The sequence below is a fragment of the Lepisosteus oculatus genome, chromosome 2, assembly GCF_040954835.1.
Source record: "Lepisosteus oculatus isolate fLepOcu1 chromosome 2, fLepOcu1.hap2, whole genome shotgun sequence".
Classification (NCBI taxonomy): Eukaryota; Metazoa; Chordata; class Actinopteri; order Semionotiformes; family Lepisosteidae; genus Lepisosteus; species Lepisosteus oculatus.
In genome coordinates, this window is record NC_090697.1 from 22,851,417 (window position 1) to 22,995,595 (window position 144,179).

The window sequence follows — 144,179 nt, forward strand, 5'->3', positions numbered from 1 at the left end:
CATAACCGAGCCACTGCTGGAGCTACAGTAGCTCTTGCTGTTGAATGAGCAGGCTTTAGGAAGCACTGCACAATGGTGGAGGTGGAGGGAAGTCCCCATTTCCTGTAAAGCTCTTTGAGTGGAGTGTCCAGAAAAGCGCTATATAAGTGTAAGCAATAATTATAATTATTAATATTACCATTAGTAGTGCCTATGGCTCAACACAACAGAAGCCCATGTCCTCTATTTCCCATCTAAATACCAATGATGCATGAAGAGATCTGTACTGTAGATCACACTCAACAACATTACTCTTTCCTTCACCAGCATTCCAATCTCCTTCTACTTACAAACAGTATCTGTAGATGGGAAGATATCTGAGTTGATCTGCTTTGAACACCTTGTTGACATATGGCTGAGGTGCAAATTTCACAGCCCTCCTCACTAACACGGCAACATGCCACTGCAGAGTACTGGGTGACCATATGTGACAGGTGTGCCCATACTAGCAAGGTGGATGTAAAACTCAACTCAAGCCCTCTAAGAATCAACTTAAGCTGCCTGAAACCACAATCCAACTGCAGGAGTCAATGTCCCAGTATGTTTATGGAAGGTGGGAGGAATTAAGAGCACCCACCAAAAATCCCCATGAAAACAGGGAAACCATGAAAACTCCATTCCGAATTTTCCCTAGTCTGGAATCAAATGCAGGTGCAAAGGGTACAGTTTAAAAATAGTATAAACCACCAAACCACCCACAGGGAAGACTGTTTTTTAAAGCATACATTCACGCACAGATACAAAAAAGGAACATCTTGTAGGCAGGAGAGAAACCATTATTCGCACCATGGATTACAGCGAGAGTTTGTGCAAAATGTGACAAGAAAGCAGCCCTTCCTGCTCGCTAGTCGCTGTAAGCAACTGAGAAACATGGTCACCTAGCAATTTTAATTAATGTGAGTTTATTTTAGTTGGTTGGCAGGTTGCTCTTTTTTTGCGAGCATCTGAAAAATGCCACCTTCTGTGTGTGTCGGTTTCATGAAAATATTTACTATTAATATAGTAGCAAAATTTGCTTGGTCTAAAGCATGTTTACAATGTAATATTGCTTCTTTCACGTTATCAGAGGATTTGTTTCCTTATTCTGAGTCACAGACATTGTGCACACATGCATGAAAACTTTGTCTCTTGGGTCTCCTGTTGTGATCCCAGGAGGCCGTTGTGTCGGCAGAATCTCATTCTAACTTGGCTCTTAACAACCATCAGCTCATTAGTGGCTTAATTGGACAGCTTCACAGGTGCTTTGAGGATGCTTAGAAAACCTGCAGACAGACTGCCACCTCAGGACCAAGATTTGACAGCCCTGCTTAAGAAGGTATGAGTTTTTTTTCCATGATGGTTTTAATCATACTTACAAAGACTTAATGAATTGTATAATCAAGGCGAGCAATTATGACTTCGATGAATGTAAAATAACTTTCTGTCTGATGTAGATAAAGTGCTTAATTATTCTTACAGAACTTAATTCATTTTATGGTTAATCTATCTTTTATTTCTTAGGAACCAATGAATGAATTAATGAGAAATGTTAGAAATTAATGATAACATGGCATTTTGTTGAGATATAAATTATTTCCCTTCTGCTTAATTAAGACCCTTGCTCCTTTTCTTTTGAGCCAATCAAAAACCAACAGAGCAGGCACTTGCAGAAATGTATAAAAAACAGAAACTCTGGAGTGTCAGTCATCTTGACTACTGAGGATCGTCTCTAATAGCCTTAGCAGTGCATTATGTCAAATTCCTCATGCTTCGGTAAACTGAGGTGTTTATCTTTTATCCCAACCCCCCAGTATTTCTGACCAATCACAAGCATACATGGCTGAATTCAGCTTATACTGTACTTGTCTCATGACTGGAAGACCCCAGAAAAACTGACAGGCACCCTAAAAGTTAATCTCCCCTGAATACAGCTGCTGTGATGCATCATCTGACATTTTCAGACCAGTAAAATCTAATATGAAATTCAACTGATATTTTGTGGAAATGTAATGCTGTTCCACAACGATTAAATTAAATGCTCAAAATATGGATTTGCATGTAACCGTTTCTTAAATCCCACACAGAAATATTTTTCTAAAGCTGTTCTATTTTTGACCACAGGAGCTGAAAACAATTTATATGGTATAAAAATAAAAAGAAATTAATAAAAAGGCAGAAATTTGATACAGATGTTTTTCTTCGAAAACATCAATTATATTTCTGTTGCCAGGGATCATTTTACTGTGTCATGTACTGAACTGATAGCTTAATTCGTTTTCCATTAAGAATCTTGTAGGGAAGGGTTTCTTAATACGCATTCAATCTAACATATTAAAGTATATTGAAAAAAGAAAAATGCTATTAATCTTTTAAATGTATATATTTTCCTGTATTTAACCACTGATTTATTTTTCAAATCATATCGCTGGTGGAAGTAATTGAACACTTGTGTAAAACTGAAAGCACTGCTCCCCATACTTTTGTTGATAATTAAATCTGCTCAGCAATAATCTTTATTCTGAATTGCAGGGGCTTATATTGTTTAACTGGAGATATGTCATGTCAGAGAAGAAAGACATTTCTTACCCTTGTATTTATTGTGAATTCTTTGAGTACTCTGCTCCAGGCTAATGTATCATAATTTAAATGAAAGGCATAATAAAGATTAAAACTTTAAATTTAAAATGATTCAAATGTTTGTTCTTCTTATCCTGTTTTGAAACTGTATTAAACTTTTGGCTACTGTGCAAAGAACAGGTGTTTACAAGATTTTCATTGTTATTTTAACATTTTAATTGTTTCCATTTCTGGCCTTTAAATGATTCTTAATTAAATTAAAAGACAGTAGAAGCAGAAGTAGTAGCTACTCAGTCCATACAATCCATGAAATCTTCTCTCTCTTTGCACATACATTAGCACTTCAGGCTCTTTTGTGTTGAACCTACAAAGAATATTCTTTAAAGAAGCCAGGGTATAAACTTCAGCAACACACCTTAAAGTGTTGGGTAACTTATTAACCCACCATCCATAGTGCAAAAAATGCCTCCTGTTCTCGGCCCCTAGATTCAATAACTGTACTGCCAGACCTTCTGGTTTCTCAAAATGCCTGTGAGTGACACTCTAACAGAACTAGTCACTCATGGAAACAGCTGTGGATCGCTTACCGTAGAGAGATATTATCTCAAATGGCTTGTCCTTGTGTCATTTTCACTGTTACCTCTCATTCACTTATACAAGTTTTGTTCGCACAAATTCCATCAAATCTTACTGGTCACTGAAAGGTAGGCTTGTAGGCACATGTTCTTCAATTATTTTGCATAAATACACATTTACTGTATAACAATATGATAAGTTAGTCTTGTAGGTAATCTAGACAATCTGCACATGCTGTAGACTACACTAATTAGATGTGGCATGTAAGGCGACCCATCAACAACTACTAAAACAAAAATAAAACCATCTGCTACTGTCATTGCAGTGTACTACTACAGTACTTACTACCAAGGTGCAAGTAATTTAGAGGTTAGCATCTGAGTTCATTTGGATTGAAAATTAACGGACTTTGTGCCTGATTATTGGAAAAAAATCCCCATTACGATTGCATTAGATTTTCTCAAAATAATTATAAAATATTATTTTTAAATGATATAATATAATAGAATTATACATAAATTCAATTTTTCAGGGGAAATATATTTTTCTTGTGATTAGTTTGATGTGTATCTCCTACTGCTTTCACCAGCATGCAGAATTTGTGTGTTCATCTCTTAAAGAGTTCCCTGGGGGAGGGTGCCCCTTCATCGCTATAGGGGTTGAGAGGTGTGTTCTCACAGTCATTTCTTTCCATTTCCACTTCTGCATACAGATATCCTCTAGTTTAATTCTAATAACCATTCCCGTAGCCTTAGACAAAGAAGTCTCTTACTATGTCTATGATGGGTTAAGTTTTGTTTTCACCTTTTTGTGAATTTCTTTCCTTCCTTTGTAAGCAGCCTGGTGAAATATTAATTTAATTTCCATTTTCCTTTCATCATCTAGGAGTTTATCATTATTACCCAAACACATTTCACTTCATCCTTTAATGTTCCCTTGCTGTTGTAATACTGGAAAATATTTTAGCCCCCACTGCAATATTCCTCTCAATCTATCTCTAAGCCATGCTATTATCCTTTTTTTTTACCTGTGCTTCTGATTCATTTTGTTTCTTTAACTGGACCCTGCATTTTTTGATAATTTCACACAGAGCTTTTTGGTTATTTATTAAACCATTTGGGCCACTGCTTTCCAGCCTTTGATTTACTTAGCCTTGGGATAAGTCTGTTCTGTTATTAAAGCTGAACCTTTTCAAACTGTTGCCATCCATTCTCTTCCGATTCAACATCGCTCCGGTCCCTTTCTACGTCTCTTTAAAGCGGAGTGAAAGCACAGCCACACAAAACCCTGTTAATGGTAGGACACTGCCTACTGCGTGGCGTGGGCCTGCAAGAGTTCAGTTATGCTGCTTCTCAACTCAAAATTTGCAGACTGATTTCATAGGCTTTTGATGCTGTATTCCGGCTCTGTGAGCATCATACATAGTGGGAGTGGATTAGTTAAGCAGCAATCGTTTTATGAATCCCTTGCTGAGTATTTGATTTCTAGCTGTTCGTTTCCTGACCTCTCAGAACCGGCAGAGTGCACCTGTGGTAACCTAATGCGGACTCAGCAGCCTCCAGCAGCATCAATCAAAGGGATTCTAGGGGGTCTGGGATGGGGAGCTTTGTATGAGGGGAATAGGAACTGATAGGCAATTTCAATGCATAGAGCTACTTAGAATGACCTGTGAGGAAAGTGCAAGATGGCAAGATGTGTCTCAGAGCAGGGCTTAAAAAACCTCTGAAATTAGATCACTGAAGACAGTCTGACATTTAAGGGGTTGTGGCTGAAGTAGAGAAGCAGCATAACTGGATTTGACAGCGGTGGATACGTTATGGAGATAGCTGTGTCTATCACTGCAAAGCAATCACGAAAACATAATTAGAATACGGACAATAATTTGTTTTTAACTGAGTAGCAATTAATGAAAAGCAAAGTCTTTCTTTCTTGCCTGGCCATGTTCTGTTATTGTTATGATTACAATTGTCTCCCAGCAGATACACAGTCATATGTCAGAAAGAGTGCGAAAGAGACAAAACTTAAATATCTAAAAATATACGTAGAATTTAAGGTGAACAATTTTAGAATTAAAATCATTACTGATCATTACATAGTACATACATATTACTATCCACTGAAAGAATGAAGGAGTGAGATCCAGACAGATAGCCTAAGAGGGACAGCTTTAGTAGGAGTTCAGGTAAACAAGAAAAATTGTACCTATTTTTTAGTATTATGTAGCCATTGTATTGTGGTTTTGTAAAATAGTACTTGTTCTAATTGAAGCTTGCTTGGGGATTGAAAGTTAATTAAACTGCCTCTACAATACCTTCAGTAAATACATCTAAAGGGTTTCCATAGTCCTGTGTTTGACAGTTATCTTTCCATTATGAAACAAAAAAGACATATTGTTAAATTATAAATTAATTTTAAATAATTTTTAAATCCAATTTTTCCACTTTCACTTGTAATTTAAATATATCTTATTTCCAGCTTCTTTCATTCCTTTGTGTTGCTTATTAGATTTTTTCAATTAGAACTTAATGAAAAATCATCTTCTCTTAATGTATCATCAGTTTATAGTCGGTTTCCTCACAGATTAACAGTATCCTTATCACTGTCTGAAACATGAGCATCTCTGGTGCCTGGATTCAGCCATCACAGAGACACTTGCTTGAACCTGAAAGATAAAACGTCTACAGCAGAATAGCACAGTCTCAAATAATAGCTCTTCTGAGACCAACTGAAATCAACAAGCACTTAGTCTGACAAAATAATGTCTGCTTATAGTTGCTGTGCAGCAATATATCAGCTGCTGAAAATAATACATTCTAGAAGGTAAATCTTGTAGGGAAATTTCAATACCACCTAAATATTAAAGTAGCAGCGATTCTGATAAATAAAATAAAAATAGAATTGAGACTTATTTGTGTTATAAACCCACAAAATTTGGAATCACCAATTGTGTGTTGTTTACTTCTCGGCTTGCAGCTACCCGTCAACTGTACACAGAGGAAAATGAGGAAGTGCTGGCAGACTCCCCCAACTCACCTACCTTTGAGCCACTGGTCATATAACCTGTCGCTGGCAAAACAATCCTGTACTGGAGGTTCAGCACTGGTTGAGGTGCATCCTTCAGCAACACCACCGCAAACCTACAGGTTTACAGTTGGCTACACCGTGTATGAGAGATCCTAAGGCAACTAACCCCACCCCAGCCTCTGCTGAAATATGCCAACAACAGTACATTATGCTTTAGAAATGTATTTTCATCCATTTGTTTTCTAAACGGTTTATCCAATATAGGGTCACAGAGCTGATCCTGGCACAAATTGAGTAACAAGGATACATCCTCGACAGGATGCCAGTCCATTGGAGGGCACACACAGAAATAAACACGCATATACTCAGAACAGGGACAATTTCTTTCAGCAGCCAATTAACCTAACGGTATTTCTTAGGACTCAGGGAGGGAATACTGTAGGAATTCCCAGAGAAAACACACATTCTACTCAGTTATCTGATTGGTGAAGAAAGATTTTGGGTAACACATATTTTCATGAAGGAAAACAGACTTACCTAGGGCATGGGTTGTATTTGCACAGATGTAACAGCCTTTATGACTGGGGAGGATTTGTCAATAAGGAGAAAGATCAAAATTGTGACATTCAGATCAGCCTTTGCATCCTCCACTTTAAAGCTCTTGTCACCAAAACAATTGCACCAGAGCTAGTACCTGTATTTGAACGAGATGTTAAAATCACAAATCAGATAAAGTCACAGCATTGAAAATGCATTTGTTCCAAATGATCATTGCAGGGGAAGATTCTCTTCCATTTTCATGAGCTCCAGAAAGAACTGACCACATTTTCAATAATGCATAAACTGCACAGCATTAAGATCTGATCATTAATGGTGTGCCAAGCTTGCATAGCTTGCAGATCTTTTCAGCCTCCTTATGAGCAAAACAGTAAATTGCCAGGGAAGAACAAGACAATTCTAACTTCAAGATTTCATGTCCAAATTGGGTCTTTGCCAAGAGACAATGGCAGAGGGCTCATTTGAGATGTTTCCAAATTTTAGCCTCATATCAAAAAGTGGAATACTACTTACCCACTGCTGTGGAAGGTGGAAGACTAAAGAAAGTAATGGAAGGCTAAAACTACTTGATCAACGTAGTTCACTTTCTTTTGATTCATCACAAAAGTCGACATTAAAATACATTTTTTTACCTCACCACACCTGATGTGTGGTGAGTGTTCTGGCACACTATGGATGCCGTTGCATCATCCAGGTGGGGCTGCACATTGGTGGTGGAGGGGAGTCCCCATTACCTGTAAAGCGCTTTGAGTGGAATGTCCAGAAAAGTGCTAAATAAGTGTAAGCAAATATTATTATTATTATTATTATTATTATTATTATTAAAAAGAGCCAGATGCACAGTTACGGATGAATCACTTCATGAAGCAGACCTTTTGGTGAGGTGTCTTTGGGCATGTTTTGGCTGAGCTCAATTCAGTACTTGATTAGCTGTTGATCCCTGACCAGTCTTTTGCTGTAATCTTGCCATTTCTGAAAACACCTCTGCGAGCTGACATTTTCAACACTGGTAAATGTAAAAAACAACAGGAGGGAGTGCTAGTCAGTAAAGTGGAATTTAAAGGTGGTCCTCTCCTCAATTCCTCCCTGGACCAAAGATTTCTGTTCACAACAGGATACCCAGGATTCCCAATTTTCTGTTGAGTTGCTATTTACTCTGCATTCTGTTTTGCTCTGATCCATTGAATTTCAGTGATGTACAGGTTCATTTAGTAGAAAAGGCTGAGTTTTCTAGGTTTGGCAACTGTGTCTGTGCTTGCTGCTGAAGGCTATGTTTTCTGTGGTGCATTTGAAACATTAATGGATTTGATACCAGTTGAACTTATTGTATGCCCTATATAATCTCTAGTAAGACCAAAACCATGGGAAGTGTGATGTTTAAAGGGGGGCTGCAATCCCCATTTCTTAGACCAGTTGTTCAATCTTGGTAACAAAATAAGTTCATTGACAGTATAGAAACATTTACATTTACAAGGTGATGTAACGTGGCACTTTCTGCTCACTAGTCACAGTAATGGCTAATAATAATTCCTTACACTTATATATTTCTGGATACTCCACTGAATGAGCTTTACACTCTATAATGGAGACTGCCCTCCACCACCAATGTGTAGCCCCCACCTGGATGATGCGAAGACAGCCAAAGTGCGCCAGCATGCTCATCACACACCAGCTATCAGTTGGGAGGAGATCAGAGTGATGAAGCCAGTTGAGAGATGGGGGTTATTATGAGTGCATGACTGGTTAAAGCCAAGAAGGAAATTTGGCCAGGACACTAGGGTAAAACCCCTACACTTTTGAGATACACCCTGGAATTTTTAATGACCACAGAGAGTCATAACCTTGATTTTGTCTCATTCAAAGGATAGCAACTTTTTGGGTATAGTGATGGGTACAGTGTTCCCATCACTATACTTGGGCATTAGGACCCACACAGACAACTGGGTGAGAACCCCCTACTGGCCCCACTAACACCACTTTCATCAGCAACCTTAGCTTTCCCAGGAGGTCTCCCATCCAGGTACTGGCCAGGCTCACACCTGTTGAGCTTCAGTGGGTTGTCATATAGCAGGGTGACATGGCTGCTAGATGACCAATGTAAAGTGATGTATGAACAAATTAAGTACAGATTGTGTAGAAGACATTTCACTGTAGAAAGTTTCTGAAGTGATCTGCATGCAGAGTTAACAAGTAGTATTTGTCGGCAAAACCAAGTCAAGAGCAATATTATAGTGGATTATATTGTTTTCACAAGCCTGCTTGTTTACAATGTAATAGGACCGCTTTGCCTCACCGGAAGTTTTGTTGCCTTGTTCTGAATTGAAAATGTAGTGTATTTTGAGATGTAAATTGGAGGTTTTATTTTTACAAAGTTTAATTTTATTGTGGTTTAAAATGCACTCAATGTACTTTCTACACCCAAAATATTAAAATAGCACTGCAGTTCCCCTTTAAAAGCAATCCATTCAGTTGAGAAAAGAGGAAGAGTAATTCAAGTGTCTCATCGATGTGTGCCATATTACTGAAAAGGCTGAGAACTACTGTCTGCATTACCAAGAAGGATGACGTTACTTACATGCTCTGTGCCACAAAGCCCTGTGACAGTATGCGGTGTGTTACAAACCAAAAAGGACAGGGTGAGTCCTCAGACTACAAGAAAACCCAGCATGGAAGTTCTTTTATTTTTTCTATTCATAGAAAAAAAGGAAAAAAATAGAGAGAAACCCAAACTCTTCAATGTGGTTCATTCAGCTTTTCTTGTACTTTCCTTTGTCTTTCTTGCTGGCGGTCACTCTGCGCAGCCATCAGCAAATATTCTGTTTTTTAAAGCTGGTTTCTGTGGCTAGTCTCGCTCACAGAGCCTTGGTGCACAGCTCCACTCCAGGCTCTTCCACTGCCCCACAACTACTGAACAAGACCTCCAGTTTATAGAGTTTATAGAGAGCCACAGCTGCTGTCTATCATAGTATTAATGAATAGCAGCTGTGGTCTCTCAGACAAACATTTAACTGAGGTCCTGTCACGTAGTGGCTGTAGGTTTCACATTTGAAAAAATGATAACAATTACTTAGTGTGTTTGTGCATTTTGACACATTTTTGAAGGATGGCAAGTAAGTGTGCTGTTCTAACATTTGGTTTATGTCGATTTGAAAGACAGTCAGAGGGACTGTTATCTGAGGAAGGACTATAGGAGTGCTAAGGCAGTGCCAGTGTTGAATCACAGCACAGAATACAAGAGAAGTGGCAGACAGACATCAGGTATGTATAAAAAATGATTTACAAACACCTCTGTACATCCGCGTTTCATAATTATGAATTTGCAACCCAATTTGTGTATAAATGACCAAAAGACAGTCGAATATACAATGTTTCAATTAAAATATCAGAATAATTCTGTATAAATCTGAACCTGTGTCGAAACAATATAGAAAATAAAAAAAAACATGCAGCTGGCTCAGACATTGTTTACAAATTACACAAAGAAACAAGCTTACCTCAATGTTGTTTTAACAGGGATAGTGCAATTGTTCTGCAGAAACAGTTTCAACTTAACATATCCTAGTATCTCCATGATATGCGCATTTTATATTAACTTGGACAGAGGCAGTACAATCATCTGCCTTTGTAGAATCTGTAGGCACAAGCCACTCTTCAAGGCCAAGAGCAAAGAGTGAACCAGGAACTCATTGGATCAGCACAGTACTGTACGGCCTGTATTGATGCTAGCAGACATCACAAAAATACCAGATTCATGAATCAGAGGTTTGAAAATCTAACAGGTGGTTTTAAATGAAAAGAAGAATAAAGGGTCATATTTCATTCTCAGATAATAAATAGTCTGTTCATATTTTATTTATATTCTGGTGTGTGGAATTATAACAAATACTGTACAATAGAAAAGCAGGAGGAAAGATAGATCCTAATCTCACACACTTCTGCTCGTTTGTGTATAGAAATGTTGCACCCTGGACTTCCTGTAGCACGTCTCTCTTGAACGGTGCAGATCACGATTCGTGTAAGATGTGATTCACACTCAGTGCTGCCGAGTCCTGACCTTCATCACTTTCTTCCAGGTCCAGGGTCACTCTGTGAGACCATGCACCTTTGTGAGACTGAATTATGCTGTGTAGTCAGTTTCTAAGATGAATAGTATTCATTTGAAAATGGTATTTTTGTAAAAACGAAGTCTATTTTTTCAGAGATACACATAACATCAAACTGTGAACATGAAGAGAAACCTCACTATAAACCTCATTATAATATCGTTTACACAGCAACAAATTCACAGGGTTATTGTCATGAATTCTCACAATGAAATCGTGTTAGTTATAGGTGCACTGATGTGTTTTAGAACAAGCATGACAGAGGGGCACTCGTATGTTGAATAACATTTGCCATCAACAGGTTTTAACCTAATTTTTATTTACTAATACACAGTGCAAAACGTAATCAAATTTCTGAAATAAGGCTCTTCTATTTTCCCCATAAGTACTTTCCCCTCTCCCTGACACCTCCAAAAACATTTCCACTAATATGTCTCACTCAAAAACCTTGAATAAAACAAACTAAATCAACAAGCAGACAATGCTGGTTAATTTAATTAATAACAACAGGGGTCTACCATGACAGTCACAAACTAGAAGCATGTGAGACCTATGTGGGAAGCAATTCAAGCTGTGCTGTACATCTGTGATGCAAGCTTTGCACTAGGTTGTTGTCTTGCGAAATTCTGTCCTATTCCTCTTGAACAGGAGAGCAAATGCATGTTCGCTGGTCTCTGAGCCAAAGATATCAAAAGTCATTCTGATTCATTCAACATGTGTTCAAGAGGGTGGTGAATAGGGCATTCTCATCTGGCAAGAAAGGCACCATTACGTGAGCAGTACGAGGATGTGTGTTGTCCTGCTGTAAATGCTGTCACATCAGAATGAAACACAGGAAGGGAAACAAGTTAGGCATACACATAATACAGTGATAAGATCACTTTATTAGCCATATACAATTTCTTGCATTAGGAATTTGTCTTTTCGCATACCCCAACTTGGTCTCCATGAGACAGGTAGAGAAGCTTGGGGTCAGAGCGCAGGGTCAGCCATTGTACAGCGTCCCTGGAGGAGTTGGGGTTAAGGACCTTGCTCATGGGCCCAATGGAGTAGGATTCCTCTGCGAACCACAGGACTTGAACCAGCAACCTTCCAGCCACAGGCGCCGATCCTTAGCCACAGAGCCACCGCTCCGCCTGCTGATGTGCAGTCATGTTGTCATCAATCACTGCAGGCAAGCTCTGTAGTGAATACACACTCCTGTCCAGACACATTTGCACATCCCCATTGATTAGCCTGTTGTACACAAGAATGAGCATATTGTTAATCTATTAGAGTGGTCTACACAAAACATTCACCGCTAAGAGGACTTGACTCCACCCAGGTGACAAACTTCTGTCTAAAACATTATGATATCAAAAATGCAATTTTCTGTTGATGAGTGGGATTTTGACAAGGCTTGACATTTAACCGGTTAAATCACTTCATCACCTGTGCCCAATCAATTCTGTCACTAATAAGCTGTGTATGCACCAGTAAAGTCTTGAATGATCTATTAATCAAAATAAAGTCAAAAACATTTAATCTCCACCCAAAATGTTTTTTTTTCTTAAATCAAAAAAGGAATAAAATATAAAGTGATATTATTATTTTGATGCTTATTTTAACGTTCATGTTTCCACCTTTCTTGGGGATGACAAAAAGACATTGCATGTTCATGTTATGTTATTCTTCTCTGCTAAACAAAATAATAAAAAAGGCGTGTTTTCAAAATACAGAAAAGGCATACAAGGCCTACAAATTCCTAAGGCTTCCAATGTCCCAGCAATCTTTATTTCTAATTCAGGTTCTTACAGTTGGAATCTTCATACAACGTAGATGAGAAAAACTACTGGATCTGAAATGAACACTAAATATAACATTATAGATCTCACATTTTATAGAAAAAATATATTGTGTGAATCTCAGCTCCTCATATTCCTAGCCACCCCCGCCTCCAAAAACATATGACAAATTGCCATAACTGAAGACTCTGCAAATTACTCAACTCTTGCCTTAGTTGATATATGTGGTAAATATATTTATTGATTGAATCCTGTATTTGCTGCTCCAGTCACAAACATTTACATCCAATTGTTCAGGCTCAGGCTCTTGCACTTCTTCGTATACGATCTTGATCAGCAGAAGGCTGTGAAGACTATAATGATTCCCAGAAATTCATAGTGCAAGGCCTTATCTGCATACAAATATCAAGGTCAAGTCATTCTGAGACCTACAGCTTTCATTTCCATCTCTCTTGCATGCTTCCAGGAAGCACTGTGAATGGCAAACAATAATGAGGAGTGGTTTCTGTTACCTTGATGAATTGACTGAAGCTTGAACGTCATCCAAAGATTTCTAATCTTTCTTCTTATGAACTTTAAAAGGAGAGTGCATACAATTCCATTTTTTGTTATTTTGTGACTGACACAGATATTGTTTCTCCCCCTGTGCTGATATGCACCAGAGAGATTAGATAGAGGATTGTCCTCTGACACTTCAGCACATTTAATCTGCTCAGGTGTGTGACTCACTCTACAAATTCTATTTGTGCCTCAAATTTGACAAAATCCAATTTCCTATTAAGCTAGCAGACCATCTATCCAGCACACTGATTGTTATCTGCTGTAAAAATTTGGAAGCAGAGTTCATACATTCTCTTACTCTCTAAGGTTTTATACATTTCCATCTTGAATTATTGTAAAAATGATCCCTTTAGAACAGTAAATATAGCTCTACAAAAATGCCATCTAATAAACAAAATACTCTAAATCACACAAAGAGATCTTAATAGAACATATTGCTGAATTCACTCTACCTGGTTGTCAAAATTCTACCAGTACAGTGATGTACTGTAAGAACGGTCATTTAGACAAAAGTATTTGTTGTATTCCCACACCTCTGGTGTGGTTAATCTCCAGTCCAATTAGCCTAGGGTGTCCATATTTTCTTAAGGACATCATTAAAGTGGAAGAACAGGTCTAAATCTAGAACATGAAGGGTATGTTTTTCTGTCCTCATTCTCATTTGTTTAGGAGTATTGAGGTGTGCGCCTTGGAAGGCAGTTCTACCACAGAGAAAAGTGCTGCATGTGGAAGTTAGCTTTCCTAACCATGAGGCAGGAGACAGAGCTGTCATAGAAGATGCATTATCCTGCTGTACATCATCTAGCTCCTCGGCATCTAGAGTGCCCTGCATGAATATTGGTAGCACATTCATAAAATGAAGGCATACAGTAAACCCACACTTGCCTGAGGTAAAATGTTGGCAGGCAAGTTATGAAGACAATGTGACATAATCAAGGCTGTTCCAGGGCACATTTTACACCTTCTGAGTGAGCAGCTACAATGCCATTAAACCTTAGGATTGTGTATAGACTCATGTTAGCTCTCCTGTTGCTCAAATTAAAGTACAGGAAGGTGATCATCATGTTGTGTGTGTTTTTCTTTTCATTTTCTCTAAAGAAACAGTACAATTTAGTGAAGTTGTACCTCTAAATACAAAATGAATCATTAGTCTAAACAGACCTTGCTCTTCTGGCTACTAATGTATCCCAATCATTTTCTCAAGAGGACACTAGATGGCATTGTAGAATGTCAAAGGTCTATAATTCCCCTTTAGTAATCCCATCAATGTACATTAACAACGGAAGAATTTCTGAGATACTCCTATGGGAAATGTTCTGTGTCGACAGCAGGACTACTCCATTAGCCATTTCTGCTTATGTTATTACTAGGAGTGACTGTTTCTTAAGGGAGCACAACAGATCGTTAAAACATACTGGCAACATAAATTACAAAGTTCAACTGCATTAGTGAATATGAAAAAAAGCTGCATTAATACATCATAAAACGACCATGTATTTATGAATACAGCATAAAACCAAGTCAAAAGTGCATCTTGAAATAATATTCTTCGTCATTTCTGTTAACCTGCTAAGGATAAAGGTTAGTTTCCAACCATATCTTTTGACACGCTCCACATAGGAGCTCAAAGGCTCATCAGATACATTTGAAACACACAGCTGCTCTTTATTTGGTTTTTGATGATAACCCTTGGAATCTAATTCATTAGAAGTTTATTTGACTACACCACCTCTTACAATGAATTTTTTTCATGTTTTTACAGTGTGATAAGGTTGGAAGTTTCCATGATCTTTTTGCTTATCAACTTAATGTTTTTTTTACAGAATATTTACATGGAAATCGCAACATTCATGAAAAAAAGAAAAAAGAATATTGCAACTTGCACTGTAAGGGGTCTGGAGTCAAGTTAAAGAAAAAAATAGTATAGCATAGTTTATAAAGGTAAAACACTGAAATGGGTGAATGGATCACTACAGTGGCTATCAAAAATATTCACCTGCTTGGACCTTTTCAGATTTTATTGTGTTACAATATGCAATCATAATGCATTTAATCGGGATATTTTTTTGCCATTGATTGACACAAAACACTCTATAATGTAAAAGAGAAAACAAAATTCTACAGAAACTCCTACATTAATTAAAAATGTAAAACATAAAATACCTAGTGAAGTAGGTAGTTGCGTCATCATGCGTAGGCTGTAAAGGAACAAGTAAAGGTTTATTCCATGCTGAAAAGAGAAGAAAAGAAACACAACTCTTCACCCGAAGAAGGCTCCACAGCCAAAAAGTTGTTTATTTTCTTCTCTTTTCAGCGTGAAATAAACCTTTACTTGATCCTTTACATAAAATAACTAGTTGCATAAGTCTTTACTCCCCTTGCTATAAGCTAAACAGGGTCTAGTGCAGGCAGTTGTTGCTAGAAGTCACATAATTATTCAACTGGAGTCCACCTTTGTGCAGTTAAGATGTTTTATATGAGTTTAGGTCAAATACACCTACTGTACCTCTGTGTGTTGGTAAGTACAGCTCCGAATAAAACTACATCATGAAGTCAAAGGAACATCAAAGAACATCAAGGAAGGGGTTATTGAAAAGCATCAGTCAGAGGAAGGGTACATGAAAATTTCCAAGGCAATGATTATCTTCCAAAGCACAGTAAAGTCCATTATAAAGAAATGGAAAAATGTGGCACCACTGTAAATCTGTGCTGAACAGGGTGTCCTCAAAAACTGGGTATCCAGGCGGGATGAGCCCACCAAGAGCCTGTGACAACTTACAGTCTTCCACTGCTGAGATGAGAGAAACTGTATTATCTGAGGTGTTTTAAATACCTAAACACTAAATGTCACACACAAAGGAAGTGAAATTTTCTGTTAATAAGCCTTCAATTTACTAATTGTAGCTGAAAGGATATGGTTCATATTAATATTACATTTTTTACTGACAATGGTTTCACAAGTTATGGAGTTAATTGAAGTTGACTGTAAATCCCATTAAGATAACTGCTTAATTGATTAAAGACTGCATTAATGCTCTGTAAGACTAGTGAACTGCAGAGCCATTATGGAAGAGGAAGTGCTCCAGTTATTGTCCATGTTAAGGGATTCCTCATTTTTTCTATCATTTATCATTGCTTATTCAAGAGCAAGGCATTATTTCTAAATAAAAATAAGATTGTGTCTCTTCTGATAATACAAAGAAATGGAGGCCTTCTTTTTAACCTACTCGTTTCATTAACCAGAGTAATTGCATCAAGAAATGAAAGGCTTGGTCCCTCTTTTATTTCGTCTAGACTGGTAATGCATGTTCAGGAATGTGAAAATTAAAATCTGTGGATGTCAGGATCTATTGGTTTTGCTTTGCTTTGAACATACTATTTTTACCTATATGTAGTGTCCACAGTGTGTTTTTTTAATGTTTACCAACTTGCAGTAATTCAAAAACCAAATCAAACAGTAGCTGCCTTTACATGATCTAAGCTTATTTCAAATGCAAAATGTGTTTCATGCATATTCTTATGGGACTAAATCCTTAGTATCCTTTACTTCCTATCCTAATGCAAAGCCATTAAAATAAAACCATTGCTTACTCAAATGGGTTCAGTGGGGTTCAAACTATGTATTCCAGGCGCCCCCCGAGTTAGCAAACTTCGGATATCAAATTTTGAGTTGCCATGAAAATGCTTCTAGGTCATTAAGAAATGCAAAGAAAAGGAATAACACTTCAGAGAATAGAAGTGTACAGTATGTATATATTTTTGATGATAAAAGCTATATATTGGCAATTAAAAAAAGGCATTTTGGGATAGAATGTTTCCCCTATTTATAAACTAAGTAGGAGTCCTACGTTCAAGATATTCATTATTACACATGTGTGCTTAATTCCTGATAAGAAGCAACAAGGATTTAAATACCTTTGAATATAAGACTGTAAGACTTTACGGCATCCATGATTCACGTTTTATTTGTCGACAGTATATAAATTGTACAGATTGATGTATTGATAGCAGAAACACAGTCAATTCTGAATGGTTTAACACAGCCTTTACCAAAAATGCTCTGGTAAGCCACCTCCACAAAGTAAACCAGCTTGCACAAAGCCACAGCTGCTGCAGCTCCACATTTCAGGATGTAATATGTTCAATGGAAGGACCCCTTCGGTTTTAGAACAAGGCATCAGATGCAGCAATAAGGAATTTCGGGAGGATATTCAGTGTTTGCAGCACAAAGAACTGAACACTAAATGGAAAAGTGGTACGGATTTACATTTTGAAAATCCAGTTTGAAGTCTTCCCCTGATGCCTAGCAAGCTGTATAACTAAAACAACTAACTGGCGTCCCTGATACAGAAATATCCCCAAACCAAGACACACCTTATCCTTCCTGCAGTGGCCGTTCTTTCTTCAGCCCCTGGGACTTCACAAGAGACAGATTCAAGATGATCGTGCTTTTGATTTCCATTAGAAGACTCAGATCCGCGTGCTGTTCCTTGCAGATAAGATGGGCAATCAGCCCAAAAGCCGGGATACACGAATGGTGCTGAACAGCAGCTGGAGCATGTGCAAGCTTTTTCCAAAGGCTTTCCCATTAAGGCGTTTGCATTAGGAATATCTGTAATTCAGCGAGGCTGGACAGGAAAGTAGAGAGACTGTCCTGACAAGAAATGGGTAGACTTTATTTTAATTACAATTCTTGGCAGTAAATGGATGAAAATAATATCAAGTAACACTGGAATGCACAAGGATTATTAGAAACATATAAGCACTAAAATGTAAGCCCCCGTAAAAGGATATGACAAGTTCTGTCGATCGTCCAGTAATTACTTGCACTCTGCTTAACTTAAAAGGTCTCATCTGACTAACAGCTTATACAAGAAACCAGAATGGTCCTAGATCAATAAAAATTATAATGACAATAATAATAAAAATGGATTTAATTTTCAAATTTCCTTTCATCATGATTTACATTCAATACTTAAAATGAGTAAAAAAGACATACAGAAAGCTATCACTGGCAGCCATGCATATTTGCTAGTGATTAAACATCACAAAAGGAATATAAATTATCAAACTGCACTTGGTATTAGTTGTGAAAATGGAATACACATTTTGTCAACTGACTCTTTTACAAGAACAACTGCATTCAATACGAATGGTGACCATAGCTATTAAGTTTACTTCACTACATATGCACAGAAATGATGACATTTACATTAAGGAGTGCAACAGCAAGCAGGTCCACTGCAGAAAGTAACATCAAACCAACTCAATTCATCTGAAACGTCTACTACATTCAGCTGTGATTCAACAAGTCCTGAAATCCTGTTCTGTGATCATCTTTTGTTTTGTTAAAGAGCAACTGGCAATGGACTAAGCAAAGCTGCAAATACATCAGCTCACGTTAGCCATGTATATGAGATGTAAGCCATTAGTAACTGAATGTAAAAAAAAACAGTCAAGGTCGAAGTGTACATGGAACAATGTCAATATACGTGCAAATTTAATTTAAAAAAGTATTCTTAAAATTCTTGCGGAAATCAAGCAGCATGCTGCCTCCAAAACAAACATGATAAAATCAAAACAAAAACAGCAGAACCTGGAGATGGGAAATGGTCCACCAATGACCTAGGAATGATCAAAAAGGCATCCGTTTGCGAGCAAAGCTTCAACGACAAGCCGGAGGTTCATTCGAGAAGTTCTGGGTGATGCTGAAGCTGTCCATTCAGAATTGACTTGCACTGCTGGGGTCACACTGTAACAACCGCACAATAGAGGGGTCACTCTTGGCTCCTTTAATAAACTCCTCAAGCGAAAGTTTACCTGCAACAGAGAAGCAACAACGAACATTTTCACTTTCACTTCAATTTAGCCACTATTGTTTCAGAATTGTTTATAAATGTTTAGCAATACCATAAGGACTCAGGTTCATTGCAGGCACAACTTTTTGAACACTGTTAAAAGCCAGAATACATCCAGATGAGCCTGAACACATTTACATTTTAAGATGCTTAAAGTACCATCTGGAGAGAGGCTAATCTGCATATTTATAAATATTTCACAATTATCCTTTACAATGCAAAACAGTGCCCAAACAAAAAGTATGCAAACAAATGAAGGAATCAAAATGTCAGAAAAGATATTGATTTGATGTGTTTGGTGACCTTTCATAATCAATTCTGTATTTGCATTAACCACTTCAAAAAGTTTTCTAAGTTAATGTTGCATTAAGCTAAACTGATGGCTTCCAATTCACCACACTAAGGTTAATCATTACTTCACCCTTTTATGCACTTGATAAATTACACACTGCATTCTGAAAGCTCTCCTTTTGTGAACAATATCTGGTTTCACTGCCTTCTGATTAACGGCCAGAGTGGAATAAAAGGCATTTGGACACAGAAGTTGGGAAGAGCTGATTGCCAAGAGGAGCTCAGAGGCTTTCGCGTCTGGACAGCCTCTGTGATAATCCTGCTGTGCATTCCTGGACAACAAGATACTATTTCACATCTTAACAGCACACCTCTTAAAGATGGAAAAGGAAAGGAAGTAGCCTTTTTACTTCCTGAAGAAAAGCTGAATATGAGATATATATGAGATAGATTAAATTATGAATTCAAAGATGGTGTCTATCTAACAATTGCAGAAGATAATTGTTTTGGTTCATATTTTGGGCTATTTGCTTAATGAAAACTAAATGTAGATGTCAAATGAAAAAAAAAATATGATAATGAGAATTTAGTTTATAAAACAATTAAACAATTATTTCTTTTTGGTTTCCTAATCACAACAAAATAGTTTATATAACAGATATATTAACTGTCATTGACGGACCGGGTCAAAATCATTATTATCAACATTTTTAATTCTATAATCCATATTTTCTTAACTAAGAGGTTAATTGTTCATTACGATCTAAATGGGTTTCCTTTCTTTAAGGTACACAAGAAGATCATGGTCATTAATTATTTTCCCATAAACCTTTGCAAGAGGCTTAGCCTCATTAAAGCAAAAAAAAATTAAAAGCTGAATACTGTTACCCTCACTGTAAACATCAACTTGAAGCAGGCTTTCACGTCATGAAAATCAAATATATAAATAAGATGTCAGTTTAATGGCTGAGGCTAATACATTTAAAGGAAATTAATTTATGAAAGAATCTAATTTGTGGTGCCCTTTGGTCGGTATAGTCAGGTGGAGGGATTTACTTACCATCGTTGTTTGTATCCATTTGTCGGAATATCTTGTCTGTGCGCTTTTCTGGGGTAGATTCATCTTCAGGCATCTTCATTACCGATGACACCATCTTGTAAATGGCCTAGAAGAGGAAAAAGAGAAGTGCCTTCCATTACAAACACAAAAGATAGAGACAAACAAAGAAAAACATTTATTTTACCAAAAGCTGTATGGCAGGGATATCAAAGATGAGAAAACATATAGAAAGGGTTGGAGTCAGATTTAGACCATAAAACCACAAACAGGAAGTTTTATTCAGGGACAGGTTGTTTAATGTGGCATTAAGGAGAGACTACATACCGGTTGCTATGAAAACAATACTAGTGTTTTCAGGTGATGCCCAAAATAAACCTCAATGAGAAAATTGTCTCTTTTAGAACAAGTAGAAATGTTCTTTAAAGGCAAAGTAATTTGAAGGAAGTGATGGAGGAATTATTAACAAATAATAATAAATATAATTCAGGAAATGCTTAAATAATCATTAAATTCTGAAATGTATTACTACTGTTAACTAAACAATTCACAATCCTGCCAAGCATTTGCAAAATGTAAGTGTCACTGTGCTGTTTGTCTCACAACACTTCCATCCTATTGGAAAAAAAATAAAATAAAGTAACATTTGTCTTATACCCTACAACCTGCACACAACCAAGTCTCCAGTTAACATGTGCAGAGTGGCACCAAGCAGCAATCAGATCAACAGAAACACAATACCATCTTCATGTCAAAGCTGCTCAATTTAATAAAGCAGGGGTGGGGGGGTGTTACAACCAACATTATTACTAATGTTGTTTTCAAGACAACACCCTCCAGTAAACGAAACACGTGCATTTGTACAAATTCTCATCTGTAAAGTAATTTCAGACCTATGCACCATTCTAATTTTACAGTTCAGTAGAATAGTGACTCTGACACCCGTAGATACTTAATAGGGCTTTGGGTTTGTGAAAACATGACGCCAGCTAGTGAGGTCTTCATTCTGTAAGCAGCAGACAATCCCTCTGCATCCCTGGCCAGTCTGAGACTGCTGACGTGGATCTCACTCGGCCTTTGGCTCTCAATGTGTGGGAGATGCTGCAGACCCAGGGCCCCGTGGTATCTCCCGAGAGTCGTGGGGAGGAATTTATGCTCACAAATAACAGAACAGTCAAGAACAGGAAGAGGCCCTTGGAGAGGATGACGGCTCCTTTGTGTCCTATAGGACAGCCGATTCCAACACAAGACCCAGCTGGTGTAGGACGATTAAGGACGGGCCATGATACAAGTGTTGCAGGTATGAACAAGACATACCTTCCAGTGCCCACTCCACTTTATTTCACTAAGCTTCTGGTCATGCACTTGAATTTGGCCTGGATAAAACAGACTTTAGAAATATTCCAGTCTTGTCTAATTAATCTTATCTCTGCTGTTTAGCATTTTAAAGACCCCAGTCCAGTTTCCACTTAGCAGTCAGCTACAGGGGACTTGTTGTTCTGTTTTTTAAAGTTCACCATAAACCATGGTCAGGAGCCCCAGAGTTGCTTTCCTCTGGATCTTCATTCTGATGGCAGCCACTAAACAGAGTACTCTGGATCCGAGAAGTGAATACAGTTCATAAACTACCACTGATGTATGAAACACATCACTGACTGTCTGATCTCAAATCAATTATCATGGTTTCTCTGTATTAGGAAAATATCTACAAGAGCAACCTTTTGTACCTGAAAGTTTGTTGAAGTGAAATGAACCTTTGTTCACTTGCAATAAAAAATGAATTGTGACAATGAAAAAAAAAGGCCTTCAATAAATTAGAATGACAGAAAATTTTGATGTAAAAAGAGGGGAATGAAAAAAACGCCATTAAGCTGTCTCAGGCCTTAGTTCTGATTGACAGAAACCAGAGCTATTTCTGATTATGGCGTTAATTAAAACACACTACAAACAGTCTTTATTAAATATGTATAAATACGGCTCACAATAGTTTATTGTTCTGCTGCTTAGTCTCTCAACCTAAACCCCAGAAACATTTTTATTCCTGTAACATGGAATATAAAGACGGCTAGGAACTGATAGTTATAGTTTGACACAGTAAAATGTCACGTTCAAAAATTGTCACTGAACATCTGTGCTATAAACATCTGTGAAGTAATTAAAAGGCAAATGCCATTTTTGACTCTAGTGTGTGACTTTAATATAACCAAGCTACTGCTTCTGACAATTAAAAAAGGGTTTAATTAATTGGGGACCTCTCTTAATTTCCCTTTACAGTAACATCTGATAAGGGGTTCTGGGGTTTACATCTTCAGTTACATATGGCAATTAAGAACTAGGAAGACTTTCTTCAAAATGACTAGCTTAAGCCTTAGATTGTCTCTTTGAAACTGTAGTGAACATTTCTAAGACTAAGGTAACTTCCTTACATTTACTGTTTACAACATCAACATCTAACAAGGACTGCTTTATTTTACTACACTGTCTATTACAATTCAACTTGAAACGAATGCAATTTTAAAAGATCTGACACAATGTTTGTAGAAAAGGTATAAAGAGCCACAGAACCCAAATATGTTTGTGCATTCACACACAGCCACGGATATTATCTATTTAAAAACAGAAGTAGACCTGCACTAAGCAGCTATTTTAAACAGTATATGGTTAGAAATAAGTCTATATAGTGAGGTTCTAATTGCATTTGTTTTATTGGTTTCAATATGAATGTTTGAGATTTTAACTCCTATTAGTATAGAAATGTGTAAAATAAACCTTCTAAAGACAGTTATTCATTTAAGAAATTTAGTTTCATTGACAAACTCTGTAAATGTTTTTTTTCTGCAATGTATTAAACCAAAATTTTGAATGGCTGATAATCATATTACATCATTTTGATACCTTAAATATTATCTCAGCACTAATATTGCATGTTTTGCCTAAGGCTTAAAAAAACAGACAGATCTTGGCTTTAAAAGTGCTAGAAGACCACTTGCAAATTATCTCTTAAATTAAATTATTTTTGGTTACATAACATGAGTCTATAATTCTGTGTATACCATAAAATAGAGATCTATACTGCTTACTTGACAATTGCGAATATTGTTACCTTTTTCTCACCAGAACAAACTTCTTTTAACTTTTAAAATGGCAAATCTTCTACTATGCTTAATCATTTGGTACTGAGCGGAGCACATGTTTTTCCTAGTGTGATTATATTTAAAACATGTTCAATGTTCACACTGTGCACTGCAGATTACATTATTAAAATTTTACTTTCACCTCCACATACAACCTTAAGATCATCCTCCCTCCATTAAGTATAATATGAACAATTTAATCAGCTTTCTGTAATAATACCTATAAGTGGCATAAAAGTAATAAGGATTTATAATTTTAGATATACTTAACCAAAAAAATGGATCTGCATGCTTTCAAAAATTGTAATGGGGTCATCCACGAATGTAGAAAAGGAATGTGGAGGACAGGGAAAAACTGCTAATCCTACTGAGTGTGGACAGAGGTGGTAGTATTATATTAGAGAACTGAATAAAATCTAATAACTGTGATTTATAACTCTATGGGTGCTGTCAAGAACAGTAATTATATATTTTGAAAATGGGAAAAGGCATTACACCAAGTAAAAAGGCTGATTTAAGCAAACATATCTGATGCTCAACTGCACAGATTCAAGGTTTGAAATTCAGCTTGATTTAGGGGTAGATTAAATCAAAGCTTCAATCGTGCTACATATCACAACTTTGTTTGTTCCTGCTTCCCAGAAGCATGTACGCAATGAAAAGCTGCTATCAATTATGGGAATGAGAACTGGCAATTGGCAGGTAAATTCATGACTTAATCATGGACCTTCACCTGTCTCTACACAAAATGGACAAGGACTTGATTTTCACATGTGAGGTGGACAATCTCTATCAATTGAATGTCTACACTTTTAACTATTTATCCTAACATTCTTGTTGCTTTTCATTGCTTCCCAATGCTGTGTAGGAGATGAAAATGGTGTGTTAACAATCACCAAAGTCATTTTTATAGCTTCCTCAAGCTCAGCGTTTCCAATTTTACATTTATGCTTTATCTTTTGCAATATTCTTACATACTTACATACAACGAGTTTGCTAACTACACCACAATGTAGATTAGTGATGTACAGTAAATTAGGAAGAGCTGTGGTCCTTGCACAGATCCAGTCTTTGTTCCACTACTTACATCACCACACTCAGAGCATTCACCATCTCCTGTATTGTTTTCTACTCATTGGCCAGTTCCTAATCTAAATACATGTATCTCCTTGAATGTCTACCACCTGTAATAAGTACTTTATCAAAATCTAAATATAGCAGATTTTACTTTCCGTTTGCATTCATTACTGTGGTTGCTAGTTCAGAGGAACTCTAACACCTCTACTAAAGCCATGTTGACTATCCACCAATTACGATAATTACATGGCAAAGTTTTGTCACCCTTTAAGTGGTTGGATATTTTCAATTTTCCAGTCAATAGGTTTTACCCCCTTGCAAATGACTGTTAAAAGCGTTTTGCTAACAACCAATGAATACCATCTCATTTTAAATATAATTGGTAGAATTTAGAGACCCGGGAGGTTTATCTTAAGTGTTTCTAGTACCTATAACATTATGCTAATACCATTTAATTTAGAACTTTCTTTTTCCACAGTAAGAGGCATAATGATGATTTCTTCCTTTGTGAACATCTGAAATATTCATTTAAGAAATCAGCCTTCCTTTCTAAAAGTTTCCCTATTTTATGTCCAAGACTCTTCATTTAATCTTTTACTGCTCTTTTGCTCTTTCAGTACTGAGAAAAAAATCTTAATATTTTAGCCTTCATTGCAAAATTCTTTTCTCACTCTCTCAGGCTAATATCTTTTTTTAATATCAGTTTCTTATCTGTTTGCAATTCATTCTACTCCTTTCCTTTAATTAGATTCTGTCCTTTCTAAATAACTTCAGAAAGTTATTTTTTCTGTATGCTTTTCTTTAATGATTAAACCATTTCAGGTACTACTTTCAGGCCTTTGATAATTTGAACTCAAACTTTGGGTGTTGGACACAAGAGCAAAAGATGGGACACAAGCTGTCTGGATAACTGTGCCATCTTAGATGTTTTGAGAAGATGCTTTTAAAGGTGTTACGTAAAATAAAATGTATTATTACTAAACAATAGCAAAAATATTTCTAATTTAGAATTTCCTCTATTTGTGGAAATAAAACAGAACTAAACATCTAAACATGATTGTGAGTATGGATAAATCATTCAGATTGTTTTAATCACACTCATATAGATATATGCTAATGAGTGCTTGTTCATCTTTAGGAAATATTTGGTATATTTTAAAAGAGTGAAACATTACCTGTTCAGGGGATGCAAAGACTTTCAAAAAGTCAAATGGAGATTTATGCATTTTTACTCCCCAATATTATTTTGACCATATTGAGAAAGCTTCGTCTTTGACGCCTAACTCTCTTGGCTTTCTTCTGATAATCTGAAGTCACCTGAAGAAGAACTTTCACAGAAAAAAGAAAACGCAAAGAGGTTTGACTTGCCTGCACTATCTCGAGCATTTCCGCCCGGCTGATGTACCCATTGCCATCCAGGTCGTACATGCTGAATGCCCACTTCAGCTTCTGTTCCAGTTTGCCCCGCGACGTGACGCTGAGTGCGATAATGAACTCCCGGAAGTCTATAGTCCCATCCCCGTTCGTGTCAAACGTGCGGAATACGTGCTCAGCGAACTTGGAGGCGTCTCCGTAAGGAAAGAAGTTTGCGTAGATTTTCTTGAACTCGTCGACAGTTAGGTGTCCAGTAGGGCAGTCTTTGAGGAAGCCTTTGTACCACTCCTGCAGCTCGTGGTCTGTGAATTCGGTGTTCTCTCTCAGATCGTTCAGCACCTCTGGACGCAGTTTGCTGTTCTGCTTCCCCATCCTTGGACACGTCGTCTAGTCCTTCAAACGAGAAGAAAAAAAATTCCATCAATAAGATAGATTGGATCAGTCTGGGCCAAAACAGAAAGGAGAAAGAGTTGTTTTGTTTCAACTCAGATCTTTTCACAAAGCTTTCATAGAACATTAATTCACTGCCTATCAAAAAGTTTTGTCAATAGTTTAATCAAAAGCAAATGAATTAAAAAACCTAAGAAATACTGTATTATTTAAGTAGGCCAGGATGTGATTATTGCATCTATACTCTTATATTAATGTAAATTATTTTCCTTTTCTGCACATTTATAGACCCGGTGCTACTTTGCTCACTTCCTTGGGTGTCTGGAGCACAGGACTCAGGGAGTCAGCGCCCATCAGCAGGGAGAGAAAATTCATTCTGGTAAGTTACCTTTCATAAGGTAATTTTTTCATCTCATCTGAGTCACATAGAATTTTTTAGTATGAGCATTTGAAGTGAATGAGCGAAAAAAACAACAATTTAAACATCAGGATATTCCACGACTCATTAAAAGGCATGAAATTAAACAGCTCAGAACTAGAAAAGCAAGAGCGTGGCGTGAGTCACCTCTTCCTTAGCTGTATACAGGGCTCCAACTGCCACTTAATTGCTTGTGGATGAAAAACATCTGGATTAAAAAAAAATATATATATACTACTGCAAAGCATGATCTTTAAAGGTTACACCACTCTTAAAATTAATTTATGCTCCAAGGCTACAGTAACACAGCAGAGTACATACAAATAATTCAGCTTCAGAACAACCGAACTCTTGATCACAGATTCTGAGGTATGTAAGAGGCAACTGTCAGCAGTCACGAAAACAGGCAAGCAAATAAAATCCGCACATATGGAAAACCCACCTTCAATTGCAAGGAAACAAAAAGGAGACATGAAAATTAAATGACAAAGGGTGGGTAGGAGGGGAAAACATTCCTTTCCTTGATCACTGCCTTTTCTGCTTCAAAGTATAGGGTGAAAGTGTATTAGTAATAAAATCTGCACCTCTCGTGACTGCTATACTGAAGTACAAGCACAATGTGCTGATCTAATGAATGCCATTAAATGTTTTAAACACAGATATCCAAACACAAATGCTGAAGAAAAATGTTCTCAGTATGAAATGTAACATGCTCTCAAGGTGAAAGCTTGGCTTGCAGGAAAGAAGAAAACTACTGGCTCAAGTGTTTTCTCAATGGATTGTTGAGCTGTAAGATGGCACTCAGTCAGCATAAAAGGTGTTCCTGTGTTAAATGAACTTCCTCCGCATGCCATCATACTTCCACCATATTTCTAGTATTGGACAATGCAACAGTCCACATAACTCCCACCCTGACTGACAACTCCACAAGCATCATTCTTCCATCAGGTCTGCCAGGGGAACTGCAACACTATTTTTACATTGCATTTACACCGATGAGTGCATTTCAAACCACAGTAAAAGTACAAAGTCCATGGTAACCTCCAATTTACACAACAACATAGACACAATTTCCAGGCATGTGCAGCGCCATATTGCCATCATTGTCCACAACGAACGAGACAACAAATCTTGCTCTGATGTGAAGCAGCCCTATTACTGTACATTGTAAACAACTTGTGAATACATCTCTTTTAATCCAGCAGAAATATTGCTCTTAGTCATAAAACCATATTTAATTAATATCTTAACTTAGGTCTTCAACATAACTATGATAAAAACGATCACTTAAATCACGAGGATAGATAGATATACTGTAAAGCACTGATATCACCCTTTTTGCATTCTCGTTTAGTTGTTTGCTTTTTATGAGCAAGAATGGTAGAAATGCATATGGTTTGAGCACAAGTTTTTGTATTTCTGTTGCAATAAAGCACATGCTTTAGACTAATTTTGCCACTTGATTGATTTATATATAATGTTATGAAACTGGCACATACAAGGCAACGTTTTATAGATACCTTATCTAGACTGCCAATTTTAATTTTAATGAGTGTGAACTGAATTCAACATTCTGGACTTTGAAACAAATTACCGACAAATGCTACTGGTTAACTCACATGTAGATCACATGGGAACATTTCTGCTTTGAAATGTCTCCTGCACAACCTGTACTTATTCGAGCTGGACCTTGTCAAGAAACTTGTCGATGGGACCAGCATCAGTGCCCATATTACCCAACTCTTGGCTAGTTGAATATCCCTTGGAAAAGGAAACAGCTTGACTTACTACTGATCCAATCCTGTTTTGTGTGCGATCACTATGTTCTGTACAGCCAAATGCTTAACAGCTCAACAGTGAGGCATTGTTTAAAATATGTACATGAGTTGAGAAAACCAGAAAAGAATCAACATTGATTGGAGACCGGGTTTCCCCTTTTTGCTAGAAAAGTTGCTAGACCCTAGTGAGGAGGAAGGACTGCTTTACGTTACAATTTGCGTGAGACCAGCAGTTTGCCACAACATGGGACCATACAATACTTTCACAAAGCTGTCAATGAATTTTCTAATTGAGGTATCATACCTGGACTGGGAACCTGGGACTGCAGTTTCCCTTGAAGGGGTATTAAAATACCCCACTTCTCTCTGTCAGCATTTTTAATTGTTATCTGGCATTTTCATGCAATCCCAATGGGATTCTGGCAGGTGGATCGTCTTCATGCAGACAGCAGTCCACAGTTATTCTGCTGATGTGCATGTTATTACTCTGGACTTTCTCATAGAGAAGTCACTGCAGCTTTGATCCATTATGGAGATGGATCAAACATATGTAATGGTCAGGGCTTGCTAGGAACATGACCCGTTCCTCACAGAGTCAGGTTTTCTGCACTGCACTGATTGTTGATCTCATTCTCCATATCCATTCAGACACAGACCACTAACTAGCTGCAGTTAAGCCAGCAACAACCAGGCATCCTCATTATATAAGACGTTCATGTCTTTCACTGCTCTTGCTTTAATTAAAATAATGTGTTTGCTCCTTTTTGGCAATGTTAACTCAATTAAAAGACTGAACACTGAGCACCTGTCAGTTTCATGAAATCATATGACTTGATCAGCATTTTGTTATCCCAGGGAAGAGTACTGCTCAAACAATCAACAAACCTATTTCAAATGTAAATAACAGTATGTGCATCCCCAGTGAGCTGTTGGTACAGAACAGACTGTTGCATTTTCATTATGCATCAGGACATCTCTTTTTAAATATTCCATACATCACTTATTTTTTGTGGTTTAACATTGTGTTCTTAGTTTTTTATACAAAAATGTAATTTACTAATAATGTAATGATCTACAAAAGAAAGTTTTGTCATCCATTAACCCAGGGATTTTCAATCTTCTCTCTGTGGGGGACCCCTTTTCAAAATATCCCTTTTTGTAAGAATCCCCAGTTTAAAGGGCAATCTGCCATCTGTTACTGTGTCAAATGTTGTAAATTATCACAAAATCTAAAAGGAGCAGAACTGCTTGTCAACTGCAGATTGTTTCACGGTGTTGATTATAGATGCTGCTCGAGTTGAGACTCCCTTCCCCTTTGTCTCCAAGCACTATCAGGGGTCCCCTAGATGAATACCGAGAGGTAACCTCTAATTCAGCTCCACCCAAATCAATCAAGAAGCAGAAGGCATTTTAGCCACGCCCATCCAAAAAAACATTTTAGCCAGCTCCTATTCAGATTTCCACAATGATTGACACGATATCTGAAGCTTCCTTTCTGTAATCAGGCAGCCAGGCTTTTGGGGCGACGCAGCCTATTCTCTCTAAGCTGCACAAGTTGAAAAATACCCTTTTTTCTATACATTATGAAGAGTGAATTCAAAAGCACATTCATTTCCCAAATGTAATAATCAATCATTGTAATACTGATCATGCTTCTAGTATTTTAATAATGTCTATATTATAATGGCAACAGATCAAAACTGTCTTTCTGACAAACTGCTCATGCTGTTCCATCACCAGCTACCTTGTGCAATACCATTACCATGCAACGTTAAATAAAGCATTTTTTGCTTGAAATTCTGTACACTGAAGACTGGCACTGTGACAAAGTGCAATGCATTTTTCTCTTTCCAGTCAACTCAAAGAGCGAGTGACCCATCACTCCATGTTTAAAAAACAATTTATTCCTTTTGAGGTTGTAGCATACCAGAGCCTGTTCTAAAGCGCAAAAAATGGTAAAATTATGCAGTACTATAAAACATAACTAAAGACATCAGCTACACTACCAGGGAAGTCATTTGTGGACCACCTATTACGCAATTCATCACAGAAACTACTGCCGAAGCTTGTACTTTCATGCATCCCAGCCCTGACAATGAGACAGGAAGATCTCACAGCATCTTTCCATTAACATATACAAAAACAATTTTCATAAGCTCTTGGCTTGTTATAACCCCATTGGCCAATGTATGATTTATTAAGCTAGGAGGCACAAATTACAGCTCCTGCGGCTGGCGTTCCATTCTCATTTTAAACTTTTAAATGAGCTGTTTCAGTCGAACAAAGACCTCTGTGACTTTCCTCAATTACCATTTTGACTTTTTTTTATACATCAATTGACTGTCGATGTCTCACTTAATACCAGCCTTGTTCATTGGAATTTTTAGCTCAAGACTGCTCATTACAAAGTGTTTGCTTACAGACTCATTAGCATGTAAAACAGAGATATTTCCAGCCATATTACATGTATATACCTATACCCCTAATCAGGGTTCTAAGAGCTGTAATTAACTACGGAGTAAACAGCATCGCGCCAGTTAAAAATAAAAATATTGAACTGCTGACAGTAAAATTGCAAGAGCTACATTTGGCGCGGTTCATAAAACTTCCTTTGTGTGCTTTGTTAACAGTGGAAACCTTTCCTTCCTGTTTTAATTGAATGAAGAGTGTTTTCTATTATTCATTGGCTTCACAAGCATATAATTATTCATATGAGTCACCACTGCCTTTTTCTGCATAAAATTATCATCAGCCCATTTCCATTTCTTGCCAAATCCAAGCAAACCAATTTACGGAAATTGCTCATCTAAATCTTATTATGTTTCAAATGAAATGGGGATTCTATCTGCCTCAGTCATAACATTGCTATAGGGGTGAGATACTGTGTGTCTGAACACAGTTTGCTACATGGTATGATTTTGTAACCCTCTGAAATGCACTTATTAGCCTAGAACAACGTACATTTGTATTGCTGGAAAGCAATATTTAGTATAGATGAACCTGCAATTTATAATAAACTTACATTGAAGTGAAACCAGAAAAGCCAATATAATGTAAAAATTAGTTAATTTAGTAGGTCAAAATGCCCTACTGACAACTGTTTTGATCTTCTTCAGTGTCTTTCATGTTTTTTTATTATGATGAGTGATTTTATCTGATTCTTCTAAGGTGTCCTAAACGCACTTGACTTATACCAGTAAAAAATATAATATATTTTGTGAGGTTTGATTTAGTAGCACTATGTGAGCATGTGAAAAAATAATAACAGTAATAACAACGCTATCTGGCAAAAATATATAATGAACCACATATTAAGAACTTACTGAGGTGTAGGAAGAACTTACACCTTTAAAGAAAGTTCACCCATGTAGTACATCATGATGCAAAAAAAATTCAGGATAAGAAGTGGCGACACTTATTAAAATCAGATGGAGGCAGAGCTAGCTGAAAAAATATTTTCCATAATATTACAAGGCAGTAGAAACAGATGTGAGGATGAATCAGGGAATAGTCCAGATTAATGGAAAGACTGAGTTTCCTACCTAACAGGAAAAAGTGGATGACATAGAGTAGCATAACTGATCTAAACATTTGTATTAGCATATTAAGGAATGGAAAAACATTAGGAAGATTCCAGTAAGTGCTTTTCAGTTACTCTGATACAGATGCCAGTTAATGCGTTAGGTGACCACAAGTTTCTCCCTTTCCCTGGCTGAGTGACAGGCTCTCTCATTAAGAATAGTGCTTTAGCCTACTGACTTCTCTTGGAGAGAAATGGCTAAAAGATTCTGCTGGTGAGCTATCGAAGGAAGACTTTTCCCTGCCTCGGCCTTCAGTGGAGCCAAGCCTTAGGCCTTGATGACTCACTCCATCCCCAGACATGGACTTTATCAGTGCCCACTGAACGCACTGCTCTGGTGATATCCAAGCTAATTGAACCAGTGGCTCCAAGAGATATTCTCAAATAACAATGTCCACTGTTGAAACTGTGATCCTTCCTATCTGAGGTGGGTACTGTGTTCCCATAGGCTCAGGATTACTTCAGCCGTGCTTTTGCTGCATGAAAGTAGAGTGGCATTCATCTTGAGGAGTAATTAAAACAATGGAGAAAAGCAACATGTTGCCCACATTTTACACAGAATACTGCAAGCATTCGTATATATGTACAGTAAACGAGTGTCTTTAATTAATCTTAGTCAAGGAAAAACAGCTGAGATCTAACTTCTAATCTCAAACATAATTTTCATCTGACTGAACAGTTTCTTCTTGCAGGGAAATAGCTGAGATCTTTAATTATGCAAAAAACAAATGCCATGAAATGTGATTATTTCTGGTTTATTTATAACAATGCCTACAGGATTTGTAAAAGGAAATTTAAACACTTGTACGCACAGACAAACTGCAGTTTTTGTGATATATTAAGATGCCAATGACATGACCAAGATCAAACTATTTTGCACTGCAAGCCCAACTCTGCCATAGCAACACCTATAAACAGTTTATAAACAGAGGGTTCTAAAGAATTGTGTAATCTGAAATTCTTAAATGATGTCAAATTATTATTTTATGTCCTGAAATATGATTATCCGGAACTCTTTGTTGGTGATGTTTTTGTTGTTTTGTTGTGCTGGACTCTGGACTCTGCTTTCCTCTGAGGGATAATAAAGCTTCAGTTGAATGTACTGTTTTTTAATACTCTTCACTGCCTTAATGCTTAATACTTCCTCTGTTCCTCAGTTCTGTAAACAATATATTTTTACTAACATGTTAAAGCAAAAATAACATTTCTCAGGCCATCAAAAAATTAAATTTTCTTTGTTATAATATCAGAGCCTTTGAAGAGAGCAAACTCATTCTTATCTATGTTATGGTATTGGCAAATTGATTCTCATGTTTTATTCAAATTTAAGAAGGTACTAATATTTGACTAGTGAACAATACTTATAGTTCTGCATTTAAAAAGCACAACAATTAATTTAAGAATCAAGGACTGATTAATGCAGACAACATTCATTTTCAGTAAAAAGGTAAAGCGAGTAAAACTATTTTTGCAAGTACATTTGTAATAAAACTTTAAATTCTGTATTCATCATAATTTAAGAGTCCTGCATTTTTCAGTGCTTGCTAGTATCTTGAGTTTCAAAAGAACAGTCAACTCGCAATCGAGGCTGGGGTTAGGGAATTTGAGTAGCACGTACTGTAAAGCCAAATTCACATAGTCACATTTTACCCTATAATCAATATAAAAAACCCTACTACCCTCTTACAGTAATACAAAATATTAAATATAAGTATAAAACCAGTAAAAGTTAATAAGAGCCTTTTATCTGTTCACTATCCAGCCCTTGTAAGAGTACTTGACAAATTAATCAGAGAATGAAGCATCTTTTCAATATTTTTTATTTTCGGGAGCAGACCACGTAAAGCTGCGACCGCTTAAACTGAGAGCACATAAATTCCGAGTGTACTGTATTATTTGATTCTGATAAACACTGTTTGATAAACAGAAAAAAAAACATAGTGTATGATAAATCAAATTTGCAGAACTGGTAAGAGTTTTCATTCAGTACAGTATAAAAAAGGTAACTGAAATGTACTTTTAACAAAACGGGAAAAAGACAAAGACCGTATTGTAATTTTTGAATGTGCGGTAAAATGAGCAAAATTGCTGAACTCAGATATAAAAAATACTGTATATTTGCAGATCTAAGTTAAAGTGTGAGTCAACAAGCTTATCGTATCATATGCAGACGTCTATTTTTTTTTGTTCTTTTCTTTATAACCTTTTGAAAAAACAAGCTTGCATTACAAAGGTGAGGATGCAGTAATTTTAATCTCACAAAAAAAGGTTCAGAGATTGCCATCTGATGTCCGAAATTGTTCTGGAGTCTAATGTAACGATCTGGTTTATGTAAAGCTATCATCTTAAAGGTGGACAGCTTTAGAAAAATCATATACCACTCTACTTTTTTTTGTCACATTTAAAATGGAGATTTCTTTAGTTAGAAAACAGGAGGACAGAAACTGGTTATGCAAAACGAAGGCATCTCTAAATTTACAAGTCTCCCAAGGCACTCCCCAAAGAGGCAGATATGAAGTCAAGAAAAGAGATAGATACATGCACATACAGTACATGTAACTGGTGCATCTAATCTGAAGTTGGAAACACAAAATTACTTGTAACTCTAAACACATTACACATACATACACATGGGTCATGCTAAAATAATTCCTAGAAAGCATTTATTTAGCTTAAAGTTAAATGAGAGGCAATCTATACTATGTGAAATTACTTGTAATTTTTCACTTGCATGAAGAGGGTAAGATAAGGCTTTACATATAACTATGTCCTATACATGTCCAGCTAACATAATTGTAAAAAGTCTTCATTACAGATCAAATTTCAGATTTAATTTACTTTTTGCTTTTGTACTCGGTGTTTGTCCTTCATTTACTGATACATTTCTTTAAAGTATTTTTGTGAACAAAAAAAGTGCTGAAAAAAAAAAGCTCAATGGATTTGTTTTCAAGTTTATTAATTTTGAAGTACTTGCTCAACAATGAAACCAGTCAAAGAAAAGCCTGTCAGTACAGTAAAAAAAACATACTCCCTTATCCAAAAAATAAAAAAATGAATTTATATCCAATTCTCCCCTCCAGAGAGGAGTCCTGCGACTTTGTCAATATTCTTTTTCCTCTACAAAATTCAAGATGGAATGCTGCAGGCTGTGTTAGTACTGTACCGTACCTCCACTTAGCCACTCCATGGCAACATAAATAACGGCCCCCACCTTCAAGCAACACAAATACCATACTGCATTATTAGGGACAATCTAAATTATGATCAAATTTAATGAAATGCCAGTTTAAAGACTTCAGTGGATGTATTTTGTTAAAGTGTCAGATATTGGTAAGCGACAGAGTTAGATGTTCAGTTTAAACTCCTAAGTCTGTTTAAAATCCATCAATACAGAACTATATCTACAGATAGCACCAAATCTCTCCAAAAATGAAATGCCTAGAAAGGGCAGGGCTGGAGAGAAAAAGACAAAAGACATAAAGAGAAAAGGAAGTAATAAAGATTCGTGGTTAGTCAGAAATGAGTAAGGGGATGCACTCGACTAACCTTTTTTTTTCAGTCAGACAGATCTCTTATTTTATCAACTAGGCTTAAGAGACTCACATACTGTAGCAAGACAAGATATTGACTGTCAGACTCCCCATGGAACAGTTATATTACAAAACCCCTTCTCCCATCTTCCAAAAGACATGTTGGCTACGTTAAATGGCATTACCAAATTGTCCCTGTCTGCACATGTGCCTGTACTCTGCATTTGGACTGTTGTCCTGTTCAAGGTGTAGTCCTGCTTTGTGCCTTGTGCTTCTGGGATAGGTGTTGTGCTTGCTCCTGATTCATGAGGGAGCAGGTTTCTGTTTAGCTATTTTATTATTATAATTCTGGAGTTCAAGGATAGGCCATCCTGGTGTTGTGTAAACAGAATAAAAACAGTGGGGCAATCTAGAGGCCAGCATGCCTTTGAGAGGTGAGAGGAAACCAGAGCACCAGAAAATTACCCCAGGAACAGGAAGTGAACTCTGCTTAGAAAACACTCCAGTGCAGAATCAAACCTGTCCTGTCCTGTACGTACTGTACCAGTATAGCAAGAATCTTTGTGAACATAACAAATCTACAGTGGTTTGGTCTCTCTTCTGGATTTTGAAGGGCATATACTGTAAATACTTCCACAGGCAGCCTGTGTCAGTCCAACATAACCAATAAATAATATTTGTGATTTTTCCTCTTATCTATTTTGATTTACAGCCGTCTTCAATTGTTACTGCAGACAGAGGAGCTCCAAAACAGGCGTCTTGAGACAGCACTAAATAACATGTTATAGATGTTCTTTTGATTCACTAACAGCAAACCCCCATCAAGAACACCTCAGCTACCTCTGTCTCTCTCTGACAAGGAAAAAAAAGCAGTTTGTCAAGCAACTGAACTTTATTACCATCTCAAAAAAGAAGAGGAGCTTCTTAGTCTTCGTTTCCAAACAATAAAAATAAATTGTTTTATTTACTTCTACAGTTCGAAAGAATATTTAAAATGTTACTATTAAAGCAATGTGTTAATAGCTGACTAAATATTAACACATTTGGATCGTTATGAAAAGCAAATATAGGAAGCTGTTGTCAGCTTAGAAAATTACCAGCTACAAAACCTAGGACCTGTGATTCCTGTTATAATTCTCTGTGATCTCAGCTATCAACAACTGAAAGGCTGTTAAAAAACAACATAAATGCTTAAATGCAAATTTGCTCTAATTTCGGTACCTTGCATTGTGTGTAATTTGTACTCTTAAATTTGTGGTATACTATTCTAGTATATTAGTTTTTGTGCAAAGCATTTTTCCAGTTTTATAAACACACTTCGGATAAAACAACAGCTTTATACTGTACTTAAAAATGAACAATGAATGTGTTACCATACCATTTTGACAGGAATACAAAATGAATCTTAAAGAATTGATTAACCGTGGTTCAAATAAAGAAAGACAAAGTACTTTAAAAAAACCTGTACATAAAAAAACATTTATCACTGTACAGTTTTCATCCTTTATTTAGCTATGTAATCAGTTTTCAGGGGATCGTAGAGAGCAAAATGTATTTTGTTAGATCTTCATTGCCTGCAAATTAAATATAGAAGCCTTTATTTCAGAGTGTGTGATAAGTGCAGAAGCTTAACAAAAATATCTGAACTGACCAACAGATAGTGCCCCTATTATACAGATCCCATTTTATTTACACTAATGTCAGTGTATACAGTATACCACTGATACTGCCTTTTGCTCTACACCTCTGACACAGAATGTGGAATCATCCTGGTGGGAGTGAATGTAATTTGGCTCTGCTGCTTTCTGTTTGTCACAGGAAGGAAGGGATGTGAGCGAGGGACTAGACTGGATGAGCCCACAGCTCTCCTTCTCTGTGGGTATTGATTTTGTAGAAGCAGAACCAAGGCGTAAATGACAAGGCGTTTCAGAAGGAAGCTTGTTCGGCAGACCATAACTCAAAGTTCAGCCTTTTCATTTGTTCCTTAATATTTTTAGCATCAGTCAACCAGCACATTTAGTGGAGGACGGCTAAGTTCTCAAACAGAGTGGGCTCACTCTTTGACAGCAGTTTCACATTAAGGTTGTAAAGAAGCTTGAAAGGAGGCTGTCATGTTTAAAAAAAGAGAGAGAGATAGGTGAAATGGGATTCGGTCTGGTTTTTGAAACACCCACAACGCCAAAAAGGAAGGCAGAGGAAATTGCAAATGTAGTGCTTAGAAACCTTCAAAACAAGATTATTTTGGTTTCATCAGACCCTATCACAGAAATATTTTCTTTGTTTCAAATGTAGAAACTTGTCTTTGGCACCAGAAGACAGAAAAAGACTAGGAAACCTGTGTGATTCCTGCTTCAAAGCACAGCATGTTAATGCAGACATCATGGTGCATAGATTCTGGATGCCTTGATCAAATAATCTTTTTAATAACTACTAATAATATTGCATTTATGCATCACGTTATGTAAAAAGAATCTCAAAAGCACTGACTTAAAGGGGACCCACTCCATCCACCACAGAAGGACAGTGCATTCCTGAAAGACACTCGACAGCCATCCTTTGCCTGACGAACAACAAATTCAGTTGAATTATGAAGGAACTTCATAATAAACACAGACATCAAACTGGGGTTAGCTCTATTCTTATGGAAAGTCCCATCAAATCTTAAATGACCAAGTACTGTAGTCAGGACCACAGTTTAACATCTCAACTACAGAGCAATGCCTCTCATAGACAAGTCACCACACAAAGGCAGTGTGTTCATGGAAAATCCTTCCAAGAGAGAAAAGCGCCAACTACTGGTCAACTACTGTACTTGCAGCAGCCGCCTGGTTTTTCTTTGGGATTCAGTCTCAGGACTGACTAGGCCTTGCTTAACTTGCTTAACAGTGGTAAGTCCTGTAAACTACTGGGAAGTTTTAGGAAGCTTAACAAGTGCACAATTCTTTGAACATGACAAAATGAACAATAATTCAACACAGCCTTTGTGTGAAAAAGGTAATGATGTTCTACAGAAGACACAAGTCTATTTTTAAAATGGAAAGGGATGCCTGTGTTTATTTTGTGGAATAATTTCTCCCAATGAGTCAGAACGACAATGTACATAATTAAAGAGAAAGTAAACGCACTTCATCTGGCAGTAACCTGGACATGTACCATCTGCCCATTGCTTCTCTCACAACCTAAATAAAAGATTCAAAGAAGTACTGAACAGGGTACCTTGGACCTCAAGAGGATTTGTAGTTCAATATTTTATTAAACTCAGATTCTTGCAGAGAACCCGTGTCTCCAGTGGTACCATCCTTAAACATGCTTCCTCAGAGTCATCATCGTCACTCTGTAGAGTTCCAATAACAGACAGACTAATTAGCTTGTTGTGTGATATTTGGAATCGACAGGTTACACCAAAACTCTTTCACAATTGCATCACTAAGGGGTATGTACAAATATCCAACCCATTTTTACTTTTCAGAATGTCTGAGCATTTGTTTTTCACTTTGAAGTTGTGTATTACAATGTGTAAATAAAGGTAAAATACATTTTGATTTAATGAGTCTTGATTTCAAGCTGTTAGGCCACAATAAGTGTTACCTTGGAAAGCAGACATTCTATAGGGACCATATAAGCAGATCTAACAAAGCTTAAGAGTAGTGAAAAGTGAATATGTAGACCTACAGTATGGTTTTTAATACAATAGCACAGGGTCTCCAACCCTGCTCCTGCAGAGCGCCAGTCCAGCAGGTTTCATAGATGTGATGGATGAAGTCCCCTATCATCTCCAAAGTCCTTTTTATACTGTTTTGGACGAAAAGTGCTCTCTAAATGCTTGCAAGATTTCATCACAACATCCTTTCCATAAAGAAAAATATTGTGCAAACTAAAAGAGCAGCCAGGCTCCATTTTGAGACTTTTACGTTTTTACAACAAAGAAACAGGAGCAGTTAGCACAGCCAACGCACAGAACAAAGAATGCAAAGAGCCTAGCAGTAGGGATGAATAATAGAGATGACTGAGCTGGAGTTCACCACAGTTGCACCAGCCTGCTTTATGGCTCATCAGCATCACAACAGACACAATTTTCCAACAGCGTGCTGCCAACAGGAGACCTGCCAAGAACCTTATTTGTGCATAAAAAGCAACCTCAGCTTTTATTTAGCCACAAAGAAAAGACAAGATTCACTGAAAGAAAAGTGTAGGATTTGGATATTCAGCAAAACACATTAAGCAGTTTATTTTACTTTCTTCTTTTTAAAGAATGGGAACGTGCAGAAAAGAACTGCTGCACTATGTGTAATGTAATTGCTGGTTCGATTATATGCAGGCCACAATTTAATTCGGGGATATTACAATTCTGTGCTTTTAGCTGTAGTTCAAATTCCCTTCATTAATTTAATCCCTAAGGTAGGGTGGAGGGTTGGCAAAAAAAAGCTATGTTTCAATTTTGATTTTAGTTTTTCAGTTGTTTTACTGTGACACCAGCCTCATTTTTTGGTACCAGTGTGCTAACTTCAGAGAAGCAATATACAGTATGTCCATGTTACATGACCATGTTAGATGCCAATCCCTACTTTTCTAGACCACAACCCTTAACTAAAATGTCTTACTGCATTAGTAGCTGCACTTTCTTTCAGCCATTTAAAAACATCAAAGGAGAAAGACATGACACAACCTGAAGGGACAGCACTTTTTAGATTACTGACTTGTTGTTGGGCAGTGTTCAGGCACTTCAGCCCTTGTTTGTTTGATTCTCTTTAAAGTCTACTTCTCTGACCTTCTCTAGTGTGACATTTAATCCTCCTGTTCACTCGTGGTTTCTGCTTATCTTGTAGAAATGTGAAAACTGAAGCACTCACACATTGTTTTCCCAAGCGTTTCAGCATGGGACTTCAGAACTCCAGAGGTCCCCACTGGTGCAGTTCCTGCCAAACAGGCTAATTTTAGAGTGTGCTTATCAGTGCGCAGGCTCTCTCTAAGCGCCCTTGTGTTTAACCTTCTGTGGGAAGAATTAAACCTACATAATCTGTACCTTGGTATGAACATGTGGTCCTGCTATTATCTGCCACGATAATGTCTACATTTATGTAAAGAACAAATTCTTACAAAGGAAACACTAGAGCTATTGTACTTCTTAAATGATATACGGAGTAAGAGGTTTCCAGTGAACCAGTACAATTTATGCATGGGACAGCTATGCATCATACAGGAAATACTATGATTTCCCACTGTGGTATTCACATGGTGTGCAGTCAATCATCAAGTACTCTTTGAGCTACTGAACCCCTATACAAAATATGTACTTTCCAGGGTAATGCAGGGTTACCCAAGAAGAATAAATGTAAACAACCACTGGCTAGGACAATACTTCTGCTATCATTCAATGACAAAGTGGAAGCTAATAATCTAAATATAGCTTGTGCCCCTCATCTGACTGAATGAAAAATCAAGTGCTGGAGGGAATGAAATCCTGAATACCACAGAAAGCACTATTCTGTGAAGAACGGCCTTTATTAAAGTTCCCTAGTCCTTATTCTTCTCTTACAGATCTCAGGTCCAACATAAATTACTTTGTGCAATGTTTGTAGGATGCATTAACTTAAGAGCAGCAATGTGCCACTCCTTTACCACACCAAAAACAAATATCACAAGCTATAAACCATTGGTACCATACACCACACCAAAAAGAATATATTTAATCACAAAAACAAGTCGAGAAGTGCATTATGCTCTTTTGATATGGCTAATTTATTAAATGAGGCATCCATTAAATATGAATAAAAACTTATGTCGATTTTTCACAGTAAAAACCCCAGTTTAGTTTACTAGTTTAGACCTGACAGTGCCATTACTTCTGGAAGGCACTGTACTGTAAATGTTTTTGTCTTCACAGATTATGGCCTTTGAGAGATGTAATTGCAGTCTTAAAACCATTAAGAGCGATCAATAAAGATGTTTCAAACACGTATTTCAAATTTAGATCATTTAGTTTGCTCAAACTCACTGGCACCTAAACCGCTGTGTCCTGGGATCAGCTGGAGCAAGAGACTTGGTTTTACCATTTCTTGTTTTGACATTCCTGGAGCCAATCTTCCTGTACCCCTCTGTTCTCCCACCTCGCGATCCCATGATTCAACACCCTCACTCCTCAGTGGCAGAATGAAGCCCCCACAGTCCCTGGAGTACATTATAACTCCTGATCTGTTTATACATCGGTGACCTCTCAGCTCTCATCTACATCCATCAGTAGCTGTCGTGCTGCATTGTGCTACTGGTTTGACTCTCGAACTTGTAATACCACTTGCTCACTGTAAACAAGGTTTGGACATGTAAAGGGTGTTTAGTGCCCTGCATCTACACTATCTGTATACTGTTTTGATTCTTACTAATTCATTTGTGTGGCATTTGCATTGCTCATCCAGCCTCACTGCCATTTTATTCAGTCCGCCCTTTTTCTAACTGCTTTGTCCAGCACAGGGTCAGAGGGGAGCCAGAGCCTCTCCCTGAAAAGCAGTATACACCCTAGACAGGACACTGCAATGTGTTTTTGGGGGTAATTTGAACAAATAATTCTACCTTATTGCAACATATAATAAGTTTTGATGAGGATGTAAAACACAGAAATGTGGGGTTTCTTATAAGTCTTGATTATTATTATTTTTCTCACCTGCCAACAATCCCTTTCAAATAACACATTTTACTCTTCTGCCAATTCTTAAACTGCTTCTTGGGGTACCTATCTGTTGCTGACAAATGGGTTATGATTTTTAAATGTAGTGCCAGTTATTTCAAGTTCTTTCACCTGATTCCTATAGTTTTATGTAATGTAACTGTATATTTAACTACAATTTTTATGTAGAGCTCTAATATGAAATGAGAAAATCTGGGACACCTTCTCAAAGCTTTAAGTGTTACTCTTCCTCACATTCTTCAAACCAGCCACGATTGACTTCCTGAAAAAAATACTCACTACAGGGATGAACAATGCATTATTAAATTCAATCTGCATGGCGTCTTAAAAAATATTGAAGGTACTGTGCTGCAAATCAATAGGGAAATGTCAATCAGATATTCTCTCAAAACTTTAATTCTGCCACATCTGATATAAAACCTAACATATCAGTATTGACTAGGCGTAAAAAATAAATTAGGCCTACCCACAGGACATAGGAAATTAAAATGTGGAAATTTTGAAAGGCTCACAGTATGCTAGTCAGGGAATACAACAGAGATTCTGAGATACAAATACACATTATAACAGTGAGGAAGAACAATAACAAGCAGATATATTAGTGACCCAAACTTATTTAAAAATTCTGACACTTTTTTCTCTCTTGCCATTTTGACCTCTCTTATTTGAAGTGTCTTAATTAAGAGGGTAATTAATTATTGATCTAAACATCTTAGCCATTCACATCCCTGTTACAAATGACGTTAGTAGCAAGTAAAAAGAAATGGGAGAGTACATCTTCAAAAGTTGGTATCCCACCCCATATAATGAGCTCATATTGTGCAAATAAAAAAACAAAAACAAATATGGAGATCACTATCAAATAATATGACATGAGTTTTGAATGTTTAAGAATAATGTATATGTCAGTTTAGTGAATCTTACTTTAATCATTAAAATAATTTAACCATATTTAGACAGAGAAGTTTTTATGTGTATATGATGATTATATAAGAACCAGAAATGGATACTCGTTTGTCTTTCCTATAGTGTCTTGTACGGCAATAAGCTAATTAAAGTCAGTAGCTCTGCAATATAAATACATCCTTTACAACTTTATTACACCCATTTACTGTTCTAACAATAACATTTATAAGCTCACCAGACATGCTTATTTTTTGTGAATGTGTATTTTAGAAAAGGAACTCACTGTGCTATGCATGAAATAAGCTGTGAAAAGATCGTCTAAATTCAACATTCCTCCACTTATGTATAGGTTATACACTCCCTTGTCCATTCAATTTGCTGTACAAACAAAAGACGTTTTGAACTTTTATCTGTCTTACAGGATGCATGCTTCATTTTATCTGCATGTTTAACAAACAAATGGATATGCACATCCATGTTTTCTATAAATATAAATACAAAGAAACATCAGCACTTTAAAAATGAAATAAAGTCTACAACTTCATATGGTGTCAAGCTTAAAGAGCTGAATTTAACTGCTGTGTTCTGTACATAATGTGCATCTTCAGGTTTCAGTATGCTGAACTGAGTCTAATACACCTGAGTTGACCATTAGGATCTCTTTAAGCAATGTTTATTTATCTAATGTATGCATCTTGTGATGAAGTGTACCTTTCTATACAAAGAGTACCTTTCTCATACAAATACCACTGTTTCATAAATATACTGTGGGACTATTCTATTCTTTAACCCTGACAAAAAATGTTATCATATAAGAGTTTAAATAACAAATCAGACAACACTGAATAATTACCAGAACTGTCTCATGTTCCTCTAACCAAGCAAGACTGACTTTCAGTAAAAATTACACACTACAGGGGTTGAACAATGCATTGTTAAATTCAACCTGCACGGTGTCTTAAAAATATTGATGGTACCATGTTGCAAACCCAACAGGGAAATGTCAATCAGATAGTCTCACAAAATTTGTATTCAGTCATTTCTGACATGGAATAAAATACTGAAACAACCGAGAGCAAAAGCTTCAAAGGCATGAATTTTATAGCTGTGTTCTGTACATAATTGTCTTCAAGTTACAGTGTGCTGATGTATTCAGGCAAAATAATGCAGAACTGCATTCCTCAAAATTTAACTTAGTATCGCTATTGATTTAGGGGAAATATAATTCAAGTTTTATTATGACTGACTCACTTAGAATTCTTACCAAAATAAAAAGTGTAAACACTTTCCTGTGATATTGTTGCCTAACATATATTGTAGGCTAGAAGTAATACAATTTTCTATCCATTAAGCTAAAAGGTTTAGAGAGAGAAAAAACATACAGGATGTCAAAGGCAAACACTAAAAATATCCTTCACATTCTGTAACAATCGCCAATTCCTGTCTCAGACACACACGACAGCAAGCCATGTAGACAAAGGGAGAATGTTGTTTGAACTGTGACCACAATAGCTCAAACAGGATGTGCATTCTCAACTCGCACACAGTTCACTACAAAGTTTCCCTAATGGACTGCCATTACCCGTTCATAACAGAACAAGCAGAAAAAGTGCTGTACAATATAAATGAAAAAAAAAAATGCTTCTGAGACTCAATGCTACACTATGAAGTCACAGTATAAACATTTCACTTTTTTGTAACACTTAGTATGACCAGGTATAAAATTTGCAAAAGAATATCCCCAATAACAGAAATGTAATTATTTTTTGAGAAAATATTGACTACCAACACAGTGGTTATAATTCAGTTTCTGTTTTTTGTGTATGCCACCCAGTGAGCTCAAAAATCCTTCCACGCTGTGCCCCTGCTTCATGTCTCAGATCGAGTGGCCTGGCTTTCTTCAAGATGAATGTGCCAATCTATACTAAGCTGCTCTCCTCTGCTGTTTATGCACTGCAAAATGTCATTACATGGAAACGGTCTCCTTGCTAAATTAACAGAAGAGCTCCAGAAAATCAGCAGTCTTCAAGAATGCTGTATAGAAATGTGTCACATCTTGTGAATAACATCTAGTATAGGTACGGTTTTCAACTCATAATCTATTTCATATGCCAGGTCTTTTAAATCCAGTTTTTTAATGCTTATAAACATGGTGTTGAAAATCAGTAATCAGTAAATAAAATCAATATCTGACATTCAACCAACATTCTGTCAAAACCTCTTTTACAATGTCAATAGTTTAAATCTCCTGAAGTTTAAGTGTTATGCCCATCATTGGTTGAGGAAAATAGATATGGAAAATCCTAAAGCAAACGCAAACAAAAGAACCACTATTCTGTAAAATCAACCGATGGAGAAAAGGGCTTGAGTAGAATAAGAACTAAGCATTCGCAAGGAGTTATAGTACGTACTGTATTACACCTTGCTACAGATTTGATTCTTTTACCCTCTATATTGCTAAATGAACTCACAATGCAAAGTGCATATCAATTAAACAGCATTTTCAACATTCCAGCTGTTCGAAAAGACAAGGAATCAGCACACACAATGTGTTAAGAGGTTCTTACAATTAAATACCATAATAAGAAAGATACTCAGAAAAATGCAGATACCTGGAACTTTAGAATTCCTGTCCTCCAAACAAGGAAAAAAAACTGTTTAACCTTTTGCCATGCCCTTTACACATTTTTCATTGCAAGAATGTTAATTTGACATAATGAATTGCTCATAATTTTACGGAGTAATACCTAGTGTGTCTGCTTATTCACTTTCAGTCTTAAGGACATATTGGGGATCTTGGGGAGCTGGTGCTCTTGTCACCTGAAGAAGAAAATCTTTTCAATTTGAAAGGTGCATTCAGAAACAGGTACGGTCTGAGATACTGCTAGTCATGTGCAGGAGAGGCTCTGCAATGGAATTGCTCACAGCTGCAGAGCAACTGCAACAGCTGCTTTGTAAAATGTTTTGCATATATCTGTTTGCTTTGCATTTTCCAGGAATTGCCCTGTGCTCTAAAACAAATAACCATTAATTGTCTACATTATAAAGAAGGGGATTATTAAAACAGCCCACACTTCAAACCAACAATGTGCTACTTGAAATTAAAGCTCACACAGTTCAGTTCTCCACAAAGTAATTTAATCACTCTTCTCTTACACAGATCCTGTTGCACATCAGTAGAAGGTACAAGTTTGGCTTTTCCCCCGCACACAAAAGCAAAGCAATGACTGCTTTGTTGAAAGCAGCCAAAATGATTTGGTTATAGTGCTATTTTAAAGTTTCGCCATTAACTGTTGTTGATTAGGTGGCAAATGATATATCACCTAACGATAGTGGATGACTTAAAAAGTATTTTCCTGCATCACTGAATGCGATATTTTAGGCTTGTAATATTTTTTTCTTTCCAAAATTTAAGACTGATCCTGATTAAACAGCATGCAAAACCCCTACCTTGGCAAGTGAAATGACTTGCATTCAGACTTGCATGCTCGAAAAACAGTTTTAAAATGTACTTCTTGGGTGTTGATTCATCAATTAAAGTGAAGCTTAGCAGCTACACTGACACCCAGACATGCATCAGAGTGCTCATCGCAGGTGTCTGCTATCATTTTCAAGTTTGCATCACACCATAAAATATTGGCAATACCTACACTAAAAACTACACTTGTTCAAAAAGTGGATGCAACTTCTAGGTATTGTTCTATTGACAAAATATGGCAAATGGGTTTCCTGCATAAACCATTAATACAATTGTCTGCAATTTTGTTTTCAAAGTCTTCTGAAAAGCAGTTTAGATATATACAACTTTAAATTTGGGCCTGTGTATCAAAATGACAGGATCAAAATTAAGCACATTACAATAAAATCTCTCAACTGCTAACTTCAAAGGGTGTTCAGCCAATTAAGTCCAAATACGGTTGGCATAGTCCTTAGTACAATACAATGTATATATGTAGAAATAGTTAAAGTAGGTACAGTAGCTTCATCAGCATGCGCGGGTTGTAAAGGAACGAGTAAAGGTTTTTTCCATGCTTCTTACACCTTAAGAAGGCTCTACAGCCGAACCGTTGTGTTTTTCTTCTCTTTTCAGCATGGAATAAAGCTTTACTTGTTCCATTATATGTAGAAATGGTGTATAATAATCCTTTGTGTCGACTTTCTATTGAGTATAACACTCACGGTCATATTGCTGATATAAAGGGTGATATTGATTACTATAAGCACAACTATTTTCCTAATTACCTTGGTGGTGCTGGTTAAATGAAAAAAGCAGGCTTTAAATATGACATTTCTTTATAAACACTTCTGAAATAATTCTCCTTAAGCATCTCTCTGTTCATATCCTTACAGAGAATCAAATTCATTTTGATTCATATTTTATGTTATGCTTTTGTTGTTTTTTACATTGTAGAAATTTAGAAACATCAGTTTTTGTTAATTCTACACATTTTCATCAAAACCCTAATTCAACTGCTTACTAAGTCACAGAATTTTAAAAAATCACAAATGTACATTTCTCTGTATTCTGTAGGCCTCTATCCTGAAGATCAATCAAACTTAGTCATCTAAGGAAATCTGAATCATTGCTTCTCTGTGGCACTGATGGGCTTGGACCCCAGCCACAGAGTGGTTCTGAAGCTCAAAGAGGTCCGTGTTATCTGTTTTGGTGCAGTTGTTTGACATGTGGTAGGGTTTCCCTTTTAAATCTCTTTAAATGGGAACTGGAGTCCCAATTTCTCAGACTGGTTATTAAATAGCGGTAACAAAATATATTTAATGACGGCATTGTGAAATTTTACAAATTTCGTATCAAGTGTAAAATTGTGAACTTTGTGAAAGTGCTCTATGTTCTCCATGTCTTTGCAGGAAGAAAAGAAACTGCTGATCTCACAATGGGTGAGATAGGTGAGAGCAAGAGTTAGCGCAAACTGTGACGTGAAAGCAGCCATTCCTGCTAACTAGTTGCTGTAAGCAGATGAGAACTATGCTCTCCTAACAAAGTTATTTTTTTTTATTTTTTAATTCACATAGTATATGTTTTAAACAATGCCTCACTGTCACACATTTGGCTGTTCAGAACATAGTGGTTGTACACAAAACAGCGGACTGGATCACCAGAAAGTTAAAAGGACTGTTTTCTTTTCCAAGAGAAATTAGCTATTTGTTATCTGGTCCCATCAACAAGTTTTGTGATGAGATTCAGCATGATGTACATTCGAATAAGTATGGTTGTGCAGCAGACATTTCACCACATAAAATGTTCAAATGTGATCTGCACTCTGATCTGCACTAACCAGTAGTATTCGTTGGAAAAATCACCTTGAAGTTGATTTGACTAATTCAATTCCATTGCACTCATTCAAAGCAGCCGTTCGGATGATGGCACAGGCTATGGCGCAGCACGTCCTCCAAAAATATAAGTCCTGTTAGAATTTTCTCTTTTGATTTACCATAAAATAATCGCCAATGTAAATGGCACAGCACTTTTGCAAAACGAGTGTATTTCAGTTAGCTGGCAGGTTGCACTTCTTTTGCAATACTTAAGTCTAAGACCAAAAAATGTGTTGCCTTATATGTGTCAGTTTCATGAAAATATTTACTATCGATATAGTAGCAAAATTCACTGAAACAGCACAAATGATGAAACCCACTGCATTCATTAATGCTGTGTTTTTTAGCCAGTATATGCTGTTGAAAGTAGTGTTTGTGCTGGCTTTGTTTCCACGATATAGTGTCTTTTTTCAGAGTCGCTGAACAAGATAGATAGATAATACTTTATTAATCCCGTAGGGAAATTGATCTAAATTACGTGATCACCTGAAAAAGAAAAGGGCTATATCTCGGAATGAACAAAAGGAGCTGGGAAGCTACTTCAATGGCACAAAGTGGCACAAATGAAGCACTAATGAATTACACTGGTTTGGTTTTCCTGCGTCGTTGTAGGGGGGCTGAGTGACATCACACCCCTGAAAATACAAGATGCTATAAGGCACAATGCAGCACTAACGAATGGGGTTGGTTTCATCGTTTGTGCTGTTTTTAGGGGGGCCAACTTCATGGAGCTTGTAAAAGGGATGCTTTCTGCTCACTGGAAGTTTTATTGCCTCATTCCAAATCACAGACAATGACGGCAATATGGTGCTACTCATACACTGACACTTCGTGAATTTTGTGATGTAAATTGGAGGTTGTGCACATTACCATGAAGTTTAATTGTGGTTTGAAATGTATTCATCATTGCCAATGCATTATAAACCTGAAATGTAAAACTAACATAGCAGTTCTTTAACAGGGTTGTTTTTTGTTTTGTTCTTACAAAAACACTCCTTTAGTAGGTTCAGTTATTTTTATACTCATCTAATAAAAAAAACAAGACAGGGCTGAAGAGTATGTTCATGCATCTGTTCGGTGAGCTGGAGACTCCTGATCTGGCTGCTAGTGTACTGGAAGCAGGCCATGGAAAAGCAAGTAAATGAACCAAAGAATGGTCTGAGCTAAGAGAAGTTTTTCAGGATTTATAAGCTTGTGACCTGACAAAGGTGGAACAAATGTCTGCCTACACAGTGTGATAACTATACATTTTAACCGAGTTGCCATGAAAATGTCATTGTTTCTTTAATGAAAAAACTTAATTGCTCCATCCATTTTCAACTCTTTTATGTCCAAGCACATATTTCAGAAGATATATAAGAGTCACCTAAAAAGATTAGTAGGATTCAAAAGGATTCGTAGAAACAAAACCACAGAATAAAAATTAAAGTATCCTTCTGAGTACATCGTGTTTCCTACTCATAGGAACACTACAACCTTCCTGCAATGCAGGATATCATTTTGGAAAATGAAAACAAGCCTTAAATTCCTTAACTTTCATTTATTTATGGACTATACAAAGCCATTTTATATAAAAGGGAACTAAACAGCAATTCTAACAGCACCATTGAGAAGAATGATTTTTCACTAGACTAGTGACCCATAAAAGGACATTCATTAGTATTTTTTACTATAAAAAATACTTTATATTTATACTTCAAAATCCAGTCCAAATTTCTTCCTTTGCAATACACTACTGCATTACCCTTGTAGTATTGGCTTGATTGTATTGAACACACTACCTAAAAAAATACTAAATTAAACTGTTTATAAGGCATTTTTTTCCACACTGTAATTGTTAATACACTTACACCTGTTGAAACACGAAGAGATTCAGAGGCTCCTAACAACAAAATGAAGTCAAAATTTTCCACACATTTTGTTTCAAGAATGTTAATTTTAAGTGACCTAACTATAAAAGTGGCATTGCTATGTAAAATTTGTAGCACAGTATATAGTTTGACCCCAGTTTGATTTTTAAAAGCTTTGATTTTCTTTAAATAAACTAGACCACTGTCTAGTAGTAGTTTTGTGTTTAAAAAGATTTACAGTAGATAGCAGGGTGGAGTGTTATTGTAAAAAGGAAGACATTGTTGCTATATTTTTTTCAGGTGTATAGATCTTTGCAGTTATTATTTTTTACTTATTTATTTTCTTAGCAGACACCCTTATTTAGGGCGTTCATGTTAAATTTATATCACTTTGAAATACCAAAACTCTGCTGGGATGTCTTTAAAGATATAAAGCTCTATAACTAGTCTGATGACTTTGATGACTCAATAACAGAAAAGGACCAGCAAAAGGATGCAGCAGAAACCAAAGTAAAGTTTGTAGCCCTTCTTATGTAGTTCACACATTAAGATCAAAATATATATATATATCATATCATTGTCATATCCATTGAAAATGCAACATACAGTAGGCCCTTATCCAGGGTAATTTACAGTGTATCTACATAAAGAATAAACACAAAGAAAGCACAGAAAATATGCAATTACAATACAAAATAATAGAACAAAATGACAATTAAGTTAGCATAAAGCAAAACTGCAATTCAAGTGCTGTGCAGTAAAAAATGAGATCAAGCAAGCACAGACAGTGCGGGAACAATGCAGGAATGTAAACACCTTACTGGTATGTTTAAAGTGCAATTCACAAATGACAGCATACCAAGAATTACTGTAAGAAGCATCAGTACAGTGTAATGTAAAAAGTTGCTGGAGGATGTAGCCGAGTGCTGATATGTTATACAGTAGGTGTTGTCTAACAAATGAGTCTTGAGCAGGTGCTGAAAGATTATAAGGGACTGAGCAGCTCTGATATCTGTGGGAAGTTCATCCCACCCCTGAAAAGTGAGGGTGGAGATGAAACAAGCTCTGGAAGGGGAAGAGCACAGAAGGGGTACAGGAAGTCTGGTGGAAGAGGAGGAGCGGAGAGGATGTGAGGGGACTTAGGGAGAGATAAGAGACTGAAACAGAGATAGGTGACAACTAGAGCTTTTACTAAAATGTGCAAATCAATAGGAAGCCAGTGAAGAAACTTAAGGAATCAAGTAGTATGTGAAAAGCAGGGAAGAAAATATACGGGGGAATCAGCAGTACCCTTGCTGGAGGGGGCAGAGAGCGTAGGCAGAAAGGCCAGCCGAGAGGGAGTTAGAATAGACTGGGCGGAAGAGTACCAGAGCTTTAGCAGGGACTTGCTTAACAGTGGAACAGTGGGTAGGGAAAGGGCAGATTATACAATTGGCGATCAAGAAAAAGTTTCCGGAGCACGAAAGAACAAAAGTGGGTCGGGATTAGGAGAGTCAAGAGAAGGTTACGTGAAGAATCTAATCTACTACAGGTCATGAAGACTGGAAGGCTAAAACTGCAAGATGTATTTCAACCTGAGTTCAGGAGATGCTTTTCACACAAAGAATTGTGGGAGTTGGGGAACAAGTTATCTAGCCACGATTATGAAACTGACACTCAAACTATTTTAAAGAGTTTAAAGATGTGGCTGGCTGAGGTACCCCAATCTATTAGCTTCTAGCTAATGAAAAGAGCTAAAATGGCCTCTTTTACCATTTTACTGCCTAATGTTGATGAAAAATACTACTATGAATCTTGTGTGAAACTGCTATGAACTGTTCCTGCTCTCTCAGGCACTTTGAAGCTGTTTAAATACAAATTACTACTGGTTGTTTGAAAAGCGGAAATGAAGGATATTCACATCTGGATAATATCTGATTCTGGATTTAGTTGTGTTGTGATAGGATGTAACCAGACTAATTTCTTATAGTATTCCCATTCATGGGTGGGTTTAAAAATACTTTACTGAAATTCTTAAAAATAATTGCAGCACGTCACACTGGCTTACAAGATTAAAAAAACAAACAGATTTTCATTTTCACAAGTGGGTGTCACGAAAAATGAATTCTTGACTTGGTGATTGACGTGGACTCCTTTATGAAAGTAACAGAAAGAGAAAAAGTATTCTCTGCATAAATAAACAATGGTAAGGGTTGTATACCCTGATGATTAAGCAAATTGTTTATTATTACACAGATGTGATTCACTGGTAAAGATTAAAAAGGCAAAAATGATATTATGATGAGATAACGTCTGTGTTCTCTTCCATCCATAGCCAATGTAAGACTTCAAGGGAAACGTTTTACAGCAGGATTTAGCATAGCTGGATGTCAGAGGTTCCAGTCTCTTGATAGAAAGCCATGTCATCTTGGAAGACTTTGTGAAGGTGTTGTTTTTATTCCAAACAGAAAAGGGAAATCTGTTGTTTTTGTCAGAAAGAAAGGAGTCCCAAGCTTGGTGGTCTAAGCTTTTTTCTTGCTAGAGATACATGAAAGAGCAGACTTGAATACTGCAAAATAGACATGGTTAGAAGTCTTTGAAAGAAAGAAAACAGACTTTGGGTCTTTGAAAAAGCCCTATGAGCAAAACATTAATCCTGCTTTAGTACAGTGAAGCTACGTAAAACTCAAAACAACTTTTTCATGAATGAATTATTAATGACTATGATGAGATTTATGTTTTGCACTCATAAGAAACTCTATCTTTTATTTTAAAAACACAAATAAAGCTAGGAGACAAATTCCCATTCTATGAAGTTTAAAAGTGTTGTTTCTGAATTAGCTTTTTGTCACAGTATACAGTATATTATAAATATTATATTATAAATCACAGAAGAAAACAGCCAACTGCAGACCAGCATGTGCCAGAATTCCAATGCAAGTTTGAATGTTATATTGGACACAGGACTCCCTGTGTTAAAACACAGCTCACTTTAGGTGTAAGCAATCCATTCATCACTTTATCGGCGAATTACTAGGCTTCAGACTATGAAAAGACTAAAGACAATTACCGGAAGTAAATGAACCAGTGTGAGAAAGTGAAATAAGGAATACAGTAGTGCCATCATAATGACTTCATCATAATGAGTTCTTTTTGGCAAGTCTGTGACAAAACAAATTTTACAATAAAATTCATACTTAACAGCCTGACCTAGAAAAAATACAATTTTATATGACAAAATGGTATTTTTATTTGTAGAATTCTTATTGTTTTGTGATTTGGAATGGGTTTGCACATTGTGTGAAGTGCGTCTCTTCTACTACAGAAAATGTTATTTTGCAGTTTTTGGAGCCAGAACTATTCAGCTCTGCTTCACAGCCTTTGCACTCAAACTCAAACAAAATGACAAACTGACTCTTATTCTATTACAACACACTTGCCACATAAGTTTGACCTTCTATTCATCCCAAGATTTCAGTTATTATATAATATGCAAAAAGTAGGTGGTTACATTAAAATGTCAAACTCCAATTAATAAAGCGGATTATGGATGATATGACTTCCTGTAATCATAACCAGTGTGGGCTTTTTGCCAGCAAAATAACATTATGGTACTCATTTTATATTGGAAACTTCTGGCACCAGTGTAAAACCCAAATGTCTAACTCATCTCCAGTTTTGGCGCAGGCTTGAACTATATTCCTTTTATGTGCCAATAACATCTTTTAATGTGAAAGCTTTACTTGAAAAAAAATATTCTTACCAAAGGAGAGTGGGTACAGAAACACTGTAATACCGACACTTCAAGCGAATGAGACTATGACATTCCTTTAGAACATTCCCCCTTTTTCTTTAAAAAAAATGGATCCTGACACATTTGAAAGAGAGTTTTGAAAGGGAAGGAACTGAAAGATGAAGGCATTTTTTCCGTGTGGAGAGCTGGAGAGTGGGCGGGAGTACTGAGCTGGTTCCTGTCTCAAACTGTGCAGAACAACACGAACACAAGAAAGGCAGCCTTCGAGAGGAGGCAACTCACTACATCTGGATTGTCTAGTCGCGAGCGGCTTGTTCATCTGAAGCTGTTACTTGGAAGATGCAAGTGTTACAGCATCTGCAACAGAGCTGTTCTGTCCCTCCCCTCACCTTCCATGACAGATGTGCCAACAGCAGGAGTACTTAAGATCACTATTAGGAACTGGACAAGAACTGATTGGCCAATAAGGCTAAGATGCATGTGTAAATGAAAAGGTTTATATAGTCTCCTTTTTATATATCAAAAACATATTTTCTGGCGATTGCCATACAGATTTTCAGCTGCGATTCTCCTACTCTGTTTTTACTTCTCAGAGCTGACTGAGAGCAGATGTGAAGTGGAGCTTGATCAGGGTCTTTCAGAAAGCATGACTTGATCTTCGAGAGGTATTTTTTACCTTATCTATGGGAACCTTATCTATGGAGCTTGCATGTGCTCTTCCTGTTCCCTGTGTTTCTTTCTGGGTGCTATGGCTTTCTCCTGCCTTCCAAAACATGCTAGCTATTTCACTTGGTTGCCAAGTGATGGCAAGCTATCGTTAAGGAGGATTTGCTGGTCTTCAGAGATCTGCATGGAGTACTGGCACACAGAAGGACATGATGGAAGACTTAATACTCCACGTTTAGTACTTTTTTTATTGTATAATGTGAGCATGCCCAGAGGGGTAGGGCAGCCAGTTGACCTAGGACCCCTGGAGGTTTTTTTCTCTCCTTACAGAGGTTTTTTGGTTCCTCTCCTCCGTTGTCTTCTGGCTTTTTCTCTTTCTGTATTGTAATGCCATGAAATATTGTCACACAGATTTGTTAAGTGCCTTGGGGCAACTATTTTGTTTAAGGCGCTAGATAAAAATAAACTGAATTGATCTGAAGTCATGGACTGGCATCCTGTTCAGCGTGTTGCTGCGCTTTTCACTTATAAGAACATAACAAATCTTACAAACAAGAGGGGGACATTTTGGCCCTTCTAGCCCATTTGATAGTATTTAACCCTTTGGGTAACGGCGTCCCTCCTGTTCTTGGACTTCAATACACAAAATGGGTTGGGCATGGGCTCTGTTTTGCCTTATCCCATTAAAGTCATCAATGAAACCAACATAACTTGCCAATCATTTTCACAGTCTCTATTACAGTGGATTGATGTAATAAAAACTAATTTTGTTGGAAATCAAAACAGCAGATGTATTTAAATTTCATGGTACTGTGGTTCAGTAGGAAAATTTTCCACTATATTTATAAACAGCATCCTTCACTGTGACTGGGGGGTTTTCCCATGGCCCCCACAGGAAACTGAACAGTCTGTTTTTCCTTAAACATCAGCTTCTGTGAAAATAACCACAAAATACATTTGGAGTGAGATAAAATGGCTTATACTCATGGTACACCCTCGATAATCCCTCAAATGTAAGCCTGCCGTGTTGAACCTCCAAAACCGTACACAATAATACCACTTCAGCCTCATTTTCTCTTCTAAATTCCCTACTAAAGGAGTAAGAAATTCTGAAAATTGAGAGTAGGCCATTTCAGCCATCTAGCTTGTTTGATTTGTGACAATTTACTACAAGATCTCATCCAGCAATTTCTTGAAAGAAGCCAGGATATTGGATTTACCAACATGGATAGGCAGGTCATTACAGACCCCCGCAGCCCTTTATACAAAGAAGTACCTCATGTTCTCCGTTTGAAATGCCCTTCCTCTTAGTTTCTGCTTGTGTCCTCTAATTCCAATTCCACTGCTGATGCAGAAAAAGTCCAACGGGTTGATTGTTTCAATACCTTTTGGGATTCTGACCTGAATCGGATCCCCTCACATTTTGTTAGAGACAAAAACAAATTATCTCTTTTAACTTGTCAGTGTAGGACATTCCTTTGAGTCCAGGAATGTATTTGTTTGCTCTTCTCTGGATTAATTCCAAAGCTGCAATAACATTTTAGTATTGCAGTGACCAATACTAGACACATTATTCTGATTGAGATGTCCCGTAGTGCACTGAACAATTTTAACTTAACACCATGTGATTTAAACTCTATGCTTTTAACTACAGTATATACCTTTACATTGTAACATTGCTCACTAAAAATGTCTTTGGAATAATTCCCATAAATAATAAAGCATACAGAAAAGCCTGTTGATTCATCATAGATTAGGAGCAAGAAAGTAGGGAAACTAGCTACTTAAATGACGTGTATACTTAAATATGCTGTGTAGTAGGGCTGCCAGCACTGCATGGATGTCACATGCCAGCCAGTTGGTGCTGCACATTAGTATTGGATGACGTGGCCTCTGTATGTGAAGAGCTGTGGGATCCTTTGTGATAAAAAGTGCTGCATGAAAGCAAATAATTCGGCTGTCATTACTGTCTATACTACTTTGCATCTGACAATTTGAACTCTACACCGATATACAAGCTCATGTACCGGAGAGATCATTCTTCCCGTTATTCATGCCTTTTTATAGTGAGTGAACTCAGAAACCCCTGGCAGTTTCACTCGTTTAGCTGTCTGTTTTGGGGACACACCTCCTCAACTCGAGAGGAAGCTTTTACTGCCGTCTGGAGGAGTGGACAGAAGGGAGCTCCGCACAAGAGACGCAAGGGAAGAAGGCCTGTTCTTCCCAAGGGCGCCCACTATGTTGGCTGTTGCGGTTTAAACACTGTTCAAAAGCAACACCAAGATGTGCGCCAACCCATCATTCTGTTTCAACATGCCCAATATTTTACTTCTATTTAATTAAAACAGAGCTCTTGCAACATCACAGCAGGTTTTTGTCAATGGAACAAGTATTACTGTACGCACAGGCTCGGAAATCTTAGGAAGAGGGCCCGAGAATAGTTTTTGCAGGGAAGGCATTTTTTTGTTTTCGAGCAAGGTCTTTTCAATTTATTTTAACTTATGAATAGAACAAAATTTTAAAAAAAGACAACCATGTTCCTTCTCCCCAATTGGTGTTAATGCAACAGCTAATTAAAGCTTTACCAAGGAGGTCCACAGACCCAAGCAGTAGAGCACTGGAAATAAAATAAATCACCCCTGTGCCCTGAACAGAGAGTTCTCAGGGAATTAGCAACTAACTTCATAGACTCATGATTCTGTCAAGGGGTCACACTCACACACTATATGAAGAAAATGTAAGGGGAATACTGTACTTGATGATTGGATGTTTAGAGGCAGAAATTACATTTTCCCAAATACTGGCCCAGAAAACAGTTTCTTCTACAACAATCAACTCCCTTTTCCAAGCAGTAACCCCTGCTAAGAGTTTCCATGAAGCCTGCAATACAAACGACAAACAGATGGTGAAAGCGTTCCGAAATTTCTGTTTAGGAAACTGCGCTCGAATACTGTGCCTGAATGGAAATTATTTTACAACCACCATTTCCTCAAACCGCTCTTGGAAACCAAAAATATAACGTTTCCATTAATTGTATGTAAACAATAAAGAGTGGTCCAGCTGAAACAATGTTGTCGGAAACAACTGATTTATTTTCTCTTCGCTCAATTTGAACACGGCTGAGCTGAGGGACAACCGAGAACAAGCCTCCAACACCAGGGGAGGAAAAAAAAAAGTCCAGCTACGCCTCTGCTCCAGACTAATTGATACATCGTACCATCCTAACACTTGGGCAGTTTGTCACATTACTGCCGCTTTGCACTGCCCAGCCCCACCTACAGACAAGCTGTCAGGCTTTCAGCTCGGTTTAAAAGTACCAGACAGCCTGGTTTCAGATACCGCAGAGCTTCCAGCAGGAATAAGACGATGACTGGAGGCCGCAGGGTCCTCAGTGGATGTAGGGAGTTTGCACTGGAGTGCACCTTAATCGCGATAAACATCAGTAAGAACCTACCAAATCTGCTGGCCATAGAAACAGATTTTTTTTGCTTGCAGGTGCTACAGGATTCAGTGGCACTGAGGATGAGTGCCTGGTACAGAAGTGTCATGAAACATAGTTTGTGCTGAATTCTGCTCTGGTGGACTGGAGTTTGCCACTGTCCAGCGACAAGTGCTGTGAATGATATAAGCCAAGATATAAGGCGACCGCGATTGAATCTCTGCAGGGGCAGAGCATAGCAAAGTGCCACACAGGTGTAAAGAGAGGTAGGGGGTGCCAATGGGAGAGAAGCAATATGTCGTTTCATTTTAAACTACTCCCAAATAAAAGTAGTGGAGAAAGAAATAGTGATTAATACCTACTGAACAAATTCTATGTGCTTACTCCAAGCAAATCCGACTACTCCACATTGGCCCCTTGCTAATGTCCTAACCTGTGCATGACAGGAAGAAAGAATGGGACAGAAAACAAAATGTCTGAGCTGAGATCTAGTACGCCCCAGCAAGATCATACAGGCTTCAACTGATCTAGAGTGATGTAGTAGAAAATAAAAGAGAAATGAATACAAGACTTGCCATCAAAGAGCAAACTCACTATGCTGATGAACAATATATAGCATGAAAACTCATTAATTACAAAAACAAATTGTCTCATATGTTTTTTTTTCTATCTGAATGCACAATCCAGTAAACAATTTGCCTCTGTCCATGTAGACAGGCCTCTTGTATTCCTGACTCATCTGTATGTTTCATGATTCTGTCCATTCGCAAAAGAACAATCCTTGCATTGATGTCTGCAAGCAGCCAGAGTACTTTGACTCAGGTAGCTACATTACTTAAGAGTATCATATCACCCCACTGCAAGTGTAGTGTACAGTAACTTCAAGTACAAAAAGGTCACTGCGTGCTATAGAACAACAGTGCACATCATGCATGCGGTATGCAAGAGAGATCAAAACCGCATTAAACTACTGTACTTTGTCATGAAGCACGTCCAAATTATATAGAACAAGAGGCACAACAAATACTAGTGGTTCCAATTTTTGCCCACTGCTCTGATACAAGGCCTCTCAGTATACATGAAGACTGAATGAGACTGGAAACTACTGAAAAGATGTTCCTCCTGTTGAAACAGTGGAATTTATTAAAGCACCCTCAATTTAAATGTAGATAGCAAAATGTAGATACTTCAAACAAAACAAGGCCAGTCTATTCTGAAATATACAAGCTGTGACAACTTATGATGATAGATAAACCCTTCCAAAACAGAAGTGATAGTCTTTAGCAAACACCTTAATTATTATAGGTAGAAGAATGCATGTAAAACAATTATCCTGACTGTGATAGAGCCTACATTAACAGGATTCAGTCTTTGGGAACCCAGACATGCTGCATAGTCAACACAGTAGCTCATGCACAAAACTGCAAAACAAAAGGTATTCAATTTTTAAAAAATTAATTCATTATCTAAAATAACAGGGCAGCACAGTAGTGTAGAGGTTAGCATCGCTGCCTCGCAATGCTGAGGTCCTGATTTCAATTCCTGTCTGCGTGGAGTTTGTGTGTTCTTCCCATGTCCATGTGGGTTTTCCCCCGCAGTCCAAAGACCTGTCCTGTTGCGAGTGTGAGTGTGTGTGTGTTTGTGTTTTCGTGTGCCCTGCCATGAACTAGCGTCCAGTACTGGGTGTCTCCTGCCTCGTGCTGGCTGCTTGATGGGCTGGACTCTGGCACCCCGTTACCCTGCACTGGATAAAGAGGTTTATTTTTCCTGCCCACAAGTACGATCTCTACTGTCCAAATCATCGAACTCTCAAAGCCACCTGTTGATGTGTGTGTAATTTAAAAACTAGAACGGGTCACCATAGGACATTAGATACGACTCAAGCAGAGAATCCACTTACATAGACCAAAACAGAAAATCCCTTTAAATGTTGGCTTTACAATCAAAATACACATGGGTGTGACAGCGCTTTACTAAGTATGAAATAACCTTTCAAGAAACGTATGATCAGAACACAATTGCTACAGTGGTACTGGATTTATGTTCCCTATATTAAGAAACCTTTAGTACAACCCCTGAACTTATCCACTATCTAAGCATAATTTTACTTTTAAATAAAGCGACACCCAAAGAAGCAGTCTTGTACTTAACCAAAAGATTATCAGTATACCTCTCAATGAATTCCTGCACTTATATTTTTTTCCAGCTTATCACCATCCGTAAAGTAGAGGCAATAGGCGGCAGTGTGGAGGAGTGGTGTGTACTGGAAAGATGTGGGTTTTAACCCCAGGTGAGATGCTGCTATTGTACCCATAAAACAAGGTTCTTTTACCCCAATTGCTTTAGTAAAATACCTAGCAGTACAAGAGGGTTATGGTGTAAGCTGCCTTGCATAAAAATACCAGTCAAATAAATGAGTAATAAGTAAAAACACTGGTGTAGATACAGATCATCATAAAACAAACTCATTAGCATAAAGACAACCATGAGGTTGCTTTTGGCTAAAACGACACAGATTAGCAATACAAAAATGCTGTTTTGATAACTTTAGTAAAGTGAGGCATTATAAAAGCTCAGAACAAATGCAACAACAACAAAGACATTTCTATAAAGGGCACACACCTACACAATACAATTTCCAGTATGTGCTGCTATTGCAAGTTGGACATGATAACAACAATTTGATTGCAGATGTCTCTTAAAAAGATCTTCAGTAAAGTTTGTAATTTAACACCACACAATGGCAAAGTGCAGGATATGAATGCAGATCCACTTCAAAAGCAATCACATGCCAGCAAATTATGCCATGGTCATAGTCAAACAATATACTTAATGTGCAATAATCAGATTCGGATTATTTAAATAAATGATTACAGAAAGCCTTCTTACTAATAAACTCTGAGCAAGGAAAATGTACTGTGTATTCACTGAAAAGGATGATGGCAGACCCTTATAAATATTCTAAAAGTTAAGAACAGGGCTAATATGGAGTAAGGAATTCAACTCAATTCAAATGTGGGGTTTACCCTGACCTAGAACATAAAAAAAGTCAGCTGCTTTTACTGTGAGGAACTGACTAAGGATACCTGCATTCTGAAAGCTTTCACTGTGCTTAGTCTAAAGAGAGTTGTAAAAGATGGATTTGAAGTTCTGCTGGTAGGCCTATGAAAGAGCCGGTCAATTAATGCATTCCTCTGGAAGAAACATTTTCCATCTTGTGATAGACATTTCCCTCTTCTGTGCCCCCACACCATTCCTGAGGTTCTAACCAAGGTTTATAAAAAGAAAGGATCATATTTTCCAGAAATGCAGTATAAGGCAGCATACAGTATGTGGCTCCAGATATTTATTCTTTAATGGGCAATTACATTTAATTTATTTTAGAAAGCCAGATATAAGATCACATTCTGCCCAGATAACATTTTCTTTATTCCTTTGTAATTTGCAAGAAAACAAATAAGTTCAATGTCTCACTTGTGATTAATAAATGTACACCTGTCAAGACACTGCAAAGCATGTACCTGTACTTTTCTGCTTTGTTTTTGTAACATGTTATTTCAAACATGAATGCAAGACAAAATGTTAATAGCAGCACGTTCACTACCAATGCTCAAATATCATGGGCTCTACACAATCTGGTTTAACCGTCATCTTTTGCAAAGAGAAATCCAAGATGAAATGCAAAATCCCAAACCGTAAACAAAGCCTAAGTATTTATTTTCGGGCTTAAAAAAGCCTTCCTAGAAAGGAAGGTCAGAGGCAAAGTCTACACTCTAAATGGGAAGTAAAACTCTGAAAGACAGTTAAGAGTTTGATGCATTCAGTAGCTTCCTGGCTTTATTTCAATGAGGAACCGCTTACCACAAGAAGATGATTAATGCATTTTCTCCTCGGAAACTGAAATGATCTTGGTCTGTAACTTCATTCTATTGCATTCAGCACTAATGAGGCCAAGATTCAGATGACAGAGGTCATACAGTACAGTGTATACATTTCCTCTTGTTCTCAAGGGTTTTTATATTACATGATCCCACACTTTCTTCCTAACGGCTCAGATTTTCACTTCGCCGGTCTTCCCTCTCTCTCTGCAGCTAAGACAGCATTACAATAATTGTATCACCAGGGGCAGGGCGCTGTTCTCTGTCAATGTAGCTGAGCTGGGATTCCCTGGTTTCTGGTATTAAGCTCTGGGCTGTTACCGCCTTGTCAGCAGAGACAGCGTTCTGTAAATCTGCTGCTGTACCTGCTGTGTACCCTAGGGACACGGTCAAGAGCAAATCAATTATGTAAGATTACACTGGTTCTTCTCATGACACTGCTTTAAACAGGCTGCGCTACTCCAGGGTAGCACAGACACCGAGGAAAGTTTGTGCACAGATAAGTGTACTGCCAAGAAGCAAAAGGCCATAAAGACAGCGAGCAACATAGATAATTGCAAAAATACAGTTAGGTGAGAAAGTAATATGAGCTAAACACAAATTACTAAAAGGCTCTGAAGAGTTTCAAGCACATTTCTTCTCATGAAGGAGCTACCAATTTACTTTTTGGGAAAAATGAAATACATCAGAGGGGTAAACAGTACAAATAAAATAGAACAAGTAAACAACCTAAAATAAAGTTAAACCTGTATGAATATGGGATCAGGGATAGATTTAGCTGAATTACTGAATGTCTCTGAAAAACAGTTCTTATTCACATCACATCTAAGGAAATTATTTTACGATTGATATAAAAGTAACGGGGGCAGCACAGTGGTGCACTGGTGAATATTGCTACTTTGCAGCACTGGGTCCCTGGGTTCGATTCCTTAGGTGTCATCTGCGTAGAGTTTGCATGTTTTCTCTGTGTGTGTGTTAATGCCAGGTGCTCCAGTTTTCTCCCACAGTACAAATACATATATTAGTAGGCTAACTGGTTTCTAGGAAAACTAGCCCACTGTGAGTGTTTGTGTTTGTGTGTGCCCTGTGATGCACTGGCATCTTGTCCATGATGTATCCTGCCTTGTGCCTGTTGCTTTCCAGGACAGGCTCTGGCTTTCCAGGAGCCCTAAATTTGATGAAGCAGTTAGAAAAATAAATAAGGTCCATTACTTTCTAGCAAGGTATCAATTTGATCCAATTATTCTCTTAACTGTGATTTCAGGAGGAAGAGAGTCCAACCTACTCCTGTCTACATCCACGGGAGTGGTGTGGAGATAGTGGACTCGTACAAGTACCTGGGATGCACATCGATGATAGACTGGAATGGTCTAAGAACTTACATCTTGAGGAGGCTCAGGTCCTTCAATGAGTGTGGTAAAATGCTACTGTACATATATTCTATCAGTCAGTTGTGCCAAGCGCCATTTTCTATGCAGTGGTGTGCTGGGGCTCTGGGATTAGAGCAGGGGATGCTAACAGGCTGATTAAGCTCATCAAAAGAGCAAGCTTTGTCATTGGGTTTGACCTGGACCCCCTGCAGGCAGTGGCTGAGAGAAGAATGGTGTCCAAATGAATGGCCATCATGGACAACGTCTCCCATACCCTCTATGACATGCTTGTGAGAATGAAGAGCACGTTCAGCAATGGGCTGATCCAACCATGGTTTGACAGGGTGCACTACAGGAGGTCATTCTTGCCTTCTGTCATAAGACTGTACAACTCATCCACTACAGTATGTGTCTATTGATCTGTTTTTGGACTAAACTTTAAACTTTCTGCTTACGTCTGTTTTTTCCTGTTTACAACTGTTTTTTGTGCAATATATGCTAGGAACTTGTGCAATATATTTTAATATTTATAATGTGCAATACAACTTTTTGTGTACTGTTCTGTTTTTTGTATATTCTGTACTGTGAGCAAGTCCACTTCCCAATGACTGTAATGACTGTACTGTACGTATTGTATTGTTGTATTATTTTGTTACACTGTGCTGTGTTGACTGTGCTACGGTGCTGCTGCACTACAATTTCCCTCACCGGATCAATAAAGTATCTATCTATGAGTTGCCATCGGAAGTTGTAAAATTACATCATAATATATAAATTAAGCAGTGGATATTAATGACTAAATGTAGGAGCTGCTCAATAAGGGGAGTTAAAAGAAAAGTTTACATTCACTTTAATTCATTCAAACTAGCAGCTTACTAACTCCTTCTGTAATTAAACAAACATGGCTAACTGACACAATTTCAAAACTATTTTGCTCCTGCTCTCAGTGTTCAGCATTACATTAGTTATTCTGATACATTACTGTACATCTGCTTCCAAAGGAAATTGTTCACATCTAATCTGCAATTCACATTTTCGTCCATAGCTTTTTGCATAAAAAGTGTTATATCAACTTGTCAGTGAAGCAGTAAAGCATACTGAACAAAACCTTGCATCCAACTGTATTCTTATTCAATGAAAGTATTTGCAGTTTTATGCAATATACCATTTACAACACTCATTCTGTCTTCCAGGTATTCATGTCAAAATTTTACTTAGATACTGATTTCTCCACATCTGCACCAATATTGTTGAAGAACAGATGCCATTTAAATAAGCCAAATAAAAAATCACTATGGATTTCAGATATCAATTACTCTTTTATGCAAATTAACAAATGCCAGATGATAATTCGTATTTTTGCTTAAAATGACTGTTTAGAAGACATGCTCTGGCTGTCTCTCCTTGGCATGCTGTATTCAGAGCCAGAAGAGTCCTCTGCACAAGATACAGTATTTTGTTTTTCAAATCAAGGGTTGTAGAAGCAAGCTATACAGTCATACTGGTAAATTGTTCCTAGAAACAACTGGATGAAATCAGTCGATTACCAAACAAGGAAGTGGTTTTCTTACACCAACCTTAAGTCTAAATATAAAATGTTATAAATGTACTCTGTATATCTCAACTGTAATCAGTTTCTTATAATTTCCAAACCATACATATCACAATGTTGGAATTAAGTTTTACCCACAGGGATGCTTGCAGACAGATTTATATCAATACCAGAAATGTAAATATTCACATCAATAAAAGCAATGCAGGAGCAACGCTTATTTGTAGCAAAAGCAAGTATTTACTTAGTCCCCAGTAACTCAAAATCGACTGGGAAGTACCAGAAATAGGACAAGGCAATCTGGAGAGAGAACGCTGAACCCATCAAGCTGTCAGTTCAATTGGTCTACATTAGCAAACAAGGATTCAAAATGCTACGGGAACAGCTTTCTAGTGTCAGAATTGGCAGACAAATTTTAATTTCATTATGAAATACAAGCACTGAATTTAGCAGTTAGGTGTGTAAGTGCCACTCCATAAATCTTACAGAGAATGTACTATATACTCTATTAGCTTCAGGTCAGCATTTATACCAACACAAACTCATTCATCACAAAAAGCATATCCTACAGTATGTCACGAACACTTCATAAAGCAGCTTTCCCATGTGACGGCTTCAAACTACCCCAGCTAATTCATTACCATACTTGCAGTTTACCACAGTGTAAAAGTACTGGCTTAATGTGCTATGGCTCATGGGAAACTGCTGTTAACGCGAGTCCTCTCTCGTTTGTGATCTCAGCTTGCCTAGTAAACGCAGAAAGCAAATTCCTGTCAGGGAAATAATGGACTGATTGATTTTCTGGACAGATGGAGCCTAGCAGCACAGCCAAAGCAACAAGAGTAACTGCATTATCTGTGGCAAGAACAAGCTGCATGCATCTATTGAAAAGCCATTTCTTTACTTAAAAAAGTATTTATATTGTATATCAGCAGTGCTATTCTCAGGTCTTAACTTTTGAGGTGCCGGCAGGTCATGTTTTAAGAACTATTAAGATCAATGACATTTATGGCATTACACATTATGTACTGCACCTGTACCACCACATGCCAAAAATACGTGAAGAGCAGCCTATACTGGTGGTTCTCAACCCTTGACCTGGTCCAGGACCCCTTTGCAATAATTGATTAATTTGTGGCTAATGGATAGGGGTGCTTTAAAAAAAAATAACCTTTTCTTCTGAATTTAGAAAACACAGAGGTCTACATTCATTGACTGTACGGCACACTTATCACGCTGTTTCTGTTGTCGAAACAGCTCTCAATTCAGGCCATGAAGACAACGGTCAAGAGGGTCTTATGCCAACGTCAGTCCCACCAATATAAGTTTCCTTTTGTTTTGCAGAGGTCCAGTTACGTCAAACACACCTGAAGAAGGGTATGCGTGAAACTCTGAATTTAATTCAGGGTTCATTCTTGTGCCAAATGCTTTAATCAGCCACTTTGCCCAGAAGTGATGTCATGCCTTATCAAGTAGGTAAACGGATATCTTTGCCATTCTCTACAAAGGACAATTCTGAAATAAGTTTCCAACCAAAAATAACAGCGACAGCACAGCGGCACAGTGTTTAGCATTGATGACTCACAGAGTTGGGGCCTTGGGTTCAATTCTAGACCTGGGGTGCTATCTGGAGATTGTATTTGTACCCCTACTTTGCATGGGTGTCCTCCGGGCACTCTGGTTTCCTCCCAAAAAAATACCAGAAGGTTAACTGGCTTGTGGGAAAATTGGCCATGGTGTGAGCACGTGCTTGTCCTCATTTGTGTCTGTGTGTGCCCTGCAATGGACTGGTGTCCGTCTAGGGTGTATCCTGCCTTGTGCCCGCCTTGGGCTTGCTTGGATAGGCATCAGCTCCCCTGCAATCCTGTATTAGATAAAAGTGGCTAGAAAATGGATGAACGGACAGAATTGACAGTATTTTTATTATCTAAAATGGCTCTGGACCATCGGTCTTTATTTTAACACCAGCCGTCTTGCATACAGATAGATAGATAAGACTTTATTGATCCCGAAAGGGAAATAGATGAAATATCAGAAATACAGAACAACCCACAAGAACTAAACAGCAGAACCTAGAACTACATGCTTTTGAAATTCTCAGTAACAGATGCAGGCAGCTGCGCTACACATTAATACACAAGTATTGCAGTGACTCAGAAAAGTTAGTGTTCCAGTAACATTGTGTCGACCATTTTTGAAAATGTTTTTTCTTACAGAAGAAATATTTCAGGAGAAATTGGTCACTGTATTTCCAGCAGGAAATCATGTCATAGGTAACAATTCAAAAGTGCTACAATGGAAACTTTAAGAATGTATTCAGCAGTACCGTGTGTATATGCTAAGTTGTGCTAAAATGCATTAAAGTTTCTAGAAATTTATAATAACATTTCAATACTTTTGTTCTCCACTAGAGACTTAAATGTCTCTTATTGTAAATGTACTTAAACTTAAACATGTACTTTGCTATAACTACATGTTAAATATCATAAAAAAGCCAGGACTCTTAATGCGTGTCTTACTTATCTTGGATATAGTCAGATCATCCAAGAGCAACTAAGGAAAAATTATTCACATTTACACAACTGCACACTGATTTGACAACCCTTATGTTGTTTTTAATTAGTGTAGACCACCTGGATGGTGAAGCAACACTAATTCTACAGCTAATTAATTTTAAAAAGCTATCATTGGAAGCTTTCCATTCAGAGCCTGTAACTAAGAAAATCAGTCCAAGGGGTGTTATAGCTAAGTGATGGCCTGTATTTTTGGGGGTGGATAACTACCTAACTAGCTATTAGTTTGCTTTCCAGGTCCTTAATGAAAACAGCAGAGGCACGGCAAATTTGGAAAAATGAAAATGGCACAAGACATGATCAATCTACAAATAATTATCACGCACCATGTTGCCACAATGATTAGCACAGCTGCTTCAGCAGCTCTTGGTTCCTGTCTGAAGTGCCTTCTGTGTGAAGTTTGAATGTTATCCCCGTGTTCACTTGGGAATTCTCCACATGCCTCTGGCATCCTCACACTTTTACAAAGACCTGCCAGATAGGTTAATTGGGTCCCTACATTGTCCCTGTGTGCCTGTATGTACATGCCCCTAAATTGACTGCATTTGGGGATTAATCCCATATTGAGCTAAAGGGAGAGGCTTTGGGTTGCTGTGATCACAGTTGATGACAACATGTTGCTCAGCAAACACTAGAGCCATAAAAAGAAGACAAATCATCACAGGATTGTGAGGAACGCACAGAACTACGAATCACAAATTTTGCCTACTTTTCATTAAACTCTAAAATGTAGAACAAGAAATTAATCTCAGAAACATTTTCTTATCTGATTAAGATTCTTATTTGGTCTTCTAATCAGTACAGCACAAATAACTTCACCAATATGAATATAAATATAAAGAATATAAAGAGGAGAGGAATGACTTTTGTATCTACCTCCGGGAACAGAGTTTTTCGCTTGTACTATACAATAATAATTTGCAGCCTCACTAAAATTCCTCACACTCATATGAGAATGTCTTCTCATATAACTGATGAAATCTTTGACATGATCCTGAGGACTACCAAAAGAGTAAACACCGAAAACTGGCTTTGATCCTATTTTTAAGACTACCTACTGTATGTAGAAATTGAACCTAAGATCACACTCTCTTATGTTATGAGCCGACATTTTAAAATATTTCCTGAGAATGCCTGTTGCATAACACACAGTTCTTAAAATATGAATTTAGGTTAAAAAAATGCAACGTCTAAGGTCACGTTAAAGTATTATCAGATAAATGTATGTGTGGGGAGCCTTGCTATTCCAAAGTGAACCATTTGACTCGTATTTTCAGAAAATGTACATTTTTACAGTTCTTTTCTAAAATCCGTATGATACATGTAATTAATGAAAATGAATAAGAAGTACAATTAGTAATTTGATATGATATATGATGTTCTTGAAGTAAAAGTTTATTTAGGCCAAAACACAACACACTTTTACAATCAATTTTACAATTTCAAAATTACAGTGTTATTCAACTCTGAATGATAGAAACTATAATGCTGGGATACCAACACAGCTCTAGTGTTTCTTTGAGGCAGGCCGTTACATTTTCTTGAAAAACCTTACACATCCAACTGTATAAATAGCATTGATATTTTAATATTTATCTTATATCAGACTCTTTGCAATTAAGAAATGAAGTAGCGGAAGACACCACATGGCTTGGAAAAAACCACCACAACATGTTAAATTATTTTTCATGCTTTTATTAAGAGGTGTGATTATGGATTGTGTCTCTCAACCCCTCCACTGTGAGTTCACACTTCAGCTTGGGAGACTCCTCTGTGTCACCAGGTGTAATACTAATAGGCACAGGAAATCTTTCATCCCCACTGCAATATCTGTTTCAAACAATGTATCGTAACTATCCTCTCCCTTACCTTGCTGTAACACTGTTGCATTGACTTCTTGGTTGGCAAAATTCTGTCATTGGGTTGTAATGTTGGGAGTGTGCGATAAAACAAATTTCCCCAAAGTGACAATAAAGTCTTAATTGAAAGTATTCAAGAAAAATTACTCCTGAAACAGAGAAGTAGACATTCACATTTAAAGGCAAAAATCTTTTTGGTTAGTCTAACTTGGACAGAAATACCAATAATGAGAGGTACTGAAGAATATGTCAGCATACACGTCTTCCTGGCTGTCGCTGTAAGTCCCAGAGGGTGAAATAAATTGCTATAAGGCAGAAAATAAATACAGTACTATTCTGGAAAAGAAAATTTAAGAGAGCCGTATATTAATGGTAAAGTGTTTTTATACACCTTCTCACATCAGAATGTTTTTTAAAAACTGGTGCTTTCAGATGTGTCGTTTTCAAAATTTACAAGGATTAAAACCCGACTTGTGTCTTCAGAGTCATGCATGTCCACTACATAAAGGTGCTAGAGAGGTAGAAATGTTCACTGCCTTCACAATGAATGGAATAATTTTCTGTCTAAAAATAAAAGGTTCTAGAAATCTAATGTGAGAAAATGAGGAAAACAGGTCCATTTTACTTCTACAAAAGCCAACATGAGCGATTAGGAGGCAAGTATCCAATATGACATTCATGTTACACAAAGGCAAAACTATTCTGCTGTTCAGATATTCTTTGTCCTCTGCAATATTAGGCCTATCAGAAGATTTACCAAAAGCAGTTATTATTTTAATGAACTTACTTGTGTCAGTGGTGTAGAACAACTGAATACGCGTTGCATGCCTTATTATCAGCCTACGTCTGTCACTGCCTTTTCCTTTAGGTTTAGTGTTTAAAGGTCTAACAAACACATTCTAGAATTATCTGTAAACACAGGCAATGCACCACTGGTTCAGATGACTGCACTACTGACAAATGGTTCATTTTTTTCAGATTCATTAAGGCCTTTGATTTTACAGTCATTTTATCCACAGTTCCATATCATCTTACTCCTGAAATTATGAAGAAAAGCAAATTGAATATAATTCAATGGGCTCTGGACACAGAATGAGACATGTTTCAATTTTTACTGTTCTCACTACCATTTTTCCAGTCGCAGTGAACACAATGAACCCATCTCAGAAAAGGCATTTCTTAAACCGCTGGTCTAAGTCGAGGTGACTCAATAAAACAACTATTTTTAGTTCAGGTCAGGACAATACCTCTCTATTGAAACGGCACCGGGACATACTTATTGAAAAACATAAATGGAAAACGGTAGGGCATCTTAGCCAGTATGATTCTAAAACCAGAAAAGGATTAAAAAATATATAACATGTTAACTAATACATACCAAAAGAAAAGGAAGCTTCAAATGAGATCCTATGTTCTCAGTACCACTACTGAATCTACAAATAACATGATCAAGGGTAACTTTTAATTTGTGCTTTCATTTTCTAATGAAAATACTCTCAGAAACAGCTGAAATTGGCATGCCCGCTTCAATGTCTCTGCTAAAATCAAGACCTGGTCCTATTTTGGTCATAACACCACATGTTTGCAGGCTGGGAAATTTGAAATCTTACACTACTAATCTACGCTCCAGGAACATTATGGATTGGCCTTCATTACTTGATTTTCTAACTTATTACAGAAGACCCCATATGAAATGGTAAATGTATTCTGAGGGAAGATCAGAAGCTTTGAAAAAGCTGGCAAAGGTATTGCTGTTATGTAAGTATTTCCTACACAGCTCTACCGACAGATCAATCGAACAGAGCTCTGGGCATCTACATTAACTGGAGCAGGATAAACAGCCTGTTGTCACACTACAGTGGACAAATCTGAAAATCATATTCTCGGCACCGCAGCAAGGAAGAGGCAGGGTGAAGGCTTGGAGGGTGGGGGGGCATCCGTCCTGACATGCCTCCCCCAAAGAGTTCAAGCAGAACTTCCCAGCAGACAGTATTGGGGAGCCCGCAGATGAAATGCAAATCAGGATTATTTTGGTCCAGGCCAGATTTCAAAGCAGGCCCTTTCCAAATATACTATTATTTTGATATGAACAGGTCTGGTCAAAACTCAGCTTAAAATGAGGAGTGAGTGTCTATCAGCAATAAACGAAATCAGTTTATTCATTGAGCATGGTTCTGAAACACTGTCTGAAGGGAGAGACTGAAAGAAAATTTGAGAGGTAAAAAATCATAAAAAATTGTACGCAGTTCATTTCCTTCCAACACTAACTCCTTTTCCTCACTTTACTCATTTTAACAAGGTACTCGCCCCAACTCTCCCACAGGCAAACGTTGGCTTAAATTGTTGTGGTGGAGCAGTTTCTACTCCACCCAAAAATACAGCAAACACTGAGACATGTCTCACGTCTTCCACAGAAGCAGCAAATGACAAATTGCTTAGTAACTGCAAGAAAAATGTCGCCTAAACCACTCCCTGCCTTCGTCAATTGGTCAGCCAGTAAAAACCTGTTAAAACGCTTGGGCACTGGAGAATCACTAACAAGACAAGAATCTTTTCCGAGCAGCAAACAAAAGGAAAACAGGAAATCAAACAGCTTCTTTATAAAGAACTAAAAATAAAGCAGATAACAACAAGAATCAGTGTCAGTGACAAACATAATGGTCTGCTGATTGCCCCAAAAAGTCAATCAGTAGTACATTAAAATGAAATACTAACAAGCCTCAAGTAAAAAGCTTTTCACTGCTACTTGTATTGTTTGTAGTTTGAGCACTTATATAGGACATCAAGAAAAGAATTATGGTGTTACTTAAGTACTGTACATATTGTGGTTGATACAGCATTAATTTAATCCTTGACATCTTTGAAAAGTCCACAGTTATTGCCTCTAATTTTAAGAAAATCACTTAGACACATCTTACAAATTGCAGTTTGGAATTACTCCATTTCTTGTCAAAATAATCTTAAATGAATGCAAATAGCTCTCTTCATTGATTTGCATTAAAATTTGATTAGATTCCAAGCAACGTGATACACAATTTCCTTTAGTGATCAGAAGATTAAACCTCAAAACCACTGAAATGTATTGAAATGAACCTGATTATCTGGTGAATCGTCAACAAGTAGTTTGTACAGTATATACAACAGTACTGCTGTTTTTTTGTTGTGAAAAGTAGAAATATTTGGAAAGGTTTAACAAATCTCTGCAGCAATCTTGCCATATTATCAGCTGTTCATAAATTCGTCCAATGGGCATAATTCCAATCACACTGCCAATGGGACGTAATACATCTTGTTAAAATCAAGTCACGTAGTCCAATTTTAACATTTAAAAAATATTTTGACATTACTTTTCAACTTGGCTGCATAACTTTTGCATTTTCTTTGGCAGGTTAGTACTGCTCTAATCCCAAAGCTCTTCTCCGTCTTGAGAAAACAACATAATATATTATGAAAATGTACTAAATATACCATAAGAAAAAGTACTCTGTTGAGAAATTTTAACCAACTAAATTGAACTTTATGGAGAATATATCTTTTTCTAAATAGTTATATAATTAGATTGGTTCCATCTATTCTAGAAGTCAGATTCTAGGACACAGCCTAGTCATTTTAGGAAAAGTCTGGAACAGTGGACATATAGACATGCAGCATGTTTGCATTTACAAATTACCCTGTAGAATGTTCTTTTTGGTTAAAAAAAGAAATGCATTACATTTAATTAAATTTGGGAATCCTGTCAAGTAAGAAACTATTTGCTATTACTGTTTAAGGATAGGTTACAGAAATACTATAAATAGGATACGGGTACACATTTACAAAGGTTGTGACCCTAATTCTCAAGATAAAGTAATTCTGTATGCCCACACATACAGTAACAGAATACATCCTCACCTGCACTATAGCATTTGTCTTAGGTTCCCCTTAAAGAGCAACTGCAGTCCCAATTTCTCAGACAGGTTATTAAATCTTGGTAACAAAATTAATTCATTGACGCTATAGAAAAAAACGCAGATTTCGAATTAAGCATAAAATGGTGAACTTAAGTCGCCATGTTGTCGCAAAACTTGCATTCAAGTTCCCATTAATTGAAACGTGATGCGGCCCTTCCTGCTCACTAGTCACTGTAATAACTAATATACTGCACAAGTGTTCCAGTGTGATCTGCATGCAAGTAAGTAGTATTTGTCGGCAAAACTGTCTCGAAATCAAAAGCAATATTTCTGGATTAAAAGAGATGTATTCACAAGCCAGCTTGTTTACAATGTAATATGGCAGCAACACGTCACGGGAGGTCTTGTTGCCTCATTCTGAATCGAATGCATGGAAATTTTGTCTATTTTGTGGTGCAAATTGGAGGATTTACAAGTTATTGTGTACATTTTACTTTTATTGTGGTTTGAAATGCACTCATCAATGCTGATTCTTTCTAACGCTGAAATATAAAACAATACCATTGCCTTTCCCCTTTAATTATATGAATCCAGAGCAATTGATTTAAAGCACAGAAAACACAAAATAATTTATGCATTTTTTGAAAAGCAAAATACAGTGTAAAACAACACATATAAAAGAAAAAATACATCTTCGTGAATTAAATGTAAATAATAATTATGTGCATCAAGGTGCTGAGGTCTATCCATTAGGTTCACTCAAGAAGATTTAATATTGAACAAATTGTATCCAAAGCAGTACTTACCGTCAATATGATTAGAATTTAGCTAGGAGCAACATTCAGACTCCTAAGTTATAATTAACATTAAAACAAAATGATCCAGGCCCACTACTCCATTACAAGTCCAACACAAAGACTTAAACATAAAAAAATCCAGCAATGAAAAAAGATTACTTGATAAATTACATCTTTCAGTTGACACAGACTAAATTACCAGGAATACATGCATACATAAAACATTTGGTATTTACATTGAGAACTCCTTGTTGCAAATTCTAATTTGAACACTCCACACCCATTTCACCTAAGCCTGTGAAAATAAATAACCATAGTGAGTGGAAAATCACACTCATGATCTTTACATCACCTTGATCTTTACATATTTAAAGTTATTTCCTGTGAATTACTGATTTTGCAAATCTTCATAAAACACCAGGCTTATGTCTCCCCTGAGCAATAAAGACGAGAAGAAAACACTTTTCTTATACGTTTGCACAGGTAATCGCTGAAAACTAACATTTCATCTTCTATGTGATACATCTTTTGTAACAGATTTCAAGTACACCACAAAACTAACGCGGTTTCAACATCTTTGTGCTCAGAAGAGTGACCAAACATAAAGCAGATGTAAGGGTCCTTATCCCAACCCCTGAGTCATCCCAGCCCTAAGTGAGGGAGCCAAAACACTGCAGGAATAGGTTTTTGCACATTTTTTCTTGTTCCACTTAAAAACAGGATAATTGTTTTGTCCTTTCCACTGTCTAAAATAGGATGCATCTCTTGGTAATGCCTAATAATTGGATTGGAAAGCTAATGAAGTGCAATTTAGTAGACGGGATGCTTCTCAATGAAAAGGATTTGAAAACGCAGAACGAGGGGTGAGGCGGACACAGTGGATGTTTCAGAACAAAAACAAGTCTTTCAGTGTTTAATGTATGTAAAAAGTTGGAAATTAAAATTTGGCATTTCACTACGAAGGCTAATTTTGTGTTTCATATACAGTACATGATTCATATACTTTACAGTGACTGCTCCACCTCACACAGTGGCTGTGTAAACCCCTTGCCCTGGCAATGTGCCTCTGTGGGTGGGTTTCTTCTGCTACGACATGACACATCACGTGTTCTATGAATAAGGGTTTGTTACCGAGACATCTGTGCAAAAGTAGCAGCTGCAAAATTTCCAAATATATTGGAATATAAAGGGAAAACTGCACATCAATCCATCCTTTAAAGTGATACGTCTACGGCACTGTTTTTATCATTGCATTGGTAACCAAAGGCAGGGGCAAAAAGAGAGATTTTATTGAATGGCATCTAAATAATAAAAGAAAGCAAGTTTACAGAGCACACGTACAAGCCAGTGGAAGAAAACTGAGCCGCTAGTGTCCACTAGTGTGTACAATGAAAGTTGACTTCTTTTGAGAAATGTAAATCTGTTGGGAGACTCCCCAAATCGCAGCTCTCAAACAATGATGGATAACACTACTGCCGTCAGCCCCACCTGAACAAAAATCACTTTTAATGTGAGGATCAATTATACTATTGTATCTTGGGCCACTTCTATTCATCGAGTTTCCAGTTCGTAAAAAAGACAAGTTTGATCCTGATTTTTGCACTGATTCATGTCACTTACTTGGATCATCAACTTTAAGGTATTCTGTAAGATCTCAATGCACTGTTCTGGGTTATTACATGGTGACTGAGGTTATAAAAGACGTATATTCTAGTTTAACACATCAGACAGCCACTTAAAAAGACACTTTCAGTTTTGGACTACATAACACCAGCTACAATGAAGGGGAATTGGCTGATGTCCTAAAATGAAGATTTTATTGAGGTGCTCACTAAGGAAAAAGGACAAAGTTCTGGTATTAACGCAGAAGAAACAGAAGTGTTTTCAGGCAGTGGATTAGATTAAATGTAAATAATAATTAGGTGCATGACAGCTGCTGAGGTCTACCCATTAAGTTCCCTCAAGAAGATTTAAGACTGAACAAACTGTATCCAAAGTAGTATCCACAGTCAATATTATTTGAATTCAGCTGAATACATCTTAATGGTTAATTCAAAGCTGAAAAGTATTTTAAAAAAGTCAAAAACAACATGGAATTACCTCTTCTTCTTCCTTTGCAGCTGGCATGCATGCCAAAGCAGCTGCTCTAACATACTGAAACTGCAGTGAAACCAATGGTTTTAACAATCTGTTCTCAAATTATTTTGTTACCATGTACTCGCCCAATTGAGAATTGCCAATTTAGTCTCTCTTGCCTTGGCTCACAACCATAGTTGTGACCAGAAGCACCACTTGCAGCAACCACACATGGAGGAGGGTGAGGACATACAGACCCAATCCTTCAGCCTCCCCACCTTTGAGCCACTCATCAGGCTGTGCAGATACATACACGACGATCAGTGCCAAATGGTAGAGAGGCACACCCCTCACCTACAGCACTGCAGGTCTGCATGTATCCAGGAAATCACAGAGGCCCCAGAAATAGAGAGAGCCAGTCCAACACTCTAGCCTGTAAGCTGACTGCTGCTATCGGCTGAACACTCCCACTTGCAGAATCCCAGTTACAGTGGGCTAGTGACTTGACTCAGGCTCCAACCACAAATTCTCAATCAAATCAATACAAGTCGACAGATCCAGCGATTGTCGTTACTTGTTGCACAAACTGGGTGAGTGTGCCCACTAATTCATCCATTACTGTGAATTTGGAGCTTGACTCCATCCCTGTCTAAGTCTTCTCTTCTCATTTGCTTGTGGCATCATAAATGAGAGAACCCATTCATGAGGAGTACTGAGAAAGCATAGAAGATACAGCCAATCATGGAGAGAGGTGCCACACGGATAAAACAAATCTAAAACATCAACAAGTGGGACAGCACTTGACTATGTTAAATCACCCCATGAAGATGGAGCAATGAGCTTAAAAAAGAAAATAAACATTCACAGTCTCAGAGAGTGATATTTCTAAGTACCATATAATATTTCAGAAGAAAAAACTATTTAACCAAACAGTTAAGGCACAAACTCAGCTTCCCTCTCCCGTGCTGTAAATACAAAGCCGAGAGAACATTGAGAGGCACAGTACAGGCTTTCCTAGAAATTTGTAACAAGGCAAAAATATCATAAAAGCCAGTATCACAGTGGTAGAAAATATTCCTTGAAGATGGCCAATTAAAAATCAAACAGAGCTGCCAAATGACCCATGGGAATAATTTCTTACAGCCTTTTCTTTATGAAGCAATGGATTATTAAATTACATTTCTAAGCAGAAGAAAAAAAATCAGCTGCCGTCGGAGACCAACCAAATTAGTATAGCAAAAAGAGTTTAGGACAGGCAAAGTTGTAAGAAAATTCTGTTCTCTGTGCCCTGGGTGTCAGAGCTTGGATGAAACAAATGCAAGGAGCTTATTAAGCATAGACTGCATGCTAATGACACATTACAGCAATTAACACTGTAAAAGGCCTTCATATCATTTGATATATTCATATATCCCTTGCTTAGTTCAATCCTTACATTTTGTTTAAAGGGTTTGGAACCCCTGCAGCTGTGTTCTTGTAAGAAAAGTGGGTGAGGTGAGATATTTTATCCTGATCGAACACTCAGATCTGGCTGAGGAGGGCTGAGCAAGCAGCACAGCAGTCTGCAAACTGCTTTTTTGTTTGATGGTTCAACAAGTTCCTAACCTCAGTGGGAAAGGTTGAACTTTTCTGGCGAAATGTTTCTTATTATTAAACTCTAACACGGCACTTTTCCCTCGCACAACTGAAATGCTAACAGGCGATGGTTGGCAATTCAAAAAAAGACGGTTTTATGAAAAGGCATCATCATCCTTTTGATTTAACTTAACGGAGCCTATGCTCAGCTGTAAGTAAAACTGTCAAAAAACACAAAAAAAAGTGTTCTTCAAAGGCAGATCTACAAAGATAAATGCAGTGAGCTACAGAGTTTTAACATGTCCATGCCACTTGAGGAACTGTTATGTACCAAATAAAGTAGGCAGTAGTTCAAGCAGACAGGATCCCTGGCAAATACAGTATTTCCAATTTTTACATGGAACAAGAATCCTGAAAGTATTTCCATTGGTTTGCTGTGTATGCAGAGTCTTAGGAGATGAAATTATTAGTGTGACTTTAGTCACACACACATTTTGCACCACAATACCACATTAAAGCAAAAACAAAAGAAAGTCTGGATGACTGCAGCAGACTGTTTCACTAGTCATTAAGCCAAGAACATGGGCTGAATGCTGGAGGCACTTCACACACATACAGTTACAGCTGAAATTATTAAACCTATGTCATTTGTACTTGCAATTTACTGTATATTTGATCCTACAGTACCATTACAACTACATATTTCAATGGCCTGAACGATTGACATGTCTACAGTATAGCATTCATCTTCACATAAGCAAGTTTACACTGCAGCATATTGGGAAAACGCAGTGTTAAGTCATGACTGAAAAAAGTGTTAAGACTAATGAGACATTGAATGCCATTTGGACCGTGGCGGCGGTCCAGAATCCAATTTAGGTCTCAGGATTTATAAAGCGAAGTTTGTGGGTTTAAATCCCGGTTAGGCACTGCTCTTGTATACTTTAACGAGGCACTTTACTCAGATTATTCCGGTAAAATGCACCGGTGCCTAAATGGGCACACATGGACGTCGCTTTAGAATAGACACATTTGCTGATACGTCATCATTGTAACTATAGGTGTAAATTACTAATAGTGATCAATTTCCTGGCAGCTGGCTGTGTAAGTGGACGACATCCATTTGCCATGTTTTTAAAAAGGCGTCAGCTACGCCTTTGAATGACTTATGTCTGACTCTTAACAACAGAAACATCAGTCTGCAGTACCAGAATGACTTAATATCCACCATTCACATGACAACGTTGCCACCGGCAGCCGTGACCGCTTCTTTCCAGTGCACTCGCTAGATCTAGCTTAGTGCCGTGGCGCTGCCACCGGTACAATCTTGCCATTCAACTTTCGCAGTACAAGCGCGATTCCACTTCACCTATACTTTACTTTCAGAGGGGCTGCCAACAGTCCCCGGACACAAGTGAAAGGCGCTTTAATGATCTCAAGATGTTCCGAATGGAATCCACAAAGCACAGCCAGTAGCTAGAACGGCGCAGATCACATTCGCTTTATCTGCCGTCGTCATTCAAAAAGTTTACCAGACAAAACAGGTTGTATGGACTGGTCTGCATGTTGCGCGCCGGCCTCAAGCTTAATTGGTGTTCATTTGATCCCGCTCAGCTGTCACAACAATGGGTTATACACTACTATACAGGCAAAGAGCTGACGGTGGTACTGGTGTGTGTTGAACAACCAACTTAGCGGTGTTCCGCAAGAACGAGGCAAGCAAAAGTTATCCTTTAGACCACGGAAGCAAAATAATGTAAAGAAAAAAATACACAAGTCACATGCATCATCAAAAGCAAATAATTTAAAAATAATATATATTATTTATTTTTAAATCCAACTCACAAATGTATTCGATACCAACTTGTCGTCTGTTGATAGCGTTGTTGTCAAGTTAGCGGATCCGATGCACAAGTGTCACAATATGACCTCTTCGCTCACTTTCTTCTTAGCTCACGAGTTCATTTCTTGCATTCGGCTTATTAAAACAAAACAAAAAGAGGAAACGTAGGATCTACAATCCTTCTGAAGAAACGAGCGATAATGATAAAGTACAAATGTGCAATGATATGTTGATGCTTTCTATTTCTTGTTTACTGTTCTGCTTCTTTTAAATGGGTAAAAGTTGCGATACAGGGGGAAAAGTCCTTAAGGTATTTTTTGTTTTTGCTTTTCAAAGAGGTTCAGCGAACATAATTTGTTAAACAGACAGTTCGATCTACTCTAGAAGCCAATTCCATTTCGAGAAGGAGCTGCAGCACAGATCGCCTCAATACAATGCAACTTGTTAATGGCGGCTTCCAAAACACAGATAGGGTGCGACGGTATCCACCCAAATTGGACTTCCTTTCAGTTTTCGATCGCAAAAAGTTATTCCGTGGCACCAGACTCAAATGATTTTACTAGACGAAATTATCTCCAATTTAGGAAATAAAAACAAACATTTAAAGAGGTTATCGTAATTGTATGAAATAGAACTCCCCTGTCGTGTTCACGTAGGATATTCCACCCCCCCCCTCCAGCTCCTCCGCCCTCACCCTTGCGCACCATCAACAAGCCCAGGCTGTCAGGAAGTAAGTGGTCTGTGTTTACTGCCGACTAGAAAAAAAAAACATCTTTGCATCTATAGCAAATTCTGAACGACTTCTTGTGCAGGCCTGAATTTTAAAACATCGAATTCAGTGCTTTTTAAAGTTATAATAAGCACTCTGTTGTACTCATTGCCACGTTGCTCCAAGTTCCCGGTCCTGACAAAATGTGAAGCAGACAGATGTTTTCGAGTTACTAACTTTGAACTCACCGGTTTATGACCGATGTGTCAAGGGCAAGAATAATCTATGTAGAATGGTGTAAAGTCCAAAAAATGATTCTTGAATTACTGATTACGAATGCATTATTCTATTAAACAATCCTATATACATATATATATTCCAGTATTTAGTTTCGCAGAAAATAGTTCATTGCACTGATAGTATCTTTGAGACACATCATAGTCCATTAACACAGTGGAGTGTTCTGAGTACTGAGGCAATATATCTGATAGTGATATATTTTTTATTTTAAACAACTTTTAGTCAGTTGAAGCCAATATTATTCTGAGCTGTCGCGTCCGTCAATCACCCTGCCACAGTCTTCCCAAACTTTGTATTTGTGGTTTAAGATTCATTATTTACCAGACCAATAAAATATAGGTCAGTTTAAGTTAAACTGGATTGCTCATCTCCAATGTTTTGTTTTCTTCTCACCTGTCCACGTTTAATGTCTGGGTTTTTTTTTACGTTTTGCAAATTGGCCCTTTTTTCTCTGTGATTTTTTTCCTCTAGGTGGCAGGAATTGGTCGTGGTGTGCAGACGCGAACCGTTGTTTACTTTGTTGCCTTTTCAGTCTCAAGAAAATAATAAACACTACATTATAGCTCTTCCTATATGAGAAAAAAGATGTGGGCTAAAATAAGTGGTCATCATTTAAGGCACTTAAATTATAAATATATAATATTACAAAATGCTAAATGTGTAACAGCTATGTGCACAGCTGCCTTTTACTGACTTATGTTGCACTACAAGACTGTAAAATCATCAGTTTTACCCCGTTTAACGTTTTCTTCATCCATGCTGCAGTGGGTACCACTGTAATGTGCTGTGCTTGGCTGGGGCCGAGAATTTTGTAACTCAACTTTGCCACTGCAGGCTGCTCAGTTCCTCCTCCATCACGGTCGGTCTACACAGCACCCTCCTTCCATCTGCAGTGAATTCTGCTACACCCACCACCAGCACCATTCGCAGCCACGGAGTGGCATAGGCATCAGCACACGCACACAAAGTCAGATTAAGACGAAACAAGAGATGATTACATAAAGACTACCACGAAGAGAAGGCAGCGTGGCGTTTATACATGGGCGTGGGGACAATGATTGCAATAAAGGTAACCCCATCCTTTCCTACAGTAATACAAGGGTTGTGGCAACTTGTCAGATCCAATGCTCCAGTGGGAACCCATGTAAAGGCCCTCTTCTTATTTGTCACACCTTCCACAATAGATTGCTGTGGGGGGGCTATGACCCATTGATATTTGAGGCTTTGCCCTCCTTTAAACGACCATTGTATATTCAAACAGGATGACTAGACAGAAGAGAGCACCCTCCTTCACCTGCAAAAAACACCCTAGCTACAGTACTTGAGCCCCTCTTGACTGGTTGCTTGTGGCAAATTCCTAACAGCTTCAGCTCCCTGGTTGGATAGTTTGTTCACAGCTCTTTGTGTAAATAAGAGCCTCCTATTCTGAGTCTGAGTAAAACACACACACCCTTGATTTCCATCTGTGACCTTGGGTCCTCATATCATTGTAGCATTTGAAGAAGCCACTTGGATTAACTATGTCATTACCTTTCAGGAATGTGAAAACTTGAATCAAATCCCTTTGCTACTGTATCTGCTCAGTTCAGGAATAGAAGTGTTTGAGTTTTTTCAGAGTTTCAGTTTTTTTTTTTATCTGTGTGTGACATTCCTTTGAAAACTGTGATTGTGATAGAGACAATGAAAAGAATGTAAGAGAAGTCTCAAATGAGAGGAAAGTTCTAAAGTGAAAAGAAGAGCATAAACAATAGGCCACAATGTAATTTGCAAATTTTTTATTGATGCTTCCTTGTTCCAGGATGCAATTTTATATAGACAGGAAACAACCCCCAATGTGTTGCACTAATGTTCTGAATGATATGAATATTGTTTCTTCTCTTCAAGAAAAGGATGCGTCCTTCTCCTCTACTGTACTTCTTTAAAGAAAGCAATTTGCTTTTCAAGCCCTAAGGAAATGCCATTATCATGAGGAATCCCTGTCAGTTCACCACTGGAAGAGAGGTACAGAAGAAAGAATAAATAAGTGCCAACAGAATCAGAATGCACTCAGTCAATGCATTGTTATGAGAATTGTTCTGAATCATTTCTGTGAACTGAACCAATTTCATCCGTTTCCTTGTAAGCTGCAGTGCCCCCGAGACTAGTAATGTAAAGTGCAACTCATTTTCTCATTTTTAAAAAAGGACATTTAAGACTCAGAGATATGTTATGGTATTTAAGCATGATTGAACTAATGCCAAACACTTCTCTTTTACAGTATAGCAGCATTTAGTTTTAATCATACAAACAGTAAAAATAGTAAGTCCCAAGTTAGGTTAACAAATGAGAGGAGGCCTTGAGAATGTCTAAGGTATGGTATTTGTTTTCCAGTAGCTAATTGATCCATGGATCTCATCCAATTTTTGTTGATTTATTTTTTATTTATTTTTCTTGATTGAGTCCCCTTGCAGTTTTCTGTGTTCAAGATTAAAAAGATTCTGTTCTTTCATCCTATCAGTGTAGGAAGCCCAGGACCTGTTGAGCTTCTCTGGACTGATTGCTGTGTACTAACTATCTAAAAGGCTAGAGGAGCTGAATTGGCCTGTTATTCGTATCCCTCTTTATGTTCTTATGTTCTAATATGGATTTTATTTGCATGTGATGAGAAATTTAAACGGCAGCAATTTAAAAGCTGCATAACTGAGATTATTCATGGAGCTTAATCTATACATTTAAATGAACTCTTTACCTTTGCTCACCAAGGATGAATAGACATTTTGCTGTCAACTCACTTTTAGTATTTATGGGCAGACAAATCAGACATGGAAGAAGGAGATGTTCTTAAATCAGGTGAATAAAATAAAATGAAATGGGAAATGGCTGATCTTCTCTTGAAGCTAGCTTGAGAGTTGTGTAGGTTACTATGAAATTGTCAAGGGATCTTAGTATGGTTTTAAATTTATATTCTGAAATGAAATGAGGCCATACAAACCCATTGGCCATGAAGAAATGAAAAAAAGCTACAGAACCTAAGGAAAAAGAATGAATTATGTCGCTTCATTGTTCATTATTGTCTCATCTAACTACAGTCAAGTGTCAGGAGTTGCCACTTACAACTACAGTATGCAGTCTGTTATTCTGATACATTATCACTTCCCTATCATTCTGTACAAAATAAGGGATCAAAAGTATTATGTTCCTCTCCCCATATCTATAAAAAAACGAAAAGAGCAAATAAACAACATAATTGAATGCATGGTTCATGAGTAGCCATAACAAGATAGCAATTTGACCACATATGGTCATACTGTCCTGACCAGCAATTGTTATAAGTAACACAGGTACATCACACTTAGAACAGAGCCAAGTACCATCAAAAACTAGATTAATAGACACAAGCTATGTGAAATAAAACCAAAATCAGATTGAAAATAAAAAGCCCATCGTTTGTGCTCAATTTTGAGTTGCACTTAAGAAATGTGTCTTCCTTCAGTTTCTTAACTATAATGCACAAACCTTAAACCTTTAACTACAAACCTTAATGGTTTCATTGGTGCCTAAATATATAGCAATTCCAGTACATAATATCAGTTTCTGGGGCCTGTTTTCATTTGTATTGTTTTTACATCCCATGTCGCTTTTTCATGAAACGGAAATTCACCCACTGAAGCAATGGGTTTTACTTTGTGCCTGAAATCAGAGATCAGTTTCTTCCTTGTTCAGGAGAGAAAGCACATGAAGATGAATGAAGAACCTCAGCTGAACTACTGTAATTATATTTATGGTGGTGCTTGTGAGTTTATTTCATTGTGTGTAACCCACCAAAGACATGAGCACATTCCAGTATGACACACAGGAATGGCAGAGAAGAGAGGGGAGGATAAGACGAGCACATACAGTACTGTACAAGGCACAACAAGCAGCAGAACATTTGGACAAATGTCAACTGTTTTCCACAGTCCTTGTCAGTCCCGCTGTCCTTTTCAAACAGTGTATTGACACAGTGTTTAGCCACGGCCCCATTTGTCTCATACTCCTGCTCCCACTTTTTCTCCCACATATCTGAAAGTAGGCTCCATTAAACATTTTGTTTTCTTCTTTCTCATTTCAGCGTGCAATTGACCTCTACGTGTTCATAAGTCAGTTTTATCTTGGTCTGTTGTTAACTTCACTGTTGAATTAAGTACTCTTACATCTCACCTTGAGGCACCATATGTTTAAATTTATTTGTTTTTTAACCAAAGCAACTTACATTTACACCCATTTAAATTTCTGGGGATTTTACTGCAACCATTTGGGTGCAATATTTTGCTCAAGGCCATAACAGTATCTGGAGTTTTAACTCATCACCTGCTTGTTCCAAGTTCCGAGCCCTAACCTCTGCTCCATTCTGCTGCTGTGCAATAGTATGAATCACAACATTTTGATATATAGTTTGAAAATTCTTCCCATGAAACTAATGAATGCAATTTTTTGCATGCCTAAATTGATGTTGTTTAGACATGAATTATTCTGTTACCAGTGCTCTTCAGAATATCACTAATGTATGATGTTGAAACAGCTACTCTGTACATGGAATTTTACAATCAGGTGTGCATGTGGGATTTTAATAATATAGATTTGCAACTTCTACTCAATCTGCAACTGTTAGACACAAAGGGATTACTTGTAGAAAATAAACAAGGTATTGTACCAATATTGTATTGATAATAAAAAGAAAACAATTTGTCCCCAGTCTCTGGGAGACTGAAGGATGAAGCTCTTAATCTTCATATTTTCTTGGCATTGACATCATGAGAATCCATTGAGACAATTGCGTTCATTTCCCTTTATTTTTAATGTATTTTATGTATTTTAATTATTTATTTAAAATGCTACTTTAGAACTAATTAATAAATTTGAACATTCAATACATTATGGATCTTGGTGTATTTCCTAGCACTGACATTAGGACCACAAACATCTGTATAATCAAAGCGCATACAAATATTCAGATCATTTACTATATTATACAGTATATTCCCTACTTTTAAGAATAGGAGAAAAATTGTAAACAAGAAGAGACCAATTTGCCCATCTTACTCATTTGTTTAGAAAATCTAATGTTTTTTCCAGCTATTTCTAGAAAGAGTACAGAGCTTGGGCCAAAGCCACCTGGCTAGTCCCAGATACCCACAACTCCTCAAGTAGAAAAGTATTTTTTCTGTCTATTTCTTAGATTTGTGATGTGTTGTCTGCTACTGAAGAATGTGGTCTATTCAGTGCTGGACTGTTGCTCTGACTTGTCTTCATCCTAAGAAATAAAAGCTGCCAGGATACAGGGTGACTAGTTTGGTCAACCCGCAGTTACAGTATGTTGTATTCTGTAGTTCAGGGGATCCCAACTCTGGTCCTGGGGACTTAAACTTACATATTTGTCTTCGTTCTATCTGAGCTCTCAGTTACATACTGGAACTGAGCCATAAACTGAATTAAATAATAGGATTAATTTGAACTCTCAGTTTTGTCATACACTAGACATTTTGGAAGTTGCCTTAACTATTGAATTTGATTAGTAACTTACAGTAAGTATAGTAAGCAAATTTTTAGGAGAAAAAAAACAATCAAGAAACTTGTTTGTTGAATTAAGGATTCAATTAAGTAGAGGTTGGAATAAATACCGTTCGTTATTAGTCTCAAGGATATAGACAGGAAACCCCTGCTCTAATTAGTGTTTTGTTTATCTGGAACTCTGACGTTAAAGACGTACTCATTGTCACATATAGTTTACAGCAAATATGTGAGAGAGGGTTTGTCACACCAGAGAAGACTTTTTGCATTCTAAGGTTTTAGAAGAGTCACCTTATCTTATCCATCTCACATTATCTGTCTTTCATTTTATCTCTGTCAGAGGCAAATTAATTTTCTTCTAATTAATGCTCCTGTACATTTAAACTCTGTCATGATGCTTTAGAAGTGTCCCTAATTACATCTCCCTCATTCAACTTGTGAAGAGATTTATTTTGTTGTTACTTCCCTCCTCCCTAACAAACACTTCTGCATAAGAGCTTGTTTATATTAACCCTGTCACTTCGAGATTGAACTGTGCTTCTGTTGACCTCTCTGTGCTGACAAAAAATGCTGACAGTGAGAGTGTTGTGAAAATTAGAGGGCACCAATTAAGCTTTTATCATATCAAAGCTTCAAGTACCCTTTCATGCATACTCTGTACTACACAATTACAATTTCTAATTGAAAGAAAAAAACATGTCTATGAAAAGTTTTCCTTTAGGTATTTCACTTATTTAATTATCTCATATGACAGCAGTGTGATTTTATTTTATTTTATTTATTTAAATAATGATTAGAAGAGTATTTTAGAAGAATATTTATTTAAATATTTAAAATACTGGAATGGAAATGAATGGAAAAATCTGTCACTAAACACAAATTTCAGAGCCAGCAGAGGCTATCAACGTCATCCCATTTCCTCATACAACTTAAAAGACAGGTGGTATGTTTTTTTTTTATTTTCACTCATTACCAACAACATGCATTATATTATGTACTGTAAATATAATGTCTGTTTTATTGCTTTGGCAACGGGCTTACCTATCTAATGCAAATTTCCGGCTCTACTAAGTTTCATGCCTCAAGAACGTTTCCTTTCTGTTTAATAATATTTGATTTAGAGTAGTTCTGGTGGGTAGCGGCGTCAGCATGCGTAGGCTGTGAAGGAACACATAATAGGTTTATTGCATTCTGAAAAGAGAAGAAAGAAAACAATGTTTCGGCTGTGGAGCCTTCTTCGGGAGACTGATATGTTATGGGAACCATAACATGTTTTATTGGATATGCTGTATGTGCAACAAAAATGAGTGTAGAAATTTCATTAATGATTTCAGTACTGTCAATTTTTTATGCAAACTCCAAAATTCAATCAAACTGATTTCTGAATTGTACCTTTCTCCCATGAAATGTTCTTTTTCCTTTCAGATGTCTCATAATCCTCTTGGTCACAACCTTCCTTTCACAGATTCTCGTGAGTATCTTTGCTGTGATTTTCTAACATGGCTTCTTTTCTCTTACAACTTCTCGGCATCAAAACAGATCCCAGTGCCTTGCCACATCCTCATTCTTCCAAGCATGCCTTTCTTCTTGCTACACTGTATGTCTGGAAACATACTGTATGCTGACACAGTAAGCTTTAAAAATGTCAAGACAAACACCATGCAACACATTTTCTATTATATTAAAACTAGGTGATACCTGCAGTTTCAGTTGCAATTAGCTAAACAATTTGGGGATCTCATCCATTTGATTATTGAAAGACTGCCGTGAGTAACTTGTTCCAGCTCTATAACCCATGGTGTGAAAAAATGCCTCTTGTTTTAAATACCATTCCAGTTTGTTTACATTGTGTGTTTTAGTTTGTGTCTCAATGTTGATTCAGAAGAGCCCAATGGAATTGACAAAATGTGTTTGAGGATTTTGAATATTTAAATTACGTGCCCTCATACAGTACCTTTCTCTGAGCCTTTAAGCCAAGCAAATTAGAATGGGCTAAAAGGGCCCATTTGTAACCTTTCTTATGTTCTAACGTGTTAGTATGCAAGACTTGCCTTTTCTAAATTCATGTTTACATCCTCTAGAATCATGTTTCTATACTGATTAATGCCTAGTTTAAGTTTCCTTAGTCTTATATTTAATAGATACAGATTTATTAATAGCGTGTTTGTTTTGTATCCTTCTTATGTATGGACACTATTGTGATCGTGTCGGATCTGATAGGGTGCTGCCTGAGTACCTGCAGAGCGCTTGTTATTTCTTTGCGGGGTGCTGGTGTGTGGTCGTCTGCAGAGGTTTCTGTTCTCCAGTATAGGAGATAATCCTTTCTGAACATGGAGAATAGATCGTCCTTTAGATCAGCGCAAGTTTTGTGTAGCCGGCTTGGGAACACATTCGGTTCTAAGCTAACCCCCATCTGCAGGCGCATGGGGATCTTAAAGCGCAGCCCTGATTAGCATCCGGTGTGGTACCTGCGCATTCCTACGCGCCGCGGAGTAGGAGGTGTGTTCCACTGTCACACTATATTAACAATTTTCCACTCAGTGGGTAATACCCCTGTCTTGAGACACTGCTGGATGAGTTTTGTAAATGGACCGAGAATAACCTCTTTTGTTTTTTTAAGAGAGGTTGGTAGAATACATGGTAGAATTGATAGAATTCTGTGTTAATATTATTTAATCGTTGTCTTTCCTCAGACCTGTTGTCTATTTCTTCCTTGGGTGAATATTTGAGTGAAGTATTCATTTCATGCATCAGCTATTTTCACCATGGATGGAACACGAGTCCATCGCAGGGCACACACAGAGACAAATACGCATACACTCGCACCAGGGCTAATTTTTCCACAAAACAATAAATCTACCATGTATGTCATTGGATTGCGAGCCAGAGAGGTCCTTTACAGACACTTGCTCACCAGGAATCATTGTCCCCGGGAGACGTGTTTCTTTGAGGAGATGCAAGAGCACATGTGCTGGAGCTGCCCCTTTGCCAAAGCGGTGTGGGGCAGAATGGACAAAACTATGCAACTCATGGGAGCAGGAGCAGTATTCAGTTACCAGTACATCCTGCTGGGGCTGGCCATAGTGCGCCAGAACGCTCACCACACACCAGCTATCAGTGGGGAGGAGAGCAGAGTCATAAAGCCAATTCATAGAGGGGGATTATTAGGAGGCCATGATCGATAAAGGCCAATGGGGAATTTGGCCAGGAGGCCGGGGTTACACCCCTACTCTTTTCGAGAAATGCCCTGGGATTTTTAATGTCCACAGAGAGTCAGGACCTCGGTTTTACGTCTCATCCGAAGAACGGCGCCTGTTTACAGTATAGTGTCCCCGTCACTACACTGGGGCATTAGGACCCACATGAGCCGCAGGGTGGACGCCCCCTGCTGGCCCCACTGACACCTCTTCCAGCAGCAACCTTAGTTTTTCCCAGGTGGTCTCCCTTCCAGGTACTGACCAGGCTCACACCTGCTTAGAGTCAGTGGGTTGCCAGTTGTGAGTTGCAGGGTGATATGGCTGCTGGCTTCCCTGTGATACTTTGGGCCCTGTACATGGGCTAAAGTGGAAATCCCTGTTCCTTGAGCTCTTGCACTGCAGTTTCAGAGTCGGGACAGGGAAATGGCATGGACAAAAGCAAGTGGTAGGGCTTGGAGGGACTTTCACTGTGGAAATCCGGCCCCATCATCCACTTGTACTGATTGATAATGGACAATCACCCCCATTTAGAAAGTTTTTATTTGATGTTAGATCAATAATTTGTTAGAATGTGTACGTATGGTGAAATGTGTTTTGTGAAATAAAGTTGATTTCGATAGAACAAAAAAACACGGCGGTGGATTGTGGAAGATAAGCAGTCCTCCTGGAGGAAACCCATAAGAACGTGGGGAGAACTACGAACTCCACACATATACAGTAGCACTCCAGGTCCAGAACCAAACCCAGGGCCAAAGCACTACAGGGCAGCAACACTAACCACTGCACCACCATGCTGCCCCCATTTCCCTGTATAATCCTAAATACGTTTTAGTTTATCCTTTACTGTTCTTCTGCTGCTGTAATACTGAAAAAATATTTTAGTATTAATTTTAACCTCTATTGGAATATTCTGTTCTATCGCTCTCAGCCTTTCTAATATCCTTAATTTTACCTACTTGTAATTCCTAACATTCCTTTTGTCTAATTGTATCCTTTTCTCTTTTAATGTTTTTATATACTGCATTCTTCCTCTTTGTATTTCTTAATTGCCTTAACCGTTTGGACCACTGCTTTCTAGATTCACTTACTCTTGGGATTGATCTGTTCACTGCTTCAAGCAGAACGTCTACACACTGCTACCATCCCTTTTGTCCTGATTCAATATTCATACTGTCCTCTTTTGCTTCTCTTAAGCCCTGTCTCATTTCTCCATAGTCTGTTTTCTAGTGACAAAAGTTACATCACCCCCCCAGGAACGATCTTTTGGTGTGGCGGAGTTATCTGCTATCTAGGGAGGTGAGCTGTGCGTGTTCAGAGCCTAACTAACTGGGATCAAATTAAAATGTATATGTCCCAAGTGTGTCTCTCAACTATGTATTCTTTATTTTGTGTGGATTGTCTGAGAAGACTAGACTAACACAGATATTCTTGGGTGAGTTTCCCAAAAGCATCGGAGCGCTTAGAACATCATAAACTCCATCTTAAGATTGATTGTTAATTTACGAGCGTTTCCCAAAACACATTGTAACTAAAGTAGCACATTAAATCCTTCATAATCTATGTGCTCCCCGACCCACTTGTTAATCGCTAAGTGCATCTTAAACTGGCTACCTCTTGCGCCAACCTTAGCGACAGACAGAGCTCATTAAATTCACGTCATGAAAATTCTCTAGAAATTTAGGATAATACGATTTATACTTGACAAGATGATATCAGAATTTTCATGATGAAATGCAGTAATGCATTATTTAGGCTTTAATCATTGGGATGTAGCAGTGGCTTGTATCATTATCCTATAAAGGTTACAGTAACAGAGGGTTCTCTGCATTGAATGTAAAGGTGATTTGCAATCACCAAGGACTTTTTACGGACATTGTGGCAAAGTGGCCGGGAGTACCCACGATGCCTTTACCTGGGCCAATTCGGCAGTGTGTCAGAAGGCAAGACACGGCGAGTTTGGTGGTGGATGGCTACTGGGTGATAGCAGGTATCCCCTTTGTGCATACCTGTTGACACCTGTAACTATCCCACGGACGGTGAACAATAAAGAAGAACAATAAAACAGCAGTACATCAGCGAACCCGCAGCGTGGTGGAACGCAATATAGGTCTATGGAAAATACTCTTTCGTTGTCTTCATAAAACGGGTGGCATCAGATTTTCACCTCAGCGGTGCTGTGCTGTGATATTTGTGTGTGCAATGCTGCACAACATTGCTGTTAGGGCAGGCATACCCCTGGGGATGGAGGGTTGGAGTTTGGAAATGTCCTTACAGCAGAGGGTGTATACCAGGCTGGTGTGGAGGCTAGGCAGGCCATCATCACTACTATTTTCACATTTTTTTTTTGTTTTGTTCATCCGTTGAAAGACTTTCTATTTCATCGTACTTGAGTTATTCCCTGTATATTTGTGAAATAAACACACTGTGCATAGTCCGAAAGAGTGTGGACATTTTTAATACATAAATGAATTTACTTACTGATCTTCATTTAAAAACTGTGGAAAAATATAATATAAAAATAATATAAATTAAATATAGACACAATTTACAAATTGCCTTCAGGCTGTCCAGGTGGTGTCTATATGTCTGAAAAGAAAGTAAAGTAATTAATATATTCATTAGGTTGCAAATAGAAAACCACAATAGAAGAGTATAGTCCAGACATGTTCACCATAACTCACCTTGTTTAGAAGCCAGTATAATTGGCACCGATATAGAGGGCCAGGCATACTGTGCCTCGGCCACAGCTAACTGCCTTACCATAACATCAGGTTTTAACTTTAATTCCATGAGCTGTGTGTGCTGCCTTTCTCACTGCTCCAGAAGCTCGCGTTTTAGTTGGAGCTTTTCTCTCTTTAATTGTAGCCTCTCCCTTTCAAGAGCTCTTAGCTCTTGACTACAGGCACAGGCAGGCATAGGTGGTGGCCTTCGACTGGGGCCTGTCTGAGACGGCCCAGGGGTTGAATCTTCAGTGGAACAGGGCGATGAATGCTGGGGCGAGGAAGTGTGGGGTGGTGTTGTTGGAAACTCATTCTCACAGACATCTATCCCTCCAGATATTCCCTCTGTAACAACAGGCCCAAGAATTGCCAGGACTCTGGGGAAAGGGGCAATGTTGTTATCTGCCCACCTCAAGTCTTGGGCCTCTCTCTCCTTAATTCTGCTGCCTTTCTTCTTTTCAAGTCTTGCCATTTTTTTCGCACATCAGCGCCTGACCTAGCTTGTGATGTGCAGGCACTAATCCTCTTCGCTCTCTCATCCCACTTTTCTTTCTTCATGCTGTTGGAAAGGCTGCCACATGCCTTAGTAAACAACCACACTCTGATGTCAATACCATCTTAATGAAGAACAAGCTCTTTTTGAGAATAGTGTGGTTTTCTTTTACGGCGTGTGTCCGTCATTTCTTTCGCGTTCGTCTTAGAAACAATAGGTGTCCGGTTTTGTGCCTGTTTATACGCTTTCGCTTTATTGGTAATTAAATTATGGTGCAAAGGAACAGGTAACGGGTTTATACCATGCTGAAAAGAAAAGTAAGGAAACACAACGTTGCAGCCGTGGAGCCTTCTTCAGGTGTGAGAAAGACAGGGTAGACGGCAAAGATTAAATAGTACAGGAGAACAAAAGCTGGGAGAGGGGAGGAGGCAAGAGGGGCAAAGAGGCAGAGAGCCCACTCAGGAAGTGCAAAGTGGAAAGGGGTGGAGAAAGGCGTGAAGTCAAAACCTGCATGAGAATGGAGAAGATTATACGAAAATAAGTCTATCATTGAGAGAAGGGGGAAAGTGTGAACATGTTTCAGGATGAGTTTTGTTTCTGTTGTCTTTGTGCTGTGGGAGTTGAGAAACCCTTCTTTGAGAACAGAGACAGAGAGATCAGTGTGATCATGGCCGTCAGAGGTGAAAAGAGAAAATATGGGCTTAGAGAAATCTTTAATCTTCACAGCCCTAATGTTCTCTGAAGCGGTGTCCTAGTCTCCATCCAGTTTCCCCAACGTAGACAACGGAGCATTTTTTGCAGGAGATACAGTAAATGAGGCTGCTGGAGGTACAGGATGTCGTCTGGGTGATCCGGAATTGACCAGAGGGGCTCTGAATAAGCGTGATATTAGATATGTACAGTATTTGCAGGTGATGCAGCGAGTTCTGTTGCAGGGCAAGGTACCTGGTGGGGATGATTGCCGAGTGCAGTCGAGGGAGCTGTGAACAAGACATTTCCGTAGACTGGGTGGTCAGCGATATGAGATGATTGGGCGTTCGGAAAAAAGGGTACCCATGGAGGGATTGTCCTGTAAAATGGAGTTGTTGTTAATGATGGTCCTGGGGATAGAAAGTCTGTTAGGGTGGTAGGGAAGCACCAAGGGAATGTGGTTGTGAGACCGGGAGTTCCTGATCAAGTTGATGATCCAGGTGCTGTTTTTGGCCCGGGTGAGGGCCCTATTGATAACCTGGGTGGGGTATCCTCTGTTGATGAAAAAAGAATGCATTTGAATGTAGGCATTATTACAAATCTGCTGATGATATTCTATGTAATGAAAATTAAATTATTCCCATAAAAATACTTCTTCCTTCATACATATGTTCCTAATTTCATTTTATAAGCTTGGACTAGACATTTTTTCTGAATTGGATGGTCAGTGGCACACTCCTGACACTATATCTTTTTGAAGGTTGTTACACACCCAAAGAAGGCTCCACAGCCTAAATGTTATATTTTTCTGCCTTCCTTTTTACTTTTCAATGTGGAATTGACCTCTGCATGTTCTACTGCAGCTCACTTGCAGACACAGCTCCACACTCAACGCTCTTTTTAAAAGTCTGACCTATATAGTTTCTAGGTTACATTTCTGTGCCTGAATGCTGCTTTTGATGTACTGTATATTGCTACGCCTTCTCCTGTTCCATCTTTAGCATGCTGTACATCCATTAATGTTACAGTATATTCTTCACCATTGCTCTCCATTCACCACTTTTCTATGATTCCAATTATATCCCATTTGCCAGCTCATGTCTTACCTTAACTTATGTCTTTCACTGCCATCTCTTGCACTTCTTAAGACTCCTAACAGTAAGAAATTACCTGGCCTTTGTGTTTTGTTTTTCCATTTGGGTTCCTGCCTGTAATCCTTGTGTTTTCCTCTCACAGTTTTGGTTAAGTGTTTTGGAATTTCTCCGTTCCTGTGCCAAGCCAACTGGTGCCATCTTGTTTTACAGCTTTCACTCTCGAAAGGTTTCCAGTGGCTGAGAGGGCTGAAACCCTCTTTAACCCCTAACATTCTCAGCCATGTGCTTTCTTGATGGATTACGTTTTGTAGTTGTTCACCTTTGTTCGATTAAGGTGGTATTCTTGAAAAGATGACTGATTTGGTGCTTCTTGTACAGCATGCTGAAAATTAGCACTTTTCCAATTGTTAAAGAAGAAATACTTTCTTCATAGCACTGGGATGCTCAAAGCATGAAGACTGTGCTTATCTAGCCACTCCTGCTGCAGGCCCTGGTGTGCAGAACCAGGCCTCCAGGTGCACATATGTCTGTGTCTGTGCTGTTTCACACTTGCAGCTGCATTATACGCAGCTGTTATATCTAGATTTCTCATTTTACGATGACAACCATTCTGTTTCTGCAAAATGAACTCCGGGGCTGAAACTCCCCCAGATGTCAGCTTATGTTTCTTAAGGGTACTTAAAGATCCAAATTAGGTTTCTTTATAATGTTATTCCTTAATAATAACAACAGCAATAAACATATCAGCCAATTTATAATACTTTGCATTTACAATTATCACATTATGTTTTTCATCATAATTTTTTGTGGTATTAAATGATTAAATGTACAATATTTTTAAGGATAGAAAGATTTTTGGTTTGTTGCTCTATATTTTCTGTGGTCCATCTTTTGAATAAAACTGTGAAAATAAAGATGTTCCTCTCCAGAAGTAGCAGTATTTCAATATAAAGATTGTTCCCTTCAGCATGAGCTTTGTAATGAAGCAAAATTAAATCTTGCCTTGTCACAAATAGTCCTCTGTGCATTGCTGTGGATTAGTATGAAAATATTGCAAGCAAAAAATATTTTGTTGAGTGCCAGGTGTAACAATGCATTGTGTAGTCTTCCTTCATGCTGAAGCGCCCTCCCGGACTCAGGCCTGTTTAAATCTATCCCACAATCCCATTGTCATGACGCAGCAAGGAGCGGCAGACAGCAGATAGCAGACAAGGATGCAGAGATCAGGGCTGTAATACAGCAGTGTGGTGAAGGCGGCTGTGGTGCTTTTTTTGCCATATCCCAAGTGTGTGAGCTCATAGGTCTTTGGATTGTTTTCGGGAATTGAAGGGGAGGCTCAACTGGACCTCGCTGGAGGCAGCCAAAGCTACAGCAGAGGGAGGGATGAAATATAAAAAAATCTAATTTGGCTTCTAAAGCCAGAGATTCACAAAACCATGGAGTGTCTGGAAGCAGTGTGAGGTGTTGAACCGAGGGGAAAGTCAGGATCGCAGTCTGTGGTCTGATGGACATGCAAAGAGCTGATGCTTAAACAGGGCCCAATGTCGGAGAGCTTCCAGAGAGAGAGTGGTGGTTAGAGAATTTACAGTGACCTGGAAAGAGATGATTGGGTACCTGCCTGGAATGACACAGTTTCTCAGAGCATCTGAGGACTGTGAGCCAACTCCCACCTAGGCATAACACCCTCATGTCACCTCTGAACTGTCTGATAATTGTACAGCTACTCACACACTGTGTCGGTCAATCTTTGTTGATTGGCACCTGATCCACTGTTTGTTGTGGAGACCTTTGATTGGGGGAAGCTCAAAGAACAAAAAAGCAAGACGACACACAAACTCTGACAACAACACTGACCACTTTATGCAAACTTAAAATCAATATACTCTCCAAGCTACTGCCCTACTCCCACATTTTGTCATTCCATGACATTTGGACTAGCAATAATGTAGTCTGTGTCTCAGAAGTTTCATGTGCTAAAGTCCTCAGCAGCTAACCTGAAGTGGGTATCTTCTACATGAGACTGAAAAAGGACCTTGGACTCATGCCATAATGTGAAGTGAAGCAATTTTAAACACATGTGTCATAGTTTTTGGAAGAACAGCTCAGTTCATAATGCAGCACAAACCATTTCCCTACCTCAGACTTACACACTTTGTTAGTGATATATTACAATGTCATTTTAATAGCGTAAAGCAACTGAGATTGATGGGGGGCATAACATAACCTCCTGAATATATTTTAATTAGACACAAACACATTCACTGATGTTTTGCATAGAAATTTTCACTATGTAAAGGTTTTTAAAAACATGCTTGTACCTGTTTTTTAAAAACATTAAATTACATTTAATCTTTTTTACATTTTTTGCAGATGTTTATATTACTGCAGCTTGGGGTAGCTTTGGTAGGTATAGAGTATGTATTGGATTTCTAGCTTGACTGTTCTGTTCTGTAGGTTCAATACAATGAATATTGTCCTGTCGTGTTTGTGGAGCTGTATATAATCCTTGAAGATAAATAAATAAGTAAATAAGGCTAAATACAGATGGGTGGTTCTAACAGTTAACTAAAGCTAATCTAATTCACTGTTAGTTCACTAAGTCTGGCATATTAGAACATCAATATTCAGCAGTATCCGGATCATTCTGCTGTAAGTGAGGTTATGTCAGCCTCATAGGACAGAGAAGTCATAGAACTGAGCTTTCCTCAAGGCAGGGTAAATACAGCAAGACAATAAGTGCAAAAGAGTGGAACAACAAAATGAAACAACATTCCAGAAGCATAGACATCATCATTGCAAGAGTACTACTTTCAGTTTGCCTCCTTCAAACCAGACTAGAAGACGGATTCTGTCCAGGTAATCTGAGCACTGAAGAGTGACAGACTTTGAGCCTTATTACTAAGGCGCCTGCTATCTTATTTATTTGCTGATTTTTTTTAATATTGTGAAATCCTAAGGATAAAATATCTCTCCTTGCTTAGTGATGCATTCCTAAGACAGGGAAATTCTGTTCCCTTTCATTTGTAAGCATTCTTTTAGAGAGGGAAGGGCACTTTTCAATTTTAGGTTTTCAGCGTCCATAGGAAACAGGGCTCCAAAACTCACAAAATTGTAACTAGCTCTATATAGTTGTAAACTTTACATGTTAAAGGTGTGTGTGACCTATTATAATAAATATTTGATTGACTTAACTTGATGCCCGATTATTGCTCTATTATCAAACTATGCCAGAAAAGAAAGAATACATGTGCTCTGTAACCCTCACTATTTTTTAACGTTGGTTGGAGAAATGATTAATATTTTTAATTTGTATGCATAGTAGGCTGGTGTCAGGATTTTTACATTGAATTGGTAACCCCTTCTTCTTTACATTATAACTTTATCATCCCTCTTTTTGTAACAACACTCGTATACCAGCTGTATTCATTTTCAGAGAATGACCATAGTGTGTTGTAGTTCATGTTGGAGAGGGATCATTCACAGCACAGTCAGTACTGGCTGAGACTGTAAGGAAATAGAAGGTAGGCTAAATGGCCTCCTCTCACAAAAAAGGAGTATTATGGCACATGCTGTCATGCCCAGTACACCTAGTGGGCGCTCTACTTTCCTCCCGTTCCTAGTTCCCTGTGATTATTAATTTAATCTTTCTGGTGTGTCTTGTTGTGTAGCCTATTCATTTCCTGCTTATTCTCTGCTACTTGCTCAGTATTGATGTTCAGTTGCCCTGAGACCTGCCTAGCACCAGGTCACTCCTGTCCTTGGCCTGAGGGCATCGGTTTCTATACGGCTCCTCCTGAACAGCTGAGCCTGGGCTTACCCCCGTCTCGCCGCTACGCATAGGGTCTTTATCGCTCTCCTGCCATTCCACGGTTCGTCCTTTCGGACATACGTGACACAGGCACAGTATATAAACAGTGTGTTGTAAGAGGGTAGAAACACATTCCCTGGAAGGCAATGGGGGAATAACATGCCGTCCTTGGTCACTTGAGTGTTTTTAGGGATGAGAGGAGAGCCTGTGTTAGTGAGAAGGGAGCAAGGAAGATGCCGAGAGACAAGCCTGTGGAATGTCGTGATTTACATAGAAGGACTTGGTTTTGTAGCCATTAAGCATCTTACATGTCCCACTGAGTTTATAGGATTTAGAGAGAAGAATAAGAAGTGCTCAGAGCTCTTAATAAGAAGTCAGAGCTCAGATAGGGCTCCCTTTTTATTGTTTGTTTTTTAATTGTGTTGTGCTGTAAGTGAAAAGCATTATGTCAACGTTGTATCTGTGTGTTCTGTCTTCCATAAGGCTGGCTATTCAAACATCCTACACAGTGCCTTGAAAAAGTTTTCTGACCCTTGCACAGTTGTGCACTTGCTGTCATAAGATTTTGAAGTAGAAATATAATTAACAGGAGACAAAAATGGAAAGGTCATGATTGCATAAGTAACTAAGCCTTTTGCTGTAGAAAAACCTAAATTAATTTAGGTCCACAAAATTACCCTAACGAGCCACAAAATTAGCTGAGTGGCCTCTGGCTGTGTAAATTAATGGTGATTTGCATAATTTTAGAATAAGTACACCAGTCACGGTGAGATCTCTCAGTCAGGTAGTGGTTTCCAAAGCAAAGATTCAACAATGAAGAGAAGAAGTTCTCAGAACAACCCAGGGCTGTATAAAGGTACAGAGAAGGGTATAAAACATTTCAAAGATCTTTAATATCTCTTTAAGCATAGTAAAGTCAATCATTAAGAAGTAGAAGGCACCCAGACACCTAAATTCTTGCTTACTGCATCAGCATTTGTAAAAGTAAGGGTTTATTCCACGCCGAAAAGAGAAGAAAAGAAACACAACAGTTCGTCTGTAGAGCTTTCTTCAGGGAACCATACCAGAAGGCTCCACAGCTGAAACGTTGTTTTTCTTTTCTTCTCTTTTCAGCATGGAATAAAACTTTACTTGTTCCTTTTAAATTCTCACGTGTAAAGGCAAGTGCCCCACCTGGGCAGAGAAGGCTATCCCTCCAAACTGAACATCCAGGGAAGGAGAAAAACTCCCCTTCGATTTGCAAAGTGCTGAAAAAAAAATATGATGACATAGTCGTGTGGGTGTCATTTTGGAAATACAGCACCCATGCTAGTGCTCAGAGAGCAATTAAAGTGTCTCATGAGACAAACTTGAGAGAAACTTGAGACTTGTGTCACCAATCTGCTCTCACTCATGCATCACTGATACTCACAGTTGCCCAAAGAGGCGCAAGAAGAATTAATGCACTATTTTTTATGCAGCCTCACTCCATACTGCCTGCATCATCAGGTGCGCTTAGCAACCCCAGAGACCCTAGAAACGGCGCTAAGGAGGGAGGCTGAAGTGGAGGAGGTCCTCATGGAAAAAATGCCCGCTGCGCCTCTGCGGCACACTATCACGAGTCTTTCATGCGGCCGCTGAGCGAGAGGAAGAGGTCCAGCAGTCTTAAGAGAGGAGGCAGGTGCGCACCTGCAAGATAACGAGAGGGGACAACAAAAGGCAGGACACCACTGGCTCTCCAGGCTGTCCCATCATCAAGACAAGCCAGGCCCAGGGTGCATAACTTGCACCTCGTGTCAACAGAGCCTTTCATCAACCTACAGCTCGATTACCATCTCAAAGTCTGTGTAGAGGGAGTACCAGCGACAGAGGTCTTCACAATATACAGAATATTATTCCAAAGCAGAAACTACAGCCTTTAAAAATGAGGCAGTTCATACTGTGACCTGGCAGGGCTACTACTGACTACAGGACTGTTGTTCTGTGAGACTTTGAGGCAACAGTGAATATCAGGACAACACTAACAATTACACAAAAGCTTATACTCTCACAAATGATTTAATTGCTGATTATGTATGATCACAATTATAAAGACAATAACAGTTCTTATTTAGATCACTAGCAGCATTAGGACACAAGGCTTTTCTTGTTTCCTTTGGACTGAATTTTAGGGCATAGCAGTTTATCATGATATTTAAAATATATTTGACAGTGTATTTACATTTAAAGTCATATTTGAGAGAAATATTTAATATTTAGTATTTGCAAAAACATTTTTGGCTTATTAGAGAGCATTTAAATAACTTTTGCATGCTCTATTTGTATTCTGTAACTGAAAATTGAAACAAAACTGCAAGTATACTGTCCAAATAAATTCAAACATAAAAAATATTATGACTGTCTTCTGACTAAAATAATTGCCTAATTATGTAAGTACACAATGTTCAAATGCATTCACATCCTGTAAATCTGTCAAAAATGAATGCAGTTAATACTATACTGCTGTGTGATAATTTTCGTAGTTTCTGAAAGATTTCTGGAGGATTTTAGAAGCTTCTATAAGTCCATTTGTGTAACGAAAAAATATTCTGAACAATACAAAACTATCAATTTACATGTACAGTAAAGTAACCCATACATTAGAAGTGGATATATTAGAAACAGATGGCAAGTATGTTAAAAAAGCTGCTGTGGTTAATGTGGTTCATTTTGTAATTGTGTCTAGTTATGCACTTCTACATTTTTGTTGTTAACAAAATGTAACATAATTTAACATGGAATAACCTGAAAATTAGATGTTAAATAGACAGCTTTTTTGACTGTATTCATACAGCCCTTTGAGGAACATTCATCACATTTTGCTACTATATATCTAAAGATTCTGATGGACGTTTCTCGCTTTACTGTAGTTTATTGAACAAGAAAATTAGAATGCAATATACCAGAGGTCAGTTCTTTTCACAAGTTTCGTTCCTTTCACAGTTCAGTACAGGCAATTTATTGTTTTTAATGATAATTTTTTTACTTGCATAAAATACTTTGCACTTATTTAAATTATATTCCATTTGCCACGAAGGTACAGTACTTAAGTCTGGATATATTTTTTATTACCCATGCTTTGGTTGTAATGTTAACTACTCCCCACAAATTTTGTATGATCTCAAAGTCTGATAATTGTGACAATTACGCCACTGTCTGAGTCATAGATGTAAATCAGGAAAAGGAACAATAAAGATACAGATCACTGAATTTTACCTCTAATAAGCTCACCCTAAGTACCCTCTCTATACACACCTTTTCATTAATTATTTTTCCATGTCCTAATGGTGCTTTGGACTGCAGTAATTAGGAGACTTAAATTAAAAAAATACACTACATGAATTCATATACTCTACTTTTTTCCTCAATAGTTTTTGCTTCTACAAAGATAGTTAATATATAACAGTTAATCTAATATTTTCATTAGTCTTTCTTTATTAAACCATATCTGATTGTCCCTTCATACACATACCTCCTTAAATTTTAGCTGTTATAGGTGGTTAAAAATGTTACCAATTAAGGTATGCTACATAAGAATATGAGAAATGTTGCAAACAATACAGGGCCTTTGGGTCCATCTACAGGTAACTGCAAAATAAAAGAAATACTTGAGTAAATGAGGAATATAAAGTGTATTGTAAGCAGGTGCTACCACACAGGTGTTCTGAGTTAAATAAGCAAATAATATCCCATCATCCTTAGTGTCATTTATAAAAATGGCAGGCCTGGTTACCTACTATTTTGGCAACCATGGCTAGAAGAAGAGATCTCACTGACTTTGAGAGAAGGATGATTGTTGGTGGTATGTTTGGCAGCAGCTTTAGTGACTAAAACTTCTCTACTAGCTGATGTTTCACAAGGAACAGAGGCTAAGGTGATACTGGCAAGGAAGTCTGAGGGGAAAGACATCAACTATGGACATCTGTGGATGAAAGAGCGTGCTCTTACTTGCTAGCAGTCCAAAGATTCTCCAATATGGAAGACATCGTCAAAACTTGCAATGTGCAAATCAGAGATACAAAATGTTTCGTTCTATACAAAAAACAGAACCATTAATCTTTGGTTAGTATTTACTACTAAATAGTAAAGGTGGTGGAGGGGGGGGGGTTAATTCAGTTCATCCTCCTGTTGGTATTAAATTAATTTAAGCAGCAAGGGCATTAGGTGCAAAATGCCAGCAAAAACCAATCAGGTCAAAAGCATTTTTTCAATTTACTGAGGACATGTTGCCAGAGGCTTTCCTTGCTATTAAAAAGCAGACAGAAATCTCAAAGAAAGGGAGTTAAAGGGCATAGGAATGAAGGTCCGTTTTACATTTTGCTATCCAGAATGAAGTTTTATGTTTTTGATTTGTTGCAAATCCAGCACAAATTGTTTTTTTAAAAAATTTCCTGCCATGTTTTCAGACTTTTTTATTGACCTGAGAGTTATCAAAATGATGTCTAATTCCTGATCTTTTATAAAATATGCTGTTGTATTAAGGTATGGGTGTAAGGCCAAGAGGTCACTGAACATTTGGTAGTTTAGTTGCTAAATGAGTCTAGCACTTCAATTTCCTGAAAAGTTTTGGGTGTCAAGTAGCTAGCTAAGAGGCCTGTTCTAAATATTTGACCCTCTTACAGTCCCTAACCTCAGCTAGGATAGTTCCATGGATCTGCACATACAAACTCAACGATGACAGTCTAAGGACAGGGGAGTTCAAGCCATAAACTCGAAAACCCCTTATGAACTGCAGAAACATGTACAGTACATAAACAGGATTTGTGTTCTAGTTCAACTAAAGCATACTGCCTGTTGAAATCCAATATCTTCAATGGTGTGTCCCATAGCTTCATTCGGTTTGCTTACTAATTAGAACACATTTTCCCACTTTATCCTGGTATCTTGTACTCAGCAGTCTATATCAGACTAAAATCATTACCTAGCAACCCAGAGGCAGACCCCTTGAAATTGCACCACTCTGACATCTGTTCTTACTAACGAGACTTTTATCTTTTCTATGGATTATTAAATTTGAATTTAGCATTCGTCATTACTGACCTGTGCTTGCTTCTTGTTGCATCAGCTTCACTATTTGTATGAATGTATGAATCTGGATTATAATTTATCATCTTTATTACCGCTGGCATATAGTTAAACAAGCAAGATACGTTCAGACTGTGTGATATGACACTCAATATACATCAACCATGGTCATCATGGTGGATATTGCCAGCCATTAATAAATACCTTGGATATAGTTAATTAACGGACTGAGATAAAGCCACTAGCCTCTGTGGAGATAATTAGTGTCTTGTTCTGGCTACCATTAAAAGAGTTATCATGATTATAATGTAGCTCAGTGGGAAGATAAAAGCATGAAAATATTTTGCTTTATGTGGCAAAGTAATTCAATTTTAATTTGGAGATTGCAGCTATTGTTCAACTGGCGTTATCTGCTTAATGAGAAAGCATACATTTGTATCAATTTAAAGGAGACAGAAATGACATTTATTTAATATGTTTAAAATGTTTTCTGCTTCACGTATTGTCCAAATACAGAGGAAACAATTTAAGGGATAATAAAATGATATTAATAATAAATGAAAGGACTTCTTATTTATATTGTTTCTTTTGTATATCATTTCCTATCTAAAAGGATATCTTTATACTGTATATACATGAGGAGACCCAGCTGTAAGTGCATATATTTTCCTTTTTCTTTGAAAATGTCCTTAAAAGCAAAACAAAAAAGGCTTTCTGAGTTCCAAGAAAAAGCATATTTAAAACGTTTAATGTTATCACATGCTAGATTAGAACAGGGCACTAATTTCTAAATTTAGGAGAAATAGATAGATTAGTTTAAGATCAGTTAAAGTGAATTTTGGAACTACAGTATAAAATATGAAAGTGAAAAAAATGTACAGGGTATGTGGGAGTGGTGAGGAGGTGTAAATTTAAAAAATATTTTTGGGATTATGGATTATCTTTTTCAAATATGCCATGGTCCTGTTTTTTCTCTATATCTTTAAATCATCTTCAAATATGGTTTAATTGTCCAGTGGGGACTAATGGATTGGATTATGTTGAATATGTATTTTAAATGTGCAAATATTCAGCACAAAGTCTACAGTTCTCTCCAGATTTCATGATACCACCAAATAAATCATGCATAGAAGCAGAATGGGTTATGGATTGGGTGATGTGTTCTGCTTAAAGGTTAGTAATAATATTGCATTGAGAAAAGTCATATTAATTATGAATAATAAATTAAATGTTTCTTCCATTCCATCCATCTGCCTATCTATAAAGATTTGTTATACACATTAAATAAAATTAAATATTTTATTATTGGAGCAAGGATCTTTTCAAATTTTCTTTGTCAAAATATAAATATTTTTACAACATTTTGTACTGCAAGCTAGTGAACATTGCATTTTTAATTGAGCTGGAATGACTCATGAATCTCAGTTTTTATTATTATGTCTTCTTGGAAACTTCACTTTGCTCATGGCAGTCTTAAAGAAAAAAATCTGCCACCTTCTAACTCTCTCCCGTAAAAACTTTGCTTTGCTGTGATTTTCTCACTGAATGTCCCATTCCTAAAAGTTTAATATGAAAAGTTTTTCACTCATGTTAGTGTTGTCTATTTATTGTCTTGTTAAAGCCATTGTACCGCTTTGCCGCATCTACCAATGGTGCCAAACGTCTAAGACTTCCATCAGGCTCAGTAGTTCCACAGACTGACAGATGTGGATATAGGGAAGTGGTTTCAGGGGTTAAATTGACTTTAAGTATGGATATGATGACCAGTGTTTTTGTCAGGTTTGGTGTTTTTTGTCTTATTGTGTATCTGTACTGTAATTCAGCCAGGGGAGCTCAAAGAGGAGGATTCAGACTCAAGACAGAACAGGACACTGGAGAGGATTCAGAGATGAGGAGGGACTTTACAAAAAGCAGTAGAATTAGGCCTAGGCATCGTCTTCTTCTCTCTTCCCTGTATTTGTTGTGGAGAGACAGGGTAGGGTAAACTTTATGGCACTGTTGGGACTGAAGAGAATACTTGGGACAGTCGAAGCAGTGCAGTGGATTTTTGGAGGGGGATTTTTGTGTATTTGATACCAGGCACTACAGAGTGCAGTTGTTTTGTGTGTGTTCCTTTGTTTGTCTTGTATATTTTATTAGACTAGGCAGTGACATATTGTAATTGTAAGAGGAATTAAACTACAATTATGTAACCTAACTGTCTTGTGCTGATCTGCAGGTGCTTTGTTGGTTCTTAGGGATACAAAGAACCTGTTGCCGGGAGAAGGGTACAAGCACCTTTCAAATTGCTTCCAGTTCCTACGTGGTGAACGCTAGTGTGATATGAGCACCTAATTAAATGAAGAAGGACATCATTCTATGTAGTTCTGTATGCTTTTTGTTGAGGCCTGTCTGAGGACTGTCATGAGGAGGCGGATGAACATTACTGTAGCAGTCCTTCCTTCGTCACTTATGCTCTGTTGGAGGGTGCAGAATGACAACGGAGTTGCAAGTTGCAACAGCTAGTCATTGAGAGCGGTAGAGAAAGAGGGAGATACTCTTTTTGTGCAGAAAGAAGCAGAAGAAAATAAAATCAGTAAAAGTCCTTGCTCCAGGTGCAGGTTGAGCTCTGCAATCTAGGCATTGAGCGTTTGAGCCTATCACAACACTAGCTGGGGAGGATGATCTGGGGAACCCTTAGAGTTTGCCAGAGCAGTCTTAGCTACCAGGCAAACTGCAGCTCTTGCAATTTACCAGGTAACTGTAGGCTAACTGTGTTTCCCCAGTTTTCAATCTCTCCTTCAACTGGCAGCAAAGCTTCCTCGTGTCCCTGCAGAGCATGTAGCGTGGCAAAAGAGAAAAAGCTCAATGAGTGGGTGAGTCGGAGGAGTCTGTCCGTTCTTCTCCCTGCTTAGGAACCTGTGTAGGATGTAAAACTGGCACTAAGTAAAGGAAAACATTTTCTATCCTCTCATTTTAAGAAACAAAAGCACTATGTGCAGTATTTATTTTGGAAAATGGCCCTTGTGTTTTGAACAATTTCTGACACAATATTGTGCAAGTGGCAGGATTCCTTTACTGAAGTAATGGGGAACTTCCATGTTGTTCTATCTATTATGAAGGGGAACATTATTGCTAAGTACAAAAAGAACAAGGTGAGGATATTTTTCCAGTTTTAATCTTTTAACAAGCATTTTTTGAGTGTATGCCATGCCTTTTGGTTCTGTTACTTTTCTCACTTGTTCCCTTTTATCTAGAAATTATGTGTAAGCAGGTATACCGTACCTCTGCTTCAATCACATTTTCATTAAACATTCATGTTAAGCTCCAAGCATTCACTTCATTGGGTGGTGTTAGGCACTAATCCTCACTCTTTTGTACTATTAATAGAAACGGGAGCTTTTGATTAAAAAAAACTGTCTGTGAATGAAAGAAGATATGCACTAATACTCATTTTCCAAACTGATGATCTTAAATTTATTAATGTATACAGTATATTAAATAATGTGGTGTCATCAGTGACATTGACATTTTTTGCCCCTGTTTATAGTCTTTTGACATATTTTGACACATTTTTTTATAATTATACTTCCATTAACTAGGCTGCCCATTTAATATTGTAACCAGGAATTTGCATTTGTATTTGTTAGGAACCACAGCTCAAAATCACCTTTCAAGAAAAGAAAATTGATTATTTTTTCTAAAACAACAGCAATAGTACTGTATAGCATGCATATTTATATTGATCCTACTAATCAAAATTGGCTGTTCTTTTTTTTTTATTTAAGACTGACGTCTGGCTGTGTGTTTACAGGCCATCAGGATGAAAAAAAAAAACAACCCTTCACCCACAAGCCAGCTTTCTGAGAGAACTGAATGGGTTTGAAGAAATGAATGATAGTTTCCTTAGAGATGGACCCTCTGCTTTTATTTCTTCTGCATTTGAGCACTAGAAAAAGCACATAATTTACAACCTGTCTTTCTGAACATTTGATACTATGAAAGCTTTTGACAATCTCTCACCTGGCATTCCTCTTGGAGCTGAAAGTGCTTGGTATTTCTTGATTTTCCTCTACCAAAAAAAGGTTTCACATCTCTTCTCATCATACCAGATTCTAGAAGACATGTGCTTATGATTTGCTTAAAAGCAGTATGAGGTGTATATTAGGCTTAGGGAAAATATTACCCTTTTCAAATGTCTTTCCCAGTTTTTTCCCTTCTGCCCCTGAAAAGCAATTTAAGTCCTTAACTGAAAGCTATATACTGTACATCATACCAAATCTCCGTCTTTTCACACTTGCCTCATTTATCCTTCCTCCACCCCATCTCCACTTTTGCAGATAGTCTTGGTTATCTCTTCACTGTTGTAGAGACAGCGCCTATAATTTCATTTAAGTGATATCAGGTATTTCTCACAGTCTTTGTTTACTGGACCAAACAGCCTGCTGCCTGTCACAGGAATTCAGCCAATGAGGCTTCTCTCTGCAATCTCAACCACTTGCATGCGAGCAAGCGAGGGGAATTAGATGATCTTTTGGATAAGGATCTTTCCCAGCACAGTCCAGATCCAGTGTCAATAGTCCTTTAAGATGGATGTCCGCTGCTGGCACCTAGATGTCTAACAGAGGGACATAGGCACATCTGAAAATAATCCTAAACGTCACAGGGCATGGTCAATCGTCCAAAAAGATGACCAACCAATCAGGGACCTGAAGGGTGTAGGAACCCACTCCACCTGGTGATGGCTTGACCTGTCACCAACTGTATTTGTTAAAAAGAAGGGCATCACCTCTAACTGTGACCCCCCACCCCCCCAACTCGGCTGAACCAACTTGGCTGACTGAAAACAGATCCATGTGCCTGCCACACTTGTTGTCTAAACTTTGGGACTTTTTCCTGAAGTGCTGAGATACAGGGTGAGCCCTTACGTAAAGACAGAATTCTGCCCGAGGTCTAGCCTGCAGCAGGACCTTGCAGCCAGCCAGCTACCACCATGTGCTGCTTGTTCACCGGAGCAATACGACTGACACGCCTAAATAGAGCATTATTCAGCAGTAGCCACTACGCCAGGAGCATACCGAGTTTCTCTCCTTTTTGTGACTCACCCCGACTGTACAGTCACCCTCCTGTACACAGATTTTGCCCCAGTTCAGCTCAATACTAACCAAACTACCATTTGAGGAAACCGGCTGTCAGCCCAAGGCTACAGCAGCATCTCTTTTTTTTCTCCCTGATACCTTCAGCTGCCTAAGGACTGAAGTGGCTCTGAGCCAGCAGAGAAACGATTCTACAATGCTGGGACCCAGTCCCCCTTCCTTCTGCATGGGGAGTTATGAATCCACAAATGTGGATTGGTATAATTCAATATTCACCCTCTTGGGAATAAATGTGTTATATTAAGACCTATTAATATCAATTTAATTAATTAAAGTAGCAGAATTTACTTATGAGCTCCTGAATGTTGACTATGTTAATGAGACTTTTTAGGAAGTTAGTGTAACCAATGGTACTGTATATTAAATGTATTACCCTTGAGATAATTTGTATTTATCTCTTCTGTATAATCACTATAATTTGATAATACTCATGTGTTGAGCTGTCATCTGTATGCAGGCAGACTGTCATATTTTTATTTTGAATGCTTTTATGTAAAAATTGCTTTATGTATCAATTAATGTTGTGAATCCTTGTGACGACTCCGTTATGTTTCGCCGCCAGATTTCTAACAGACTCCTGCAATATGCTTGAACTTGAACTTGAACTTTATTGCCATATGTAACCGGTACTGGTACAATGGAATTCTTACTTACAGAAAGTCTCTCGTTTGTAAAACAAGTGTAAAAAACAAAACAAAGTGCAAACAGTGCATCAAGACAATGTACAAACAAACAATAGACAATGTGCAAGTAAACATGCAGACAGTTTGAATGTAAACAATACAGACGTGTAAACAATGACTGGAGACGTACAATAAATAAATTACAATGAGGTAGATGGTGATGGTGTAGGTGTGGTCCGAGGGGGATGGCTAAATGTGTTCGGCAGTCTCACTGCATGTGGATAGAAGCTATTGAAGAATCTAGTGGTAAGTGACCGTATGCTCTTATATCTCTTGCCTGAGGGCAGTGGGGTGAAGAGCTCATGCCCGGGGTGGTGACTGTCCTCTGTGATGGCCAGAATTCTACCACGGCAGCGGTCCTCATAGAGCTGTTTAATCTTGGTGAGACCGCAGCCGATGATCTTCTGGGCCATATTGGCCATTCTCTGCAGTGCCTTTTTTTCTCGCGAAGAGGTGTTGCCATAACACACGGTGATCCCGTTGGTGAGGACGCTCTCGATAGTGCAGCGGTAGAAGTTCACCAACACATGTATTGGCATCCCCCATCGCTTGAGGCACCTCAAGAAATAAAGGCGCTGCTGAGCCTTCTTCATGATAGAGTCAGTGTTCACAGTCCAGGTTAGATCTTTAGAGATGTGAATTCCCAAAAACCTAAAGCTGGTGACTGTTTCCACTTCCATTCCATTAATACTGAGTGGGCTGTGAGTGTGTGGCCTGTGTCTCCGAAAGTCCACTATTAGCTCTTTCGTTTTCTTTATGTTCAAGTCCAGGTTATTGCTATGACACCACCTAAGCAGCTGTACAACTTCATCCCTGTAAGTGGACTCATCATCATCACTGATCAGTCCTATTATAGTGGTGTCATCGGCAAACTTAATGATGCGGTTGTTGCTGTGTCTTGCTGTGCAGTCGTGAGTAAATAGGGAGTACAACCTTGGACTTAGACAGCAGCCTTGTGGGGTTCCAGTGCTCAGGGTGAGTGGGGTTGATGTTTTATTGCCTATCCGCACCACCTGTGGTCTCTCGATAAGAAAGTCCAGCAGCCAGTTGCAGACAGAGTTGCACAGACCGAATCCCCTGAGCTTTGTCACCAGTTGACTGGGTATGATGGAATTGAATGCTGAACTGTAGTCCACAAACAGCATTCTCACACACGAGTTCTTAGTGTCCAGGTGTTCCAAGGCTGTATGCAGAGCCAGGGATACAGCATCATCCACTGATCTGTTGTTCTGGTAGGCGAACTGCAGGGGGTCCAGGGACTCTGTGATGGAGGAGTTGATGTGTGACAACACCAGCTTCTCCAGGCATTTCATCACCACAGATGTTAATGCCACTGGGCGGTAATCATTCAGGCATGTCACTTTTGTCTTTTTGGGGGTTGGAACAATAGTGTTTTTTTTAAAGCAGGTGGGGACCATGGACTGTGACAGGGAGGAGTTAAAGATGTCTGTAAACACTGTGGTCAGCTGGGCTGCACATGTCCTCAGGACGCGAGGTGGTATCCCATCAGGCCCTGCAGCCTTACGGATTTTCATCCTGCTCAGAGTCTTCTGCACGTCCTGCTCTGAGAGTTTCAGAACAAACTAGCCCTGCACACAAACTCGCCCTACTGTTATAACTAATCATTGTATTAAATTAACAAAATCCCTACACTCTGTATGGAGGTTCCAGCCTCCTTATCACAGGGACTGGCCCTCATTCATGTGGGTTAAGACAAATCCCACTTTACCTAAAGACTCAATAAACACCCTCAAAAGCATCTAATTATTGGGCGCAATTTGTCCTTATGAATTGAGTCTGATGTGCCCTCCATGATGTGAAACTATGGATTATGTATACAGTACATGCAGTTGGCACTTTGGGTCAAGACAGAAGTTTTAGTTTTAGGTATGTTTAAAGTTATTTAACCTTTGGTTTTATTATTTTTCATATATTTACTGATTTTCATTGATTTTCATTTAATTGATGTACTGATTGACTGTTCTGAGTCAGGTTTGTTCCTAATTGCTAAGACTATGTTTCCATATTAGTCTGTAGATGATTTCTTATGCAAACACAATGCCTGATCAGTCAACAAGAACAGTATGACATGCATTGCTGGCTTGGCCTGTATTCATATCTTGGCGCCTGCATTGTATTATTAATAATTAAATTTGCATTTTTAGGTGGTGTTTCTCTCTCTGGGAGATATCAAAATGTAAATTCTAGATGTTGACAGGTGTGGCAACTACAGTATAGTATGGCAAAACCAGTGACTTATTTTACCTCCCTTGTGAATGGTAATTACAGATACATGACTGTAATTAATGAATTTATTTAAAGCTCTGTGTTTGTTACACACAGTTTCTGTTATCTATTAATGCACATGAGCTTGCTGGAGTAATTAAGGTAAAGTGCCTTGTTCAGTGGTATCAACATTGTCTTCTTCTGGGATTTGAACCCATAGCCTTTGGGGTAGGAGTACAAAATCCTTATCACAATTCTAAATGTCAACTTACAGTATTTCTTTTGCACTCATTAAAGTATGCCAGCTCACATGTTTTATCCTATGTGGTTAACACTGCTGCCTCGCAGTGCCAGAGCTCTGGGTTCATTTGGGTCCTGGGGCACTATACTGTATGAGTGCTATACTGTGTTCTCCTTGTGTTTGTCTGGGTTCTAGTTTCTCCCACAGTCCAAATGCATACTGGTAGATTAATTGGTTTCTGAAAATTGGAAAATTGGCCCTGGTGTGTGTCTCCACATCTGTATCTGTGTTTGTCCTGTGATAGACTAGCGTCCCGTCCAGGATGTATCCTGCCCCGTGCCTGGTACTTGCTAGGATAAGCTCCAGCTCCCCCACTGCCCTGTATTGGTTGCAAGATGGATGTGTGGGTGACTCCATGCATATATCTGAACATATTAGAACAGAAATATACCTCATGTTCAGCCCAGTAAGTTGAAGTGACCATAATCATCAGCAAAAAATTGGAACATATAAAGTATAATATAATGAAATGCATGAATGGACTAACCCATCAATAAAATGTCGATTATATTGATGTTCACTATAAAGCAAAATAATCTATCATTATCTACCAAAAGTTTTACTTTTCTCTCCTGTCTTAGACAGGTCTAAAAGCTCTCTTCAGCCTTTTAACTCAGAGGAAAAGTAATAATTACACTAAAAAGTAATTATTTTTTTCTCATATTTAAACTTCCACCCATAGTCCAAAGACCTTCTGGTAGATAAATCAGCTTCTGAGAGAACTGGCATGTGTGTTCGTGTCTGTGTATGCCCTGTAATGAACCGGTATCCCATCCAGGGTGTATCCTGCCTTGCGCCCATTGCTTGACAGGATAGACTCCAGTTCCTCTGCAACCCTGTATGGGATGTAGTTGTTAGAAAATGGATGGATGGTATAAACTATGATTTACACACCTTGAGCTTATTTTTATTTATTAAACATTCTATGTGCTCCTGCTTCTATTGACATTTAGTAGTTCGATCTCTAATCCTTCCAGCTTTTGAGTTCCCTTTTCCTGCTTCAAACTTATGTGCACCGGGAGGTTTTAATTGCTTGATCTTTAATCTGGGATCTACCTCCAGGCTTCTGGTAAATTAAAACTGTCAAGAACCTTGCTAAGTCCTCCTGCCAATCACAAGTCTAATAAGCGATGCAGGGCTACAGGCATTGAAGTAAGCTGAATCTTGATTTGAATAATTAGCTTAAGCTTTGCAGAGCAAGACAGAATGGGTTGCAGATGAAATCATATAGATATAAGATAAATTATTAATTAAAAACATTTAAAATACATATCACAAAACAGTTTCTAAGCAGGTGTGGAATTTTGTTGCTCTGTGCAATCTTTCTCAAAATTATTTCCTGCCTTTTATTTAGATTTTAATTGAACTTATGCTGTTCAAATGGAATATAAAACAAATACACCGCACTTTAAAAAATATATACAGTATAACATAAATAAATATTATACTAGTTGCTGTGTTCTTTCAAATGTAGAGGACATTTTTAAAAGTACATTTCTTTTGCTGCTCTTAGAAACTTTCAGCCAGAGCATGTTTTAATTCCATAAAAAAATATACTGATATTAGAGATATTAGTGATATCAACATTGCCAGACACTATGGAATAAGCCACTCCAATGTGTCCTGACTGCAGAGAAGATTTCAGTAGACCGGCAGATGACCGTCCAAGATTGAGTGACCACACCAGAACAGGTGCTGAAACTGCCAGCAGACACAATGCTTGCATCAGTGACAGGACAGTGAGGCTCCATGCTGCTGGCCTTAGAGCAAGGCGACCTGTCAGAGGTCCTCTGCTCACTCCTCCTAGACGTCACACCTGACTGGTTTGGGCCAGACTGAACCTGCGATGGACTCGTCCTCAGTGGCATCAGGTCCTCTTCATGGATGAGTCACTCTTCAGCCTGTTCCATGCAGATGGGAGAGTGTGGAGAAGGAGGTGGTGTGTTTCATTTTTCCATCAGTATACACGGTATATAGCAATGTCTATTAGTAAATATACTGTTTGTTGCAGTAAATATTATATTAAAAAACTTAATGTATTTTAAATGTACATTTAATTTGTATTTTTATGTTAGAAAATTGATTTTATTTAATGTTCAGAAGAAAAGGTGAGGTCCGCACCAGAAATACCGTGGCACATTGGCTTATTCTGGTTTCTGTAAATTTAACCAGATGAGAAAGCGTGTGATTCCCATCATCCCTGCCCCCCACCTCAGATGAGACACTAGACCATTGTAGGACTCCCTTGCAATGCTGTTCCACACTTATTCAGTTGGGCGGGTTGAAGCAGCTGGTAAAGTACCTTAGTACCTCACTCAAGGGTATAATAACAGAGTCAGCACCAGGGACGTGAATGCACAATGTGCTAGTCATAAGTCTAAAAGCCTACCCTCTATACTGATACATATCCCAATACCTGTAAATGTACCTGAATCAAATCCAATTTTAAAAGAATGAAAATAAAACCTATCCATAAATGTTGTAATTGCTTATTCCAGTACAGTAAAAAGGGGGAGCCGAAGCTATGATACACCCTGGACAGGACACCAGAAGATTTACAGAACAAAATGCATTTAAAAACTGAAAGTCTATTTAAATTACAGTATGTCTTTTTGTTTTTCAATGTTAAAATGTTCATTATTTCTCTGTATTTTAAAAATATTTCTGAAAATGACCTGCTGGAGATGTAAATGATCAAGACCCAAGAATGCTTTCTTTATTTTCTTTTTTTAAAGTACAATATATTGTTTCATGTTCTATTAAGGTTAAACATCGGCAGTTCTTTGTCCAGATGATCATACAAATGGCATTACAAGCAGTATTACACGGCAGTAAAAAAGAATGAGTTATTTAATTACTTTGCCTTTGCTATTACACAAGTAAGAAATGTGTTCTTTTGAAAGATACCTGTTTTATTTACAGTATTTATAATTATATATACAACCAACAGGCAAAATAAAAAAAACAACAACTTACTATTATATATTTCTCACAGCACCTTATTTCTGACCTTATTGTTCTTTCTGTCAAATTGTATACAGGTTTAATAATTTTAGCAAACACCTACGGAAGGTTAAGGCCAAACCGCTAGAAATTTTTTTTGTATTCGATTTTGTGGACTTATAACTCAGATGCCCAAAGGTAAAAGAATTTTAAAAAACTGTGAAGAGATCTTTCTTTACAGCTCATACCTCTTAAAAATGACATATTATTCCTAACTGACCATATAGTTGAATAACACATCGTACCCTTATTTACATGTGCTAGTTGGTGGTAAAATTGTAATCCTCAAGAGATTTCCCATAAACTTGAGCTGTCTGGTCCCAATCTTGCATTTCCATTACTACACAGGGAAAAATGAAGCCCACGGTCTTAATCTATATTTTTGCAGTTGAGTCATGGTCTGGTAATTCTCTACCTACAAAACAGAGCAGGGCTTTGACAATTGGAGGTCTAAAACTGCAGCTGAAAGGTCAGCCTCTTGTTCGGTTGCCGATAAGGCATCCTGCTGCTCTATGCTGCTATCTCTTGTATCCAGCTATTGGTTTCAGCCTGTTAATTTGATCTCATCATGCTGAAATAATACTGAATGTTCAATCAGTTGGAAGAAAAAAAAACAGCTCTACCGATTATGAGCAGGGAAGGTTAAATTTCCAGAACAAAAGTGTCGATGAAGGTAATAAAGGGTGATGCAGCCATGGATTATGTTGACGAGGTCAAATTTCAGTTTGCCTTGTCAAGGAAGTGAGGTGGGGAGTCCGGAGCATGGGAGCAGCTCCAAAAAGGACTTTAACAATCTCATGTTAAAAGTAAAAGATAAAAATGTTCTGGCCATTTGCATATGGGGGTTTAAAGCTGAGATGTTGAGGTGTAGTATCTGATTGATCCAATCAGTAATGCAAGCTCAACGCCATACAAATGACCTTCAAATATTCAAATGTTTTTCCACTTAAAAGTCTGTGAATACCAGTCAGCACTAGCTCTGTGTATACCCTTTTCTTTTAGCAACACACTGACAAGGTTTTTCTGTTGATAGTTGTAATGAAAAACTATCATGATAGTGGTGTCAATTTTTATTAAAACAAGGAAACATACAGCAACATTTTTATTTTAATTGTTTGTTACCATTGTTCCAATTAATGTTACCATTGCTTAAATTTACATTTTCTTCATATGTTAGTGGCTAATAATCCATATTTAATACAATTTTGTATTTTATGTATTTTGTATGTAGAACGTAAGATAATATAAAGGCAAAAGCATTTCCTATGTCATGCAGCACAACTTGGACAGGAAAACCTCTCTCTTAATTCCATTTATTTTCACATCAATATTATGAGAGTTTAAGCAGACTGTCACGTAGTTTTAGTGATAATTCATTGAAGTAAATGAAGGATGCAACAGCCCTTCTGATTGAGACTAAGGTCATTAGGCAGAGAATGTGGTATAGACCTTGGAGAAAGAGGTAGGATGGAAAGCACTCAGTATGGACACAGAGGAAGGACACAAAGTTCAGGGTGGCACAAGACAGATAATTATACAACCTACCAATTTCTAAAGAACAATTTCAATTGTCACCATTAAAGGTTCAAGAAGGGAACCTGAACTTAAGTCTTTCCTATTATTCCCCAGGACTGTGTTGTGAAGAGACTGCATGGCTGAACAGCGCCATCTACATTGGCTACAATACATTTACTTTCTATCATTTTGTAAAAGTCAACAGGCATCCTTTATAATAATAATACGTATTATTATTATTATTAATAATAATAATAATATTAATAATAATAACAATAATAATAATAATAATAATAATAATAATAATAATAATTACTTACACTTATATAGTGCTTTTTCTGGACATTCCACTCAAAGCGCTTTACAGGTAATGGGGACTCCCCTCCACCTCCACCACCAATGTGCAGCATCCACCTGGATGATGCGATGGCAGCCATAGTGCACCAGAACGCTCACCATACATCCGCTATCAGTGGGGAGGAGAGCAGAGTAATGAAGCCAATTCATAGATGGGGGTTATTGAGAGGCCATGATTGGTAGGGGCCAATGCGAAATTTGGCCAGGACGAGAAACGCCCTGGGATTTTTAATGACCACAGAGAATCAGGACCTCGGTTTTACAACTCATTCGAAGGATGGCGCCTGTTTACAGTATAGTGTCCCCGTCACTATACTGGGGTATTAGGACCCACATGTCCCACAGGGAGAGCGCCTCCTGCGGGCCCCACTAACACCTCTTCCAGCAGCAACCTTAGTTTTTCCCAGGAGGTCTCTCATCCAGGTACTGACCAGGCTCACACCTGCTTAGATTCAGTGGGTTGCCAGTTGTGAGTTGCAGAGTTTATCTTCTTGAAAAACCAATATACTGGAACATAGGCTCTGGCTGTGGAAAGAATCGCATATCAGCAGAGAACCAGGGCAGACAAAGACAAACACAAACATGCAGATACTATCAGCAGGGCCAGTTTTTCTAGAAGCCAATTTACCTACCAGTATGTTTTTGGACTGTGGGAGGAAACCAGAGCACCAGGAGCAAACCAACACAAACTCAGGGAGAACATTCAAAATCCATGCAGACTGCACCCCACATCCGGAATCCAACCCAAGGCTTCAGTGCTACAAGTTAGCAATGCTGACCACTATCCCACCATGTAGCTCTCCTGTTGGAAAAGTCATTCTTTGCTTGGTTGTGAGTATACTTACCCTGAAAACGGTTCTTTCTTGCTCCTAAGATAGTGCTGGATCTCAGACAATCTCCCATCTTAAACAGGAAGCAGGAATCTTAATGAACAGTGTAAATAAATGTCATGCATCTTCTAAAAACAGATTATCTCATGCCCCTATACCTATACATACTGTACATACCCAACTTCCTGTACTTTACATCTCATTACTAATAAAACATTCACCCCATTTATCTGTCAATGGATCTTAAGAAACAATATAAACTACCTATTACCAGATAGCTTTTTATTCTTGGAGGGGGTCAAGGGTACCTGAAATTTTGTAACTAAATGCTAGACTGTGTCACGATATTAGTTCCCCCTCCTTAAGGGTGCTCCACGTCCGCTCCCTGAGGGCATAGGTTTCTATACGGCATTCCTGAACTCTTTGCACTAATGAGCCCGGGCCTTTTTCCCGTCTCGCCGCTACGCATATGGGTCTTTTTCTGCTCTCCTGCTCCCCACGGTTAGTCCCTTTGGACGTCCGTGACATTAAGGGCCTTGCTCAGGGGGCCAAACAGAGTAGGGTCCTCTGCCAGCTGCCAGATTTGAACCAGCAACACATGCAGAGCCTTAGTCACAGTGCCACCACTCTCTAATAATACTACAGAGATCTTATACACAAACCTCTCCTTTAAACATTAATATGCCTGTAAGGCATTTGAGTCACCTGAGTTTTGTAGATGAGTGTATTTTGATTATTTTGAGAATGCAGGTGTGAATTTATGATGAAGTCATTGCACTGACTCTGTCCTTGCATTCATTGAGCTACCCAAGCATGAAAAACAATATCCTGCAGTTTACAAGTCATATATTGTTTCTTTTGTAGATTATTCTTATATGCAGTCTGCTTGTTCTTTACCATTGGGATTCAGTAAATGTGCAGTTAAGGTTCTTCATTCTTTTAGGAAGGAAAAAGGCTAGACTGTAGAATAACTGCATCATTTGTCTTTTTTCAATACTCCGGCTGCACACAAAAAAATCTGTATCATAAATACTTTAACGCCCGACAAATGTTGATATCCAGTACCACAAAGATCACAGTGAAAATGTGTTTTTAATGCTAGTTTTTATATGGTGAGATAAATAATTTATTTTAAAAGATATAAGTAAGGCTATTATTTCATTTGCTGTTAAAGGAGTTTTCTGTTAATTCTGCACATTTTAATTTTTAAAGTGTTTACAGGCATAACAACAGAAAAATGTTACATAATTTTTTTTCAAGTTCTCCCAGAGCTGCCTGAATTCACAGCAGGAGAACAAGTCTTAAACTGTGATCACACAACAAAACATTTTTTGTGAATGACTGGTATAGTTTATTTTTTAGGCTTGTTTCATGCTTCAGGTGAACGGTTTTAAGTTCCATTTGTCATTAGGTCATTTTCTTTTCTTAACATGAACAGAATGATTCAATTTCAATTACAGATTGTCTTCTCTCTTTTGTCCTTCAGCAGGCCTTGTTAAAAAAGAAAGGAAACCGCTGGCTTAATGCTGTGTTGGGAAACATACTCTATTTGAGAAGATCAGTATAATGAGCACAAAAGATCTGCCATTTACCTAGGGTGTCTGCCTTTTTTAAATGTGCTGCTGCTCACTTCACTGAGCAAATACAGATGCGTCCACAAGATAAGAATTTATGTAAATCTTTTTCCTGGTTAGTCTAACCACATGGATGGTATAAGTGATTTAATCCTACTACCAGTATATACTGTATCATTGAAGAGATCTTTGGAAAGGACCAATTAAATGAATATTAAATAATTAAATGCATGAGAGGAAATGCTCATCCCTGATCTAAAGGTTTTATATTTTACTACGGTATAGGTAGGTAAACTGGTGCAGTGTATACTGGAGGCGTACTTTTCATGAATTGTATAAGTGATTCTAGCCTTTATTTTAGTGTAACCGAGATAGCCACTGTTTTGATAATGTCTATGAATATAAAGTTAGACTAAAAAATATAATTATATTATCTGAGTTGTTTTTCTTTTTAAAAATGGCCTATGGTTCTAAGCATGAAACAATAGAACTGTTTTAAAACTGTTTAAAAAATGTTTAAATATATTTCTTTGTACCCCTCCTTTACTTAATAATACCGAATTCAAATATGTTACACACTAAGCCTAAGCATATCGATATCAAGATCTTAAAAATAAATTGGATATATATTTTGAGTTTGTTTCAATACTATTTTGCCTTAATGATAACATATCATTATTATTTAGACCACTTTAGCTTATAAAGTTAGGAAAATGTCTGACATTTTGTCCTAGATTGTAATGTTAGTTTAATTAATTTATAACCTATTAAAAGTACAAGTAATCAGAAAGGTCACAGATGAGATTAGGTAATTAATTTTCCTTCTAAAATGTAGGTTGCTTTCCTCAATGAAACATGGTGTTTAAATATACACACAGACACATAAATTTTACTGGCTGACGTCTAAGGTCTGTGTTTAATTTTCAGTAAGTAGGCAGGACATAATTTATATCTTAATTAATGTTATTTAAAGGTCCAATAAAAAATCTATGAAAGGTTAGGTTAAAGAACTGTAAATATGTTGCTGGAGCACTATTTAATAAAGCTTTCACTTCAAAGCCACATGAATAATACAATTCTCATTCAATATTAAGGTCACATTCTGTACTGTACATATTCAGGTATGTATGGTACAGTGATTTTGGTAACTGCAGATGAAATTTTGTACATGTGATGGAAAAAAGGCACATCAACTTTTTTTCAGATGAAAAAAAACATATCACTTTTCTTTGTAATGGATTTTATGGTAAAACATTCTTATGAAAGTCACAATAAAATTTATATTTTGTATTATAAATATTACTTATTTATTTATCTGACACGTTTTCCAAGGAGATTTGTCTTATATTAATTATTATTGGCCTATTCATTATAATTTGCCTAGTAATTATAAGTGATTAGGAAAAGGCACTTGAAAATTGTCAGAGATGGTAGAATCTTGATGTGTCTTGCTATCTGGTTTGCTAGTTGGGAGAGCAAAGGCAAAGAGCAACTAAGCACCCAAGATAGAGAGCACAAGAGAGAGTAGGGATAGGATAGGATAGAGAGAGCAGTGTGATGAAGACTGTGGTAAACAAGGATAAGAAACTTAAATCGGGAGATCTCGTGGGAGAACAAAAGGTTGCTGCTGGAAGAGATATTAGTGGGGCCAGTAGGGGGCACTCACCCTGCGGTCTGTGTGGGTCCTAAAGCCCCAGTATAGTGACGGGGACACTATACTGTAAAAAAGGTGCCCCCCTTGCCCCTGGCCTTTACCAATCATGGCCTAATAATCCCCATCTATGAATTGGCTTCATCACTGTTCTCCTCCCCACTGATGTAAGGTGAGTGTACTGGTGCACTATGGCTGACATCACATCATCCAGCTGGGGCTGCACATTGGTGGTGGTGGAGGGGAGTCCCCATTACCTGTAAAGTGCTTTGAGTGGGGTGTCCAGAAAAGCGCTATAGAAGTCTAAGCAAATATTTTTTCTATCAAGAAATGATATCACCCTCTCACTGCATTTTCTTTTCATTTTGCTTTTTATGGGCAAAAAGTGTAGTAATAGGACCAGATTTGAGCATAGGTTTTTGCAATTAAAATATATTATATATTAAGCAGTTTCAGGCTTCATAATCAGGTATATGCCAAACCATTAAATTGCTATAAACATGTCCTATGCCAAATGGACAATATTTGAAAACAAATCTATTTCTGTTGCAATTAAGAACATGCTTTAGACAAAGATAATTTTGCTACTGTACTTATATATAATGTTATGAAACCGACACAAACAAGGCAATATTTTCTAGATACTTTATTCAACATATTGTATCAACTTTGTGATGGGTTTACTGAAAAATACTACTTACTGTACTTGTTAACTCTGCAGGTTGGAACATTTCTGTGGTGAAATGTCTCCTGCACAATCTGTATTGTACTTATTTGTTTATATATCGCACCAACATCAGGGACCAGTGCCCATGTTTATTACCCATCTCTTGGCTAGTTGTACTGTACTATGCCTTGGAAAAGAAGTGTCCTGCAGAACCAAATGTTCAATTGAGACATTGTTTAAAAGATGTGCATGAGTTAAGAAATCCAAAAAAAGATTAAAGATATTTGGAGATCAGGTTTCCCTTTTTGCTTACAGGAACTAGTGAGCAGAAAGAGGCGTTTTTCATCACGGGCAAACTCTTGCTTTTTCACCATGGTTTACAATGGTTTGTAATGACATGCCGACCACACAGTACTTTCACAAAGTTAATGATTTTGTGCTTAATTTGAAATTTGTAAAATGTTGCAATACTGTCAATTAATTTATTTTGTTACAGAAACTTCATACTAAGACTAAGACTAAGAAATTGGGACTGCAGTTTCCCCTTAAGAATGTAAAGCAAAGGAGCTGAATGGAGAAAATGAAAGCAGAGGGACAGAGACACAGGATTTTCAATGAGGCAAAGAGTAGTTGTTATTGAGAACCAAATCTTGAATCAGAAGATCAGTACTGGCTTATTTGTACCTTTATTCACCAAAGGTAGTGGGCTGTATCATGCAGTACACAGCTACTGGTACAAGAACAGCAGCATGTTGTTTATGGTGTGTGTATTTAAGTTATGTCTGTTCAAGGCAGATGTCAGACTGTCTCCAAGGTGTGGCTGAAGGTTGGAGTGTATCCAATTTGGGGAACTGAGATGAGGGTCAGCACCTCCAGATCTGAGGGAATGGTTCTCTCCTGAAAAAGAGTGGCTTGCTCTCTCCACATGAGGGGGGAACAGCTGCCTGAAGCAGTGGAGTTTAAGTACCTTGGGGTCTCGTTCGGGTTTCGGGGAAAAGAGAAGTCTGGTCTACTCTGCTCACTGTGACCATCACCAGTAGTAAGTGGTTAGAAACTGATGGTAGTGATGAAGATGAAGAGCAGCTCGTTTTGGAAACCTACTACTTAAAAGAGTCATGCAAGAGATCAGAGTGAGTCATGTGGACAGTGCTGCAATGGTAAAGCTGAAATGTTGTAAGCAGATGATATTCATTTGAACAAATAGAAATTGCATAAAAATGAACCGTAAGTGAGAAGATGAACATAAAACTACTGAATCTTTATTGAATGAGACCATTGATTTGTCAGTGTAGGTGATCAATTTCATAGAGAAGAAGTCCTATCCTGTATGTTTCTCAAACCTATAGCACATTTTCTCCATAAACAAACTTTATTTTTTAAACAAATATTCTAAGGTTTCTGATAAAAAAATATGATTTTAAAAAAAGTACTCATTGACTCTGTTGTCAACATTTGATCTTGAGTACATTCATCTTCAAAAACCCCTAATGAATAGATCATTTTAATGAAATTTAAATAGTTTTTTCATTGTAATTGCTACATTACAAAGGGATTTTAGTAGCTATTTTATCATTGCATGTCTCAAATATTTCTATGTGTGACAGGGTAGCATGTTTATTTTATTTTTTTGTTCTTTATTTATTTTGGTGATTGTTTAGCTCTATGTTGGTTTTTTAAACTAAAATCATAAGGCAGCCTACCAGTTACATTTTCTTATTCTAGTATTTTTTTGTTAAAAAGCTCTCTGTTTCCTGCACTTTAAGATCAGGAGTATGGAGATGTCCCATGAAAAGTCAACCTGGCTAACTTGGCTGGTGACACTATATAGTCTTCCATCCATCCATTTTCTAACTGCTTTATCCAATTCAATGTCACGGTTAAGAAAACATTCACACCAATTTTCACAGCAGCCAATTAACCTACAAGTGCAGTATGTCTTTGGGCTGTGGGAGGAAACCAGAGGACCTGGAGGAGAACATACAAACTCCATGCAGATAGCACCCCAGGAATTGAACGCAGGGCCCCAGTGCAGCACTGCTAACCACTGTTCCACTCTGCCACCCACTATCCAATCCTTTTTAGCAAAACTGATTATTTAACTGCAATGTAAAAATCCACTTCAGGGTAGAATGAAGTATCTGAAAAGCAGAAACGAACCTCTCAGGACCTCTTGTGCCTGCTAGTAATAAACAGGAGTACTTCAGAACTCCCCAATAACAGTTTCTGTAGCTTAATTTGATTTGAATTTACTGTGTTAAACTGAAGTGAGCCAAAGGAACTGTGATACTGTTTGAAGCTTTATGAACAGCACACACACTTTCAGTTTTCACTCTTGCTTAGTGCCCCAGTTTTTCAACAATTTGTCTTTTTCTGAGGCATATATCCAGTCAGTTTCATGGAAAATTCCCAAGGTAAAATTATTCCCAACAAATGTAAACTACATGTAACAACTTGTTTATGCTTTTTATGATCTTTGTTGATAACAAATGTAATTTTAAGTATAACGGCATCATTTGTGAAAATAATTATAATGTCTTTAATATTATCTTCTACAATTACTATATGACATATAGTGTAGTGTCTATTAAACCTCTACAGCCCCTTTCAAAAGTGTCATCTTTTGTTTCCTAGAATTTAAATGCATTATAATAGTTTTTCTTCTATCTACACACCCTAGTCCACAACTTCAAGTTAAATAAGCATTACAGAATTTTTTAGACAATTAAAAATAGATCATACTTCAAGTAAAACTACATGTGGTAGAACTACACTGAAGTGGTTAAGGAACGAAAAGATAAATATCCTTTAGTATTTTAGTCCAATCCCTGACCTTAATCCAATTGAACATTTGTAGCATTATAAAAATAATTCTTATAGCGCTTTTCTGGACTCTCCACTCAAAAGCATTTTGCAGGCAATTGGACTCGCCTCCACCAATGTGTAGCACCACCTGGATGATGTAACGGCACCCAAAGTGCGCCAGTACGCTCATCACATCAGCTATCAGTGGGGAGGAGAACAGAGTGATGAAGCCAATTTGTGACTTGCTGAATATTGCTGCCCATAAATGTTTCCCAATAACCTGGACTGTGTTGGAATGGTCAAATACACTGTATTGCCAAATCTACATGAGCAAAGTCAGTAGAGATCTATTCCAACAGACTCACAGTGGTAATTGCTGTCACCAACTATTAAATTAGAAACCTATCCAATTAGAATATTTCAGTTTGGTATTTTAATTTATACAGTTTTTGCAACAAAACATTTTCCACCTTAAATGCATGGAGTTTAGTGTATAAGAGTTTAAGAGGTAAAAAAATCATTTAAGTGCATGAAACTCTGAGGCACTGACACAACAAAATGTGAAACAAGGGGGTGTAGACTTTCCATAGGCACAGTATTTATATATGTATTCTTGCACACCAGGAGAGTTGAGCAGACCAGTAAATGGATCTTAGACACTTTATACATCATGTCTGTGCAAAGACTTTCCAGCTCTCAGCCTCTCAACTCAGACGCTAATAGGCAACAGAAGCAGCAACAGACATGTTCAAGGAAAACCTGGTATTAAGAGACTCTAGGCTTGTGTCCTCCCAGAATACCAGTTACTCTCACAAAGGGACACAATCAGCAGACAGGGAAGCACAGAAAATACAGTAATTCAGTAGCTGAACAGGATAATAGGCAAAGATGCAAATTCATCCAATCTCATTCTTTCATCTGCTAAGGTACTATTCTTCTATAAATAAATCTACAATTTCTCATTGGCATAACAATCTCACAGTCATATACTGTATATATATACTGTGCATTAAGCCCTTAATAGTTTGGTCCACAACAAATGCAACACTAAGACGCATTGATTCAACTGGCGTTCAGAGACAGCCGTGGGATATGTTACCCCTCAATGATTTGTTTTACAAGGCACAAACTCTGCCGTGCATCACTTTGAGCTAGTAAATTCTTGAACCATAACTTGTGCCTCCTTTTGCTGTTTTATCTGTCATCAGTTTCCATCAAGCACTGTCGGAACGGACACATCAACTAGATCCACTGTTGCCTTCAGTAATGCAACAATATAAACTGTGGCAGCCTTCATTCCTGCACCACAGCTCCTGAAGAACAGGCCCGTGGTCTGACACTATTTTACAGTCCTCAGGAATCACAGGGAGCATCACGTGCTAAGCCATTCCCATCCTACTTTGAATAGGATGTAATGTTTGTCTATGTGCATTTAATACATTTAATACAATTACACAGATGTTTGTAGGACAGTACTAACAGTTTAATAATGCAGTGCTAGTATGATGTGCATTCAATTTGTTCACAAACACAACATTTAAGATCTTAATCTAATGCTAGCTCAATGTATACCTCCCAGCATTCACTTCAGCAGTAGTAATCCTCTATTTATCCAGAGTCAGCTGATAACAATTTCCCATTTATAATGAAAGCCTGGCCAAAAGGCTTTTACTCCATTGTTACACAGATAACAAAGCAATGAGAAAAAGAGAAGAATAATGTCTAAATGTATTTGATTTAACAGAGTGTGGCAGTGTTAAAAAGTGCCACTGTCAGGCAGAAAAGATTTTAAGCGTGCAAATAAAAAACAGACTGAAATACAAAGGTTTTGCAGACTGTTCCAGTCATCGGTAGTGGCAAAAGTGTACAAATAGTCCTGGGAAATGCTCTTGGGAGGTTCACTGTAATAAAGAAAATGCTACATATTTAATTGAACTGTACAGTTACATAACTGTAATGAATTATTATGATAGAAAGGAGTTTTCTGAATTAAAGATGTAAGAAAATTAATTGAATCCAGTGAAGCACTTGTCTAGCATGCAGAGAGAGAGAACCAATCTATCTAATAATGAAGAACACATTGATAAATGAGAGAGGAGATGCCAGTTGTAAATCTTATGGAAAAAATAGTGTAAGACATCAGGCTTCTCAAGAATAACTTTAGAGTTAATTTTGTAAACAACATCATTGTAGCCCTAGATGCAGAATATGGACATTTAAACAGATGTTCCCTTAGAGTGATAAGGAATATAACATTTATTGCATATAAAGGAAAATAAAAGAAACCATGTCTAGGCTTCACTTTTATTAATTGACTGCATCAATATGAGTTTTAAAGTTAGATTATTTGACTTCAGGGCTTGTCATTTAAAAACTGTCACTTGTTCCAACTTTATATTAAAGTAAAAAATAAATGAAATCATTATTAAGGGAGCAGTCTGAATTCAATTTATTTTAATACAGTACCGTATAAAATATCACAAAGCTGTCATGGGAGTGGGTTCTGACTCCCGTGAAATGCGTAGTTAAAGACCCTATATGGTATAATCCGGAAGTGACTGGAGTAGGACATCAGGGAAGACACAGCAGGATCAGGTCGGGCAGAAACACAGGGGGTGATGACAGCCATGATCTGGTGCATAGGGGGAGCGCAGGCGAAGGAGTCCTAAAGGAAGTCCAATAGGGGAAGTCAGGGCGCAGTCCAAGATCCAGGTGCTGGGAGATCCATCCGAGACGAACACAGGGACCAGGGAACTAGGAATATGAATAGTTAAAACCTTGACGGGACAAGGCGCTCCGAGCCCTGGACTCAGTAGGTCAGGACATCTGGGGAAAAGGCCCTGCCCTCGGACTGCTCCTGAGCCCGGTGGATAGGCGGCCTTCAGACGTCCGTCTTCCAAAGCTTAGCCCAGAATTATAGAGACGCCGGGCTTAAATAGGGAAATGGAGATAGGAAGCAGCTGGGACAAATAAGGCTGGGGAACACAATGAAAAAGGTAGGAGTGCCCTCTAGAGGAGGGATGATGATTGTGATGAAAGCGAACAGGTTAGAAAACCGAAAAAAGAAAGACAGAAGAAAAAGGAGAGACACCACTGAGAGGGCTCCTCCTTTGGAACACCAAACTACATAACACATCCAGGTAATCTGAACACTAAAGAGGATGACTTTAGATGTTCACTGAGGGATTGTTGATTTATAATTGTGGAAATACAGTGTATCTATTTCCTATTTGTGGTATCTACTAGGCATCTACAAGGTCTACTAGGTGTCTCACTTGTTTAGTGATGACCTATTTGAAATAAGGAAAAGGGTTCCCATTTTTTAGCGCCCATTTTAGGGAATGAATTAGTCCAGTGATGAGCCCTTGATTTTATAAGAAACAGGCGTCCTCATTTTCCTGCACGATATTTGCTGGGGACAGGGGAGTCTGGGCTGATCTACTCGGCCTGCTGCAACTGCAACCCTCACCAGGAAAAGTGAAATGGATGGATGGATATTTGTGCCTGTATGCAGGGTTGAATTCTATTTTCTGCGTCCTGGTTCTGTCAAATGCAGGATCCTGGTACTGTATTGTAAATATCTGTACATAATAGAAATAGAAATTCTTTATGTGTGTTTGTAAATCATTTTGCTGGGGGTAAACGTATTTAATTGTGAACTTTTAGAATGTTTTGCTGTCAAGACTAATTTTTAATTAACCATAATTTTGAACTCCCCAGTTTCTGAAAGGCCATCCTGTTCTCTATCGATCAGGTCTTCAGTTTCCTTTCCTCAGGAGAGGATCCATCCACCAGCTAGCCCTTCTGGAGCACTACAACACACCCCCTTGTCCTTATCTGGATCTTTTGCTCAATGTTCAATTTTTTTTCCAGAAGAGTGGGCCATTTTGAGTGATAGACCCTTCTTAAGGTAGGGACAGTAGACCCAGACCTTTTATTAAGGGCAAAGTCCCAACTCCTTAAGAACAGGTCACAGCTCTTCTTATATCTTATTCTTTCTGCTTTGTGGTGCACCCGGTATGAAAAGATAATCCCTCTCTGGCTATTACTGTAGGCACTCCAAGAAATTTGAGAGATTCCAATCTGAATCTGATTATATTCCAACCCGGTGGTCCAATTCATGTGTCCAGTTGGTGCACAGCTGACAGTTCACTGCCAAATATAACCTCTGATTGCATACACACTGGCCACTCCTATTCTACCATTGAACAAACAAGAGACCATTTGGCCCATCTAGCCCTTTGGTAATTAGAAGTTAAATACATGTAATGTATTTCATTAACTCGCTAATTGATCATGAAGACCCTATCGAGCCATCTTGTTAATGAACACAGGAAAACAACTTCAACCACATGGCTTTGAAGCTTCTTCCATATTCCCACAATACTTTGGGAAGCCTTTTGAATAACTCAACATGGCTCTGTTAAACTAATCTTTTTTTTCTAAATCCATGTTGACTGAAATCTAATTTAATTATGTTTTTTGGTGTCGTTACCCTTTATATGGATCAATGCAGATTTCCAGCCCCGCAGCAGTGATGCAACTGCACACATCGAGGAGATCTATCAAGGTGTTCTGTCAAGTAAGTCCATCACCAGATCATTCCAGGGCACTGAAGCAAGCTTTCAGTAGCACAGAACTTAATGGTCTGTCCATTAAGTGTTCAAACATAGCAGGAGCATCACTGTCACGAAGCAGTTCTTTCCGGGCCCTATGCAGATGACACGACACCGGCTGGTGAAGACACAGTAGGAATAAAATCATGCAGGAGAAAGGATGGAGACAAGGGGGCGTGTCCAAGGAGTGCAGGTGTCCAGGGAAAGTGAGTCCGGGGCAAACAATCCATATAGGAAATCCAAACGGGTAATCAGAAACAAGGGCTGAAGTCCATGGCCAGGCGATCCATCTGGGGGGGAACAGGAACCGGGTCGGAACCAGCGAGGAGAATCAGGAACAGAAAGTTAAAAGCATAACGGAGCCAGACGCAGCAAGACCCCGGGCTCTCACGAAACGGAATTCAATGAGGAACCTCGGGTGATGTCTACGCCTGGCTTTTAAGGTGGAACTAAAGAGGGGCTGGAATAAGGGACAGGTGTGGGGAATGAGGCAGAACGAGGAAGGGCTGGAGCGCCCTTAAGAGGAGGAGGAGTGATCGTGACAATCACACAAGTTGAATAGTATAAAGCAGAACTAGCACAGCCCTCTGCTTAATGAAAAGTGTATCTTAGGACTGATCGTGAGTGTGAGTTCTCGCTAACTAGTATTAATTTCTCAGATGTTCTCAGGATCAGTGCTTCTCGAGGGAATTGAAGCACTGGGAGTCAGCAATGGGGTCCAGGGCCTTAAAGATCCTGGTGAGCAGATTCAAATCGTTTCATGTTACCAAGTAGAAGGAAACACTAACCTACTGTAGGTGTCGGCAATCTTTCAGAAGCATTGTACCAAATATTCATTGCTTTGCAAGCTAGTATTACATTTTAGCAGTTATGAGGTCTATCTTATATTCCTTGTAATTAAACAACTATTGTGAGTAAACTAAATCAAGTTATTAAAACACTAAAAAGCTTCCTATAAAATAAAAACATATGTTTTATCTTAAGCAGTCTCATTCCTGAGAAAGCATGTCTCTGCTGGGCTGTCACTGGACTGTAATTCTGATAAATGCTCCATTTCGATGTCATCTGTTTCTTCCTTTAACTTTCCCATCTAATTTTCCTCATCATCATTTGTCTTTTGTTGTTTTTTCAGATCCTGGCATTTCACTGACCTCTGTTTGTGTCCTTTAAGTGGGAATCGATGGCTCCTGTACAGGAAAGACACAGAGGCTAAAGTCATCATTGAAATGTTCACACATTTCCCCCACACTCAGTATTCACTTAATCTCTATCTAATTTTGTTTATCTCACAGATTGCTGCTATTCACACATCCCCTTGGATTTCACTTACTGTTCCTTTGTATTAAACTCAGACCATTCTCACCTTTTCTTTTGTCCCCTATCCTCTCTCCCTCTGATTTCTCTCTTTATTACACTGTTAGCTCAGCCCATAAAACTTGAATTTTATTTTTCTTTATCTTGCAGTTTGGAATTAAGCTCTATTTGTTCCTCTGCAGCCTGTGAACTCACACGGTTTTGAACTCTTCTGTATATACGTAATTGTATGTGTACTGTAAGTATGTGTGTCATTCATAATCAATGTTCATAAACAATAATCCACTGAAAGCATGATAACATGAAATATTAAGCAGTATGAATAGATCATAAAATAAAAGTACAGGGATCACCTAGTACAGATTGTGTTGAGATCATTAAAAAAATTATTCACTTGATATGTTTCTTAAATACTGTATGTAACAGATCAGAACATGCTTTTTGACAGGAGTGGATTTTTGAATAATAATCAGATGCTATTGTACAAAGTCAATTACATCTGAGTTTTATTGATAATGACTCTTGCTTCTTTTGCTTTGGAATAAAAGAGAGGTGAGAATGAGCCACAGATCTATTTACAATGACTTTCTTTTTATTAATGGATATTTTCATATAACTCTTCACAAAGGTGTACAACATTTTGCCAAATAGAAAATGTCTGAGCCTCATTTCGGTTCACTGCTTCAGTTTCTTTTAGAAATCTGGTATTCCTTTTCACGTGTGTTAAACATTGAAACTGGAGTAGGGTTAGATACAGTAGATAGATACTTTATTGATCCCGTGAGGGAAATTGCAGTGCAACAGCAGCTTAACACAGACAACACAGCAACAGTGTAACGAATGATACAATAATAATAATAATAGTACAATACATACAATACAATCAGTACAGTGAGGGGTGCACTAAAAGAGTGCACCCCTCACTAGAACAGAACACTACACAGAAAAGTTGTATTGCACAATATGACTATAAATATAAATGTATTGCACAGGTCCCAGGCATATATTGCACAAAAATGGTTTTAAATGGGAAAAGAAAAAGAACAGACCTACTGTACCAGTTTACTGTTCAGTCCAGAAACAGGTCACTGTCAATGTTGCCTCTGCCCAGACACAAGGTGGATGGATTAGAGGCTTCCTACATACAGACAGTATGGAAGCCAATCAAGATACAACCCAGATTTATATTTTATTCCCGAATCACAGTAAACTGTTCTTCACATGCTTTTTACATAAATTCATAATGAAGAGATATGAATACATATCGGCTTTTTGTTTATGTTTAAGAAAAACTAAATAAGGGTCTTTAATTTTTTTAACCATCTGGAAGACATGCTTAATTCCAATTAATTTTTTAAATACTTAAGCATTAAATTACTAATTATTTTATTTTTCTTGGAAATTGCTTGGTATTGTTAAGCTAGGGTTGGACTTTTTCTGTGACTCACAATGTTTTTATTTGTTTAACATAGATAAACTGATAGTAGCTTGTTATACAGTGGTCTCTATCTCTTGTTAAGAGCAAAATATAAATGTATTGTTACAAAATTACATTTACTTTTTTCACGCACATGACTGTTAATATGTTTACAAAAGATTTGTAAAATATATTTGATGAACAAAATAAATTTTATTCTGCATTATAAATATATTTAGTCAAGACAGAACATTTTTAAAAATATATTTATAATACAAATACATTTCAGGTTCTAGAAATATTTCTGATTCCTAATATTTTGAACAGATTTTTTTCTCTTGGGGGGGAATCTTGACTTTTTGGACCAGAAAAAAACAGCTTTTTGACTATGATTTGTTCCACAGGTATACTGTATGTCATTTGCATCTTCGATTGTTTCCATGGCAACAGGGCAGGCTGAGAAGTTTGCATTCTGTTGAAGTAAATCTCTCTGAACGGCTTTCACTTCTCTTAGGGGGCAGGGGGGTCTAGCCAAACCTTGGCTATTAAATTTGTTTTTCTGTTTATATTTAAAAACCCCTAACAAGCAATTATATCTCCCTTTCTTGTACTGTCAAAAACTCATACAAGCTTAAATTAAACTACTGAGAAGTAGCACAGCAGGAAATGAGGCAAAAACAGTTAACTAGCAGTTTACAAAAAACACTATAATATTAAAGATGACATTGAAAACTTAAATCTGACAGTACAGCCCATGGAACAAAACATTTCAAAACATTTAGACACAAATACACTACAAAATCCAGACAATTGTCCTTCTCCAGCAACAGAAAGGTCAAGAGAGAAATGGAAAGACATTTTGAATACAGTAGAATCCCAAACGGTTCAACAAATATACAGTATAAGGGAAAATAAAGCGCTTTATAAACTTACAAACAAGATCGGGCTAAACAAAAGGTGTACCATCAATTGCAAGCACAAGTAAAAAGGATATAAGAAAGAAATTGAAATGCTCAAATAAAAATTCCTCCACTACACAACAGAAAAACAACTTTAAAGGATTAAGTAAAATATACAAAGCACAATAATGGGAAACTTCAAGACAATGACAGGAAAATGGCTGACTAAGTGAGTACATCACTCAGATATTCACTAAGGGAAAAGTCAACAGCATGCCTCAGGACAAAGTTCTCTATTAAATTGCATTAACATTGAAGAGCCAGAAGTGTCAAAGGTATTAGAAACACTCATGATTAATAAATCACCAGTTCTCCCTAGTATTCGACCAAGTATACTAAAATAAAAAAGAGATGTTATTTATAAGCCATTCATCCAACTCTTCCGACAGCTCAAGACATGGACTGGAGAATCACTAATGTACTGCTAATCTATAGGAAACAGAGAAGTAATTATGTGCAAAGTTATATAAACAATTGTTAGAACTGAACTGAAAGATCACATATATGGAAATGATGCCCTAAGAGGTAGTCAAAATGGATTTTAAAAAGGTAATTTGTGCTGAACTAACTTGTTAGAGTTCTTTGAAGAAACAAGAGCCCTAATGGATACACACAGAGGGCCATATAATAGTGTAGCAAAGTGTGTTTAGATTTTCAGAAGTTAAAGTTTAGGTACTGTAGGAATTTGGAGAAATGAATGCCTTTGCATTGAGAATTCCTTATTCAAAAATGGAGTACATTTAAGCAATGAATTGGGGTGATGTAATTACTGGAGTACTACAGTGATCTATCCTAGGACCACTGTTCTTCCTAATTTATATTAATAAGCTATATTCTGATACAGTTAGTAAAGTCAAGTTGGCTGAAAATACCAAAATAGGAGGATTAGCAAACATAAAAACAAAATGCAGTATAAGCACAAAAACCTGAAGAGACTATGAATAATCCTTAGGTGTTTATATTCACACATTAAAAACTAAACATGTTCTTCAATGCACATATCAATTTTTGGCCAACAAGACAATTCTATCAAACCTAGAAATTTGAAAGATTCAAGAAACAAGATTCGAAATTCTGAAATTTATTCTAGGTCATTAACCTTCATTGTATAATGGCAAAACAATTCTTGACAGTGACATGTCCCCTAAGTCATCACTGCTTTTGAAAAAATATTGAAAATGTACCATTTTAGGGACCATGATTAACTAGATCTATATACTAGTTTGGAAAGGTGGAAATATTTTTCAGAATGCAATTTTTGAGAACTGTAAGCATTAAAAATTAATGGCAGTGCATATGCAACCAGTGTCCAAAAGATGCACTCTCAAACAAAAGCTAAAATAAGAGTAAATGATTCTTTTCAATCTGCATATGTGCACAGCGCCCCTGTTAAATCGGGGCTTCTTCTTTTTGGCTTGGTTTGCCCCTTGTTTTTATTTCTGGATTGCAGTCATCACTCCCTGCTAACTGGTCACACAGCACTGGGCGTCCAGTTCTTTTGTGTCAGTATTTGACCGGGAAGCAAACACTGGCATTTTAGAATGGGGGGAGGACGAAGATATAATTTTGATGACACTCACAACCAGCCAAGATGTAAGTCATTCGGAAGCAACATGCATTTCTTTTAATTCTGCTGTGCTTCCAGACACCGAGTAGTGAGAGGAAGCTCTGTTTACAGTCGTAGCTAAGTCCACCACAGAGATATAGTCTTTAAAGGCTGGAAGGTTCCCTGCTGCATAAATGGGCCTCCTGGTCATCATTTTAATTGTGATTGTTTTTCTCAGTTAATTTCCCTGTTGAAAAACTGATTTACTGACATCATATGGATTCAAAAGTACTACTGTATCCTTATTACCATTATTATTATTATCATTCTTCTTCTTATTATTATTGTTACAATATAATAATATAGTTATATATTAAATAATAATAAGCATCCATGTTCTAGCTGGTTAATCCAATACAGGGTAGCGGGGAAGCTGGATTCTATCCTGACGAGCAATAGACGTAAGGCAAGAAAGGACAACAGTCAATCTCAGGGCACACAGGGACAAAAACATACACTCACACCAGGGCTGATTCTTTCCAGAAGCCAATTAACACCTGTGGACACAGGGAGAGCGTACAAACTCCACACAGATAGCACTCAGGGATTTGAATTCAGGGCCCCAGCACTGCAAGGCAGCAATGCTAAGCACTGCAAACTGTGCCACTGTACCTCCCCGTTGTTATTATATGGATTTGGTAAACAAAATGAGACACACAGCACTCTTGCTGTTAAAACACACTTCTGATCATATGGAAATCCCAGGAACAAATATTCTATTAACAAAGTACTTTGCAAAACCCAAAAAGGGAGTTCAAAGCTAAAAATCTGTTTGGTTCACTTTATCATGCTTTGAGGGAAATATTTTTTTTTCCTGGTAAAATTATATAATTATATAATTATGACTGAAAAAATCAGTCATAATTACCTTTACCATGAACAGTTGTTAGTGTCCCTAGAGTTCTGTTTAAATCTGCTCAGATGTTTCCCAGGCCTGTCTGAACTGACATATTTTCACACATATGCACAAACAAGCCTTCAACAGATTGTCCTGTAAGTGGAAGCAGTAGAATATTACCCACACACTGCAGTAAAGAACGGATTGCCCAAAAGGCATTGTGGTAGTGAAGCGTGAGATAGAGGCATGTGGAACTGCTGTGATCGTGCCAGTTTTTTTATTTGCAAGTGGGCTTCAGTGCTATACTTCTACCCACCTGCGCCGTTCTGAGAGAACTTTCCAACTGTAGCAGCCAGTTGCCTGGAAACCCAAATACTTGAAATCTGGCCTTAAAGAAAAGTTAAAGTTTTTGCAAAAGGATTATTTAAAGAGACCAATACATGGAGTCACAGTAGATACGACTCGTAGTATCAAAGGCAAATCACTGCCTCATGTCTTTCAAAACATACACTAGAGATGTTTGCAGCTTGCTATGAAATAGCCAATATTCCCTGCAAAGTAGGACAAAAATGACAAAATAAATATAACAAAGAAGAGGTTGCTATGTGGCCCATCTGGCTCGTTTACTTATTAGCAGCTTAGAGATTTAAGTTCTTCAAACCTCTTTATAGTCTCTGTATGGTTTCAATAGTACATGTTCTACCCTGTGTGGAAAACATAGTCTTTGCTAGATAAATTTATCATTAATGACTAAATAACACCTGTTTCTTCTGAAAAATAATCGAAGTCTGCATTTCTTCTCAAGTTATAGGACAGAGGAAATTAATGGTCAGAAATATAATTTTCTTAGGAGACTCCCTCGATTATAGGCAGTAGTTACTTGTCATTATATCACAGTTTAAGTCTGAATACAACCCTAGAAAATTAGCTGTTCTTATGCTTAATTGCATGCTATCTTCACTGTAATTTCACATTATTGCAAATACTGGATTCATGTGGAGCTTATTACAGGAACTGAGATTGACAGCTCTGGCTAAACTTTCATTACTAGACCGGATGGAACCCTCATGTGGAATTTTCTACTTAAACAAACCAACCAACAAACAAGGATTAAGCAACATAAGAATAGGTACAAACAAGAAGTTCTCAATAACCATTTCTCATAAGAAGTGTGGGTATTGGGTTCAAATAATAATAATAATAATAATAATAATAATAATAATAATAATAATAATAATTATAATTGCTTACACTTATATAGCGCTTTTCTGGAAACTCACTCAAAGTGCTTTACAGGTCATGGGGACTCCTCTCCACCACCACCAATGTGCAACATCCACCTGGATGATACAACGGCAGCCATAGTGTACCAGACACACATCAGCTATCAGTAGGGAGGAGAGCAGAGTAATGAAGCCAAATTCATAGATGGGGATTATTAGGAGGCCATGATTGGTAAGGGCCAATGGGAAATTTGGCCAGGACGCCAGGGTTACACCCCTACTCTTTTCAAGAAACACCCTGGGATTTTTAATGACAACAGAGAGTCAGGACCTCGGTTTTACGTTTCATCTGAAGGACGGATGTTCAAAAACATAGCTAAGCACAGTAGCATACTCCCACAATCCTGCGAGTTTTTATTTTCTCCAAATAATTGCCCTGTTGGATTTCCATGTAAAGTTTTTGATGAAAATATATTTTCCTGTTGGAGAGTCATTAAGAAAGTCTACAAATGCGAGAAAAGTGTCTAACCATTGTAGTATATGAGGGGCGTGTTCGGCGTGGAGGCGGAGCCCTGGACGAAGGACAATGCATTGCCTGACGAGTCACAGCCGGACCGCCTTAGCCTAATGAAGAACAGTTGTACAGGCAATATATAACCACACTGGACACCGTCTCCAACAGGTCGAGCTCGGAAGGGGAGGACTTCCACACCACCGAAAGGGGAGGATCCGAACACCGTCAGTCCCCGAAGGGATTGTACCCTGAGTGGGAGGCCGTTGTTCTTCTTTTTATTTTTCCTTTCCTTTTTGCCCATACTGTTCTGTGTCTATACTGGGACAAACTTACCTTTTTCCACAAGTTTAGTTTTTATTTGGGCCTTGTGCTCTCTGCGCACCCAGACTGGACCCTGCCAGACGAGGAATAGTCCAGCCTGGGTGCTGCTCTACACAGAGGCGCAACGCTGCTGTTTTTAACGGCGCATTTTTGGATTTTTCCTTTTTGTTTTGTTTTCTTTCAGTTCCTGCTAACCTCACACTGGTGCCTCCACCCCCTCAGACGGGATGTCGAATCATACCGGTGCTCCCTGCGGCTCCTCCCACGGCTGTCCTTGTGTATGTAACCTTACCGGGAGAATGCCCACACAGCCAAAGGGGGCATATGCAAGCTCCACAGAAAGAGCACAAGGACAGAATCAATCCCAGGACCCAAGGCTGGTGTGGCAACAGTGCTAACTTCCATACCACTGGGTGGTGTTGGTTAATTTCATAAATACATCAACCCTGATTCTGCGTCAAAAGTGCGGGACATGACAATTGCAGTCTAAACCCAGGTCTTGAGCAAAACATGATATGCACACTTTCATGTATTCATATTATAAAAAACTATGATACCAATAAAATCCTGCTGTTAAAAGTTTCCGGACCACATTCTGAGAAATCTTTGGGAAACGAGATGCTGTTCTCAGTCACCTGACCAGTTGTGAGAAGACCAGGAACTTGGGAATGAAAATAACTCGGGCATCACTTTCAACAGCACAAAAGGAGTACAGAAAAATGCAATCAGTTTCATTGCAGGGGGGACAACTTCATAGAACTCCTATACACCTCTTCAGAACACAAATGGCAAAACAGTCCTGCTGCCTGTTTTACCACATTATTAGTGGAACTTGATAATTATCTGAGATAGCTGCAAATTCTTATTGTGTAACATATTTACTCCAAAAATAAATATGTTTCATTTGTAACTAAATAGAGCTGTGGTCTTTTCCATAGAAAAGGGGCTGCAGTTAGCAATAGGCTCAATTTACTACCTCACCAGAGCTGCTTATGTCTGCTATTGTTGAATGCACCCCCATCAGTCATTTTCATTCATCAGAGAACAAATGTAAAAGAAGACCTCTGTCATACACAGTCTGAGAACACAATGCTCTACTGTATGTCCACAAATATAACCATTTCATGGCAAGATTTTACTTTTGAACCATTTTAGTACCATTTTAGTAAAATAAACTAGGGAATTCAAATTATTGAAGATATAACTGTAAGTCATCACAAAGTTATTTCTAATAACTCTAAATTCAATAGGTTGCAACATGAATTGTGGATAAACATAGTCTGTATATCCCACAAAAAATATATCCTCTGAAGCCATCAAGAAAGCTATTGCAGCCTGCAAAACGAATCTGTGTTCACAAAATGTATAGCATATACCCTCTTCCAGGGTGTAGGCATCCTCTCACGAGGCACAAATAAATGTAGGGGTTTGTGCATTTACTGGGACAATTATTAATTGTAGCAGTAAGTCACAAAATGATTCTTTGATAGCTGTTAGAATCAACCTTGCGGGATAATTCAAACAATGCACACACACGGATACTAATACAAGAGAATACATTTATTAATGCATAAAATGTGCATATAAACATAACAGATCTTATCGTGAGGGTTAGCAGAATACAAAAGGCATATATTCAGTCACGAAGAGTTACAAACCAAGAGGGTCATACATTCAGTATATAATTCATTTAGACAGTTTCATAAATGAACTTGGTTCCAACGTCTACACTAGATACTCAAAAGCAAGTACATGCCTCATAGGAATTAATTTGATATCAACTGGTGTTGTGGTAACAATTGAATTGTCGACTTGTAATGCAGAATGTTGAATACTCATCCAATCTATGTGGATTCAGATCTCCCGCAGACAAAGAAACAGTGGCAGGCTTGTTGCTGTGTCCAATCGGCACTCTCTGGCTCGGTGCCAAGCAGTGGTGTTGTGGCTGGGAGAGATTTCTGCTGTGATGCACTGCTGATGCTCTCTGAAGACCAGCTAGTTAGTTCTGGCTTACTAGCAGAATTTGTGCAGGAGAAAAGTGACTGCGGGTCTAAGCAGATCACACTCTTTAGACAGGAAGAAGACCGGCTCGTTCCTGATATAGTGCTAGTTCTGAATACTGATTTCAGCTGTCCACAGTTTCGACCATAGTTCACTTGTTGATCAGGTGAGCGTTAGTGGTGGGTTTACGAGGCTTCCCGCTGGGCTAACCTCAGGTGGATCCATTGGTTACGCGCTGGCAAACTCCGTTCTCGCCTCTTAGAACAAAGGAAAGTCCTTCCATTCGGACACACTGGCCGTTACGTGGTTGTCCGGACTGAGTCTGAGGATGTCCAGGAGGACCTCAGTCTGAGAAATGTCCAGGAGGTGCTCTGAGTCGAGAATGTCCAGGAGGCACGCTGCGCTGCCTGTTTTACCTGGAGGAACTAAGGTCGTTCGTTGGTTGAAAGTTTCATGGGCATCCGAGACCCACGTGGGGTTAACCTGCCTTACCAGTTCTTGATTGGCTGATGATGAGTAACAATGCACTCTGACCGTTGTAAACATCGTGGAATAAGACTCTCCTTATCAGGACACTCTATCAGCTAGAAAAACACCTTAAATGTGAACCAAATGGAATGGTCTCTCTGTATCAAGCACCACTGAGATGAAGGAAAGAGGGACCGGCAAGGGAGCAGCAAACTTAACTCCTGTACTTTAATAAGCCTTGCCGCTACAAGGGCAACTTAAAAATATCCAAAAATGCATAAAGTAAATACAAAGAATTAAAATTACAAAGGCAGAGGCTAGTGCAAGCAATGTCCATTGAGCAGTAAACATGTAATTACAGATTCATTGATTACAGAAAAGGAGGAGTACCATTGAACACAGTTCAGTATCAGCTAATGGAAAAAGGTTGCAGAAGTGCAAATAAGATCATGGGTTTAAAAGGTTGCATGCAGATCACAGCTGTCTTCCATAAAAGTACGCAGGTGCTGAAAGGTCATGAGCTCTCCTGCCATTGCCGACTAGGATGGGACATAACCATAGTTCTATATCTTTAGTCATCAGTGGTATTACTTTTACATACAATGTATGCAAAGCAAATCTGTGACAATCAATGAACTGTAAGACAAAAAATAATGAGGTAGAATAATATGAAATGATGAGTGGTATTCATCAAAATTCAGCATTTAAAACAATATACCAACACAATACATAAAATAGTGCAGTGAATTATATAGGCTCTAAAAGTACAATCTGCAGTAAGGTGAACAAAAATATTACAGTAAGACGTGTGGAAATTACGGGAAGAGAGGGAACAAGCCAAATGTCACAATTTGCAGGAACTGTAGATGACTACACCACCTAGTGATAAAGTAGGCTCCGGGACCCCACTCCCTACTCAAAGCCTCTCGCATAACCACTAGTGTAACTACAGACTAGCACGTCACCAATATATTGGGACCCTAATATGCAAGTCCAATAGCTGAATACACCACATTGGAATTTTAAAGGTGACAGGGACCCATCTCCCCTCAACAGATTCTTTGTATCCCACAGAACTACCAGTGTACTAACAATCTGGAACAAGGAAAGGAAAAAGTAAGTGAAATCCAGCAGTAACTCTCTCCCGAATCAACTCTGTCCGGGACTCTGGCACACCTTCTCTGTATTGAAGGCAGAGATGAAACTCTGCATAGTCCTTTGTCTGTAGCCTCATCCTTTTTTTCATCCCTCCCAAAAAAACACCTCTACCTTACTCTTCATAACAAATACAGAGTAGGAGGAAGAAGACAGTGTCCACCCTCATCCTTAAGTCCTCTCCTGTGTCCTGTGGCCCCTGACTGATCCTACACTGTATATCCCCTTCTTGGCTAAAATTCCAGGATCTGAACGAGGGATGGGTGTGTTCTGATATCATGGTTGGAGCAGACATAATGAATGGGGGATAATTACGGACTAGCTACACAGCTGTTCAGGTGACACAGTGCACTGTCTCTACCTCTCTTTTGTCTGTTATGCTTCTTCTCTTGCTCAGATTGTTCAGCACCCCCCCACCCCCCACATTCTAATACATCACCACCGACTGTGTGGAAACTGATGGATGTCTAGGCAATGTTGTTGAGTCTTTGTTGTCACCAGTCCTATTGTTTTCACCTGGAAGGTTTGGAGACCTTGATTAAAGGAAGAAAGCCTGCCCAAGAGGGAAAAAAGCATACAAACCCTGATAAAAATATTGACCATTTAGATGCACACTTAAACTAAACACAGCCCTCAAAGCTTCTGCCATTCACCCACTTTTCCATGACGCAAACAACTAAATTCAATTTTTTCTTTCACTGTCCCAACTGGCTTTCTATTATAGGCAGGTAAGTGTTCAGCGCACTTACATAAAAGGATAAAGAATAAATTCCTGTGGCTAAAAATGTTAAAAGGTGAAAAAAATAATTCAACCTTTATTGATTATCTTGGCCAAACGTACTGTAGAAACTTACCAGTTTCTCTTCAGAGAGTGTGGGTGGTGTGGAGAAGGAAGCAGCCAGAGACAGATTACAATATTTACAGGGGTATAATGCCTTTAATCTTATCCGGTGTGTGTTGGTCACGGAGTTGGAGTGTTTGCATTCTCTAGCATCCGATGAAGCATAATGAACTCAAAATCTCCTTGCCCTTTTCTAAATGAAAAGGTGTGAAGAAAGGTGAGTCTGCGTGTGAAGGGAAAGAAAAAGTCAGGACAGTAGTCCCAGCAAAAGTGAAATGCTACAGTACATTAATTAAAAAGTTAAAATACAATAAGAATAGCCACATGAAAGATATACTGTATGGAATAGAAATATAAAAATAATAAATTCTGCACAAGACAATCTCCTTCTTTAAAAAAAAAAAATTTAAGGAGTACGATTACAACAGTGTGAAGAAGTGGCCAGGGCTTTATCATTACAGGTTTGTAAGTTCAAATCCCTGGTGAGATTCTGCTGTCATACCCTTGAGCAAGGTAAGTTGGCTGATTTGCTTCAGTTAAACACCCAGTTGTATGAATACAAATATAAGACATTTTGGCTAAAAGCATCAGTCAAATAAAAAAAAGAAGTGCTCTAATGCCATTAACTGTAAAAATGGTGTTTGTCTGGTGTGGCGTGAACCTTTTTCTCCTTTGTAACCATGCAACTGCCAAGCAGTCAGTCACTTGCACTGTCCAGACTAGGCTGTGCAACTCGCTAACGATTTGTCCTTGTCGAACCAATCATTCACATGAATCAATTGACGATTCCCCAGGTGATTCTTTCATTTTGTTCACTAAAGCTCAGTGAGACAAATTGATCATTAAGCCGATAGTGTCAACACAGGAAATATTCTGTTTTTCTGTATTCAGGGCACAGAGAACAAAGGGAACCAAGGGAACTTGGAAACTCAAAACAAATGTCATACAGTAAACATTAAGCAATTGTAAATCGTCAAATCCCTTCAAAACATACCCAAAGCCTTCATTTTAATGATGTGTTTAGATTTGAGGGCTGTGCATGAAGAATGTACAGTACTTTGCTGGTTATTCGTGGCAGAATGTTAGAATAATATTAAAAAATGAATGATAACACAGTATATTCTGTAAAAGCGTCTCCCTCAAAATTTGTTTGATACGAATTATTACAAATGCAGAAATATGGTGTGGTTTTAGCATTAGATAATTAGAAGTTATTCTGCAGGAGGAAAATGATTCTCAAGAATATTCACATTTGCAAGATTCCCTGAGAAGAAATAAGTCTTAATGCTACCAAACTCCAGTGAAACATCACAATAATAATATGAACAATTTGTGTAACATTTACGCAGTACAGCACTGTTGTTTAGAGATGGCAAAATTTAAGTTGCAGTTTCCTTTGATGTTCTTGTTTGTGTTAGGCCAGCTGCTTTATTAACACGTGGGTGGTTTCTGACACACCGTTGGCTTAATAGATCTGAGTTTTGACTTGAAGGAGTTAGGATGTCTAAAGTTGTATATAACAAATAGTTTTTTTTGTGACCTGTGAGTTTGCATATAAAAGCTTAAAATGCCAATTAATCCAAATTACATTTTAATCAGGCTTTATAACCCTTGCTGCTGTCCATAATAAAAATACTATTTGTGTACACATTTTTGTAAAACAACTCTATCTATTTTTTAATTATTATTATTGTTGTAATACATAGTAGTAATAGAAAGGCATGGAAACACATCAGAAACCCCAAAGAAGAACATTTTTATTTATTTGTATCATACCAGCCATGCAGTCCCTGAACCAGGTGTGGAACATTCATCCCAATGGGAATTCATTGAAATAGTGTATCACAAAAACAAGCAGACAGGAGCTGAAGTCATTTTCAAACTAAGTTTGTGTGTTGCATTGCAAAATGTACCAAAATATAAAGACTGAATGTGTGATCCAAATTAAATATTCCAAGTAAAATAGAGCACTACAAAACAAATTTGACAGCTTTAAGAACTGTAAACGTCAATCACTAAAATAGCCAAGCCCGTGCATTTAAATGGCTAGCTCCTCTGCTTAGTAGCTGTTAATTAGTAAGTAGTTACAATACAGAGCAAATTATCTTCATGTGGCATTTTCAACACTAAAGCACGCCAGAGCACTGTACAACACTTAAAACAAAGTACGAGGCCACAATAGTGCTACTCTTCAGTCACAAACCATTTACATTGAAGCACACTGAAAAAGCAAGTTCAAAATTCAGACTTAAAAGTAATTTACCATTCTGGCATTCTTGGAATGTAATGGGATGGAGTTCTTAGGAAGTACTACAGCTGAAAGATCTGGCCCCTGGTGATTTTTTTTTTTTACACCCAAAGCTTGCAAGGAGGCTATTTGGAGATTTGTAGTGGGCCTTTTGATTATTGTTATCAATTTGCTTAGCAAATGCCACAATCCATGAAAAGTCAGTGGTAATAGACGCCATCTTCTTGTCGTCCAGGACCTACTTTGTCTCTGGCTTCTACTAGGTCATTTTTATTTATATTAGAAAGAACGATGTGAGGCTCCACTTCTGAAGGCAGAGTAGTCCATCACTCCTCCAGCTACTGTATTAGACAGTAAGTACATGTCTGGGGAGCAGTCATTTCGGTGTGTTCCCAGTTTACAGTACATGCCGATACTCTAAAATGGAGCATTCCACTCTGACACCATTATAACGAGGACCGCCGGTTCTGTGTCGGCGGAATGTGGAATGACAGGCTGGAGACAATTTTCAAAGGCTCTGACAGGTTTATTGCCCTTTCATTAAAGTGGCTGTGCTAATCACAGAGCAGGGAAATAGCTGGATATGCAAAGAGAGAAAGAGCAAGCAGGCTTCCTTGGACATG

General features: G+C 37.9%; 1 protein-coding gene across 1 annotated transcript; it reads right to left on the reverse strand.

Moving 5' to 3' along the window:
• Positions 1 to 17,150: 17,150 nt before the first annotated feature.
• LOC102688017 (hippocalcin-like protein 1) lies at positions 17,151 to 80,229 on the reverse strand. The gene is made up of 4 exons (XM_006626043.3): positions 79,711 to 80,229; positions 25,987 to 26,385; positions 20,411 to 20,516; positions 17,151 to 19,021 (listed from the first exon to the last, which is right to left on the reverse strand). Exons 2-4 carry the CDS (start codon positions 26,362 to 26,364, stop codon positions 18,924 to 18,926), a joined length of 582 nt encoding a protein of 193 aa, XP_006626106.1. The 5' UTR covers positions 26,365 to 26,385; positions 79,711 to 80,229; the 3' UTR covers positions 17,151 to 18,923.
• Between the last annotated feature and the right edge of the window lie 63,950 nt (positions 80,230 to 144,179).

What these genes read in the sequence shown, in the direction of transcription:
- LOC102688017 (XM_006626043.3), bottom strand. Translation starts at nt 26,364, where the DNA reads ATGGGGAAGCAGAACAGCAAACTGCGTCCAGAGGTGCTGAACGATCTG. An exon ending in AAATGCTCGAGATAGTGCAG is followed by an intron (nt 20,517 to 25,986) that starts GCAAGTCAAACC and finishes TTCCTCTTCTAG; the next exon opens with GCCATTTACAAGATGGTGTC. An exon ending in AATGGATACAAACAACGATG is followed by an intron (nt 19,022 to 20,410) that starts GTAAGTAAATCC and finishes TCTCTGTTGCAG; the next exon opens with GTAAACTTTCGCTTGAGGAG.